The sequence below is a fragment of the Scardinius erythrophthalmus genome, assembly GCF_964197995.2.
Source record: "Scardinius erythrophthalmus genome assembly, contig: HAP1_SCAFFOLD_199, whole genome shotgun sequence".
Taxonomy (NCBI): domain Eukaryota; kingdom Metazoa; phylum Chordata; class Actinopteri; order Cypriniformes; family Leuciscidae; genus Scardinius; species Scardinius erythrophthalmus.
In genome coordinates, this window is record NW_028296412.1 from 1 (window position 1) to 102,982 (window position 102,982).

The following is a 102,982-nucleotide window of genomic DNA, read 5'->3' on the forward strand; positions in this document are numbered from 1 at the left end:
TAAATGGTGTAATATTTGTGAATTTGATGATGTAGCTACTTATCCATTTTCTTGCGAGTGCCGTCAAGATTACTTTCTAGTGCTGTGCACTTGCCGCGAGACTCCGCCCACACGCTGTTCTGATTGGCTGTAATTTTTGATTGACGTTGTGCCGTCTCACAGTGGTGTCACATCTAGTGTAGACAGACACACTGCCAGTCGCTGGAATCTTATCGCGTCACGTGTAGTTAGGAAACGGTGTTATGAAAAAAAAAAACATGCGAATATCACGGTTGCTACCCAGCAAACATTTGGACGTTTAATGACCGTTGAAAAGACGTCCGTCCGAGACGTCCCGTCATGGTTGAAAAATAGTTCCAAAATGGAAGTTGAACCGACGTCTTTTCTGGCCGTGAATTCCACGTCTTTTCTGGCCGTGAATTCCACGTCTTTTCTGGCCGTGAATTCCACGTCTTTTCTGGCCGTGAATTCCACGTCTTTTCTGGCCGTGAATTCCACCCCTGCTGAAAAAAACAATAGAAACCATTACAGAATTGCTAATGGTTTCCACTACAAAACCATTACAAACCATCAGCCGTTAACCATTAAAACCATTACCAAGTGGAGTCCATTACGTAGTGTGTTTTGGGCCATATTCCATTAGGATTTATTGGTTTTAAGGGTTTCCATTACAAATTTGTATTGGTCATGATTTGTATTTTAATGGTTTCCATTACAGTTTTTGTATTGGTTCTGATGGTTTCATTACAAATTTGTATTGGTCTTGAATTGCACATATTTAATGGTTTCCATTACAGTTTTTGTATTGGTTCTGATGGTTTCATTACAAATTTGTATTGGTCTTGAATTGCACATATTTAATGGTTTCCATTACAGTTTTTGTATTGGTTCTGATGGTTTCATTAAAAATTTGTATTGGTCTTGAATTGCACATATTTAATGGTTTCCATTACAGTTTTTGTATTGGTTCTGATGGTTTCATTACAAATTTGTATTGGTCTTGAATTGCACATATTTAATGGTTTCCATTACAGTTGTGTATTGGTTAAGATTTGTAGGTTTGATGCTTTTAGCTGTTAATAATTAGGACATTAACTATAGTTTTTAATAAATTAATTTGAATTATAACTACTATTATACACAATTGATATAAACTTCACACCAACTTTTCAATAGCTTACAGCTCAGGTTTTGTTTTGCAAAAAGAACATGCACCCGAAATACAAACTATATACAGTATTAAGACCTGCTTTTTTACTCAACCCAGCTGGAAATAAACATCTGACACAAAATATTAATATTACATTTTTATTACTTAATTCAGTTTTTTTACATTAACACATTGTGTGTCTTCACTTGGGCTGACTGAGACCTGCAACAAGAAGGAGAATTCATTAGGACAATGTACCTCTTAAACCACATTACCAGTACATAAGATTATTCATACATTATATATTTATATATATTCATCCAACATCTTTGGGCGTACTTTGAGCAGATTCAAGATCTTTGTAAACTTTACAGCATTACAGTCATCTTTTATTTAATCTTCTCCAGGTGTAGGTTTTAAATTATAAAACAGATAGTTCAACTAGGATGCACCGAAATCATTTAAGTGATAAATAAATAAATACATAGGTAAATTGGCTATTTGGCTAAACTGATTTACCAGTATTTTTTAAAAAGTCCTGTTCACACACGATCTCTTAACAGTAATTCACCAGTGAGGACTATGTGTGAAAGGGGCTAATGATGTAATGAGGTCCCAGGTGTTTGTTATGTTTTAGAGTTTTACAGTGGCTTATAAAGCAATTCAGCCAATCATGAGGACCGGAACCATCCATTTTACAACACTACTCGAGCACTCAAGAAGTGTAGGAACTGATGTGTCAAAGAAAGTGGTCAAGCTTTCAACAAAAAAAGCTGCTCAACAGTTACCCAATGAAATGATGAACATATAAATCTACAAAGATATTATTTCAACCCTTTATTCAAAAACAGAACTGACAGTGTTTTTTTTTTCAAAGATGTTATAATCTTTAACAAAATGTTTGACATTGTTTGACAAGCACATGCACACAAAAGTCTCGCGCAGTTGGATAATAGGTAATAATTGCAATACAACCCCTTCAGGCTGATTCAAGACGGGGTTGTATTTGCTATAACAATCGCCTCGCTATACATTATCCCTTACTTAAGAAATGGGTATTTAAATACTTACCAGTGATAGTTTTTGTCCTGTTTATATCACTGATCTTCTCAGCCAGGTATTTCCGTACACTTAGGAGGCGCTTATTTATTTCCTCTGAGGTGTGACCCCTTTCCTCCAGCCTCTGAGACAGACACTCTGTTTAGAACACACACACACACACACACACACACACACACACACAAATAAATAAATACATTTTTTACTTCAAGTACTGATCATGACTAATGATTTACCAAATAATTTGTAAATACAAAGTGTTTTGTGTACAATGTGATAATGGAATGACAATAATTCGAGGATGTACTGGAAAAAAAGTAGCACCAGGATGCTTTTCAGAGTAATTAAAACATTTTAAATCTGACCACACAGGAAATTAAGTAGAATATGATGCTTGACAACTGAAATCTGAAGTTATACAGTGACAATTTAAGGAGGTAGAGCACACAGAACCACAAAGCTCCAGGTGCTGGTTGCTCCAGCTGGACATACACCCGGTTGTGTTTTTTAATTCAAGTACTGATCATGACTAATGATTTACCGATTATTTTTTCAGGAGCAGCTTCTTAGCAAAACCAGCTATATACTGACCCTCGTTTATAAAGCAGTCTGGTGAGAAATGATTCGCGAAACATGAAAGCATTGACGTTGATCGTGGGGAATATTCCCTTTGAAAACAAAACTCTGCCACTGCGTCTTCAGCGGTTTGGATTTAGGAACATCAAAATGACTGCTGTGTTCCTTATTTAGTTTATTAGTTTATAATAACGTGGACAGTGTCTTTTGATAAAAGAGCAGCTTTAGCCTCTACGGCTAATTTCCAGCTGTAGTCCCCGGCCAGTTGTTAATAGGCATACATTTACATTTAGTCTTTTTTTAGCGTTCTGGGGTAGCGTTCTGAATCATCTGTAGTGGTTTAATTGCACATGATGGAAGTCCAGCCAGAAGAGCATTGCAGTAAGCCTAGATATGACCAGAGTCTGGACGAGAAGTTGTGTTGCATGCTCAGTTAGGTAAGGCCTGATCTTCCTGATGTTGTGCAGTGCAAACCGGCATGATCAAGCTGTCTTTAACTAAAAATCGACTAAAAATGACGTTAGAAAAATCAAGAGCCTACCAATTAATCGACTAGTCAACTGGGAGATTACAGCCCTAGTGTCTTGTGTTGAGATTTAATTATAGCTAAATTTGACAGTTTTACCTTTGATAGCGGAGATCTTTTCTGGACTCAGAGGTGGTTTTGCCTCAGCCTCAGGTTTTGCGTTACATTTCATCCCCGTAACACTCCTCTGTTTGAGGACTGTGGTACCCCATATGACTACAGCTAAGCTCTTGCAGAATTTTGAGTCCCCCTCTAATCTCCTCACGATGTCCCACTTTCCTGTGGGTATCAGGACTCCATGTCCTAGATCCTGAAAGAAAAAAAAAAAAAAAAAAAACATTAATATGCATAAGACCATTTTACCTCATTTAAAAGTAGAGGTCGACCATTATATTGGTTTTACTGATTACTTGGCACCAATAGGTAGCAGGTAACTAAGGGGGCCATGGCGATGCAGGTAGTTTGAGGAGTCATGTAGGACTGGCCTCCGTGGCTCTTGACTTGACTCTTGGCCACGATGGCTGGAGAAGTATGTACTTTTTTGCGTATTTTGTGGTTGGGTATTATTTAAATGAGGAACATTATGACTTCATGAGATCCAGAAAAATTGTATTATGAATTTATAATGCATGACTACCGTGCTGTTTCAGGGCTCGCAAAATTTCAAAATCGCTGGTAGCCCTTCGGGCAGGCTCTCTTCGTATTTTGGTAGCCCCGAAATGAATTTTACTAGCCCAGATAAAAAGACAATTTTTAATGTAGAAAATTTGTTAGGAGTCAAAACAATGAATCAAAAACCTTTTCAAAACACAAAATATCAACAAATATGCATCTGGTTCTAACTGAACTGAAATGTGTGTGACCAGTATGGAACATGAATCAGTGTGTCTGTGGCTCAGCCCCCAATGAGGGTATGAAAAAACAAACAAAAAAAACACGTAACACTTTAGTTTAGGGTCTAATGCTCACTATTAAGTTTCATTAACATGCAGATGGCAGGGTTTTATCATCACTGAGGTCCCGAATGTGAGGCAGGCTAGTCAGGGGGGTTCGGGGGCACCCCGAGAAAATGTTGATTTCTCTGATCTACATATGTGCATTTTAAGATGTTTTAAAGGCCAAAAAAATGGATAACAATAGCTTTAAAACCATGTAAGTGGGCAGCTGATTATTTTTCTCTCCTCATCAGCACACTCCTATTGATACTTTGCAGTCACGTGACTACCATGGATACCTGGCGGGCAACAAACGGGTATTTCCAACGTAGAGTCCTGTAGTTCCAGGTCTTTCTAGTAGCTATCAAGTCTGTTAGCGAGCTAGCTGCATATGGACTAGGATTAACTCCAAGATAATAACTCCTAAATTGTGTAAAGCAGACAAGTTTTTTAAAGATAATAGAGCAGTAATAATTCCTCCGTAAATAATCTAACGTTAGCTCTACTGTTGGGTCATCTCTGGTTCTCATTGAAAATCATAGATATCGCAAACCTCAAAACAACCTATCACACACTTCTGTTATTGTTAGCAAAAGACGACAGCTGTTACTGTACGTTCACACCGCCACCGGCGAGAGCGTCAAAGTGCCCGGAAATCATTCATTTTCAATGAATTTTGCTGCTCTCGCCAGCGGCGGTGTGAACATAACGTTACAGTTAGTCTAGCTTAGATTCATAACACAAACAGCTGACTCGCCGAACCAGCTGGTAAATATTGGTGGTGTTGATTGACAAAACTACAGTAACTTAAAGACACGATTAATTACATGATCATACACCCATTGTGTTCAAACAAATGTTGAAATTACCTTTGATGGTAATAGGCACAGACGTGTGTATACTGTGAAGGTTGCTTATCTCATCAACTATCTGGCATGTCGTTTACACCTCAAAACACCAACTTTTGTATAGTAAAACTGGCGACCCTTGATTAGTTTACTGGGTTTCGTTGCTGGAGAACGACGTTCTTGCCCGCCAGACAGTACTTGTGACGTCAAGTGCAAAGTATCAATTCTCTTTCTTTTTCTCTTGCTCTGTCTCTTCCCCTCCTAAAGCTGAGCTTTGACTGATATAGGCTTTTCATTTTTGTCTGTCAGTGAAGTAAACATAGGGTCAACTGATAGGTTGATTTATGAATCATTTTCTCAGACACATTCCTTTACTGAAAGCTACTAAAAAAGCTAGGTAGCCTAACTAAGTTTATTAAATTCATTCACAATATGTACACATTCATTATTGATCTTCTTCCTAATATAGGGCCGTAGACAGGGCTTTATAAATCAAAGAGGTCCTACATTTAAGGTTATTAGGGAGTTCAAATTTTTTATTTCTCTGATATGTCCATTTCAAGACGTTTGAAGGCCAAAAAAGGATAAGAAATAGCTTTAAAACAATGTCAGCGGGCAGTAGATTATGTGTCAATACTTGCTCTCACTTCTTATACATTACTCTTTCTTCTTCTCTCAGTCTCCTCATCTTGCCCTGTCTCTTCCCCTCCTAAAGCTGAACTTTTTTTAATTTACTGAAGGCTACAAATTGTATATTAATTCTCAATATGTACACATTCATTATTAATCTTGTGCCTAACATGAAAACGGATTTGTTAATGCTCTGTTAAATGTCCCCTCACAATGACAGTAAACTAATTATTAGTCACGTTACATAGGCCTATTTTCAGTTCAAAATGGCGAAATTCGACAAAAGTATATTCGTTTGTCTGATTATTTTTGTCATTCGTTTCACATTTATGACCTAAAAAAACTGTCAAATATGAAATGTTTAGTTTAGCTACTAACATCTTATCTCGCACTTGACCGTAAACTGAGTCGCTCTGCTCAAATTCGCTCTCAGCAGCTTCTGTGAATATAAACCCTGCCTACTTTGATTTGATTGGTCATCTCAAATATTCTGACATTGACAGACCAATGAGACTCAGGTGAACACACACACACACACACACACACACACACACACACACACACACACACACACACCCTGTTTCTGATATGTGCTCTGCTCTGCGCTGCTGCGGATTGAAGATGAAGACGCGTTGAATCTGATTATAACAAGACTGAAGCGAACACTATTTCAGATAGCCCGTCGGGCAGGCCGGTTATGCATTTTGGTAGCCCGACTTGAAAACACAATAGCCCCGGGACGTCGGGCAGCCGATTTTGCGAGCACTGTGTTTCATTGTGATTAATCGTGCAGCCCTAGTTTAAAATAAGAATACTAATACCACAGCTGAATAAAAAAATTTGTAAGGGTATACAGGGATAAACTAGATAACCTGGCTTCTCAAGACTCCCCTGCTTTGCATTAAAATGATAGGAATATGTAGAGTTTGTGTTTTACAGTCTACGAAATACCTTGTCATCCCTGTGTCTTATGCTCTGCTCCTCTGCTTCTGGACCTTGAACTGGCTGCTGTGGGAGTGGAGTCTGGCCTGCAGAAGAGGACTGTGGCTCCTTTTGTGTTACTGTAATATCAGAGTAAAGGCCCATTCACACCAAGAATGATAACTATATTCGTTTTTTTTATCAATCACTGCCTATAACTTACATTTGAATGTGTCCAATTCTTTCTAAGAACTTTAAAAACATGCATGTAAAATTAATAGTCAAACAGTTTGAAAATGCTCACGTTTGAGTATTATAGCCGTTTGCTCCTCTGCTGGTTCTTCTGGACCGTGAACTGGCTGCTGTGGGAGTGAAGTGTGGCCTGCAGAAGAGGTCTGTGGCTCCTTTTGTGTTACTGTAATATCAGATTAAGCAACACTTTTAATAGTTTTGTTGCAATAAAAAATAAAAAATCACAGGCTATAACTTACATTTGAATATGTCCAATTCTTTCTAAGAACTTTAAAAACATGCATGTAAAATGAATAGCCAACCAGTTTGAAAATGCTCACTTTTTTTGTTTTGGAAGAGCTCCTCTTGGAGATGAAGGTTTAACCGCCTTAGCTGCTGCAGTTCAGCTTTCGTGTCCCTATTCTCTTCTTTTAAACATTTAATTTTCTTCTCTTTTTCTTCATTACTCATTTCCTCCTCTCGCATCCTTTTTTTGATGTTGTAGTACTTGTCTTGCAGTTCCTTGTGCACATCCAAGGGGACATACTCATTGTGTGTTTCGTAACTGCTCTGGACAACTTTTTTCTTTTCTTTTAGGATTTCCATTAAAGTTTTCCGTTTCTGTATGCTTTGGACTGCTGGCTTTTTTTTTTTCTGGTCATTTGTCTTGTCACACTATAAAATAAACCAAAAATATTTTTTTAACAGCAGAATTTACAGACATATGTCATAGTGACCGACTGATAGGGAACTACATTTCCCATGATGCTATTTAGATAATTTCACTGAAATTACAGATTCAGAGAACTGAAACAAGCAAAATGCAAAGTGTGTAATGTTGTGATTAACCTCATAGCTTTGATTGGTTTGGTTCATGACTTACAACACTTTAATGGAGACTATTTTTTAAATCCCTATGGTATAAATTTATGAAAAAACTACCTCCAATGCTGAAAAATGTGCAGCAATAATGCACTCAATTGTATTACTTAAGAGATGCATTAGCCTACATAGCTTACAGATGGATTCTTGGAGCTTTTGGTAGATGACCAGTCTTCCTCATCACTGTTGAGTGGGGGTATTGAGATTCGCTCGCGCTTTAATTCCTCTTCAGATTCTGAAGAATAGAAGAAAAAATAACTACAGTTCTTTGTCACCACCAGTAAATATGTTAAGTGGTTGTTTGAGAATCTTTTGTAACAGTAACTGTAATACCCACATCTATGATTCCAGCAGTGCAACAAATAGTTTGACTGATATACTTATATATAGTGTAGCTTTAAATACCTACCAGCCAGTTTTAATATCTGTGCTTTGTAGTATTGCCCCTGGTCCTCTGGCGATTTCTTCCACAAAATGTTATATTTTTTCTTTGTTTCAAAATCTTTCACATCTTTTGGACAGAAGCCTTTTATGTGGTCCAAGGGCACTATCTGTCGGATGTTGTCGTCGATATAACGGACGTAGGCAAACATGCTAACATACAAGACAAACGACAGTTAATAAAAACACATTTTATATAAATTACTTTGTATTAGCAATACAAAATGTTTTATTTGTGAATAATTACCTTGCAGCCACTCTCTGTTGCAAGCCAACGTTAAGTTACTTGCTCTGTTTCACTAGAATGCAAATAACCAAATTACAAGAAACATGACATAAAGGTCAAATAAAACGAATGAAATGGCATGTTTATTAGGCTGCTGTCGACCTAAAGCACGAATAACGTAACATATCGGATTGTTTAACTGTTTACGTTCACTTAAGACATATTCTCAACCAACTGTATACTACTGGGCAAGACATTGACTGTGAAATTAATTCGGTAACGTTAGCTGCTTATTTGCTACTTGCACTCTGTCTGTGTCAGCCTTTAATTACTTTTTTTTATACTATCAACAGACTTAACCTTACGTGGCAACGTATGTTAATAAGCAGTCTTACTTACTGTAGCAATGTTGATTTTACATTTAAGTATAAATACATACACAGCCCGTTATCAGCTAACAATGGCTGGCGGTCCACCAGCATTGGGCGGCAAAAGTCAGCGGCTTGACACGGTCGGACAAAATATTATAATATAACAAAATATAACACCATCGGCAACACGACCAATCTGGACCAACAGTCTAAACCGTGGTATGCCAGAAAACACTTATTATGAACCAGCGGCTCGGTAGCGGACCGGGAAGGTGGTCCGCTGGAATAACGATGAGCAAAACGCCAGTGGGCCGCCAACTTTGCCACTGGTGGGCCGCCATCGGCCCGCTGGGCCTATGTTATAGTCTACCTCAATAGCGGACAGGGCAGAAAAGTAAATATTGCATCGAAAATAACAGGAATGAAAAGTATTAATGACACTTACCTGACAGAAAAAGTAAAAAAGGGTGGTTCGTGAACGAGCAGATCAGTTTAAATTATTATACCGTTATTTCAGTTGGAACTGTCACGCGCAAGCTAAGCTCCGCCCCCTTTTTGCGTGATCAACATCTCGTCTCAAGCACTTTTTTCATCATTATTTATTTTTCGGGACAAATATGCGTAGAAATAGGCAAAAATATAAGCTATACCTGGAACCTCAAAGTAAGACAAAGATACCTCGCCAGACAGTGTGTAGATATGACAGGCCAGGTGTTGATGTTGACGAGGAAGAGAGCCAAACAGCCAATGAAACAGGTACCGTAGACGTAGACTATCACGCTTATTATCCAGTAGGATTGTCCCGATTATTTGAATACATTTTATTGTTAAAAAATGTAAATAAAAACGTTAGTACATAGGACGGAGGTGATCCAGCAAAGTCTGACATACTTACTGAAGAATAACTTTTGATTTTTAATTGACAAATAAATAGGCTAAATAAAAACCCAGAGAAATATCCGATTCTCATCGGATATCAAAATAAAAGTCCTCACACATATACCTGTTAAATAAAAGTAACAGTGAAACAGAGATAATGGTCATAAGTTTCATACATCTTTGTCAATTACATTTTTTTGTAGAACCTATTTTTAAAAGGTTATTTAAATATTATAAAATACATTATTTGTGATATATTAACATGTTTTAATGTTTTAATTATTATTTATTTTTATTATTTTAATTTCTTCTATGTAAAGCACTTTGAATTGTCATTGTGTATGAAATGTGCTATATAAATAAACTTGCCTTGCCTTGCCTTTATATATATTTGTATGAGATTTCTTCAGCTTGTTTTTTTCTTGTTGCTTATGGTATTTTAATAGATATGCTCTCAGAGGCAGGGAGTAAGACAAACAGCATACAGAACAGAGAGAGTGAGAGAGACAGCATACAGAACAGTGAGACAGAGAGCATACAGAACAGCCATTCAATGTTGAGTACACCATTTGTGGTATGTGAAAGTTTTGTGAACTGTTTTCCTGATGTATTGAAAGCTATAAAAGACCATAACGTTACACATTCAAAAAATAAGCATGGAAACAGGCAGCTACAGAGTCAGATGAAGTACAATTATTCGCAGTTACTCTTGCTGTTAGTGCAATGTCATGATTGTAACATAACTGTAACATTATTATCAGAATGGTCCAGAAAGTGAAGCAGCCACGATAACAACACTCAACTCCATATGCAAATTATCTGAACTGATGACAGATGAGTACAGTAGTGAGGTAGACGTTGTACCAGGCTCAAGTAGATCTTCAGAAACACATGTGAGTACTAGTTTAGCTTGTTCTAATAAACATTTATCATGTACACTACTAGTCACAAGTTTTAAAACCAATTTGACTGAAATGTTTCTCTCGACATTAAAAACTTTTTGATCTAATTTGTTACAGTATTTATTAATCTTTGTTAACATAAGTTTATAAAAATACAACCGTTTCATGATTGTTACATAGATGTCATGATTGTAACAATTGTAACATAGATGTCATGACTGTTACATAGATGTCATGATTGTTACATAGATTTCATGATTGTAACACGGATGTCATGATTGTAACATAACTATAACATTATTGTCAGAATGGTCAATGGAAAACAGCTGAACTGATGACAGATGAGTACAGTAGTGAGGTAGACATTGCACCAGGCTCAAGTAGACCTTCAGAAACACATGTGAGTACTAGTTTAGCTTTTTCTGATAATTGTTTTTTCCTCTCTCTCAGGTACACATGTACTTCTTTAAGTTTTCAATTATAAATGTATAGTTTTGGAGGGTCTGTACGTTTAAAAAAATATAACTATGAACCTGCGTGAATATGTGTATGAGCAGACCTACACACAACAATACCTTTAACAAAGATGTTGCTTTTTTAAAGGCATGCAGTGGAACAGAGTCAGAGTCTGAGATAGACCATAGGACAGGCAGCACGAAGCAGAACACTGATCCCCTGTCAATGATTGACCTACAGCCTGACATGGACACTGCTTTGTCTGCCACAGGAACTACCACAAAAGCTGAGGCAATGCTCATGATTATGAGCCATGCAGCAAAGCATAAAATAACTGGTTGCCAGTTACATGATTTACTGCAGTTGATTAATAAATTGTTTGGGCAAGAAGTTGTACCTCGATCCAAGTATCTTTTTAACAGAGTGTTTAAAAACAGTTGTGAGGGAGTAGAATTTCAGTTCTACTGCGAAAAATGTTACTTCAACATAGGAACAGTCCAGGAGATCAGTGACAAACAAATTGATGAATGTGGATCATGTGGCAGCACTTTTGATTCTGGTTCTATGAATGGAGGTAACTTCTTTATCAATGTTCCTCTTGCCCCACAAATTCAGACTCTGCTTGAAAGCACAGAAGCGAGTGCCCATTTGAATTATAGGTTTGATAGGCAAAAGAGTCATAATGAGGTGTTGTCAGACATCTATGATGGGGAGAAGTACAGACATTTGTCTGGCCCAAATCAGATCCTCTCAGATTCTCACAACCTATCATACATATTCAACTCAGATGGAAGCCCTGTGTTTAATTCTTCAAAGTTCTCTATATGGCCCATCCACATAATGATCAATGAGCTTCCCCCTGAACTTAGGTTTAAGAATGTATTGCTTGCTGGCCTTTGGTTTGGGCCAAAAGAGCCTGTGATGGAAATCTTTCTCAAGTCATTTGTGGACCAGGCCAAGACCCTAGCTGACACTGGTGTCACATGGCATAAAGAAGGGTCTGTTATTAACAGCAAAATAGTTGGCCTCTGTTGTAGTGTCGATTCCAAAGCGAGACCGCTGATGCAAAACACTACCCAGTTTAATGGATATCATGGCTGCGGATTCTGTCTGCATCCTGGGAAGCTGGTTGATAGGGTAGTGAAGTATCCAGTTTCAGAAGAAGACTATTGTGACAGAACAAATGAGGAAATGGTTAGGGATATGGAGTTGGCTGTAGAAGGTGGGACAAATATTAGGGGCATAAAAGGTCCTTCTCCACTAATCAACTTGCCATTCTTTGATGTTGTCTGGGGGTTTGTCCCAGACTACATGCATGCAGTCTTACTGGGGGTTTCAAGACAGATTACTAGACTCCTGGTTGATACTTCTTCATCCACCCAGCCATATTATGTAGGCAGCCCTGCCACTTTGAGAGAGATCGATGCTAGAATTGTTGGTATCCAACCTCCACACCTGATTACTCGACTGCCTAGAGGGTTGTCAGATAGGGTGCACTGGAAAGCCTCTGAGTGGCGATCCTGGCTCCTGTTCTACAGCCTACCATGTCTTGAAGGACTTCTTCCCCAAAAGTACTTGCAACATCTTGGCCTACTTGTATCAGCCATTTATCTGTTACTGAAGGCTGAACTAAAACCTTGTGAAATCAACAGAGCTGAGATCTTGTTGCTTGACTTCATGTTCAGGTTTCAGATTTTATATGGTGAGTCACAGATGACATTTAACATTCACCTTCTCAGTCATCTTGCCAAGTCAGTCAAGTTGTGGGGCCCATTGTGGACACATTCTGCATTTCCTTTCGAGAACGCAAATGGCAAACTCCTGACTTTGGTAAAAGGAACAAAAGGAGTGGCTAGTCAGATAGTTACCAAGTTTCTTCTATTTAGATCAATTCCTTACTTCTCATCCAAGTACACGGTGAAAGAAGAGGTGTTACGGTTCTGTTCTGATTTGAACAAGTACCCAAGGGTCCAAAATACTGTCAAATGTGACAATACTACGCTACTTGACAATGGGAGCGTGCATGTTGTTACACAGGAAGAACGGGCTGCCTTCTGTGCCCCTCGCGTGTGCATACCTGATGAAGTTGTAGTGCATAAGCGCATGATCAAAGGTGGTCTGGTGTATACTAGCGGAGACTACACCCTATCTCAGAGACGAGATGAAAGCTATGTGAAACTAACAGATGGAACATGTGGGGTAATCAATAAAATTATTTCTTTCTCTGACACGGATGATCACATAGCATTATTATTAACAACATTTAAGGTAGCTCCAGTATTTCCACTACCACAACGTTGTGGTTTTGTTCCACACATTTCCATTGTGCAATGCTGGGAATCATCCAAGACAGAATTAGTTCCTGTTAGTTGCCTTCAGGGTAAATGCATGTGTATCAAAGTGGAAGACAAACTATACATTTGCAGTTTTCCAAACATTTTTGAGAGGGACTAGAACAAACCCTTGCCAGACACGCAAGTGTGAGTGTGTGTGTGTGTGTGTGTGTGTGTGTGTGTGTCTGTGTGTGTGTGTGGCTGATGTTAAGTCAAGTTATGTTATCTAAAGATGTTTTGTATGTACAAGTGCTTGTAAGTAAAATGCAGTATGTATGGCAACAAACATAAATGGCAGGTAAATGTTCTTGAGCCATTCTTTTTTTGTACTATTTGGCTTTCATAAAATATTATATTTGATTCACTCCTTTTTATCTTTATCTTTAAAGCAACCTGATGTAAGTGTTTTAAATAACTATAGTGGTATTATACCACGAAGCCTAAATAGGAATCTTAATAAAGTAATGTCCAAAGTAATATCATGCATTATGTGTATTATTTAAAAAACCTCCTTCTGTTTACCTGTCCGATTGCATTTTTTTTCTACAAGCCTGCTAAATTGAAGTTTGAACAGAGAGTTTCTCTATTAGTTTAAGTGTAACCGGTGGGCAAAGTCTGACCGATGTGCAGCCATGCAGAGATGTAGCTGGCCTCATAGGCGCCGATTTTCTTCCGTGGGTGCTCATGGGCGCACGCTCTTTAAAAAAAAAAGAAAAAAAAAAAAAAAGAAATCAAGTAGGCTAGTCAAAAAATGTTTGCATTTCAGAACCTTAGGAAATGGACAGCGGCCGACACGAACACACACACACACACACACACACACACACACACACACACACACACACATTTAGGCCTACTTGATAATAAAGCCGTAAAGTAGGCTATCTTTCAACTCAGGCCAGCGCCACTTCGCACAAATACAGACAGGATTGGAGATGAAAAGTTTAACTGACACGTAACCGAGATCAGCTTCGTGGGAAATTAAGAATCAATGTCACACAACAGAGTCCTGCACGGGTCCGATTTTGTAAAACCGCACCGCCCGTTCCCGCAGTGCTTAAAACCGCCCCCGACCCGTTTTCTAGACAGCAGCACTAATTTAAATCCGCACCGACCCGACCCGCTTGAAATAGAACCGACACCCGACCCGCAACCGTAATAAAATCAGTTTAGACTATAATAGACACACTTACAAAAAATGTTATTGTTTATTGCCAGATCATACAGAAGTTATCACACGACCATTAACACAAGGACAACTTCAGCCGAAGCTGTCAAAAGGCCGATACATGAAGAACATGGCTGTACGTTACCACAAAACTGAGTAGCCTTATAACATTTTACCAGTGGAACAGACGCGGCTACAACACTATATCTGCCACGCAATTTCGTCTAGCCTATCTGACAATTTTGGGTTCAAACACGCCCTGCACACCACACATAGCCTACTTAACATTTACATTTACATTTATTCATTTAGCACTTAACAGTGTTAAAAAATACTGTTCGATAGAACTGCTTGGTTTACCAGTTATCTGCGTGCTTCCTCGGCGATGAAGTTCCACATTTGCGGCTATCCAACACGAAAATGCATGCAGCAAAGCCTTTCACAACATTGTTTTCTTCAGTTTTGTTCGACAACTTTACCATCTCCACTAGCTATTCTTTTCATCAAGCATCCATCTCGACGAGTCCAAGCAGATCGCGCGCGCGGTAATGATGACTTTTTAAAAGTGAAAGTAGGCTACTGGGAGGGCGTGGGCACAAATAAACTGATGGATTTTAAATTATTGTATTAACTTGAAATACAGGCATATTTTTGCAGATGTGTTCCTAAAAATGTGCATATATTTTTACGTTTGCACGTGATTGTTTTAAACCCGTGTTTAGACCTTTCCCCCGTGTCCGATCCGACCCGCACCAGTTTGAGCAAAATTTGCGGGTCACCCGCGGGAACACGAACCCGTGCAGGACTCTGTCACACAAGTCCACACAGTAAAAATTAGATTTGTTGACTCACCATTGCGGTTAATTCTTCAGGAGGAACGTGTCTCTGCGTACAGAGCGGGTCAAATAGGCGTTTTCATCCGAGAAACGCTGTGGTGGATAGGATATGGAGCAGGCCACTGACAGCGACTCACAGTGTGACAGACGCTTCACATAGCACCAACTGCAATATTTAATTTTAAATGAATGTAGCCTACTGGCAGTCTGGCACACGTGGGTGCTCGGCATTTTCCGTGGGTGCGAGGCGCCTATGGCTGGCGACACCATCAGTTAGAAGACAATAACCTCTGCGTTAGGCATTTTGCAGTAACAATATGAAGCAAAAAAGAAAAACTTGTCAAAATGATGTACACTTTTGCTCAACTCGAAAGATCTTTCCAAATTCGATTCTATCCTTCTTAACTAAAGTTGGTTCTGAGAGCTCGAAAATTCAATCCGTTCACACCTCCATCTTGGTCGGCCCCCCATACTTTTACTCGTGTGTTGGTGCTCTATCGTTTCCGCATTAAGTCGTAACTAGAGTAAGTTATTCTTTTGACGGAAAAACAAACTTGCTGAACCGATTTCATTTAATAACGTTTAATATAGTTACAAACACTTATAGTTTGTACATTGTGTGAATGTGCTCCTTTACGTATATTGGCGGGCAATAGCCAAGTATTTTAGGCTATTTTATTTTTTTCATTCCAAAACATAAACAAAAATAATAATACAAAAGTCATTTTTAAATATATTTTTGTTGTAATAATTGCAAAAAAAAAAAAAAAAAATCTGCATTAGCATTAACTATGTGTATAGCCTACATTAAATCATTATCATCAAACCAAAGAAAACACTAAATTTATTGGAGTCTTAATGGTTCATACTGGTGTCCAGTAGAACATGTAACCTTGCCAAAGGTATTTTATTGGACCTTAATGGTATCCAATAGAAAAAAAAGCCACCAATAGAAGAAAGCAAATTACCAATAGAGACCTACTAGGACCATTACAGTTTCCATTAAAACCAATACAGACAAATAGACAAAACATGCCACCAATAGAAGAAAACAAATTACCAATAGAGACCCACTAGAACCATTACGGTTTCCATCAAACCCAATACAGTTTCCAATACAACCATTAAAACCATTAGCAATTCTGTAATGGTTTCTATTGTTTTTTTCAGCAGGGAACACCGATTTTTGTCATTATTCTCTGTACTGACAGCACTCCAAATTTACAAAAAAATGAGCTCAATGTTAAAATTGACCGGAGTTCTCCTTTAAGTGTGGCTTGGAAGTTCAAATAATTTTGGAGCCCCTGAATGTTGTCTGAATTGCATTGCTGTTAAGTCTGAGTTAGTGGGAAATTCATTCAGAAGTATTTATGCACCTGCTGCATTTCTCTACAATTTAAGGAAGAGGAAGACTGCCACCTACTGTTCAAATGACAATAACTGAAAAATATCCTGTACAAAAAAAAAAAAAAAAAAAACTTTTGTACGAGTCTGCAGCCATCCAGCCTGACATTAAAGACATGAATGATCAGTTATGCCTCATAACACGAAGGTCTTTCCCACTCCTACCGTGTGTCACTGATGACTGTTGGGAACGCAGTAGGACAGGGACTCTTTCATCCCCCCTGAGGGGCTGGTGGAGGATGCGATTAGCACCGATTATGTACAGATTTGTCATCGTCATAAATCCACAGCTGTCGGAGGCTTCACATTTTTACATGTCACTTCAAACGCATTCCTGTCTGTCTCCTCCTGCTTTACAGCTTCTGTCCAACTCTACTGACGGCAGCCGAAGAGGGTCACTCTTCTCCAGCACTTCTGCACCGAGATGTCACGTTTCACGTCATGCTGCCTGAATGCTTGTTAGGAGCAAATCGGAAGCCCAGTAGTCATCCGTACAAGGTGTTGTCTGACTCTGAACCCTGGATCATTTTTCATCCTGACTTTCCTTCCTCTGCTTAGTCTTCATATCCTTTCTTCTCCTCTCACCTCCTTTCTTCTATGTCAAGCATCTGGATGTGTGAGAGTGTTCATGTGTGTGTGTGTGTGTGTGTGTGTGTGTGTGTGTGTGTGTGAGAGAGAGAGAGAGAGAGAGAGAGAGAGAGAGAGAGAGAGAGAGAGAGAGAGAGAGAGAGAGAGAGAGAGAGAGAGAGAGAGAGAGAACCTACTTAACTATATTTTGGGGACAAATTTGTACCCAGAAGTGACCAAAATCTATAAAAAACTTTCTTTAGGGACGTCCTAATTTGTAAACTGTTATAAAAAAATACAGTAATTACAGTTTTTTGTTATTTAAAAATGCAGAAAGTTTTGTGTGATGGGTAGATTTAGAGGTATAGGGTTAGTGTAAGGAGATATACAGTTTGTACAGTATAAAAACCATTACGTCTATGGAATGTCCCCATTTAGATAGCTAAACGTGTGTGTGTGTGTGTGTGTGTGTGTGTGTGTGTGTGTGTGTGTGTGTGTGTGTGTGTGTGTGTGTGTGTGTGTGTGTGTGTGTGTGTGTGTGTGTGTTGCCAGCTGTTTGCTATTCCTCATGCTGACTGCCTGGGAGTCTCCCTTGACCCAATGTCCCCATCCTTTCACAGATCTGCCTTGAGCTGCACTGAGACCATATTAATTGCTTCACAGTAGATACATTTACAGGTGTTTTTATTGTGCATATATTGATTGTAAAAATGATTGTAATTTTACATTTAAAAGACTAAAAAATGCTTCAGTAAAAATCTTTAAATTGGTTAAGTTCCCTTAGCCTAAAGTAAAATATTGTTTAATAGTGAAGAAGTAAAAAACAAAACAAATCTACAATGTAAAAATGTAAACGGATATTCCCAGAATTCCCTGTGTGACACTTCACATTTGAAGGTTTTTCATGTTTCGTTATCGGGTACATTAGGGTTTTATGTTACAACCTGTAGTTAAATTAATGTTTATTGTGTTATTCTGTCATGTGCGTTATATTTTGTATGTGTGTGTTACAGGTTGTTCTGTAAATATGTTTACATTTGTTGTCACTGTATTGTTACAGTATTATTTTGGCAACCACAGCTACCAGGTTTTTTTTTTCTGTAAAAACAACAGGATTCTTTTTTTTCCACATTGCTCCATTCGGGCACACCTATTCATTATTTATTACTATTTTCCACATTTAAAGCGATAGTAAAGTTCTAAAATGAAAAAAATAAAAAAATAAAAATAACACAAGTATTAGAATTATGTACTGTATGCATGGGAATTATGTATTGGTCAATATTTTTTTTTTTTTTTTTTTTGAGCTTCTTCACCCTTTGACTATTGTCACAGCCATAAAAAAGTACATGATGCAAAATACCTGCCTGTTGTACATAGTCTAAGTGAGACCCTTTTGTTTTAGACAAAGAAATACGGTGATGATGATCACATATGTTCATTGCCACAATAAACCTCACGGGAAGTGTAAAGTTCAAAGGTCAGCAGGTCTCAGACAGGACTGGAATACAGTGGCAGAGTGGGCTTGACCTGCCCTGTGCACTCCCTTCACCCTCCCTTTGCTGACCGTCTACTAATTCAATTTGTGGGAACATTCAGCCATGGTGAAGGCAAATTCCTACTGGTGTTAGTGGGGTTTCATGGGGCTTATGGAGCCCAATCCGTTGGGATTATCCTGCTATGAGTGGGTTTGCCCCAAACGCTATGACACTATTAGCTGTAAAACTAAACATCACCCCATCTGACAAAATATATAGCCTACTCACCGGCCACTTTATTAGGTACACTTTGCTAGTACCGGGTTTGGACCCCCTTTTGCCTTAATTCTTTGTGCTGCAAACATTCCTCAGATATATAAGCATTTTATGTATAATAAGCATTTCTATGGAATATTCTGTCATATATACACACATTATATTATTACATGATATTAAACTTTATATTTACACTACAAATATACTTTAGATTTTCATTTAATATAAATATGTATCTAATGTAATACAGAAAGGCATTATAAGCATTATTATGTATAATAAGTATTTCTATGGAATATATATTCTATTATGTCAATATAAATATAATTGGTTTTAAAGGGGAAAAAAAGGTAAAACGTTTTTATTAGCATTTTAATTTTCATTAATCACCAACCAAATCACAAAGTTGCCAATACTGTTTCAAACAACAGAGGGCGGTATTACACAATTAAAGAAGAGAAAAACAACTGGAGAGGTACTCAAATACAGGAAATGTCTCAAACAGACCCAGTAATTAAATCTTAAAAATGATTAAATAATCATAATTCATGTATGGCAAAATCCCACCAGGATGCCATATTCATACTCATTCTAGTTGGTCAGATAAGCTGAAGTGATCCGATCAGCTACACACAAGCTTTGTAAAAGCTTTATTGAACTGTTCATTAGAGAAGGCCGATGAACTTTTAGTGTTCTTTCAGAACGTGTTACCCGTGTTGCTCTAAATGAGTTGAAGAAATCCATTCATTTACAAGTTCTGAGTTCAAGCTGTTATTTAATTTGATTTTGGTCCAGTGAAAAGTGGTGAGTATCTCCAGTAAATATATTTTTATATCCATTTACACTAATGAGCTAAAACATTGTGACCAGTCACAGGTAAAGGCAATATCACTGATCATCTCCTAACAAGGCCAGATATTAAGAGATGAGATGGTAAGCAAACAATCAGCTCTTGTAATTCTTGTAACGTGTTGGATGCAGGAAAAAAATGGGCAGGTATAAATATCTGAGTGACTTTAGACAAAGGCCAAATTGTAATTGCAAACAAACTGTCAGAGGATCTCTGCAACGGGTTACTCCCGGTCCATTCAGCAGTGGTGAGTATTTTATCAACAGCAGTCCGAGGAGGGACACACCACAAACTGGTGACTGCGTATGGGTCTGCATAGCCTCAGACCAATCAGAGTGCCTATGATGACCCCTGTCCACTGTCTAAAGCGGACCCTTTAATGGGCACGCGAGAGTCAGAACTGGACCTTAAAGCAGAGGAAGGATGCCTGGTCCGATGAGTCCCGTCTTCTTTTGCATCACGTGGACCGCCATGTGCATGTTGGCCATTTACCTGTGGAAGTAATGGCACCAGGATGCACTGTGGGACGATGACAAGCCATTGGAGGGAGTTTAATGCTATGGCCAATGTTCTGCTGGGTTACCCTGTGTCCAGCCGTTCATCTGGGCGTAAATTTGACACGTGTCACCCTACCTAAACATTACTGCAGACCAGGTACACCCCTTCATGACAATGATGATCCCATGGTGGAAGTGGCCTCTTTCAACAGGATAATGCACCCTGCCACACTGCACACATTGATCAGGAATGGTTTGAGGAACATGATGAAGAGCTCAAGGTGTTGCCCTGGCTTCCAAATTTCCCAGATCTCAATCCAGTTGAGCATCTGTGGGATATGCTGGACCAACAAATTCGATCAGTGTTGGTGCCAGATACCACAGGACACCTTCAGGGTCCTATAGAGTCCATGCCTCGGCGGGTCGGCGATGTTTTGGCAGCACACAGAGGACCAACAGCATTTTAGGCGGGTGGACATGTTTTGGCTCAACGGTATAGATGCAAGTTGAACAAACTTAAAGGATTGCAGGACTCAACAACTTGAAAAAACTCAAAAACAGATCCACAGATATCTAACTTTACCATCACAGGAATGTTACATTTTAAAATATATTGAAAAAACAAACAGCTCTTTTAATCAATTGTAATCATATTTTACAATACTACTGTTTTATTGTATTTTTTATCAAATAAATGCAGCCTTGGTGAGCACAAGAAATCCATCTCAACCCAATTTTTTCAGAAGCACTTTAATCTAAAGAGGAAACAAGTAGCGAGCATGTAAAGAACTACAAATTAGATAGATATGTTGTCCTACTTAATGAACGTTATTACATATTTGAAAAACCAAGGCTTGTTTGGTCCACACTGTATATATATATATTTCTTTAGGGTACATTTTTCACAGGCCAATAGATTTGCAACATCTCATGAGAGACATTTAAAGAGACATTTATCAAAGCACAGTGACAGCACTGTTCATTTAACAGGGAAGCCACAGATTCTTATATCTAGCTGATCCAAACGGGCTGGTTCTTCATTCATCTTAAACTTCATGTTGAGCCACAAGACAGTTGTGCCTTTCTTTGTCCATTTTCAGCCTTTCTTTCACCCCAATTTCTGCTTCGTTCTCCTCATCCTACATTCTACTGGTGATCTTTTCTGGCTCAGGCATTATGGGTTCGTATGACCACAGCTGCCATCTCTAGACAGCCAATGATCATCACAGCTCAGAGCATGGTGACTCAGGTAGTTTTTTTTTTTTTTTTCATGATTGTAAGCTGCAAGTATCCTCCAAAAGACAGGTTTGGACGTGGTCTGTTCTAGTTCTGCCGCTGGCCGAGATGTTGTGTGAGATGTGCCGTGTTACTATAGTTTGTGTGGCCTCCATTCTGAAACTGATTAGAGAGATGATTTTAGTATGATTAATTATCTAAATGTCAATTCTAAAATCCCAAAGTTAATCTTTTCCAGTACCGATTTTACAAGCCCACAGCAAAAGAATTTCCAGTTTGAATCGAATGGGCTGCAAACAATAACATACAGCATGACCAATGTAGTCTAATTTATGAACAAATGCCTATGTTCTTTTTTAGTGAATGATGATATATATATATATATATATATTTGAGCAAAATTATACTTTTGAGCCAGTCTTTAGGTCATCTGATGGAGTTTTTTGGTTCCTTGCCACTGTTGCCTTTGGCTTGCTCAGTTGGGGATATTTGGGGAGATTTAATTTAATTAATAAATCAACAATACTATTGATCAGCATTACCAAACGTGGACGTTTTCCACTAGAAACAAACATTGATGTATTATTTTAATTTAATACTGTGAAGCTGCTTTGATACAATCTGTATTGTGAAAAGCGCTATATAAATAAACTTGACTTGACTTGACTTTATAATGAACCATTCAAAAAGACTCACAATCAGTCTAATGAAACCCTCACTAAATCTGCCAGATTGGTGACTGAATCATCAGTTATCACTATTTACGGTGATGGAATATTTTACATTTACAGTAAAGTATAATTCAGTAAAGTACGGTACTATGAACTTCAGATATGGTAATGTCCGTTTTGTTTCTGAACACACATTGTGAGTGGTAGACCAATCACAACAGACTAGGCCATCTGACGCTCTCGGAAAGGAAGGGTTACAGAGACCAAATCCTTCATCAAACCGTTTCAGACATTGTGAGAAAAAAAGGTGATGCTGCAATGTACTATGCAAAAATTAAAGTCCATTATAAAGAACCTTTTGTGCAATTGAAAGGATCCATTGATGTAAAAGTTTCCTCATGGAACAATAGATGCCAATTAAGAACCATCATTTTTAAGAGTTAAGATAGGTAAACCACACATGAGTGGTTTGGTTCTAACCTGGCCTATGTAAGCTTGTTGATCCAGGCTTGGTCGGAAACCTACTTTTTCATCCTGTCCTGAGTACCTCTTCCTCTCCATATCACCATCCAGGCCATTGAGCAGCTCCTCGATGTCCTGAGCCGTGAACTCGCTCAAGCCTGCGTCACCAGCAGTGATATAAGGTGAAGAGAGCTGCTGGGAGTAGCTGATGGACACAGTGCTTAGATGGTTTCTGTAAGGGTGTTTCAGATCCACATGAGGTGTCTCCAGGTAAACGCATCCAGGCTGCTGGAGCTCTGGCTGGAGGAGGGGAGGAACCTGCTGTGTGTCACTGGCTAGAACTTCAGTGAGGTTCCCACAAACCTGAGCATTTTTGAGTGTTTTGCACACCTGCTGATCCAGAGGTGGAAGGTGTGAGCACTGTGACTGTTGGCTCGTCATCTGAACCTGGTGTTTTTGGATTGTAATGTGTGAAAGTTTGCATTGTGAGATTCCAGTCTCTTTGTATGGTTGATACATTGAGTGTTGATGTCCTTGAGGATTGTTTTGGAAATCTGCAGCAGCCGTGTGAGGTTGTATCCGTGTGAAGTGTTGTGTCTTTGGTTCAGGATGTGCTATAGTAAAAGTCATCTGTTGTTCCTGAGGTACTAATGTGAGAGGATCACATGAATCCTCTGGGATTAACACTGGAGCTTGCTGTGAAGGTGTGAAGGTCTGAGTAGGCTTCCCAACGAGACACTTCTCCTTCACATTGTCCTGGACATCACCTACACTGTCCGTCTTCGTCCCGAGAGACTGCTGCACATAAGACAAGATGCCATCTGTGAGGTCTGCCATGTCATTTCGACCATCAAGGTCAATCCTGAGGAACAGTTCGTCTTGTTGTAGGGACTTCAGATCTTCTGGGCTGATACCTAAACTCCGCATGAAGCTCAGTATCTCACAGTTGCCATCTCCTCCAGAGCCAATGACTGGTTCTTGTTTGAACACAGGGCTTTCAGAGAGTGACATAACACTTTCTTGGCAGTTACTGGAAAAGATCTCACCAAGATCCTCATTCGCTAATGCCTGTACTGACACTGAGCGCTTATCTGCAGAACACACATATATTGACTCGTCCTGCTTCAGCATGGAGCCCAGCAGGGAGTCAGGGTCTACAGTTCCAGTGGTTCTGAGTTGGTTATTGTTGTCTTGAGCAGTGGGATCAGAAGCTGTGGTGTTACCCAGAGATCTGGGCAGGTTCATGTCATAGAGTACAGCCTCTCCTGTAGTAAAGCTGAAGGGAAGCATCATAGCACGCTTTCTTAGGTTCTCCTCACCCTCCTCGTCCCTACAGAAGACAGAATGACTCATTCTCAAGCAAGACACCTACAGAAACAATATTAAATGCTATTACCAAATAACAATATTAATACTAGATCTGAAAGAAATAAAAGTGCTTGCAACACAGCAAAAGTAAGCATAGGGTTTAAGTTTCTGTTTTGCCACTTTGCTGACTATAGATACACATCCCCCAATACAAAAGAAAAGATCTGTTGCTACTTCCATTTCATCACGACTAAAAATTAAGGGTCAAAAAAATGCATGGATGAATCGTACATAATAAGATCAATAACTAAATAATAAATAGGGTGAATTTTAATTTCATGCTGACTTTAAAGTCCCCCTGTGGTGAAATGTTGTTTATATGTTTTATTGGTGTTTTTAATATGCTTTAAGACAAAACATGTGAAGAGTCATAAGTCAGCATAAAATGCCATTGCTGAGTATTTTCTCCTAAAACTGCAGTGAACCAAAGATCGCCAAAAATCGCTGGTGTTTCTGATGTCACAAACTAACTTGTAACCAATAATGTCAATGTGTGATCATCAACGAGTGGATCTCTGAGCTGGTGTGAGTGAGTGGAGGCAGGGATAATTTGCATATTCAAAGAACCTCGTATACTAAATGAAGCTCGGGTGTAGAGCTACATTCAAGCTATTTTAAGGCATGGAGATTTTTTTCTAGGGATACAATTATTGACTACAAGGGGACTTTAAGGTATACAGTTTAATCTATAATTATTGCAACTAAGATTAAATTATCTGCGGTTACCTTTTGCCATGAATACTGCTTCATAATAAAACAACATAGGAAAACATATACAAGATATTCAATATCAAAAAGATACAACTTCACAAAGACACAAATAAAGGCATACGTGATGACTCTCTGAGAGGCAATGATGTAATCTGGTTGCCCGTTTTTGTAGACAAGTCTAGCGTTGGACTGTACCCAAATCCAGAGGTTCTGTTTAGTCAGCAGTCTGAAAACAGTCAACCCGCTTTCACCAGTCCTTATCGCTGCAGGGGAGAGAAATGATTAAATTAATTTAAATAATCAGCAACTATGTTGCTACCATTAATAATAAAAAAAGTATATGCTTTTAGCAGTCCCCTTTTAAAAGATTAATTTCAGATTTATGTATATGGTATATATAGATTTGTCATTGGTTCTTGCACGTCAAACAAACACATTTGAGCTTCTGTTTGCAATATTTGCTGTGCTCTATCTACGTATGTGCACTGATCGATGCTTATATGTGAATAAAAGCCTAAATTAAATCTGTTCATCATATAAAGTGATCGTGTCTCTTCAGAAGACTTGGATTAAACTGCTCGATTCATGAGGATTATGATGTATTTTTGTACTTTTAGGAGCAATACAATTATTTCAACAACAGTTAAATCTCCACCCTCTGACACATCAATGTTGAAACCCAGCGTGAGTGAGGTGAGTGTGTTTTCTTTATCCATTTGTGATAAAAGAAGTCTTACCCCGCATGTGGTTCTCGGCGCAATACAGCATGTCTGCTGCATGGATGAACTGATAGCCTGAGCCGCGGTAAAACAGTTCTGCCTCTGTGTAGCCCAGAACAATCTTTCCTCTGTGGAGGAGGGAAAAAAAACATGCATGGCTTTGAGAGTGAGAGATAAGAGCACCAAATTATGGGCCAATTATTGTTTACAACAAAAATAAATATTTTTTTTTTAAGTGGCACTGTGTGTAATTTTTAAAACATTCACAAATCTAAGAAGATAAAGATGCCACTACAAGTCAAATGAAACAGATAACAAAACCACAAGCTTTTTCACACTTGATAGGAGCTAATTTGGGTCTTACTTTGGGTCACATGCGGTGGGCGTGAAATCCAGTTTATGCTTGGTTTCAAACATGAAGCTCTTGGTGTGGATCTCCAGTATGTAAGGTGGCTGCAGAGGGCTGACCAGGGCAAACAGGGCGAGCTGAGGAGGGGTGGGTTTGCCATCTGCTGTCCTCTCATTCTGCCCATGCAGGAACTTCAAACGCCCCTGAAAGTTCATGGCCTATAAAAGTACAAGCCATCTATTTAACACATTCGACCATATGTAAATACATTCCACAGCATTCAGCTAATTTTCCCCAACCTCTCTTTGAAACCAATATGAAGAGATGATGCATTTTTTGAATTGTCATTTGATGCAATGGAAATAGCGACAGATCTTTTCTTCCATATTGTGATGTACATCCGGATTATCACCTTGTGAGTCTTGAAGCTGACTTCTGCTAATGAAACTGCAAACTATCTTCAGTAAAACTTTTCTTTCATTTATTATAATTCTGACTCTTGTCTTAATGAATCATTTCTGGTTCTGGGTCTTTGACTGTAAATCCCCTTACAGTACAATATGGTCTTTAAGTGATTTTAACTGCTATGTACTCAAATTTTAATTAATCATTTGATAGAATGCACTTATTGTATACATGTTTTTACATGTGCATACATGACCCTTCCTTTACACCTCAAACCTACCCAAACTACTAAACCTTTCTCCAACCTTACTCGTATACCACCTCAATAGCAGCAAAAAATACAACATGAACACAATAAGTACATAGTACCTAACAATTATTTTTTTTTAATGTAAATGCATAGTAGTTAAAGACACCTAATATAAAGTGTGACCAAAAAGCTTTTTAGTTTTTCATTTATTATCATTTCAACTTACTAGAAAGCCAGATGACTTGTCCAAGAGACATCTTAGCCGGCAAACAAAACTTCGCTCCAGAAAGGTGGAGTTCTCTGGTGGTAACTGCTCTGGCCTGTAGTACGTCTGAGGCAGTGGTGAATCATGGGAAGCTTGACAAAAGCAAAGCAAGTGCATTTAAACTTGAATAATAGAGAAAAGCATAATTAAATACAAAACTCTCTAAGATTATATAACATAGAAAATGATAATAATGCATTGGTGGCAGTGTAAGTGTTTATATAACTCGTAGGTAGTGTCATTGCTGACAGCTGGATGTGCTGTGTGTGTGTGTGTGTGTGTGTGTGTGTGCGTGCGTGCGTGCGTGCGTGCGTGCGTGCGTGCGTGCGTGCGTGTGTGTGTGTGCTGTCTGACACAGCTGTCATGTGTAGAACAATGACAGGCCTTCCAAATTGCCAGCGTTAGATCTGATGAAAATCGATCCAGCTTGGCTGAGAATAAAAAGCCCAATTTGTATCCAGAGCAAACTGGCACAGCCTTTGAACACCAGCTATAAGAGGCGGTTACACATATGAACCTGAATCCTAAGAGCATATATAACAAAAAAAGCATCATGGGAAATATTCAGATTGTCTGAAATCAAGTAAGCTGTTGGTTAAAAACATGGTCCATTACAAACTTCTTTGTTATTCTAAGAAAAAACATTTGGATACCTTGACAAATTGTTAGCCATTAATGACAATGTTTCAGACCCATTGTGAAGAAGTTAATTGAAATGTATTGCTTTTGTTGTTTTAAAATCATGTTTATTTCATGAAGATTGTAAACTAGGATGTCTGTCACAATGGAACTTTGTCAAACTTTGCAGACAAATGCAATCCCATCTTCATTGACTCTTTGTGTTGATGGAATGGGGACAGAATGTTTCAGTTGTCCAGGCACAATGCTCAGGTCTGCTCATGGTCTGTTTGGAGAGATGTTTAGTTAACTTATTTTCTACCTTGCACTAGCTGTCCGGCATCTAAAGTGCAGCTGGGGTTGAGCGCCCAGTGGAGCTGCTTCTGAAACCTAACCCGGTCTTCAGTGTGAATGAGCTCGTACACACTCTGATGGATGAGATCCGACTGCAAACAAAACACATCGGTTTTACTGCAAGTAGTTTCACAGCTGCTCATTACAGCTGGTACCAAATTTATGAAGAAATCTGAATCTAAATGCTGAAGAAAAAAAACAAATGGTAAATGTCTAAGCAATCTCAACCTCTAATGAACCTGTTTTTATCTAAATTTGTTCACAGCCTGCTTTGTCTGGCAAAACAATTCAATTCAAGTTGGTATTTGTTTACAGGTTGATTTCTGATTGCGGTGAGGAAGTGCTTTTAGAATCACATTTGTGGGAAGAAGCTGGAATTTCACACACAAAAAAATTAGAAAGCTGCTATGAGAGATTTAAAAAGACTGGCCAATTAAGAAATCTTTCCAGTAACGTCACAACAACTGAATAACTGGCTTATTTGGATAATATCAGGTCCATAATGCTTAATGTAATGAACCTTGAAATGTTTTCGAGTGAGTAGATTCACTAAATTGATGAGGGATGTGTGCAGTGGATCAAACAAAAACTTGGGTAGGTGAAATTTGAACAAACTGGACTGACAAACAAATTGACAAAATTTTTGTTTGTTCTTTTTTAGGGATGGGCATTGACACAAATTTCAAAATTCGGTTCTATTTTGATTCACAATCTTGCGATTCGATTAAATGCAATTCAATGTTATTCAATTCGAACGTGTTCTTGTTTCCTAGTTCCTTAGTTATTGTAAAATATACGTAAAACTGCTGCATTTAGATCCTTTACTCATCTCTATTTTCAACCCAACTGTGACAGATACCGATTAATTTCAAGTACACTACATGTCAATTTATCTAAAGGAAAAAAATACACTTGTTAAAATCAACAACTGATTTGAATACAAATATGGCCGTTTTTATAACTCAGTTTTCTCCAGTTTCTACTCCAATTCGGGTTTTTTTTATATAAAAATTTAAATGGTGGCTTTCCTAAACTTGTTTTTATGCAAATGTATTCATACATTGAAGAACTACAAGTTAAGTAAAAAAAGAAATATATACTGTATATAGTGCATATACTTAGCAAAATGCTCAATGTTAATTTTTTCTACCTAACTATCAAGCAAATGTCATTGAATGGCTTTTCTGAGGTAAATATATTGTTACGTGACATTGATTGCAAGCTTTTATTGACGTCTATATTCATGTTTGTGTCATTTTGTGTTTATTTCATGTTTATGCTATAACTAGTATTAAAGAGGAAGAGATGATCGGTTCACATGCCGTTTGAACTGAGGCGGCTACAGCGACCTGTCACACCACATTAAAGACCATCAAAACGGTATTAATTGTTTGAACTTTATTATAACTGACAGAATTTCATGAAAGTCAGTTATATGAAAGAAATGTCATGCTTCAGAAAGTCTGATAACTGAAGACAGCATAGAATAAAAGAATGATTTCTGGGATTTAAGGATTAATATTGGTTGATCAAAATGAGAATTGATTAAAATCGAGAAACTGATATTTTTAACCCAGCCCAATTCTTTTTTAAAGAGAAGGTGCTATAATGTAAATCCAGATAATTTCGGTCCAATTTAGCCCCTACAAATAAACCCTTTAGGCTGCAGTTTCTTCTACCCCCACAATACATATGCAAACCAATACGAACCTGATGGAACCCCAAGTAGTCCTTAATGGTGGAGGAAGCATAGAAGATCGTGCCACTGGAGGTGACCACCAACACAAAGCCATTTATAAGCTGTAAAAAACGTAGGTAGATAAAGTTATGCTGCTAATAGAATTCTAAATCAATTTTATTGTGTTTTTGTCTAGATCTATGTGCTTGAATTAAAATACTAATGTTTCCCAGCAGTGAGTTCACCTGTAGTAAACATTCTCCCTCTGAAAGCTCCTGAATTTGTGGTTTAGTGTTATTTGCTAGTTGGCTGGAGTTCTTTGAGTTCAGGGTCACTACAACAGCAAACAAGCATTAAAGCAAGAAGTTCTGCACAATAGATAAAACAGATAATACCAATTCTTCAACAAAGACATGATGAGAAAATTATGAGTAACCTTTCACAATATTTAATGTCATGTGAGGGCACTTAATCAGGCATAATCAAACAACTTCCTGCATTAGAAAGCAGTAATAATGATAGTGAGAGAGAAACATGAATAAATGTATAACAATGGCAACTTATATCACAGTTGGCATCTGAACAACCAAAAAGTGAAAGCAAATCATAATGCCCAGTGGTTTAACAATACACAGTTATGGTTGAAAAATACTAATAGTCATGAAAGGTTTGCTCACAGAGTGGTTTATGACATGCAATGGCAATGAGAGGTATCTTAACAAACAGACATTGGGTCAATAACAAACAAGAGAGCCCATGTTAAAGAAAAGAAAAAATCTAGTTTAAAAAGCATGTGCCAAGTTCTAAATTGTTCTCTACTCGTATTGGTTTCATATGATTTTGAAAAACTTTTTCAAATAAATAATAACTTTTTTTAACTTATGTTATGTACAGTATACAATCTTGAAGAATTGATGTTCCCAACAGATACATTTTCACAACAATGAATTAGTTAATTACATGACTGGGTCAGTGACACAATGCATTTTTATTGATTTATTTTAATTTGTTCAAAAAATATATTTAAAATGCAATTTATTCATACAGTGGCTTCAATACAGCTATTCTAAGATGAGCATGGTTTCCATTTCAATTAATTTAGATATTATGTATGTATGTATATAATATATACATTTTAATTGAAATTGAAACCATGCTCATCATAGAATAGCTGTTTTGAAGCCACTGTAGGAATCAATTGCATTTTAAATATATTTTTGAACAAATTAAAATAAATCAATAAAAATGCGTTGTGTCACTGACCCAGTCATGTAATTAACTAATTCATTGTTTTAAAAATGTATCTGTGGGGAACATCAATTCTTCAAGATGTTATAATGTACATAACTCCACAATACCAAAACACTGGCAAGAAGACACAACAATGTACTCTTGACTCTGCCAGGCAAACTCTTTTCTATTGAGAACAATGATCTATCTACAGTCTTCACGTACTAGATGCCATTACTTAGTCACTGTGTCAACAAACCCCTGAATTTCGGAAGTGTGTGCCAGCACTCTTCTCATGCAATGTCTGACCCTAAAGATCCCCACACACTGGTTCAAATGATCAAAACTTGGCAGGGTCTTTGATGCTACACAGCAACTCCGGTCAAAGTTTGCTGCTAGAGCCAATGACTATCAAACATTTCGTAACTCTTTTCACCTAAGTCAAAATGTCAGAACGAGTCGATTTCAGTTACTCACGCAAACCCAGACCCTCCCCTGCAATGGCCTCCAGAAAGTCTGAGTAATTACATGCAACAATCAGTGCACCTGTTTAGCTTGTTTCTCATGGAATCCCTTCAATGCTGACCACCTGACCACGCCTCTGAACTGGTCAGGATAATTGGAAGAATATAAGCTGGGAACTGAAAAACGGTATTTTTTTACATGACAGGTTCTTGCTTAACAAAACTTGGACTGTTGTCTTTATAAATCTCAAAAAAGATGTCCAACTGCATCCTTGAGAGCATAATTGTGAAAGGCTCGTCTGAAACACATGTATACACTATATGAACTGTGATATTAAAGGGGCACTATGCAGTTTCGGTTTTTGTCAAACAGTGACCCCTAGAGTCGCTGTGGAGTACTTTAACGTTACTGTCGTAAATAGTTTCTCGTTTTCTTTTCCTTGACTCTTCCGACTGTGCTTTCTTCGTTTTCTTTGTCGACTCTGCCATGATTCACGTCTGAAATGCGTGCTAGTGTCTTCCATAGTGGCTGCTTCATATGTTGTTGATGTATGTGACGTTGTGCCGTAAAGCAAGTCGGGATTCTCTCGAGATTTGGCGGGGCGCCACCTCTCAAACCTGCATTGCTGGTTTTGTCAGGGGCGTACCTCCTCCTCCATCGAAATTACTTAGAAGCAGTTATATTAAGGTACAAATCTTGCATAGTGTGCCTTTAAACTCTCTAAAAGTCTATTCTCTAGGTCAGTGTTCTTCAACCCTGCTCCTGAAGGACCCCCAACACTGCACGTTTTGTTTGTCTCCCTAATCAAACACACCTGATTCAACTCATCAGCTCATTAACCCGTGTGATAATGAGCTGATGAATTGAATCAGGTGTGTTTGATTAGGGAGACAAAGAAAACGTGCAGTGTTGTTGGGGTCCTTCAAGAGCAGGGTTGAAGAACACTGACCTAGGTGACTTTAAACAGGCTAATTATTAACACTTGAAATATATGTTTGATCAGGGCAGTAGTTCAGATATGTGTACTTTCCCTGCCAACATTTTCAATGCTAAATGTTTTCTATTTGTCAAATAATATTTAAATGTATATACTTTAAAAGTTTGGGGTCGGTAAGCTTTTTATTATTATTATTGATGAAATTAATACTTTTTAGTCCAGTCATTTTATGAAAAAAGGTTGAACAAATTGCAACAGAAGCAAACTCAACTGATTTTGTATCCTCAATATGTCCTGAGTAAGGGAAAAAAAGTCCAGAAGAATGCCATTAGGGGAAAGTTTTGACAAAGACCCAAATCTAGCCTATTCATATACGCCTATTCATTCTTTTTCTTACTTGAATAGGGTACAAATTTTAACCTTTAGATATCACCATGAAAATTAGTGAGTTGATTACTTACATCAAGACAAACAAAAAATATATTATAAGTTTTTTTAAATTGTTTGTTAACATGGACAAAAGGTGCATAATCTAATTACGTATGTGCTTATTTGCATAAATACCACAACAGATCTAAACATTGGGTATAGCCAGGTGAAAATGTCTTGTTGAATCTTGTTGACACATAACAGTAAAATACTTAACGTTAAGGTCTGAATAGAACCCATTTAGGCTACCCATGAGCATTAATACATAGAGGCGGGAGGAAGTACTTTAGAAACCCCCCTTTATTATTTTTTAAGAGATGGGGTTTGGGGCTGGGTCCGTGGGACTGTTTCTAGGGGACGAGTCTGAGGAAAGAACAGGAGAAAATGGTAAGGAGAATGCAGAAGACAAAGGGTAGGCAAACTAAAAAGTGAATCCCCAGAAACAGTCCCACAGACCCAGCCCAAATCCCCATCTCTGCAATAATAATTAATAAAGGCTGGTTTCTAAAGTACTTCTTCCTGCCTCTATACATGTATTAATGCTCATGGGTAGCCGTAATGGGTTCCATTCAGACCTTAACATTAAGTATTTTACTGTTATGTGTCAACAAGATTCAACAAGACATTTTCACCTGGCTATACCCAATGTTTAGATCTGTTGTGGTATTTATGCAAATGAGCACATACGTAATTAGATTATGCACCGTTTGTCCATGTTAACAAACAATTTCAAAAAACTTGTAATACATTTTTTGTTTGTCTTGATGTAAGTGATCAACTCACTAATTTTCATGGTGATATCTAAAGGGTAAAATTTTTACCCTGTTCACGTAAGAAAAAGAATGACTAGGCGTATGAATAGGCTATTGATACTTTGCAGTCACGTGATATCTGGCGGGCAACAAAAGCGGTTAGTGCATCCAATCGCACAACAACTATCTTGAACAAATTGCAACTATCTTGAACAAACCTCAAAACACCAACTTTTGTATATTAAAACTGGCAACGTCCTGGCAAGATCCTTGATTAGTTTAATGCTTTTTGTTGCTAAAGAATGATGTTCTTGCCCGCCAGCCAGTACAACTGACGTCACGTGCAAAGTATCAATATTTGGGTCTTTTTCAAAACTTTCCCCTAATGGGATTCTTCAGGACTTTTTTTTTTCCTTACTCAGAACATACTGAGGATTCAAAATCAGTTGAGTTTGCTTCTGTTGCAATTTGTTCAAGGTTGACCCCTATTTTGGCTTAAAATGACTGGACTATTTATTGAGCAAGGGTGCTTTATTGAACAAAAGTGACAGTATATGATATGATACTATATATAATGCAATAATTATACTATATATTATTACTAAATATTTTTTATTTTAAATAAAAATATTTTTTACATTTCTATTAATCAAAGTATCATGAAAAATGTATCATGCATGGTTTTCAGAAATTAAATAGAAAATAAATTACATTAAATAGAAAATGTTTATTTTAAATTGGAACAATATTTTACAATATTACTATTTAATTTATCATATAAATGCTGTAAGCTATAAACATTTCTTTCAAATACATTAAAACATTATCTTAGCAAGCTCAAACTTTTGAAATTAATATATATATATTCATTTAACATTTACTTTGTAAAAACAAAGTATTGTTAATAATACTATATTTAGACTTTTTACTATATTAAGACTTTGATTTGCAGTGATAGCTGGAAATTTGACAAATATAATGTAACTAAAATCTATGAATTCATATACACACTTCATTCACACAATGGCATGATCTGTTTAAAGCTTTCAAACCCATCGCAAGCTATTTTTACAATTTCAACAAAATTTTCTTATCTATGTTAATTGGCTAGATTAAATCAACAGAATTCAACAGCAATGTTCAGGGCTGTTCCCGAGCCATTGGTTCATACTTACAGTTGAGCATGCATTACATACTGCAACTATATCGCGCAATATGATCTATTTTCAAGAGCCAACATGTCACAATCTGTGCCTTGAATTTTGTGAATTCATACACACGTAAAACTTTTGGACAGCGGCAAGAAAAAAGTATCTGTCCCAATAGAAGAAAGATCCTCCAGACATTATTATAATATTTTAAAGCATAGCCTATTTCTTTTGCATATTCCTTATGCTACCCAAATATGGGTCATCCTGAGATAAAACTGCTGAGAGACCGGGATGTCCTGTGATAAGCACTCAATCAATCTGTCACAAACAAAAGGAGGAACTCCATGCACTGCTCTGTCCAACTTCCAAATCTTAATGCTGAGGGAAAAAGCCTCTTGCGTTCATCTTGCGTTCATCTTACGTCATCACAAATGGGTACAGCACATGATAGAAAACAGAACGTGGGTGAATATATTGTGGTTTAAGGATTTTAATTAATATGGTGCTGTTATGCACAGAGCACCAAGTGAACAAAAGTGAACGACACTTGCGTTTACTGTATGTGCTTCGCATGAAGGCTTGCAAATGGACTCTTTTGAGGAGAAAGCTGATTGCCAGTCATTCATTTGCCACTCTGAGCAATTACACTACACACACCCTCGCTCGTATCCAGTGTGAATCATCAAATTGTCATCTCCTAAGTGTGTTTGGTTGATGACGTTGTTATCGGACAAAACACATGCGCAGGTTACTTTACTTCCTGAACAAGTGTGTCCGAGGCAGCATCCTAAACCGCATACTCTCTCGAGTAGGTACTTATTTTAAATAAGTAGCCTAATTACTTTACGACTGCTAAAAAAAGTACATTCTATAGTATGAGTGTGTGTGTAGTATGAATGAAAATCTGGATGTACTACATTCACTACATGTAGTCCTTATCATGTGATCCACCAGCGTCAGTTACGTCGCTTCACTGTCATTCATAAATCCTCTCCCGTGGCCTCATGGGATAGTAAAGTGTCTATCGTATACACACTTTAGAATCTCGCCGGAAGAAGTAGGTCATCCGGGTACTTTTTCGAACTAAACTGCCAGTGTAAAAACGTCCTTATGCATTTTAATCATTAAGGAAGAAAAAGTGTTGCCTTTGGATGCAGTCCACAAGATACTAAACTATGACAAAATTTTATAGAAAATACATCAAAATAATAAACAAATAATCTTTCAAATTTGCATAAACTGGATGGGACTATTGCAGGGGTGTCCAGTCCTTCTCCTGGAGAATTTGGCTCTAATCCCAATTAAACACACATGAAACAAGGTAATCAAGGTCTTCAAGATTACTTGAATCTTCCAGCCAGGCATGTATTTTTGGAGAATTTGGAGCTAAACTCTGCAGGACATTGGTCCTCTGGGATCAGGATTGGACCCCCTGGGACTATTGCATCCATAAATTTAAATACAGTCAGCAATTGTACAACTAGTATACACATGTTACAACTGCAGCTTCGGTTTACATGTATTACCATTGAAGTGACTTTTGGCCCGCAGGTAGCTCACACTTAGCCTCAGTATGGTGAGTTTGTCCATCTTGGATATGACCTCTTGTGGGAAGGGGAGCTGGCTGGCCAACCTGTCTAACTCTCCATTCAGCCGGTCCCGATGTCGTTTGGATGGATTCGATTTGACGCATTCAGGAGGAGACTGCTTTTCACTACAAAAAAGAGAAAACATTCGGCTTTACTGTAACTTTCAGATTAGTATGAGAGGATAGCCAGACAATCATAATTTCATATTTTGTAAAGTTTACTCTATTAGACATAATCAATCACAACATTTTAGAGTGTATTCAGACATGGCCCACATTTTGGTAAGAAAATAGAGAAACCTGGTGAAATATGAATAGAAAATTAAGTTAAACACCTCAATGGCCATTTGTTGAAAAGAATATTTGTCGTTAATGCTTAATTCCACAACCTGGAATAGTTTCAGTTGTTTATGGGCTTTATCCCATATTTAAACATTTCCCACATTTTAACAGAACTGAAGAAAAAAAATGTGTGTGTGTGTAAATATGTGCCCTTTTTTACTGACTTGAACTTTTGGTTCAGCACAATGAACAAATCTTTTTTTCTTTTTCTTTTTTCAATAGTCAAAATAACCGAACACGTTCATATGCGCAATGTTTTTGATAATTTCTTTTAATATTCCGATTTAGGAACTCATTATAACGCAGCCAAATATAAATTGTGGAAAGCACAAATTATCACCTGATCCTGGATCGCTTATTTGCCAGGTGACACGCAATGAACGAATCGTTCATGAAATCGCTCAAGCACAAAACACGGTCGAACGCATAGCCTAAACGACGTCCAAAGTTTCGCAAACAGTCTGGATAGATTTTGGACAGAGTGAATCGATAACATCACTCAAAGTTGAGTCAAATTGAATAAATATGCAGACACCTACATAAAGAAATAGCCTACTGTAACAAAAACTATACGTAACATGAACAACTATGCAACGATAGTAAGTGTCCGCTTTAGGTGCAGATATTAAACAGGCTGACCGTGCTGTAAGCTGAGTATAGGTATAACTAAGCAACCTTAGTAAAACAATGATTTATTACCTTTTCTGGGCAGGTTTCCTCCGTTTGCGACTTGCATAAACATTACAGGAGCTCATAATTCCCACAAAAACAGATTCGTGGTTAGTCGGGTGGTGCTAGCAGGCTAAACTTAATCTGCTGTTAGCTTTCTGCCAAAATAAACAAACCTTACAAACTAACAATTACCCGGTAGTGCTCTTTAAATCTGAAGCTTTCACCTGTGTTAGTAAACAGTTAAAGCCCATGGTTGACACGAGGGTAGAATAAACACATCCCTGTCATTGCTAAGCTAAAATGACAAGCTGTCTGTCAATCTAACTAACATTAGCTAAGTTTTGTCTAACTTTCTAAAACTCAACGACTCAAACGCACCTTTTGCTCTCCAAAAATGTTTATATTCAGCTATTATATACTAACTAACATAATAGTCCAGGGCTGGCTAACTTGTAGTTAGTTTGACAGTTCTGCTGCGACCAATATTTGGTTTTGACAGTCAGATCAGCAGGGCTTCTCCCTCACACTAACCACCTGCTAACCACTTCCTATTTCTTTTCAGTCATGGACTGAACCAGTACTTTGTCCAAGTACCCCAAACCCCACAAAACTGTAGGCAACAAAATATCAGTTATTGTTAATAAATGTAATACTGTGAACTGTAAAACCATAATCAATTGATATCTTTAAGCCATGTCAAAAGCTCAGAAGCATTCTGCTATTTATTTATGTTTAGTAGTGACTGATACTAAGTTACCACACAGTTTTAGCATGGTAACAAAAACCAAATGTTTAAGCAAAATTAAAGCTGTTCAACATAGCATGCAGCCATGAGTTAATTGCACTTTTTTGACCACTTTGAATTACTTTACTGGTGAAGAAAGTTGAGATGAAACTCTGAATACTAATAAAATTGACTAGAATATGATAGAAATTATGACTAATTACATGGATGTAACAAAGGTATAACAATGTGCCTTCTTAGCAGAATTTTATATTTAAAATAAATGTTTATAGACATCACATTTTGTCTGTATTATAATTGTTTTTGATTATTGTCATTGACTATTACAATTATATAATTTGCCAAAGTTCATCTGAGGATGTAGAAAATTAAATTGCTGGCCTACGCTGAGCCTTTAAGTAGTTAATGTTTTTATTATTTTTATTATTTCTTTGTAACAAGACACACTGACTGGAATGTTTATGTTTCATCTGATGACTTATATTTGTACAAATGGTCAAATGTCACTGCATCAAATATTTGCACATCCTTTCATGTTGCTTTAACAACAGTGACTTGTTCACTAAAATGCATTAATTAGGCCTGCAGCACAGCCATGTTTTTTTTTTTTTTTTTTTTTTTTTACATTCCTCACCATTTTAATTGTGAAGAAGACAGAGAATTCCAAAGAATTCCAAGATGCTTGGTTGTTATCTAAAGGTAGCCAATAGTTCACCCAAGAATGAAAATTCTGTCATTATTTACTCAAGTTGTTCCAAACCATGAATTTCTTTCTTCTGCTGAACACAAGAGAAGATATTTTGAAGAATGTCAGTAATCAAACAGTTGATGGACCCTATTGACTTCCATAGTATGTTTTTCCTCCATACGAATGCCCATATTCTTCAAAATATCTTTTTTTGTGTTCAGCAGCAGAAAGAAATTCATGTTTGAAACAACTTGAGGGTGAGTACATGATGACGGAATTGAATTTTTTGGGTGAATTATCCCTTTAAATTCAGTGAATCTTCAATGTGAATACTTACTAATGGAAGTATAAGGGCCTAATATTCTTTGCTATGATGTAAAAAGTGGTGAAAATGTTAATGTAATATGCAAGTTATTATTATATGACTTTTTTCTTCTTTTCTTTTTTTACATAGGCTATATATTCCAAATTATTTGCTGATGCCTCTATCTACCTGACAAATATCACTGTAATGTGCATTATATAAAATATATCTTCGAATAGGCTGACTTTAACTTCTGGGCTATGACACCAAATTAGCAAATGTATCACTTAATAACACATTGGCTGATGCATTATCATTTCATATGCTACACTTATATAAAATAACGTAAGTGGCCGAAGTAAATTATGCGCATGTTCGTGTGTGACATCTTCTCCCATTTTACCTATAGACGAAAGCTGGATTCAGCCTCTTTTATGCATAATAACCCGCAGATATGGCGATAATGATGAGCATATCCGATGACTGCTGTGGATTAGACTGCTATTTTACAGAGACTAAGCAGCGAATTTTTTAACCAAGATTTGTTTCAATTTATATTTAGTTAAATTGTTTTTTAACTTGTTTATATAGCATAAAATGGTAAATCGTGTCAGTTTCTGTGACTGGTTGCAGTGCGTTGCCACTGATAGGCCTATTTTGTAAAGTACGCTAAACACCATAGCGTCATCTGGTGCACAACATTATAATAGACTGTTTGTTCTGCGTTTATTTAACGCTCATTGTCTTAAAGCCTCGTTTAATCCAAATGAATGTTTTTATTCTCATAGTTTTATAGGCCTATTTTATCGAGACAAACTGTCAGTATGATTTATGTTATTCATTTATGTATTCATCTGTCTTTATATTTGTAATCTAGCACAACTTTAGCAACTATGGTCTGATGAGCTGCTCCTTTAAGGAACAATACAAGGAACTGGTTTCATTGTTTTCTGTATATGAAAACATGTATTTCCTCTAACACAAAGTGAAGACCCAGTGGAGAAGATGGGTAGGATTTTCCAAGTTTGCTGTAATTTTATCATTGATACATATTGCATTTCGTTACATATAATATAATAATATGTGTATCCCCCCCCCCCAACACACACTTGAGTAGCTACAATTTGACAGTTTTATATTGAAATGTAGGCTACCACTTTTAAACCTACAACAGGTCCGTCCCTATACTTAAATAGTGACATTTAGTTGATCATTGGGATGAATAATGTTAGACCGAGCCTATCCTTATTGATATTGGCATAATATTATTATAACACTAATAATGGTCCATAATGTTCATGGTCATTTGGTAACTTTAAGTATTCATTTATTTACTTAAATAACTTTTATATAAAAAAGTAACCGTTATAGCCTAGGCTATATGATATGTGCAATAGCCTTATCCACCTAATACAGTCCTAATCCACCTTCTTTGTTTCTATTCATTTTTGTTCAAACGTGAATTGGAAGTCACTTTGCGATGGAGAAACACGCACTTCTCCATACCCTTTACTTCTCTGAAATACACTGTAGCAGCACAGACACATACACACACACACACACACACACGCACGCACAAGCAGCTCCCCATCTTGCTTTTAACCAATCATTGTTCTTCTTACTCTCGCTCAAGCCACTGTCTAGCCAATCGCCGTCTTCGTTCTTTGTGAGGCAGCAGTGGCGGTAATGTTATGGAGTTTTCTTCCCTGCTCATCAGTGGCACATAGGAAACCCCAGGCCTACTGGAAGCGCTAAATTTACCGACAATAAAACATCAGCATTCAAGTGGTGGTGGTAACTAATATCCGTTTAGTCCTGCATGAGAGCCAAAGAGAGCATCGAAACATGGTGGTTCTCAAAATTAGAGACCAGGTGAGTGATGTGTGAAACAGCTAGCCGAGTTAGGCTAATAAGTGCTAACACGCTAGTGAACTACTCAGAAACCTTACAGACGATTAGACTGTACAAAGTCATTTAACTAAAACCGAGAATGGGAATGAAGACGTGATACACAGTGCTATAAGCGAATAAGCAGGAAACGTAGTATTTAGGTATTTGTCATCCCGTACAGTAGGAATGTGGCTAATAGTTGCTAAGCTAAATGTCCGCGAGCCACGATATTAGTGTATCGGATCATGACTGATGAAGTGTACACTTTGTGTCTTCAATAATCTACTAAATGTAATTCATAAATCGCTCTTCGGTTTAATAGTTATCTTAAGGCTCAGTCAACAGTTGGTCTCATGAGGGTAGAGGGTTGACATCTCGTTGTACTACTGCTGGCTATGAAAATGCACAGCTATCAGAGATTATATATTGGTTTGACTATGTAGCTTTATTTATAGGGTTGATAATAAATTGAAGGTAATTTAAAGATTGATAACTTTAACGTCATTCTGCGTTGGCTTACAACTTTACAGGGTGCACGACAGGTGTATGGTCCCCTATCAATGATGTACTAATCCAGTCATGCCAAAAATAATTCAAATGTGGGGATTTAGGTTTTGCAGTTGATGTTTTACACTTAATATGTTACGTGAACTTTATTGGCTTTTTAATATGAGAGGTGACTAGCATAAGCACATTCAAGATGTTGAATATTTTGGCCGTTTTGACCTTTGTACTGATGAGACTGCCAAAGAGGCTTTATTTAATTACTGACGTCATAGATTTCACCTGTCACATTACTTTGTCATGCAGGATATCTATCTATTTTTACATTATTACGTTACACTTTTGTTGTTTTGACCATTTAGTGATTTCACATTAATGTAATTCCTGGTTTTCTTTGGAATAGGCTAACGCAATCATTATGTACTCGATGGATGCTTAGCAGTGCTCGACATTAAAGATTTTTACTACCGGCCCAATGGTTTTGATTTTCAGTTGTCGTGTCACAAAAGATTGTTACAACACCAGCATGTTGATTCCAGGGAAATTTCACAATTTTGATACCACAGCAAAAACTACTAGCCTTACGTAATGTTATAAAGTTCAAACATTAGGTACAGCAGATTCGATTTCTTTCTCCACTGTTTATGTTCACTTATAACATAGCCAACTGTTTACAAAGATACTCGCCAAGACTTGCATTTTGAATATTTTATGTGTATTTGTCTGTTCAAGACACAAAAGAGAACCCATTTTGTGTACCAAATTGAGTTCTCCTTAGCACCTGAATGGATTGAAATCGATTGAACGTTTAAATTGGCGAGACCAATTTGCACATTAGGGCTGCAACAAACGATTATTTTGATAATCGATTAATCTAACGATTATTAGAACGATTAATCGACTAATCATCGATTATTTCACCGACTAATCAGTAAGTTTGGAACGATTATTCAGCCTTTTCAATTAGTTAAAACACTGAGTTATACATATTCTAACTATAATATAAAAAAAGAAAATCACTTCAGCTTTTGAAATGGTTGTTTTAATGAACTTTGAGCCAACTAAACAGGTCATTCTCTTTAAGTTTTCAGATTTCTGTCCAACTCAAATCACACACAAATGCAAAAAGCATTGGTTAAATATTCGGTTCTCTTTCAATAGAAAAAAATTAACAGCAGCATTACAGACAAACTTAAACTGCAAACAATTATTATAAGAACACAATTTAAAAAAAATTGACAGCTGAGCTGACAGAGACATTCTCATTCACCTTTTAATTTACAGTATAAAAAAAATAACTGACATGATATTCTTCATAACATCTCTTTTTGTAAGTCTTCATGAATATGGAACAAAATACAGGCAAGTGATAAGACTGTAATAACTAACTTAATAGTTACAATAACGTTAATAAAAACAGCCCTGACACCTAAGCTCGATCAAGCTTTATTCTATGCAAAAATAATCATCACATTACTGTAATTATATTATTATTATTGTTAATATTATTGCTATTATTAGTAGTATTGCATTCTCTAAAAAGAGATTTACTGCTAGTTATTTACGTCAGCTCCAGCTGGGGAACATTCACCTCTCGCCGGGTTTTTCCTCTTTAAGTGTTTTAACATGCATGTTGTGCTCCCGTGAAAAGCAAGTTTCGCCTTGCATGTATTGCACACGACAGCATTCTTGATTTGAAGTTTTGTGAAACTTTCACACACCTTGCTAGTTCGGATTCGTTTGCACTCCGTCATAACTCGCGCTGTTTTCTTCTACCGCAATAGCATTGTAACGGCTGCATTACACTCTAGCGCTACAGCACCGTAGCGGTCAAATCGCGATATTGCAGGCCCTTACATTAGGTCACGTGGGATCAAACGACTACTCGACAACAAAGATATTTGTCGACAATTTTTTATTGTCGACGTTGTCGACAATGTCGACTAATCGTTTCAACCCTATTGCACATGAATATAATAAACTTCCAATTCCCTCGGCTGGCCATCAGACGTTTCTTATTGTTGAGCCCTGCTTCTGCACTTACAGTGTATTCCAGGTGTTCTCTGGGAGTCGAACCAATGACCTCGGCATTACTAGTTCCATGTTCTCCCTGTCGAGCTCCAGGAACAGGAGATTTCAGTATTGGGTTGTTAGTGTTTGTACATGTGCATATGTGTTTCTCTGGTTAGAGAGAGGATGTGGAGATAGCGAAGAGCTCATCTCCATGGTGATGGCATTAACTAGAGGAGCTTGTTAAAGGAGACAGAACACGATCGCAGTGCTTGAATAGAAGTTTAAAACCCTGTATGCATCCAGTAGAGCACAGGCCACATGTGACAAATAGAGCCTTGTCTCAGCTTAGAGCCACTAAAGGAGGCTTTTCAAACGAAGCTTTCTTCAAGCACAAGTGCTTTCTTGTTATGTTCTCACGACTCTCAGTGTGAGCCTGTCCTTCCACTGACAACCTGAACTGAGACTGACTAGATGAGCCAGTGAAGATCTGGGTGAACTCTACATATTGTGTTGATTTTTGTGCTACATATTGTCTTGATTGAGACGTAAATGTGTCAAACAAAGAGATCTTTCGTATATTATCTAATATGACCTCAGATTTACGAAACTTCTCAACCTGTATGTTGCTCATAAAAAGAACATGTTAATGTTCATTTAAATGCTTTTGCTGATGTTGTTATCCTCAAAAGTAGTGCATGATGTGAAACCTGATGCAAATTAACACTGATTTTTCTGCGTCTCATTTCACAACTCTCAAGAATGTGTGACTGAACACTTCCTGTAACTCTGGCATAGTGCACATACTTCCCATGAGTCACACTGCGTGCTCTGCAGGAGATGCGGAAGACACGTGCATTGTTCTAAACCCCTCTTTTTCTTTTTTTTTTGAAAGTGATGATAGAGATAAAGTATGGAATACTTATGGCCACGTACACACTGCAGCTAAATTCAGTGCTGCGGTGGGCAAGTAATGTAATCAGTTTGCGGCTTAACACCGGTAACACAGTATCGCAGGAAGCCTAATGTGCATCAGAGATGTTTCTCTCTTAATGTGCTGTGAAAGTGGTGTCTCATTCGTGTTGCCAGATCTTACTTAGAAAACAGAGAACAAGAAGAAGCCCATAAAAAAACGAAATAAACCGAAATGCTTTATGCTGAAAATAATACCAAATTAAAGCTGCAAGCAGCATTTATCAGGGTTCAAGCAGTTAAGGCATTTAAGGCCCTAAAGCACAAAAGCATCGAAAGTTATTAAGTTTTATTTAGCAAGCATGTAACCACTGACATAATAGATGGAAAAGACCATTTACAGCCAATACAGGCAATGTACCATAGGAAATACATGGTTTTAAAGCTGTTTAACATTTATAGCGCCACCTATGGTCCGATCTCCATAAAATTTTGCATGCTTGTTAATGATGTTATGTTACATATGCTCACCAATTTTTGTGAAGTTCTAAGTTTTCATTTAGGATTTATAGGCTTTTTAGTGTATTTTGTCACGCCCCTTTTCTAAATGACCCTGTTACAGCCACCCAAATGCCAAAGTTCAACTTTTTTTGATAATTATTGATCTAGAGAGTCCAGAGAATTGTCCTAGACTGGTTTGGTTCCGATCGGGCGAAAAACCAGGGACTAGTTTGCAAAAGTAGGTTTTGGACAAAATTCGACATAGCAGAAAATTTTCCCTGACTACATCCAAATCGGAGATAGCCATTTTGTCCGGCTTGAGCCACGGATTCAACGATATAAGACACTTGATCCTGGAACAAACGGTCTAAGAGTTATGAGCAATTTTGAACTTTTGGTTGCTGTAGCGCCACCTATGGGCCATTCGGGGTCATACTCTGATAGGTTGTCCCCAAATTGAGGCCTACCATCTGGCCAGGTTTCAAGTTTCTAGGCCTTACGGTTTGGCCTGCACGATCAGGGTTCTAAATTAACTTTTTTGATCACCAGACAATGTGGCTGGTAACTTTCTAAAGTTACCAGCCAATCAGAATATCCACTAGCCAAATTTTTTTTTCGGTGAAAATAAGAGAAATTATGAGTATATAATGCCACTGAATGCATTTGATTATTTTATTAGAATTGCTGGCATAAAAAACACAAAGTACAATACAACAAAAAATATACACAGAAAGTGCAAACATTTAATTTCAAGTTTGGGATCTATCTATTTATCATTTGAATCGCATGTCTTCAGAGCTCTTCTTCTTCAATACGACCTGTCTTGGCAGTTTTAATCCTTAGGCTCCCCTGATGACTTCGGGAACTCTCATGGTCCTTTACTGCCTCTACTTTAAAATTATTAGATCCTACTACGAAATTGTTTTTTTTTTTTTTTTTTTTTTTTTGCGTACATGCGGCAATTCTGACAATACATGACAACATTATTGTGATCAAACACTAGCCATTCACGACCCGTCAGCCATTTGGCATTAAATTTTCTTTTCTTAGAAAATTTCTTTTCTTTTCTTTGGCATTAAATTTTCTTTTCTCTGTCGATACCCTCCTCATCCCCTGCCTCGTTCCTCTTCTCGCCCCCAGAAGTCTGTCCCAACCACCGCCGCATTTCGTTTAATATTAACCTACTTTACTAGCCAACTCCGTTCGTCTTATTTCTTGTGTTTTCTGTGTCCGTTCGTTTCCATGGTTTCTCGCGCTGGATTCACTGCAAACTGCGCGTAGCCAATGGGCGTATGAAACTTCATCACGTAGGGCACAGTGTTCATGGGAAATGTAGGAAGTACTGCCAGGGGGATAAATGACCGAGAACAGAGCGGAACAGAGCCTTATGTATCATGCATGTAATGCCTCATGCATCACCGGCCAAACTGGCTAGTAAGTTTTTATTAACACCCGCCAAAATGAATTTTAACCTGCATTTGGCGGGTTGGCGGGTGTTAATTTAGAACCCTGTGCACGATGCGTTTTACAAATCCTTACAATTACAATAGGGTTTCAGCATTTCATGCTTGAACCCCTAAATATCATGACACACACCTGCTCACTTTAAGAACTCCATAAACTTGATCGCTCTATGAGCCAAGCATAAACAACAAGCCCAAAAACGCGTATAGCCTAATAAGTGGACATGGCTAAGTCAACGCTGCGAGAGCGTTCTCTGTGAAGCAGCCTTCACAAACACTACGCCTCCATCGACTGTGCTAGTGTGCTTTAGTGAAAATTGTTAAACGTACGTTTTTTGTCACTGTAATATTACTTTGGTCAGAATAGCAGATGCTAAACAGGTGAGGCGCTAAATACGGTGTCAATCATCGCAGTTTCATGAGCGAGTCGCGTTCCATACGTACTCAGAACGATAATTTAGGGGTCTCACTCCCGCAGTTAACGGTCCCGAAACTTTATGTTGCATATGTGGCAAAGCTGGAGCTGGAGATGGAAATGAGTCTCTGCAGAGGAGAACTGGTGTCAGCACTCAAGTTTCACTGTGTATTTTGCTCCTCCTATCACTGCCAATTTTTGGGGATTTGTTTGTTTGTTAAAGCTGGCTAAATATTTATTGATAAACACAAAATTAGCCATCGTTGTGCTTGATAAACCAGTAGCACAAGCTTCGCTGCTGGGAGGAACAGTGGTGTCCAACATCAACAGTCATGCTGATTTGGAGCAGATTTGCCTTGTCTGCACCATCTGCTCTCTCCAGTCTAGTGGAGAACCATCATATTTTGCATCCATCTTTCAATTAATGAACATTTTTGAATTATCATTTTGAGGTTTCTCGCTGGTTGGGATTCACTGCCGGTGTTTAATCCCATTTAACTAATATTATAGTCGTCCGCCACTTCCACCCAATAGGTGGATGTTTGACTGCTTAATCTTGAAAAATTAAAAATTAAGATTCTTCAAACTGTTTCATCCTTGTTAAAATGTACCACATTTCTTGGAATAAGGATCTGATCGTGGTTTTGATTAACCTTCAAGTTGATTTTGGTTCAGTTTGTGGAGGTGTGGATTTTAAATATTGTATGTGTGATGGCAGTTTTTGAAGTTATTAATGTAATTATAATTTTTAGATGCTGACTGTTTGTTATTGACACCTAATACAGCAGAGCTACTCTCAAGTCATGATTAAAAAGTAGTACAATTAATTACATTTCTTGTTTTCAATGTGTCGCTCTGGTGGTTCTGGCAGAGATGTGTCGCTGATTTTTGTCAACCAAATTTACATTTATTATTAGAGATGCAGCGATATGAAAGTTTTGCCCGATACCAATAGTTCTGTATATTTGAAAGCTGATGACTGATAAATTGGCCGATAAATCTAAATCCAAATCCAAATTTTTATATAATTTTGAGATCCTGATTACAAAAACAAAAGCGACTCATAAAATAACAACACTAATCGTAATATACAATGCCAGGTTTATTAGGCAACGAGATTAGGAGGGATTGAGGCAAGCTAGAGAAGAGGAGAAATGCAGAGGTAACGACAACATTGTTGGGTACTGCAATTCTTTGTTATAATGAAATTACAAAGTATCTACAAATTCTTCTTTCCAAACTACTTAAAATCATATTCAATCAAATAGTATACAATTTAAAAATATATATTTTAGATATTTATTATAGTGGCATAGTTAAGTCTGCATGGGGACAAGCTCCAAATTGTGAAATTCTATGAGGAAATATTAATTAGAGACAACGTTTAACGCTATTATAATCTATCCTTTAAAGCTTGAATGTTTGTCAACTAGAATGAAAGCATGTTTTCTTTAAAATCATTGTAAGGGAAAGAAAATTGACTGATTGAAGAATCAACCATTAGTGTCAATTTGCACTGCAGCTCAAAAAGACGAGGCGAGGAGGCAGAGGCTGGTTTTATTTAGAATCATTCTGGCCCTTGAGGATGCACTTACATAAGCAATACACATGCAGTCTCATGACAACATTGCTTTCGGAAGTCTTTGGGGGAGAGATGCAACCATGTTTATTCAGTTTTTGCAAACACAAACCCAGACTCTGCATTTAAGTTCACCCCTCAGGACATAAGCAAAATGTCACGATTCAGACTTGGCCATGTTTCTCACTGTCAGTTGTCTAACTTGATGCTTCTCTGTCTGTCTTTCAGCCTGCCCTGCTAAAAGCTATTTTCAATGTTGATCCAGATGAAGTACGCTCTCTCATTTTCAAAAAAGAGGATGTGAATGTACAAGTAAGATTTTAACCTGTTAAAAAATAAAAATGCATGACCAGATCAGCCCGATCTCATCCCAAGGCGTCATATACTGCCGCTCTTGACATTTCGTCTACATCGAACGCACATGGCACCCTTTAGCGTCAATATGAGACGCAGATAGATATGGGCCAGAAGGTCTAACCCTAACCTTACCCCAGACCTAAACCTACCCACAACCGAACAAAGCTCTGTGCGTGTCATATTGACGCTAAAGGGTGCCATGTGCGTTCGATGTAGACGAAATGTCAAAAGCGTCAGTATATGACGCCCTAGGATGAGAATGCGTTTACCAGATTGCTTAATTGAACCACCACGTTTTTTGAATTGACTCAACTGTGATTAAGAACTCTCTTTATTTCTTTCAGGACAATGAGAAAAGGACACCACTGCACGCAGCTGCTTACCTAGGAGATGCTGAAATTATAGAGCTCTTAATTTTATCAGGTAAATGCACCTGAAATATTCATCATGATGAAATACATTTCCTGAAGCTTCTAGTATCTTCTCCCTTTGATTCCAGGCGTCTTCAGATCAGATGTGGCTTTGATGTATTGTTATACTGTTATTCATGAATCTCTTGATGTTTCAATGTTTTTTGTGATGTAGGGGCGAGGGTGAATGCCAAAGACAACAAATGGCTGACTCCTCTTCACCGCGCAGTGGCATCCTGCAGTGAGGTACTGCAAGCACAGAGCCGTTCGACAACCTACACATGTAGACTCGTGCTTGGAGCCTGTAGAATTTGCCTAAACTCTACTTCCTGAAGAGTAGGATTGTCACAATACCAAAATATCAGTAGTGCATACCAGGGTTATTATAGTTAACTGAAACTAAAACTGTATTGAAAAACATTTTTGTTGTTTAAATAAAATAAACGCTAAGAGAAATGAAAATATTACAAAACTTATGTTATTTCAGCTTTTTTCATTTTGTTTAACTTGATGTACTGAAATAATTAAAGGTGAAGTTGAAAAAAGAAAATTATAGACATAAAAAAAAAAACGCAACAAAATTACTAAACCTTTAAAATTAAAACAGAAAATAAATATAAAAAATTTCAAAATATTAATAAAAACTATAATGGTATACTAAAATAACACTGGTTAATACCAAAATTCTGATATAAATTTTGGCATCACAGCAAAAACTGATTTTGAAACTATTCTAAACTATTTTGAAACTAACAAAAAAAAAAGTTAAATTAAAAACAATAAAAAATAGACTACATTTGATTAATTAAATAATTGAATCTAGTAATTATCAAAGTAAATGGTTATAAAATGAGAGAAATTACAATTATAAATAAATAAATAAAAACAATAGAACAAAGATATGTCCTAAACACTGCTGTAAGATATCTGAAACTACAAGCACTAAATTTTGAAGAATATACAAAACAATTAATTTTGACACACGTCCAGTCTTCGTTTTTTGCCTATAAAGCCCATTCTTTATTTTTGCTCTCGACATTTTGCAGTACAAAAATACCAGTATTTTTGACTTGAGCTCATGCGAGTAAATTGACTAATTGTTACTTGACAAAATAAGGCAAAAACAAAAAGAAAAGTAATGTTTCAGATTATTGATCTTCCTCTTCATGTAACCTTGCAGGAGGCAGTGCAGGTTTTGTTGAAGCACTCTGCTGATGTAAACGCTCGAGATAAGAACTGGCAGACCCCTCTACATGTGGCCGCTGCTAACAAAGCGGTTCGCTGCGCTGAGGCGTTGGTGCCGCTGCTTAGCAATGTTAATGTATCCGATCGGGCTGGACGAACCGCTCTGCACCACGCTGCCTTCAGTGGCCACCTGGAGGTCAGTGAAGAAGCATTTATATATGTGTGGGTTTGCTGAAATTATGGTTCAGAATTCATTAAGAGCTTGAGGTACAATTGAGAAATGAATATTTTAACAGTATATAAATTGAGGGTTTTTTTTGCACTGCAGATGTATTGTTTAATTAATGTCCTCCCTGTGTAAAGTATGCATGTTTTTCTTTTTTCAGATGGTGCGGTTACTGCTATCCAGGGGAGCTAATATAAATGCGTTTGATAAGAAGGACAGAAGGGCGATCCACTGGGCAGCATACATGGGTGAGACAGAGCTATGTTTGTTTTCCAGTCCTTTTCACAACCATATCTATAAATTCAAAACCCATTCAAATCCTCAACTATTCATTTTTTCTGTATCTCAGGTCACATGGAGGTGGTGAAACTGCTGGTGTCGCACGGCGCTGAGGTGACGTGTAAGGATAAGAAAGCTTACACACCCCTTCACGCTGCGGCGTCCAGCGGGATGATCAGTGTAGTGAAATATCTGCTGGATTTGGGAGTGGATGTGAGTGCTAACCTTTCACAAAAATCATATTGTCTTAAAATAAATGTTTACTATGGATAATATTGAATATACAGAAAATTTCAACTATTTAGTTTAATTATAGAAAAATTAAACATGCTGCAATTAAATGTAATATTTTAAAATGTATAATTTTACATATTCACTTAATTTAAATAAATATAAATAAAAAATAAACTATAAAGAATAAATCTGTCAAATAAAAGTATTTATACTTTAAATATCAGCTTTTTGATTCTGTGATCCTAGTATTTTTCACAAATAAAGAAATTATAAAAAAAAGGAAGTAAAAGGTAGTAAATACTAGAGATGTACCAATTGCAATTTTCTTCAATTTTTCTTTTGCTGATTGCAATTTTTCATTGACAGTATATGCAAACAAAAATCTACGTTTCTTCAATGCAAAATGTAATTTTTTTAAATAAAGTAAAATAAAAACAATAAGAACAAATAAACAAATTCCATATGTAAAATACATTTGCATATTCCTGCCTCCAGAGCAAGATATCAAAGAATACATCATCACACTACTGCCATTCAGTCAGTGACTTAAATTAATTTCTGCAAATCAGTTCTTTTTCAGTGTCTTTTTTTTATTATTTTGAAAGTGCGCAATTTTATTTTACATTGGTCCAGTCAAAAGTGGCAGGTAGTTTGATTGACAAGAACATAATAAAATGCACAATGGGATTTGCCAAAATGCATGAAAATGCACAGGCATTTGTAGTCTTGGGACAGGGTGATTTGGTCCAAGTATGTTTCAGGGGGCATTATGCAAATGTTTTCATGCAGAGACCCACTTTAAAAGAAAGTAGCCTACTGTGCATTTGAAAAAAAGCATGTATAGCTAATTGGGTTACACCACAATGCTTAAATTGGTTGCACACCTGTGTTCAGGTTCATTCAGTAGCACATTCTATTAGACACGTTTGTAATTAAATTCTTCTGAAAGCCTGCGCAATTTCAAGTAGGGCTGTTAAGAGGCATCTGCGTAATCGTTGCAATGATTTGTCAATGCGTCTCACTTTGTTAAAAACAAGACTCCTTTACTCACAGAGACAGAGAAATGATTTGCACCCACGGCAGCTTCAGTGGATCTTCAGATGCAGCTCAAGCATACTCTACACTTGGTTACGAAACATTTCGAATATATAGTCATTTCAAAATAGCTGATAGATGAACTCATGCCTTGATTGGTGTTATGGACTTGGGCATCTTTAGTTAGGATACAGTTTTGACTTCATCTATTCATTCATACAGATACGTATTCAAGAAGCTACTTTAATCTGCTGAATGAACAAAATATTTCAAGTATTACAAACAGTGACTGAATGCAGCCATCATAGACAGTCATCGTCATTTGTATTACTGATAGATGTCTTCATTCTTGGCACTTTCTTATGAGAATTTTTGAATAAAACATTGAAAATTGAATGTCAGTTTACAAGTTACGGTTATTATTTTAATCGATTAATCAGAATTTTTTTTATGTATTTATTAACAGTAAAAATAATCGACAGATCACAGCCCTAGTGTGAATGTTGTGTACCTGATCATTTAAACTGTGGACATGCTTGCAGATGAATGAGCCAAACGCATATGGGAACACTCCGCTGCATGTGGCATGCTACAACGGTCAGGATGTGGTGGTGAACGAGCTGATCGAGTGTGGCGCGAATGTGAACCAGGTTAATGAGAAGGGCTTCGCACCACTGCACTTCACCGCAGCCTCGCGGCACGGAGCGCTCTGCCTTGAGCTGCTTGTTGGCAATGGAGCCGATGTCAATATCAAGGTAGAGCCTCTATTAGGGCTTCACATGTATGACAAAAAATTGATTAGATTAATAGAGCTGCAGAAAAAGCAGGTTTGACTGGTTATTTATCATTGTTTTCTCTTTGTATAGAGTAAGGACGGTAAGACCCCTCTACATATGACCGCAATCCACGGGAGGTTCTCAAGATCTCAGGCGATTATTCAGAATGGTGAGTCTTCATTTTTCTGTTTTCCATTATTGAAACCTGCAGTATCTGACTGCGTCCAATTTGTCTGTTTCGTTTATGTGTAGGTGCTGAGATAGACTGTGAAGATAAGAACGGGAACACTCCTCTGCACATCGCAGCTCGATACGGACACGAGCTTCTCATCAACACACTGATCACTAATGGAGCTGATACAGCCAAGTATGAATTCCCCATGCACTTGTTAATTACTGAACATAACAGCTTTGTTACATTTGTGCACTAACTGTTGACATAGATGTAGGCAGAAATTCATTATATCTTCTTTGGAAATCCCAAGAATGTTGTAATTGATCCCACATGCATACACAGTGAGATGCTCCTGGCTTTCTGATTGTAACATTGGCTCTTTTTGGTTTAGGAGGGGAGTTCATGGCATGTTTCCACTGCATTTGGCTGCTCTCAGCGGCTTCTCTGACTGCTGCCGTAAGCTGCTGTCATCTGGTAAGACGCTTTCTGTGCATGGATTACAATATTTGTTGTTTTTTAATAGTCTGCTCTTTTCAATATAAAGATGAACTGAATGGGTCTCTGTCTTCCAGGCTTTGATATAGACACCCCCGATGACTTTGGAAGGACCTGTTTACATGCTGCTGCTGCTGGCGGGTGAGTTTCTTTTTGATTTTATGGCCAACTACATTATGCAGTGTTTTTCTTGGTCCAAATCTTTTTATTTAGAATTTATTCAGAAAAAGTAAAAAATGTATATATATTTATTGATTTCTGAATTAAATGTAGTAATTTTTTTAAGGTAAGGGTGATCCGATCAGGGGTTTTGGGGCCGATTACCAAAATAAATAATACTACATGATAAATAAAATGCTTCAAATAAACCCACTGGTGTAGTTAGCTATTGTTAACAAGAATGTATTTCAGTATATAAAAAAATTATGACATGAGAAAGTATCATTAATTGAACCCTAACCCACCGATCAAATTATATAAAGCTTTTATCGGCCGATAACGATCTGCCCGATCAACCCAAGCATCCTTATTTTCTTAAGGCGTAAATATCAGGGGTATACAAATATCCTGATATCATAAGTAAAATAAACTAAAACACTTTAAAAGAATTCAAATTTTGAAAAGAAACTTAGTTTGGCATAATTTTTTTTATTAGTTACTTAGAAAAAAATATTTATAATACAAAGTAAGTTTAACAAAATTGCTTCGTAGTTTATTAATATTTTAAAAACTTTGTCATGTGGTGCAACCAACATGGAGAAAAACTTAAATCATAAAATTATATCATAAAGAGACTGTGTGCCAAGGTCAATAAGTTTCCTAAAATACCAGATAATTCGACCTTTTTATGGTAAAGCAAGGTTAGTTCAGGTTGTAAAATGCCATGTGGTGTGACTACCCCAAAAAAGTAATGGTATTTATAAAGTATATTAATAAATAAAACATTTTAAAAATATAAATAAAATACATGAATGATGGCTACACCACACATCATTACATTTAAAGTCATTAAATTGAAACTTTCTTGACATTTTAAACTGGACTAAATATTTCTTATTGTGATCACTTTTTGTTGTTGTGATTTAACCAACCTAGTGTAACCCATTTAATGTTTCATTCACGCAGTTTGAGCATGTATTACAGTATTTAATGAAACATGTTTTCCACTGCAGGAACCTTGAGTGTCTGAATCTTCTCCTCAACACGGGGGCAGATTTCAATAGGAAGGACAGTTTTGGAAGGTGTGTTTGCCTGTACACTACCAGTGTCATCCATTATGCTAATGGGTTTTTTTTTATATATATATATATATATATTTTTTGATTATGGGGCTTGAGAAAATATTCTCTTCTTTAGGACACCTTTGCACTACGCAGCTGCAAACTGCAACTACCAGTGCCTGTTTGCTTTGGTGGGTTCAGGAGCCAATGTCAATGAGCTGGACAAGAGGGGCTGCACCCCCCTCCACTACGCCGCTGCTTCTGATGCAGATGGAAAGTGAGTTACCATATGCACTGTGGTTGAGTTGGATGGGTAATTTCAAAGCTAATGAATTTACCAGTGCCTCTCATTCAATAGAATTGATCTCTCATTCACCTCTCATTCTAGGTGCCTGGAATATTTGCTGAGGAATGATGCTAACCCAGGGATCCGAGACAATCAGGGCTACAATGCAGTGCATTACGCCTCTGCTTATGGACACCGCCTGTGTCTGGAGCTGGTGAGACGACTTAAAATCACATGATAGGTCTATGCTTTTAATATTTTCAGCTTACTGTATTTCTGTCCTCTTTATTAGATTGCTAGTGAAACTCCTTTGGATGTGGTAAGTACTATGACACTCAACATTTAAGATCAACACCTTTAAGATCATCACTGCTCTTGAGTGATCAGACCTAATTAAATCTGTTGTCTTGTCTTGAAGTTAATGGAAACCTCAGGGACAGACATCCTAAATGACTCTGATGTACGTGCTCCTGTGAGCCCACTCCACCTGGCTGTGAGTACAACCTCCATCTGTTTGTTCAACAAATGTTGGGAAACATTTAAATTTTCTTGCCTCCTTGGCTGGGGTTCGTCTCAGATTATATGTAATGGTTGTCCTCAGGCATATCATGGACATCACCAGGCTCTTGAGGTATTGGTTCAGTCTCTGCTGGACCTGGATGTGAGAACAGCACAAGGGCACACGCCGCTGGACCTGGCTGCCTTCAAAGGCCATGTTGAATGTGTGGATGTGCTCATCAACCAGGGGGCTTCCATCCTGGTGAAAGACTACACGCTCAAACGCACCCCCATCCACGCCGCTGGTATGTTGTACAAAGACTAATTAGCATGATGTTCATTTATCCCCATAATTTGTGACTGTTTCAGAGTCCTGCACGGGTTCGGGTACCCGACAGGTGACGCAAATTTTGCTGAAACGGGTGAAAAATATTCAACTGTGTCGGATACGGGTGCGGGTCGGACAAGGGGGAAACACGGGTCTAAACACGGGTTTAAAACAGTCACGTGCAAACATAAAAATAAATGCATATGTTTAGGAACACATCTACAAAAAAATGCCTGTATTTCAAGTTGATAAAATAATTTAAAATCCATATCAGTTTATTTGTGCTTGTGCCCTCCCAGGAGTCTCTAGGCCTACTTTCACTTTTTTTTTTTTTTAAATCACAACCGCGCGTGCGATCTGCCTGCAGTTTTCGAGATGGATCCTGAGGAGTTGAAGAAAAGAATAGCTAGTGGTGTTTAAGTTGTTGACAATGCATCATCAAAAATCAAGTCCAGTGTGTGGGAGAAATTTGGAGTTATCTCAGATGAAAACAATATTGTGAAAGGCTTTGCTGCATGCAAAACCTGCCTTAAAGTTTTTGTGTTGGATAGCCGCAAATGTGGAACTTCATTGCTGAGGAAGCACGCAGATAACTGTGGTAACAAGCCAAGCAGTTCTATCGAACAGGATTTTTCAAAGGGGACAGAACTGAAGGTGCCTTGTAGAGAAGGAAACTATAACCAGGCTGTCTGTGAACTTTGTATGCAATGATATTAGACCCTTTGAGGCAGTACACAGTGAGGGATTTTTTGCATTAGCACAAGGGTTGATAGATGTTGGTGCTCGGGCTGGTCGTGTGGATGCTAAACAACTACTGCCTGACCCTACGATGGTTTCTCGTGGAGTTAACAAATATGCAGAGGAGATTTGCCAAAAACTAATCCCAGAACTTAAAATGATTACATATATGCTGAAATAATTTCAATTGTATTTTATTGCTTTTATATATTTTTTTACTATAAAATTACATTTACTCAATCACTAAAAATATTTGGAAAAAGAAAATGTTCAAATCCATTGACAAAGCTGTTTATAGATTCTTGACACAAGGCAGAGCTAACACTTGTTGTTAATCAGACACAAGGTCGATGTTGTCTGCAGATTTATCGATCTATCACTAACCTCAGAGGGATTTAAACTGTTGCTGTATATGTATGGACATAAACACTCATGACACGTGTATTTGTGCCTATTCTCTTGCCTTGCAGCCACAAATGGTCACTCTGAATGTCTCCGTTTGCTCATCGGAAATGCCGACCTGCAGAGTGCAGTGGACATCCAGGATGGGATTGGCCAGTAAGTACATGACACAAAAAACACTAATTTTCATGTTCTTCTTGTAGAAGTCAATGGAAATGACAGATATATTCATATACGTGATTCTCAGGACTCCTCTGATGCTGTCAGTTCTGGGCGGACACACAGACTGTGTTTACTCCCTTATTAATAAAGGAGCCAATGTTGATGCCAAAGACAAGTGGGGCCGCACTGCTCTGCACAGAGGGGTAAATCGCAACTCATTGCACTAGAAGTATTTCTACTGGCACTGGCTCTCACCTCTGCTAGTGCTTCCTGTCGTGGCTCATGGATGTGTGTGTTGTTCCAACCAGGCGGTGACGGGCCATGAGGAGTGTGTGGAGGCTCTGCTGCAGCACAGTGCCAGTTTCATGGTACGGGACTGTAGGGGGCGCTCTCCAGTGCACCTTGCGGCCGCCTGTGGCCATGTTGGGGTTCTGGGGGGCCTTCTGCATGCTGCCCAGTCAGTAGAGACCATTCCTGTCATCACTGACCACCAGGGCTACACGCCCCTTCACTGGGCCTGTTACAACGGTGAATAAACGCACTTGCCAGTCACAGATGGATACACCATACCTGTCTAAAGGCCTGCTCACACCAAGTCTGATGAAACTTAATGCAGGGTTCCCACAGTCAAGGAAATATCAGGGAATTTAAAAATGGGAATTTCCATCTGTTTGGAGGCTCAGGAAGCTGAATCCTCTTTTGAGCTACATTCAGATTTCAGGTTGTTAGCTATTTTTAGAGACTTTCATACATGGATAAGCATAATTATTGAAATCTCATTTTAAGGAAAACAACCTGGCATACAAAGGAAATCCTCTTTAGCAATCTCTATATATAATAATAATAATAATAAGTTCTAAAATATTATGTAGTAATCATAATCTTATAGGACAGGTCATGGAAAACCATTGGTCTAAATGTGTGGGAACCCTGTAAATGGCACTATGGCATCTATTTCTGTTTCTTTTTCTGCAAAATGTTTAAATCTGAATGAAAGCATGAAATGGTCTGAAACATACAGATTTCACTTGCATTAATCTGAAACAACCCATATTTTATATAGGGGAGTGAAGACAAATCTCAATAGTCTGATTTGTTGTGACTAGACCCCTAAAAGTTCTGTCTGTCATTATTCCTATTTGGACGGGACTAGATTTCTAAATGACATTTGAGTTACAATTCTTATCCCTCGACGCTTGTGATTTCCTTTACCGATTCGGACGGGACTGACATCTCCATGTTTATTACAGCGGTGGGAGTGTGTGTTTTCTAGATGGGGGTGTTACAGAAGGTCATGTGATGTGCGTGCATCACGTATGACACGTCTTTTAATTTATTATTTGTTCATATAATTTTAATTTATTATAAAAACCCTATTTAAGTCAACTTCGAGTTTTTAGCAGCGGCTGTTTATAACAAACTTGCTTAAGTGAGCAGAGAAATCTAGACAAGTATCTTACTCTTACCTGACACTGATATTAAAATGGGCAGTCTTCGCAGTTTCCACGATTTGGCTCTATTTATTGATAGTATGTGTTATTTTTTTCCTTCTGATACCATCCATATTTGAAATAAAAGCATGCCAAAGATTGGTGCAGAAATGGTAGCTCAGCAATCACAGACATTCACATTCCGACAGGATTAGATTTCTCAGAGGACCGTTGAGTTTGAGTAGGTAATTTTCCCTGGAATTGTGTGAGGAAAAACAATGACTTGGCAGATTGGGACGGGATTAAAATCACAAAGTACGTCTGTGAAACATGAATTTTTCTAACGTCCTCCTGGAAAACTTGTCCTGTCCAAATAGGGCTATTGAGGGATTTTTTTGATCAGGAGTCAGGAAGCTTGTTAGATAAACTGTTGTTACATCAGATTCTCTCTCTGCAGGTCATGACACTTGTGTTGAAGTGTTGCTGGAGCAGGAGTTATTTCATAAGACTGAAGGGAACACTTTTAGCCCCCTTCACTGCGCTGTGTAAGTGGATTTGGGTTGGTTTGGTGTGTGTGTGTAAGAAGGGCAAGAGTATTGAAGCTCTTTTTTTTATGACCTTCAGTATAAATGACAATGAAGGAGCAGCTGAGATGTTGATAGACACACTTAGTCCTGCCATCGTCAATTCAACTGATTCCAAAAACAGGTACCACTCATACTTCTCTTTATTCATTCTTAAATCAGATAAATATGGCCTATGCCATATAATTTTGTTAATTTGAATGAAGCTGAAATAAAATGGAAATATTAGATTACAATTTTTTTTATGGTAAATGATGATAAATAATGTAAATTTCTCATTATTTACCATCTTTTGTTGTGGTTGAGGTCCGGGCTGTAATTGTTGTTGTCTCTGTAACAGGACTCCTCTTCACGCTGCAGCATTCACAGATCACGTGGAGTGTCTGCAGCTCCTGCTGGGCCATAACGCACAGGTGAACTGTGTGGATGCTGGAGGCAAAACCCCACTCATGATGGCTGCTGAGAACGGCCAGACCAATGCAGTCGGTAGGAGTTTGACACTCGAATCTCATGTTTTTTTGTTTACAGTTAACTGAGTTTGTGTTTGGTTTTGATGTCTGTCTGTGTTTGGCAGAGGTGTTAGTGAGCAGTGCAAAAGCAGATCTCACGCTACAGGATGCCAACAAAAACACTGCTCTCCATCTGGCCTGCAGTAAGGTAAGAAACTCTCTGTTCTGTTATGTCTTCATTTCTGTAGGAGTTGTTTTTTGCATTCTGCATTGAGCTCAAGCAATGGGACATTGCATCTAGTATAGATTTGGTGATTCTCTCCTATCTGTTACTCACTATTGATTTTCATTTGCTCTCTATAGGGTCATGAAACCAGTGCCTTGTTGATCTTGGAGAAGATCACTGACAGAAACCTCATCAACTCCACCAACGCAGCTTTACAAACGTATGGTTAACACGTAGAAATGATGCACCGATGCACCGAAATATATTAACAGGGGATGGGTTTTTTCCGTATTTATAAATACCTTAAAAGTATGACCCACGTGAATTGCTTAAATCCAAGAAAAAGTTGTTGGTGTAGGAGGGGGTGGGGAGGTGGCTGGTTACTGTATGATGCCTGAAATCGCGAAATGGCCTTAAACGATTACTAAAACTGCTAAATGTTACTTTTTCTAATAATTTTATTTCATGCATGGATTTCTTCTCACAGCGCTGCACGAGCTTGTGGCGCCATCTGTGGGACACTATTAGCATGTTAAGCCAGGGTTCAAACTGCCAAATGCGAGTAAAAATTGCGTTAAAGTTGAAAAATTGATGCATCTCTTGATGTGCATACATTTTTGGTTCAAGATCTTGAATAGCCTTTATGCCAAGCTGCACTACTTCCTGAACTTCAGCCAGCTCATTTGTTTCCTGTCTGCCATTATTGGACAAACTGATTAATCCAGGTGTGCCTGACCTCAGTAACAATAATCAGACACACCTGGATTAATCAGTTTGTCCAATAATGGCAGACAGGAAACAAAGGAGCTGGCTGAAGTTCAGGAAGTAGTGCAGCTGGGCATAAGGCCTATTGACAATGCAAGAGTCCAGCACTCTGTAAAGTCTCCTCCAGCACATCCCAAAGACTCTCAGTGAATTAGAGGTCTGGACTGCCTATTCATGTGTGAAAAGGTTTCTTCATGCTCCCGCCCAATCATTCTTTCACAATTTGAGACATTGTCATTCTGGAATATGGCCATGATGTGTCTTCCTATATGGTTGTTTAAGAAATGAAAAGCTACACACTCCATCAATTAGGGTTAGAGGAATCATATATGCCAAACATATAACATGCTAGAAACATGATAATCACACCAATAATGATTAAGTATTTGCCTATTTAAATCCATTATTATTAATTATTATTATTATTATTATTTTTTCTTTTTTGGCTGGGGATTGTATATTGTATTATAATGTAATTTATTATTATTATGATTATCATAAATACTGAATTTGTTTTATTCAGTACAATACAGTACAATTGTATGTATTATTGCGATACTAAGATGATTCTTTAATAATTAAAAAAAATTCAGAATAGTAATTGCCGTTAGCTGATCACATGCCTGATTAAAGAATAAGCCTAATATTAAGTTCTCATTTTCCAGGCCCCTGCATGTTGCTGCCAGGAATGGCTTGACTGTGGTTGTCCAAGAACTACTAGCTAAGGGTGCTAGTGTGCTAGCTGTGGATGAAAATGGTAATTTATAACCTTATCCTAATCATGACTAGAGTTGTTAATGTGTGTTTAAAATAAATATTATGTTTAGAGTGCAAATGTTGGTGATCCTTTTACGTATATACATTGGAATCAGTACGTTTTTATTTATTTTAATACTTTTATTCAGAAAGGATGCATTAAATTGATCAGAAGTGACAAATATTTTGCATCAGATCAGCATATTAGAATGAGTTGTGAATATCATGTGACGCTGAAGACTGAAGTAATGATGCTGAAAATTCATGTGCTTTGCCATCACAGGAATAAATTATATTTTAAAACATTAAAACGTTTATTGTAAATTGTAATATTTGGCAGTATTACTGTTTTTATAGCATTTTTGTAAAAGCAGCCTTGTTGATCATAAGAAAATTTTCAAAAACATAAAATAATCTTACTGACCCTAAACGCGGTACTGTGTGTATATGTTTTTATATATTTCTTTGTATATGTACATTTCATAACCTTTTTTCCCCCCTTTTGTTAGTAAACAATAGAATTTTGGAAATCATGGAAATTAAAAAATCAAGAAATTATGGAATTTTGGTTGCAGGGTTTACAGATAAATAAAAAACATTGATCTCCTAATATTATTTTTATAATATAATATTTTTAGCATTTCATTCTTTATCTGTATGTTATATTGGAAAATAATTGTTTTATCATTAGTATCAGTCCAAATTTCTCCATTTTCGCATCCCTAATTTTCACATGGCAGTTTTGTTTACCATAATAGCATAATACCATTCTGAAGGCTCTTCTCTCATTTCTCTGAAAGGTTACACTCCCGCCCTGGCTTGTGCTCCTAACAAAGACGTGGCAGATTGCCTGGCGCTAATCCTGGCCACCATGATGCCAGTGTCTCCCGGCGGAGGTGCGGTGCCCAGCCTCACGTTCAGTGCCATCAATCACTACACCAGCCCCACTAAAAGCGTCACGTTCGACAGTCTGCCCATGCTCCGCTCCGAACACAGCTCCTATTGCAGTTTCAACAGCATCGGCCGCCACGACGGCTTCTACAAGGACGACGAGCTAAACGACTCTGACTCAGAGACTTACTGAGGTTGAGGAAAGGAGAGGCTCACATCTTGTCTTAATTTACCCAGCGGCCGGCCACTCCGCAGAGCCTTAACTCTCTACACACACACACACACACACACACACACACACACACACACACACACACACACAAGTACACGTGTATATGAGGCGCAGCAGGCTGGCGCTCCCAGCCCCTTTATCCATCAGCTCAACCTCTGCCAGCACATCTTGCCCTACACAAAAGTAATGGATAAGTGGGCGGACCTCCCGACATGGCAATAACGAGACAAGAATCAGCGGCCTGGGACCAATATTTGCACGGGCAGTTTGACACTGTCATAGTGCATCTGGGATTCGAGATTCGGCTCTTTTCAGATCGTGAGGGAAGATTTGAATCAATCCCTTACAAAAGACTGGAATATTTGTGATGCTTTCAACAGTTTCAAGTCAGTGTGCACTTCTGAATCGATCATTTACAACTTGGGTAAAGAAATGATTTATTTTTTAAAATACGATTTTAATACGTGTCAATTTCTCTGTCCCTCTGAGGGGAAAAAAATAATAATCGCAGAGTTTCAATAGTTTCAAAACCGCAAGGGCAAAATCAAGGACATCGACAGCATTGTAATGCTTCTGGCCACAAGCATGAGTGATGTTAAAAAGCTAGCTGTCTCCATCTTCAGTTTTAGGATAAATTATTCTTTTTATCTATGGTATTTATTTTTACTTTCCATATTTCATCATCATTTTGTGCCTTCATAAATTACTGTATGGAGGGAAGGGGCAGCTTGTGAGAACAAATCTACGATGCACAAGAAGTTCAACACTACGTCTGTGAAAAGCACTGAAAATGAAGAGGCAAACGGCTCCCAGCATGCTTTGCTCCAGGATGAGGAACACTGTGTAAACCAATGGTAGAACAGCATTTGATCTCTTTGTATGTTGATATATGAATATAAATATATATATTATATTTTTTCTGGCTCTTATTAACATGATGTTTTGGGCATGTATGCTCGCTTTGATTTAGCAAATGAAACCACTCGATCCTTCTTTGATGGCCTGTCAGAAAACCTGTGTTTGTCTCTTTTCAAGCTTTGATTTTGGAATGATTGAAACTGGAAATCTGTTTAAAACAGCTTCCCGGCTGAGAGGGGGCCAGCAGGTATCTGTTAGCTTTCCTGTCCTTTTTTTTTGTGGAAAAAGGAGAGTGATTGGTGCAGTCGATGGCCACCGCTGTCCCTCTACTCAGAACAAGAGATTCCTGTATATTTTATGGTTGTTTAAATAAATAAATGAGTTCAGTAATTTGAATATTTTTTCTTGTCAAACATTTAAAGAGGACCTATTATGTTTTTTTTACGTTATCAGTTATTGTGTAATGTTGTGTGACCATGAAAAAGGACTGCAAAGTTAGATGTCCACTCCAAAGTGTTATTCTTTGTTGTTCTCTATTACCCCTTTTCCACCAAGGCAGTGCTGGTGCTGGTTCGGAGCCGGTGCCTACCCGCGAACCAGTTCTTTGTGTTTCGACAGCCAAAGAACCGGTTCTCGGCCAGGAAAATTGTTTCCAAAGCGGCACCAACTCTTTGCTGGACTAGAACCGTTTTTTTACCACATCATGCTTACGTCGGGGGCTGGGAGCGGGGATATTGTCGAACTTCTTCTCGAACGTAACCTCCGTCTATAGTAAACCAGACGAGCAGCACAAATGTGTCCTAAACGTCGTCTTCTGACCCCAATATAGGATCGCAAAGCCAGGAGAAACATTTGCAGAAAGACGATGTAATTGTTATGCTTGAAGTTGGTGCAAGCGTTTCTGGGAAAGCTAAGACGTATGGCAACGTACACAGTGACGTAATGACATCGTTTGCTGGGCTCTCTAGTCAGTGGAAAAACAAACAAGTTCGCAAGTTGAACCAACTTTGAACCAGCACCAGTTCCGAACCAGTTCTTTTTTGGTGGAAAAGGGGTATATATCAGTCCGGCTCAGCACTGTTTCTCATCTCCCTGAAACGCCTCAATTGTAGTCTTGAGTTTCCTTCTGGGAATATTCGCATCACAATATTTCTTGTTTAAGCAAAAAAGGGGTGGAGGCCTGGTTAAAACTTGCATTAATAGTGTGTTGTTGTAGCCATGTGAAACTCACGGTTATGGTAAGGATGTGACATTTCCGAAACGCGCTCAAAGAGGCTGACCAATCGGATTACATTGCGCTTTTCATGAGGGACTTCATAGAGACAGGATCGAAAAATGGTTACAGACTGGTAGAAGTTGATAAAATAATGTATTTTTTGAACATTCATGCATGAAAACCTATTCTAGTAGACCCCAAAAACAAAACTGTAAAAGGACATAATATGGCCTCTAAGAAAACCATGTACAGGTCATAGAGAATTATTTGAATTAGAGGGAATTGTTTGAATTATGACAATTTTTTTACAAAATTACCTTTCAATGTGTTATTCAATTATCTGTCATTTCAAAGGGTTCATGAAGGGTCAACACGTGCTGCTTTTGACTTTCCTGTCTGGACAAGGTGCAGTAGAGTTCAGACAGTTTATCTCAATCAATCAGCCACAAGTTCCCACAACATTATAACCACTGACAAGTGAAGCAAATAATATTGATTCTATCGTTACAAAGGCACCTGTCAAGGGGTGGGATATTTTAGGCTCCCTGAAGAGAAGCAGCTTGGAGGCTTCTGCTGCAGCAGCACCCGTCTCAGAGGCTATGGGGTCTTTAGCTTTTGCCTCTTAAGCCGGGGACAAACTTAACGACTGTACATGCCCAATCGCGCCGAATCGTGCATTCTGTCTGTGTTCTTTAGATCATCGTTCATCATAAATTCCAAAATCAATATGCGTATGTCAACCATGCCCACCAGTTTTCCTGAGAATGGAGGGGAGTCCTTATCTCCTGAACTCTCAGATGACCTCACCGTCGCCCTCGCTGCAGGGCGGTGGTGGGCAGTAATGGAGGTTTCACGCCCCATCTCTTAAGGAGCCTGAGTATGGGGACCTCACCTCAGGGTTGTGGTGGGAAACAGTGGAGGCAGAGGAACTTCATGCCTGACATCCCTGGTCTTCAGTGATGCATCTGAGAAGGCTCAGTCCCTGCACTCAGGCTTCTCAGATGCAACACTGAAGACCACAAAGCAGTGGAGGCAGAAGAAGAAACAGGGAGCACCCATGTCTTCTGGGTCTACACAGGGAGCACCTTTGCATACCAGTTCTAAGAAGGGGAACCTCACCTCATCCTTCATCTTGAGTGATGCATCTTAGAAGGCCCTGTATTCAGACGCAACACTGAAGACTATGGAGCAGTGGAGGCAGAAAAAAGGTCACCACAGGGAGCATCTGTGCCCAAGTTTCTACAGAGAGCACCTATGTTTTCTAGGTCCTTTGAAATCCTTTTATACTGTATTTCAAAACGACAGAAAGACATGTCTTTTGATTTAGTCTAAGAAGCACTTAGACCAACATGATTATGTTTGTTTCTTCAACAGGTCAATGTAGGTGCCACATGTATGTTCTGTTTTAATTTGGTTTTCATTGTGTTTTGTTTCTAGTTAGCTTTACAGTTTGTTCTATTAGTTCAGCCACCATAGCCACTGATTAGGTTCCTCAGTTCAGGTGTGCCTTGTTAGTTAGCTCCTTAGTTTGTGTATGGAAGAAGCAGTCGAACAACAGGAGAGAACATCAGTCTGTGAGTGTTTACCTTTCCCAGTAGATTTTAGCGCGGTTCTTTGTTGCTAGGAAACTTTGTTTTATTTACTGTGTTTTACTCTGGTAAAACGCGTTCCCGCGTGGCATTTGTTTGTGTGTCGTGACTTTTGAGTTTCGCTTGGCTAAACAGTAGGGCGTGGCCAAAGCCAGTTAAAGTATTTATTCTACCCATCTGCTAGTACTTGTTAGAAGAAGCAGTCGAACAACAGGAGAGAACATCAGTCTGTGAGTGTTTACGTTACTTTTTCCCAGTAGATTTTCGCGCGGTTCTTTGTTGCTAGGAAACTGTTTGATTTACTGTGTTTTACTCTGGTAAAAAATGGTTACTCTGGACTCACATTGCACATCTGCGCACGCATGTAGGCTACTTTCTTTCTCGCGCGTGCCGGTCACCACAACACAGAAAGCAGGCAAAGCACACGGCGGCACGCAAACTATATATAGCCTATTTATTTTTTCTTACAAACCCGAACCCGACCCGAACCCGAGGCTGTTCATAAAACATTAACCCGAACCCGACCCGAAACCCGCACATTTTTCGGGACCCGTCGGGCTCGGGTCGGGTAGCAGACCTCTAAATTATTACTAACATACGTAAATCAAATATCACACGTCGGAGGCAGTTCAATCTGTAGAACAGTGAAAGCAACGCAACCCACTCATCACTAACAGTCCGTCATCATATGTCATTACAATGTGTGCAGCTGAATAACTAGCTGCTGTTGTCACTGACAACTTCAACACCTCGCTGCCCCAGTCTGCTGTTTCCAGGAAAGATAAAAGCTCCATTGCTTAGGGAGAATGAGGACACTGACAACATCAACCACAGCTGCTGCTATAATTTGGACAGTGCCATCATTCAAGACACCAATTATTACCTAGACTACAATCTGTTCTCACCTCTATGGTCTACATAGCCCAAAGCTCCAAAGCCCGTTCACACCAAGAACGATAACTCTAAGGATAACTATATTAGTGTCCACACCAAATTGTTCTGTAAGTGATTCCAGTGATATCGTTTCTCTGTGTTGTTATCGTTATAGATTCAGGTTGTAGCTAGGGGCTGGTTGTGGACACCATTGACCTAAGCTTGGCCACCCCGCTCACAATCGCTGTTTCTATTTTTTTCTTGACAAGAATTGAGTTTATTTAAACATAGAACCGTCTGTTTATGAGTACAACAAATGAGAGACTTTTTAGACACACACTCTAACTTCGCCTCAGTGCCAGGCGCGAGTCAAACGACCGCGGAAATGGTTCAGGTGCCGAGGGAGCTTGAGTAGATCAACAGTGAACGGCGAAAAGTAGATATACAAGATTGTGAAAGAGTTATTACAACATGATTAAATAAGTTAAACATTAAATTTTTTAGTTGCAAGTTTTTGAAACAGACCTGAAAGTCTAACTCAATGAAGAGTTTATTGATTATATAAAATTAAATGAAGGTTGACTAATGAAGGTTGATGGCTTTTTATATTTTTCTAAAAACAGTTTACTCAAGTGCCTTGAATTGTTGACTAATCTTTGAACTATGTAGTCATCTGGATGTCTCATCCATGAGGATGCAATAATGGAGAGCAAGCTATTGGGAGTTTTGAGAACCAGAACCATCTGGCTGAGCAAGTTGAACTTTAGCTATAGTGTAAACTTCTTTTCTAATAATATGCCTGGAGATGAGGAATAACACAAAAACTGTCTCAATTACAATTAGGTTGTAGGCACTAAAACATTCAGTTCTTTATAGTCAAACTCATTTTGATATAGAAATAATGAAGTTCTTTAAAGTCAAACTCATTTTGATATAGAAATAATGAGGTTTCTGTGCCACCCAAGACTGATTGTATATTTTTAGAACTATCTTTATTGTTATAGTTATCGTTCTATTGTGCTATCGTTCTTGGTGTAATTATCTGGTGTAATAATATGCCTGTAGATGAGGAATAACACAAAAACTGTCTCAATTACAATTAAGTTGTAGGCACTAAAACATTCAGTTCTTTAAAGTCAAACTCATTTTGATATAGAAATAATGAAGATTTCTGTGCCACCCAAGACTGATTGTATATTTTTAGAACTATCTTTATTGTTATAGTTATCGTTCTTGGTGTAATTATCTGGTGTTATCTGTCCTGTAACATGTATTTGGAACTGTCAATCTGATAATAACATATATTTATTCTGCTAATTACATTTACAATCAACACTTGTTTTATTGCATCATCATGTAAGTACAGTATGATCATCATGTATGAGAGAACATCAGTCTGTGAGTGTTTACTTTTCCCAGTAGATTTTAGCGCGGTTCTTTGTTGCTAGGAAACTTTTTTTTCTTTACTGTGTTTTACTCTGGTAAAATGCGCGCCCACGTGGCATTTGTTTGTGTCCGCTTGGCTAAATAGTAGGGCGTGGCTAAAGCCAGTTAAAGTATTTATTCTACCCATCTGCTAGTAATTGTTAGAAGAAGCAGTCGAACAACAGGAGAGAACATCAGTCTGCGAATGTCTTTACTGTGTTTTACTCTGGTAAAACACGTGCCCACGTGGCATTTGTTTGTGTGTTGTGACTTTTGAGTTTCCCATGGCTAAATAGTAGGGCGTGGCCTGCTGTATTCAATAACGAGGTATTAGGCGCGTATAAAATAGGTTAGTGCACCGCAGCAGCCCTTGTGTGAAGACCAAAGAGTGTAAAGACCAATGACTCTACCTGTGTGACTCCACCGAGCAAGGACACTGACAAAGCACTTGAGTATCAATTTCTTGTTGTTTATTTAAGGGTGTACTCACACTAGCCAGTTTGAACCGTGCCCGAGTGCGTTTGACCACCAAAGCGCGGTTCGTTTGACTAGTGTGAGTGCTCCGAACCGTGCCCGGGCGCGGCTCGATTAGCCGGCCCTGGCCCGCTTGGAAGAGGTGGGCCAGAGCACGGTTCAGTTGGACTCGGGCACGGTTCGCATGCAGTGTGAGCGCTAACCGTGCTGGAGCACGGAACAGGACGCGTGACGTCGGGAACTGTAGTCCGTAATCAAAGCTGCAAAGTCCTTGCTGCACTTCAGCTGGTACCTTGCAAACCTCCTCATACGAGCAGCACGATTACGTGAAAATTTTCGTGCCACAAAGGCGATAGATCTGTTTAACAACAGGCTGTGAGAGGGCTGTGGACCAAACGACTCAAAATTATCCACAAAATAAACAGAGCAATGGACTCCATTGTGTTCAGTGAGAGCGCCGCTCTTCCTGTTAATCCTAAAACCGTTGCACCATAATGACGTAAGCGTGCTCCGGCACGAATGCTGAAACCCCTATGTGAGTGCAGGCCAGAGGGGGAGTGGGGAGGGGGGACAATCGTACTCGGGCCCGGTTCATGGCAACCGTGCCTAGTGTGAGTACACCCTAATTCTCTTGTTGTTTCCTTTCTCTTCTACACAACTTTTCATATGATCTTTCTGTTTGAGAGCTCTCTTACACTGTGTTTTCAAATCCCTATTATTACTAACATAAGTAAATCAAATATCACACGTCGGAGGCAGTACAATCCTAACAACCTGCGTACCTTTCCGGTGTCTTATAGTACTATAGTCTCTTTTCCTATTGGTCTCTGGAATTGCCAGTCCCCTGTAAACAAAGCTGATTTCATTACATCTATTTCTAGTCATTCGGGTCTCAGCCTACTGGCCCTGACTGTGACCTGGATCAGACCAGAGGACACTGCCACACCGGCTGCCCTCTCCACTAGCTTCACTTTCTCACCCCCCCCCCCCCCCCCCCCCCGCCCGACTGAGGTGGAGGTACTGGTCTGCTCATCTCAAACGATTGGAAATTTGATCATTTACCACCTCTGTGTGACAACAGCTCATTTGAATCACATTCAATTACCATCACTAGCCCTATTAAAATCCATTTTGTAGTTGTATATCATCCCCCAGGTAAGCTTGGCAGCTTCTTGGAGGAGCTTGATGTGCTACTCTCATCCTTCCCTGAGGATGGTACTCCTCTTATAGTTCTTAGAGACTTCAACAACCACCTAGAAAAACCTCAGGCTGCTGATTTCCACACTCTGCTTGCCTCATTCGACCTCAAACGAGTATCTACGGCTACTCACAAATCAGGTAACAAATTGGATCTTATTTACACGCGCTACTGCTCCACTGACCATACACTGGTCACTCCACTGCACACCTGAGATCACTTCCTCCTCACTCTCAACCTCAACCTGCCCCAGAACACAACACGCACTCCTCCACAAGTCACCTTTTGGTGAAACCTCTGCCCCCGGTTATCTGATGCTCTCCGTGAACATCGTTCTAAACTCAGGGGTGCAGAGAGGAAGTGGCGCAAATCGAAAGATCCTACTGACCTTGGTCTTTATCAATCCCTCCTCTCTTCCTTCTCTGCTAATATCTCTACTGCTAAAATGACTTACTATCACAACAAAATTAACAATTCCTCTGACTCTTGCATGCTTTTCAAAACCTTCTCCTCTTCTCAACCTTCCTCCTCCTTCATCAACCCTCCTCCTCCTTCATCAACCCTAACAGCTGACGATTTTGCCACATTCTTCATAAATAAAACAACCATCAGCGGACAATTTACCAATCCACAAACTGACACACACATTTTACCAGCTAACACACACATTCTACCCTCCTTCTCTCTACTTTCAGAGGCAGAAGTCTCCAAACTCCTCCTTTCCAATCGCCCTACCACCTGTCTGCTTGATCCTATTCCCACTAACCTACTTCAAGCCATTTCATCCTCAGTTGTACCCACTCGCACATCATAAACACCTCTCTTCACACTGGTACCTTTCCCACAGCATTTAAGCAGGCTCAGGTAACCCCACTGCTTAAGAAACCCACTCTAAATCCAGCACATATGGAAAATTACAGACCGATATCTCTTCCATTCGTCGTGAAAACACTTGAACAAGTTGTTTTCAACCAGATCTCTTCCTTCCTTACACAGAACAACCTCTTGGAAAACAATCAGTCTGGTTTCAAAAGCGGACACTCAACTGAGACTGCCCTGCTCTCAGTAATTGAAGCTCTGAGACTGGCAAGAGCAGCTTCCAAATCCTCAGTTCTCATCCTGCTGGATCTGTCGGCTGCCTTTGACACAGTTAACCACCAGATCCTCCTGTCAATCCTAAAGATGAAGGGCATCTCGGGAACAGCACTCCAATGGTTCAAGTCTTATCTCTCAGGTAGGTCCTATAGGGTGTCGTGAAGGGGTTTGGTGTCTAAGACCCAATATCTAGCTACTGGAATGCCTCAGAGCTCAATGCTTGGACTACTTCTCTTCTCCATCTACATGACATCACTAGGATCTGTGATTCAGAAACATGTTTTTTTCCTATCACTGCTACACTGATGACACACCACTCTACCTCTCATTCCAGCCTGACGATCCGACAGTATCTGATCGTATCTCAGCCTGCCTGACAGACATTTCTGGCTGAAGGACCACCACCTTCAACCTTATGAAGACAGAGCTACTTGTGGTCCCGTCCAACCCAACACTTCATCACAACTTCACCATTCAGCTAGGCTCGTCATCCATAACTCCATCAAGGTCAGCCAGGAACCTTGGAGTTGTAATTGATGATCAATTGAACTTCAGAGACCACATTGCTAGAACTGCCCAGTCATGTAGATTTGCCTTGTACAACATTAGGAGGATCAGGCCCTTCCTATCAGAGCATGCTACACAACTCCTTGTCCAAGCGCTCGTTCTATCCAGACTGGACTATTGTAATGCTCTCCTGGCTGGTCTTCCAGCTTGCACTGTCAAATCTCTGCAACTGATCCAGAATGCTGCAGCCAGAGTGGTCTTTAACGAGCCGAAGAGAGCACATGTCACTCCTCTCCTCACAAAATTGCACTGGTTGCCAGTTGCCGCTCACATCAAATTCAAGTCACTGACGTTTGCCTACAGAACAACCACTGGCTCTGCTCCCTTTTACTTATTAAGTGAAGTAAACTCATTACTTCAGAATTGTGTACCATCCAGAAACTTGCGCTCTGCAAGCGAACAACATCTTGTGGTCCCATCTCAAAGAGGCACAAAATGTCTTTCTCGGACCTTTACCATGACTGTTCCCTGCTGGTGGAATGATCTGCCTAACTCAACCAGAGCTGCTGAGTCCGTAGCCACTTTCATGAAACGGCTGAAGACGCATCTTTTTCGACAGCACTTGATCCAGTTATGCTAACACTTTCTCTTCTCTTCTATTCTATTTTTTTAAAATGTAAAAAATTAACATGTACTGCATTAGATTAAACTGAGAAGGGTCATAGCACTTCCATTTTGTTGTCCTACGGTTAGTTTAACTGCTTCTATTGTTTTCATTTGTAAGTCGCTTTGGATAAAAGCGTCTGCTAAATGAATAAATGTGAATGTAAATGTGTATAAGCCCTCAGTTTGAGTTAGTCAGTTTGAGTTTTTGTCCTGTATTGTCTTTATTTAGTAGAGTGTGTTTTAATTCTTCTGTTATCTCCTGCAATTTGATTAAAGCCTTTGTATCAGCACTTCCTTGTGTGTAGTGTGACTAGAACACACCACAACTTAAGTTTCAGCAAAGTGATTGAATTGGACATTTTACAACTATTTTACATGGATTCTTCCTCAGTAAATTCTGTTGTCACAAAACAAGGATTTTTTTTAATCTTTTTTTTTTATTTGAAATAAACCTTTAATGTTAATAAAAACTAAGTTGGTTGTGTGGCACTTATGAACACTTTAGTGTAATAACAGTAATATCAGAGTTATTACATGGTCTGGACTGAAATGACAAGGTACTGGGGCCGCTTGCACCACCTGTGCGTATGTTACAACTTATAGTTCTGATGTAAATGGAAAGTTACAACTTACACACTATATACTAAATATTTTTGCATTCGACAATTAAACTTATATGAAACATTACTTTACGTAAACTAAATATTTACAGAAGCCTCCGATCAGGAGTAACAGTTGGAATAAAATAGTAGACTGAATGAACTGTATCAATAATTTACCTGACAGACCCTTCACTAAGCCACGCCCGAAAACCGCCAAAGGGCAAATCGTGGCTTAGCAACCGTAACTAGGTGCGTGAGGTCTGCCAAGCTTCGAGCGAGGGAAACATGCCGAAGCGTTGTGCAATACCCGGTATCCTAAAAGTTTGGACGGGTGGGTGGAATTTTTTCCCTTCCCGAAACCTAAAACCCAAGGGGAGAAATGCAGGGCGTGGATCTAGCAGCGTGGGAGACCCCATTCACAACTAAATGTCGACAGGATTAACAAAAACACCTACGTTTGCTCCACGACGTGTGAGCAGTGGCCTGGCGCGCTAAAAATATAAGCGGACATATTATGGACATCTAAACATATTATGCAACTATGCATTACTTTACGGAGAGCTTATGACCTACTAGCTACGTTCTGCCTTAAACAGACAGTATGGGATTTTTCGCCACTAGGGGTCGCTAACCTATTTACAATAACAAAGGCGTAGATTGATGACGCAACATTTGCTAAGAATTATGGATCTTGTCGTCAACGTCAAGCCGACCGATCTAATAATGTTTATGGATGACAGAATACATTGATGCTTTTATCATGACTGATATGAAGCAGTTCGGGATTGCTAAGAGACAGCTATCAGCTCCACACGCGACGCGAGTCCCGCGGATATAAAAGGAATATGCACATTTCATTCCTAACTAGCCTACACGCAGAATTACTACTCACAGGTCAGTTTATTAGACAAATTAAACTTGTGAGGTAACGCAGCGCTGTTTCACTTGGTCTAACATTACACTAGCACACTAAACTGCATTTGAGTGTGTTGAAATGTATGTGTTAGTTTGTCTGTATGAGACTAGCAATAAGCTAGATCAACATTAGAATAACATACAGATCATATTCTGACATTTTATCATTGTTGAACTATAAAACATTGATTAGTTTTATGTAAATGTGCTCACCTGTTTAATAAAGTACATGTAGAGCGGTCGAAGTCTCGGACGTGGAGCTCTCGTTTATATACTGTCTATGGGAGCTCTTGGCATCTCAAAAACACCGCGCTGATATTGATTCTCCTTTTTTATCCAAAGTCTGCTTGCCATGGTCCATAATGTTTGAACGAAACAACAACAACAGCGTGCAAATAGACATTGCGAACTACACATTTGTCCACGTCTGTCGCTTTGGTTACTATCAGACTGCTCTGGTTGCTATGGCAGCACGAGGAAACCAGGGACAACGCGGATATGACGCCATTGACGGCGACAAAACGGAATTAAAGAAACGGGACGTGTCTTCGAATTAATGTTGGAAACAGTCGGGATAATGTAAGTACTCAACTAAAAAAAATATATAATATAGATATAGTGATTTTTGCTATTTTTAAAGCAAAAAAGTTACATATTGTGCCTTTAAGAACAAATGGTAGCGTTACAGTCGAATAGTTTGTTACAAACTAGCGAATAGTTAGTTTTTATTTGCAATGCTGTTGTGGGCGCCACTATATATGATTAATTACAAAACGGATAGTTCCAGTCTTTGATTCTGATTGGTTGAGCCGCGTTCTCAACAAACATACACCGTGACTGACCGCATTACATTAGTATTACTGCGCAACTGCCGTTTGTGATTCTTTGTTGCTGCATGTGTTGCTTAGTAACCTCTTTGGAACTACATTGCTTGGCGGAGGAACAAATGTGTTATTACGTTATATTTTTTGTTGCTGGTGTTAATTTTATTAATAAAATAAATATTAAAATGAATATTTTTATGGAGTAACTGTTTTATAAAAGCAAAAAAAAAAAAAAGCCCTTGAAGCCGTTGTTTTACAGTGGATTTAGAACAGCTAAGGGGTTTTTAGCAACGCCCCTAACAACGCCCCTTAGCTGTTCTAAATCCACTGTAAAACAACGGCTTTGCAGGGCTTATTGCTGAATTTTACTATAGAATATTTTATAATATATTATATGAGAAAACATTTTAATGAAACAACCCAACACCACAAGTGACCAAGTGTCCTTTGAGTTAATGCTCCTACTGCTTCAAAGGGTTCTTGAAAGGTCAATACAATCACTAACATGTCAGCTAACTCTAATTAGAGTATTAGCAGACTGTAGACTGTCAGGTTCGGGTTCGGGTTAGTAGAATAAATTGACATGTAGTTGCAAAGGTACTTATAGTAAGTAGAATGTCTAAAGTGGACCACTGAAATAAAGTGTTACCAAAGGTCTTTTGTACAGACCTTGACCAAGATTGAAACTCCCCCAACAATAATGAAAAAAAAAATGAGCTCTAGAAATATTTGGACAAAACTTACACCACTACAAGTGACAATCTTGTGTAATTTTAATATCAGAAAAAGTGATAAATATTGTCCAGGAAAGATAAAGACCCATAGAGAAGCAGAATAGCACATATCGTTTATCCAGGAAACAGCAGCAGAATTTTAGTTTTATTTTTTGTAAAAGAACTAGACGTTACTCAGGCGCTGTTTTATAATCATTCTCAGTGGAATATAAAACTCAAAAATTGCTTCCAGAAGTGAAGTCTTCCTTTGAGCCTTCACACTACTGGTTGTTAGCGTAAAATAATAATTGGTTGTCAACATTCGTCCTCAACCATATTCATTAAAATATTTCCCATTCGATTTCATTCATATGTCCGGTAGTCTTTTACATTCGTCATGCCCCTTTAAAGGTTAAACCCATAAATACCATAATTATAAGAGGCTATTCTGAGTTGTATGTCTCTAAGGGAGCCATGATGACGCTATAAGGTAAGTTAATTATATCAATTATGGCACTCAAGGTCCATCCAGATATTCTTTGAGTAAAAAAGAAATGCCAATTTGCCAGAAGGTGCGAATTGTTCATGTATGGCTGTGTATAAAAGCAAGGTCAGTGCGCTTTTGAGCAACAGAGGCAAGCTAACAGCAAACTGCATTCACGGGCACTGCAAACATGTGAGTCCTTTTGGTTAGATGTTGAAGATGTGGTTTCATGCTGGGATTGAATGTCTCTGTCTGTTGTGTTTTGCGTCTAGGTTGAAAGTGTTGGCTCTGATGACACTGCTGATGATCTCTGTGGAGTCGGACCTCTCACATGAAGAGTGGAAGTCTCTGAGCAACCCACAGACCAGGACCCTGGTGAGTCAAACTGCTCTGTTCTTCACTCAAAGACTCTTGCTGCAAATGTGGGAGTTATATGTGAATTTTTTATATAGGAATATTTTTCATGTGCTTAAAAGGTGGTTGAAGTCTTAGAAACGTTTTGTGATAAAAATTCAAACTTGGCACAAAAGTTAAAAATGACGTTTTTCAACCAGAATTCATGCTACACTCCGGTTGCGTTTACTCAAAACAATTTTGATTTTATTTGTATTTTTATTGCAAAGGGATACAGTGCTATGCATAAGTTTAGACACCCATACTAAAGTTGACTAAAAAGAGGGGAAAAAAAAATCATCTTTTGGAAACTGAACTCAATGCCTTAATTTAATTTTCAACCTTTAAGGACAACAATTTTCTTTGTGAATGAATAATGTATCGTAAATAAATAAATGTTCTTCCTTAAAATACAGGGTGCATAAGTTTGGACACCCCTATGTTAAATTCCCATAGAGGCAGGCAGAATTTTTTTTTAGGATACTATGCATCCTGATAAAGTTCCCTTGGCCTTTGGAATTAAAATAGCACCACATCATCACATAGCCTTCACCATACCTAGAGATTGGCATGAGGTACTTTCCATAAGATCATCTCTCAATGCAAATCAAACTAGCTATTAGGCTAACTGAAATAAAACCATGCCAATCTCTAGGTATGGTGAAGGCTATGTGATGATGTGGGGCTATTTTAATTCCAAAGGCCAAGGGAACTTTATCAGGATGCATAGTATCCTTAAAAAAAAAAAAAAAAAATCTGCCTGTCTCTATGGGAATTTAACACAGGGGTGTCCAAACTTATGCACCCTGTATTTTAAAGAAGGACATTTATTTATTTACGATACATTATTCATTCACAAAGAAAATTGTTGTCCTTAAAGGTTGGATTTTTTCCTAATTTTTTAATTAAGGCATTAAGTTCAGTTTCCAAAAGATGATTTTTTATTCCTCTTTTTAGTCAACTTTAGTATGGGTGTCTAAACTTATGCATAGCACTGTACAATTCACATCTGTTCACATTTGTCACTTTTACAGCTTTACCGGTTTACAAAAATTGACTAAATTTTAAAGAACCCTTTATGCCATAGGAGAAATGTCTTAAATTATTAAATAATACTTTCATGTTTAAACGGATATAACTCTTTAAGGTTATATACATACAACCTTTTTTCTAAGAGTGTCCTTATGGACATATCTGTATAATATGTGTAGGCCTATTATTATTTATTTGTATTATTATTACAGTCAGACCTCTCTTTTTTTAGCTTAATTTATTCTTGTAAAAATATTTAAATGACATTTACTGCATTTTAAATTCATGTTCTCGTAATATGTTGTCAGTTTTTCCGGATCCTGCAGTCGTATCTTGAAGGCAGAGAGAGCGAAGCTCAAGCGATGGGCAGGAAAACGGATGTGAAGGTCAACAAAAACAGCAATACGGAAAAAACTGGTTACGACAAGTACAGCCTCTTTCTTCACAATGACATTTATGATGTTTAGCCTGAAGATTTCATTTTTAGTTTCTCAATGTCTATCATGCAAATCATTTGGTCTAATAGTTAGAGAATTGTTCAAGTCATGATGTTTTGTACAGTAAAATTTGAACTCTTGCTTAACCAATCTTCGCTACGTTTCATTTCTCATACATAAATGATCAATTAAATATTTTTCATGTTATAAATGTTTTAAAAAGTTACAAACTAGTTGATAAAAGCAAAGCATGTCATATATTGTGTTTATAATAAAGACTTCATGATCATTCCTCTGTAAGTTTAAATCGTCCTGGTTTATTTTATTTGGTTACAAAATTAGTATGAGAATGGAAACAGTGGAATGAAAATAGCAACTGTGGAATATGAGATTTTCAACATAATTATATCATTTTATAAATTAATTTGAATAAATATTGAGGATTACTGTGAATATTGAAAGATGTGAGTTTTAATTACATGTAATGAACACAATCTAGAAGGTTTCTAATACTCTCAGGAATGATTTTCAGTTGAAATTTCATATTGATGTGTAAAATTTGAAAGAAGGCTAAATGAGTTACCATTTAACCAAATTTAACTATGTTGTTGCTTCTTAAAACACACACACACACACACACACACACACACACACACACACACAAGGAGACCAGCCTTTGTCACAAATGTGAGAGTGACACGTCCGGGTTATCCAGTAGGTGGAGACATGCACTTTCATTTTATTGCAACTACACAGCACAAACCACAGAAGAAGAGCAGCAGGACAGAAGAGCAGTTTGATATCTGTAACGTTATATGAGTGAAATGAGTCTGTTGTGAAGTTGATTATGGATGAAGTTACTGGAGCTCAGCTGATCGCTGAGGCGCTCAAATCTCAGGTCTGTGTTGTGTTGCCGGGTGTGTTTTCTCTAAGTTTCTCCTGTATATTTAAATGAAATAATCTAAGTAGGCTATCTAATCAAAACCTTTGTCAAAACCTAGTCATTAACGTGTATTTTACTTGCAGAGTTGTTGTTTTTCCATTGCAACATTCGTGCAAAGAATCGCCTGCTGTACTATTGAACTTGGACAGTGTGTCAAAGGTTCCGCGCATGCGCAATAGAGCTGTCAATAAACGTGTGATCAAAACACTAAATAGGGCATGGAGATGAAATTGTGTGTATTTCACATTATGGTCAAAAAAATTATTAGATAAAAAAAGAAAGAAAGAACAATAAAGAAATCTCTAACAACTTGACTAAATATGTCGCCTGAATCAGGGGCTTCAAACTTTTAGATGTCACAGACCCAAAATAAGATTATCTAAAAAAATAAAAGGCAGATATATATTTTCATGTATAGAACGCCCCATTAATACTGTGAAAAATTAATTAAATATTAAAACAATTGAATAAAAAAATATAATGAGATGTGTTAGATGTATCATTTATTCTTTTAAATCCGTTTTATTTATTTACTTATTTAGTTAAATAATTTCATTTTAATCAGATTTATTACTATTTTTTCTTTAATTTTAATCAATTACTTTTGTTAATTATTTTTATTAATTATTTCTATATATATTAATCAAATGTATATGCTTATTATGTATTTATTTAAATCAAATTTTATTTATTTTAATATTTGATATTTTAATCAAGGTAGGTTAGTTAGTTGTTTGTTTGTTCATAATATTTTAATCAAGGTAGGTTAGTTAGTTGTTTGTTTGTTCATAATATTTTAATCAAGGTAGGTTAGTTGTTTGTTTGTTCATATAATCTTATTTTTATTATTTATTTTTTATTTTATTTTAAAATGTACACTGTTGTTCTCTAAACTTTTCCACAGTGAAAACCTCTGGCCTAAATGTACTGCTTCTTTTATTGTGGCTTGGATTACTAGAAATACTTTTAATATTACAACGAGTATTTAACATATTAGTATGTCTATTAGGTATGTCTTTTCTTATATTTAACTCCATCTGCAGAATGTGGAGTACATGTTTGGCATCGTTGGCGTGCCCATCATCGAGGTGGCCATGGCCGCCCAAACAGCGGGCATCAAGTACGTGGGCATGCGCAATGAACAAGCAGTAAGACAGTCTCTCTTTCCACTGTCATTTCAAATGTGTCCTGCTTTCATTACAATGAAGACCATCTGGGTGTGTGTTTCCATGTATCTTCTCTCACCTAACAGGCCTGCTATGCTGCGTCTGCTATCGGGTATTTGACAGGATGGTATGAATATGTCAGGTCTTTTTTTTTTTTTTACTTGTTTTTTCTCATGCTGTTTTGCTGAAATATCATTTCCTTTCCTTAGGCCAGCTGTGTGCCTGGTGGTGTCTGGACCTGGGCTGATTCATGCTCTCGGAGGAATGGCCAATGCTAACACGAACTGCTGGTAGCGAACTCCCACACTGCTGAATTCACTTAAAATGAAAGGGAATTGACCTCAAATGGGCCATTTTTTTACTTTTCTTCTCTTGTTTGAAATCACAGGCCTGTCATTGTCATCGGCGGCTCATCTGATAGGAACCAAGAAACCACAGGAGCATTTCAGGAGTTCCCTCAAGTAGGGTCGATAGGAAATGTTTGGCTTTAGTACAAAATAGCCTCTGTATCTCTGGTATCAGTTTTACTGATTTGATACATTAAGCAACAAATAAACAGCATTTGGTGACTGATAAATGAAACGTTCAATCAGTAGATTCAAATATTTAGTGATTCATCTCATATATATATATATATGAAGAGTTCAGATGCAAAAGCCTCTAAGTGCCATCTGAAATTTTCTTCTAGAATGATCATTTTTATCAAGCTCATATATTTAAGTTCAGTAATTTCACTTAAATGACAATTAATAGGTCATTTTCATTGCCATTTAAGTGAAATTACTGAACTTAAATATACAAGCTTGATAAAAATGATCATTCTAGAAGAAAATTTCAGATGGCACTTAGAGGCTTTTGCATCTGAACTCTTCATGTGCTTAACATATCATTTGTATTTATTTTCTTGTGTCTCTTTAACCTGTGATATTCTTTTTCTTGTTTCTCATCAGGTTGAAGCTTGTCGTCTGTATAGCAAGTTTTCTGCTCGACCAAGCAGCCTTGAGATGATACCAGCTGTAGTTGAAAAAGTAAATTGTGTTTTAAGACCCCATGAAATCAAAAATTCAAGTTTTGTTGCTTGTTGTCCATGCCTGTCAGCTTTGAGGCCATCTATATGATATAACAAAAAAGTTTATATACATTTTAGCAGATATACATTTTTGAAATTTGCGTTTTTAGCACTGCCCTATGTTTGTCAAACATTTAATTGGTTCCTGAAATTAAATGCTCCTAATGTAGGCGAAATATACAATTTACAATGTTCTGTTTGTGTTGTTTAGGCTGTAAGGAGCAGCATTTATGGCCGCCCAGGAGCTTGTTACATAGACATAGCTGGAGACATGGTGAACGCCAAAATAGACCGGACCAGTGTCAGGTGAGCTTTATGCAGACTTGAAGATTAATCATAGCAATGGGGACTAACTAGTTTATGATGTGATGATCACTTATTGATGTTTTTTCTTTTGCATCTTGAAATATGCACAATTGCATTGCTTGTATGCACGTTCTTCATTTTTCCTTAGGTTTGTTTCCTGTTGTCCTGCTCCTCCTGTGAGTCAGGCTGACAGCAGGGAGATCACACAGGCTGTCAGGCTCCTCAAAGCGGCTCAGAGGCCTCTGATCATCGTGGGCAAAGGTGAACAGAATAGAACTGAATGACCCAGGTGTTTGAGCATCTTCAAGGCATGCAGTGTTGAGCTGTGATCTGGCGCAGGTGCGGCGTATGCCAGGGCGGAGAAGGAGATCAGGGAGCTGGTGGAGGTCACTGGAATCCCCTTCCTTCCCACACCTATGGGGAAAGGAGTACTGCCGGATGACCACTCCAACTGTGTTGCTGCAGCCAGATCCAGGTATGTGTGTGAATGATCTTTACAAAATCTCTTTTTAATGGAACCGACTGATGTGATGCCCATCTCTCTCTGTTCTAGAGCTCTATTGCAGGCTGATGTTGTAGTGTTGCTGGGTGCCAGACTCAACTGGATCCTGCACTTTGGTTTTCCACCAAGATTCAGTCCTCATGTGAAGATCATTCAGGTTAGTTGCAGCCTGGAGACTCAGTAAGTTGCTGCAACATCGGCGTAAAGACTTTAAAGTCCACCTGCAGTGCAGTCAATAATTGTATCCCTTAAAACTTGCCTTTGATAATCAAAATGACATATTTAAATGTTTTTTTTTTCCTGTGAAAATAATTTTGTCATGCCTTAAAGGGTTAGTTCACCCAAAAATGAAAATTATGTCATTAATCACTCACCCTCATGTCGTTCTAAACCCGTAAGACATTCGTTTATCTTGACAATCTACGTAACTACCACTTTCAAGCCCTCAGAAAGGTGGTAAAGACATTATTAAATTAATCCATGTGACTCCAGTGGTTTAACCTCAGTTTTATGAAGCGATGCGAGTACTGTTTACTAAAAAAATACATAATTTACCACTTTTATTAATACCACCAATATTAATCTAAAACAACATGCATACGTTGTGGTGCTCTCGTTTGTTGGAGATTCATATTTTGTGAATAAAGTGGTAAATTATGGGTTTTTTTTAGCAAACAGTACTCGCATCGCTTCATGAAATTGAGCCTAAACCACTGGAGTCACATGGATTACTTTAATGATGTCTTTACTACCTTTCTGGGGCTTGGAAGTGGTAGTTGTGTAGGCTGTCAATGGAGGGACAGAAAGCTGTCAGATTTTATTAAAAAGATCTTAATATGTGTTCCGAAGATGAACGAATGTCTCACAGGTTTGGAACGACTTGATGGTGAGTAATTAATGACAGAATTTAAATTTTTGGCTGAACAATCCCTTTAAAATAGCTTGAATGTAACTCTACAGCCTTGCTTCATTGTATATAAGCGGAACTCCCTGATCCATTCTGCCAACTGTAGTAAACGCTACACAATAGCAAGTGGAAATATTGGTTTAATTCAGCCATGTTTGAACCAGAAACTGATTCATGAGAACAAATTATACAGGGTCGTCTACAAGGCGATGTATCAGAATGGTAATGAATTTTATGTACCGCTCTCTACAACGTCGGACACATAACGGTAATTTATATGATTAGCCTTTGGCTTGACTACATTATAAAACAGCTAATAATGTGTTGCTAATGTTACACAAACCACGTTCCCGTTCGCTATTTAGAGTCAGGCAGTTGCCATCTGCATTTTTAGAAACCAGCATCTTTAGAAACGCTTCGAACATCTTAAAGCATATTAAAAACACCACATATAAATATATAAACAACATTAAAAACTTAATTTGCACAACAGGGAGTCTTTAAAATGACTAAATGATCTTCAGTTTATTGTGAATTTGTTTAGGTGGATCTATGTGCGGAGGAGTTGAGTAATAATGTGAGAGCTGCATCTGCTCTGCTTGGAGACATACGGGCTGTGGTCAGCCAGGTAAACCACAGTATCACCTGAGTTATCTTACATAAATGCAATGCTTTTTGGTTTTGCACCCTTATCTGCATCATGACAATCTACACTCTCAGAAAAAAAGGTACAAAAGCTGTCACTGAGGTGGTACCCTTTCAAAAGGTACTCCTTTGTACCATATTAGTATCTCAAAGATATATATTAGAACCTTTTTTAAATGGCTATTTTTTTTCTAAAAGTATATGTTCTATAGATTCCCAATATCCCTATGAAATACAGTATGTTTTGTAGCATTTATTTCCTTTTAGTTCGACTTATAATGTTACACAAATGTTTTTAGCAAAAATGCATCATTTAATTTATTTTCTCAATTAAAATGGCAGTTTTTCTATACCTGTTTTTATTGGCTTACGTCTTTGCCTGTGAAATGAGGAATCAGAATTTGGAATCAGTGTTGATAGGTATAAATGGATGGCTACATGTTAATTTGCTCATTTTGCAGTTTAATAGGGTGGAAAACTTATGGAAAATCATGTTAACCATGAAATGGCCCCTTAAATCTTGTTTTCTACTTGGTTTAAAGCTGTTGGAGACTGTAAGGTCAGAGTCCTGGAGATTTCCTTCTGATTCACAATGGTGGGCAACACTGAGGGACAAAATGACTGCCAATGCTCAGATATCAAAGGTGAGCTTGTGTGAGCTTGCTTTCTGTAAACATGTCAACTGTGAATTTAGCATTTTTAGAATTAGATGAACCATTGTTGTGTCCCACAGACCCTTGCTCTCCAGTCCACTCTGCCCATGAACTACTACACAGCGTTCCACCACATTTCTGAGCTCCTGCCCAAAGACTGCATCATAGTGAGCGAGGGAGCGAACACGATGGACATCGGCCGTACCATGCTGCTCAATTACCTCCCGCGACACAGGTGACAAAAGATCATATTCTCCCTTTTTTATCCCTAGATCAGTATTCACTGTTTAGCTGTCCAGATCCAGACCTGGAATTGGTTCAGCTTGAACCGTGAATCATTCTTTATGAATTAAAATGTCAACATTCTTAAACAGGGGACAGAAAAAATGATGTGCTCTGATTGTCATGACCATGGCAAATTTTAAGCTAGCTCTGATGTGACATTTCAAATAGGAAATGGTTTGTGTGTGATGAGAGAAATAGAGGACGACATTCAGATTTTTTTCTGCTGTGAGAAAGTTGAGATCACAAGAAAGCTACCTTTTATGTTGAGGTTAAAAGAAAACCACTTTTGTTATTTTTTTAGATTACTTATTACGTGAAAACTTGTGTTATGTGTACATCATGAGAAAATAACTTTTGTTATGTTTAGATCACAAAAAAACAACATTTGTTATGTTTACGTTAAGACATTTTTTTTTTTAGATAATGAGAACATTTGTTGATTAGATCACAAAAACAACTAAAGTTTAGATAACTAACATAAGAAAACAACTTTTGTTATTTTAGATCACAAAAACAGAATTTGTTATGTTTAGATCATGAGAACCGGATTTGTTTGCATCATAACAAACAACTTTTGTTGTTTAAATCATGAGAAAAACACTGCTTTGATCCCACACACACATAAAACGTTTGCTATATTTAGATAATGAGAAAATTTGTTGTTTATATAAAAAAAGATATATTTTGATCGTAAAAAACATCTTTTATTATGTTTTGATCATGAGACAACAACTTTTGTGATGTTTAGATCACAGGAATAACAAAATTTTCATTTCAGCTGTATGACATATTGACTCCTATAAGTTAGGCTTATTTGCTTTGGCCTTTTACTGGGAAGGAAATTTAAAGAATGTACCGTAGTGTTGGTAGCTCTATTAAATGTTGAGTTCTACTGTAATGTTGTCCAGAGCAGTAATCTAAATGTCTTGTACAGGTTAGATGCAGGCACGTTTGGCACTATGGGGGTGGGTCCAGGCTTTGCCATTGCCGCAGCAGTTTTGGAGCAGACGCAGAAGAGCGCTCAGAGAGTGGTGTGTGTAGAGGGAGACAGCGCTTTCGGTTTCTCTGGCATGGAGGTGGAGACCATGTGCAGGTGAATTACACATCATGATGCATCAGTCTAATCATTATTTATCTTAGACATAGAGCTCCACCTTCAGGACGTTTGTGCGGTGTGCATACTTTTTATAATGGTTCTATTTGCTCTGCCTCATTATAACTACTTTTAATTCTGAATAGGTATAAGCTACCCATCATCATCATAGTAATAAACAACAATGGCATCTACAGTGGAGTGGATCCAGAAACATGGAAAGAGATGGAAAAGATGGGAGACATGACCACCATGTGAGTATTGAGCCTAAGGGAAGTTCTGGGTTCTAAAGCAGAGGTGCCTGAAACTGAAATCCATGGACCGAAAGTAAATATTTTATTATATCATATAAATTTACAGTATCTACACTTTAGCGCAGTGCAAAAGAAAAAAATTGTTAAAACAAACTACAAATTAGAAATGAAGATAATGCTTCAATGGCTTGTTTTGTTTCTCATTTTTGACAATAGACGGTAATGTAAGTTTTGCGACTTTACTGTATATCTTGCCAATTCAGACTTTATGACTCTATATTTGACAATTCTGAGAAAAAAGGCAGAACTGTGAGATATAAACTCACAATTGCTAGAAAAAAAGTCTGAATTGTAAGATGCCTGTAAATTGTACAAATAAATATAGTCAATAAGTTAATTGTTAAAAAGGAATTTAATTTAGTGTAACAGATAGGCGTCAGTAGGCTTAATTTCTATTGAAGTCAGCTGGTATCAAACGCTGACTATAATACTGACCTGTGTGTGTCTTAGTGCTCCTCCAGTGACCCTGCTACCAGAGGCACGGTACGAGCAGGTGATGACTGCGTTTAGGGGTCGGGGGTATCTGGTTCGAACGGTGGAAGAACTCCGCAGTGCACTACAGGAGAGTCTGAAAAACACAGAGATGCCCAGCCTCATCAACGTACTTATAGACCCGGCCTCAGACCGCAAACAACAGGTACTGCACACACACACACACACACACACACACACACACACACACACACACACACACACACACACACGCAGTCTTACATTTTAGTTAAATCAGTTGGAATATCATTAAGAAAAGAGGAACCTCTGCTGCAACCTGTATTAATGGCTGTGCCCATAGTACGGGATTGTTGTGATTTGTGTCAAATTCAGAACAGATACTTCTAAAGACACCCTCCTCAGTTTACAATCATTAATTGAGTATTGTGAAACAAATAAAAAAGGAGTCAAATATTTCCTGATTGAAAGGGGAGCGTGCAAGCCGCACTGAATGTGAATGTGCAATTCTTCAGAGTCTGATCACCTTATTTTATTACAGAACTGCAAGAATACAATACAAACATGTCACATTACAGAGCATTAGAATTAGACAAAGCTTCAAATATTAATTACGACTAAAGTCTATTTTGGGAGGATTGAAGGTTTGGGGAAAATTTGTATTAAACGATATACAAGGCAATTATCAATAATTAGATCAATTTGATGTTGTTTAAGAGAGAGCGAGATTAAGCATAAATTACCCGAGTCTGTGCGTGTCTCAACAGTGTTCGGCAGTAGCATCTCTACTATTAGAGAAACTAAGTTTATCTGCTTCAAAAACAGCGCCGTTATTACCTTGCTACTGAGAAATGTCATGTAGCTTTTAAGTTGCTATCTACTTTAGCCGTGCGTTTCCCTGAAAATAATTGCACAGCTTAGAACATTTGTCAACCAATCAGTTTCAAGCATTTAACAGCCCCATAGTATAACAATAAAACACAACTCAGTTGTATATTCTTACACAGGAAAAACACAGAATCTTAGTTATTGGCAATTGAGTAGCGTGGTGTTGTTGGACCTTTGAAGTACAGCATGCCAGTTAAGCATGCCATGACAAGGCCTGTGTAACCTTAAATTTCAACACTAAGGCCCCGATCACACCTAACGTTACGCGTTTTTTGCAGTGAGAGGCGCTTTTTTTCAATTGTTTTCCTATGGCAGGGAGTGTTCTGTGCGCTGTATGCGCCCCAGGCGCCTCGCAATTTACGCATAGACAGTATAAGAAATGGACACAGAGACCCCATTGGATTCAACGGGGAAAAGTGAAGTCAATTAGAAGCACTCACTTCCTGATGGCTGAGCGTACTCCGCAGACTCAAACTGAGCTTGACGACGTAGATGTAACGTGAGCAACCCGTCTGTCTTCTAGTAGCTGTGCCAAGAGAAATCTGAATCATTCCCTTCCGAAACTTGCAGAGACGGAGAGCGTGAGTATGAGCTGTCCATGAGCTAGGAAGTATTCTGATTAATTACTTTGTCATTTTGCCTCCACGTCCCCCCGATTGCCCGCGAGCTTCTCCTCCTGTCTATACGGTAATTTCTCTACTGTGCGACAGAGAGTCGCGTAGTTATGACGCAATCGTTTGCCTAGTTTTACAAAAACTGCTTCTACGGGGCCATAACGTAAGATACAAGGTAATGGAGCCTTTTATACATTTTCGTGTTTCTTTAGAAATAAATAATGGACAAATGGCGTCTTTAAACGCCTCAGACGTGAAGTTATTCGCCGTCAAAGTGACGCCAAAATGAATGGGAGTCAATGGATTGCTAACAGCAGGTGATGGTCTGCTAATCAATGGCGGCCACCAGGGAAGCTTTAGTTTTTTCTGAAAGATTACCCCCTTGCATTTACCGCCTGCTGCGCCTCGCGTGCGTTTTTGCAGTTGAAAAAAAAAGCAACTCCGAGCGGAAAAAGCGCCCAATGTCATCGCGTTTTTTTTCCACTGTCCAATCGAATGAATGGAGAGGCGGGCCTTCCCCGCTGTAAAGCTACAGTAGCTTTGAACGTCCGGAGAGAGTGCGAAGGTGGAGGGTAAACTTGTGGTACTCTCGCGGGTTACCAGGACCTTAACGACTTCACGAACCAACTACCACAATGTTAACGGAAAGTAAATAAAGTTAGTAAAAGCCTGCTTTGACATTTACATGACTGACAGGACAGCTGTTTCGGTGGTTGCCTCATAAAAAACGCAGCGCACTGCTCTTGCTGTGTGATCGGGGAAGTGCTGTGTGCCTCGCGTTTTCAAACCTGAAGGTGTGATCGGGGCCTTACACACTCCATATATATATATATATATATATATATATATATATATATACATATATATATATATATATATATATATATATATATATATATATATATATATATACCTCTCCCTCTCTCATATACACACACCGTAAACATATCTGACCTTGAAAGTTATGAGGCCCCATTATTGAAAGTTGTGACCCTCTTTGTTGTGCTGGTTGTATCCTGGCAACCACACGCAGACGTATTGAAGGATTGAGTGTCATAGCGAGCTGGAACACTGAAACTCTTTCACACCAACACTCAAAAGGGCTTCCCCAACGATGAATGGAAACTTTCTAGTGTTACAGAAGCATTTAGAAGTAAACAGGGTCGACTTCAATGGAGTTTATTCATGTGTAAACCTTTGTTGTCTTTAATGTTTATATCATAATGAGACTGTGTTTACCTCCTAGGAGTTTCCCTGGCTGACACGGTCAAATCTTTAAAAGCTGACAGAGGTATCGGATGTCGGATCACACTGCATCTTACACTACATTTTGGTCAATTTATTGATTTACTGTAGGTGGCACCGTTTCCTATAAAAAGAAGCAAATGTATAATTTTAAATAATCTTAGTCTCTTCTGACTGAAATGAATTTCCATAGAATCCAGTGCTTTCTTTAAATACTTAAAAGACATAGTTCACACAAAAATGAAAAATTCTGTAATAATTTACCTCATGTCGTTCCAAATCTGATTGATTTTATGTTTCTTGTAGAACCCTAAATTAGATTTTTGAAGATTTTCCAGCAGCTCTTTCTATACAACCCAAGAAATGAGTTCCATCGTTCTGAAGTAGTTTTTAAATGTCTGAAATAAGGTCTGTGGTTAAAACAAGCTCAAGATATTTTCACATTATATTCTACAACATATACCTCACTCGTGCTCTCACTCTATACTCATGCTCTTGTAAACTATATTTTAACTCTACAACTTTCCACCTTGTAGATTTTAAATAGCTTTGTGTTTGGTGATGGTGAAGTTGAAGTCATGTGGCTGTGGTGTAGTCCATTTAAAACCTAAATTTAGCTTTTTATTGCTGCTGATTGTATTTAGTCTTCAAAATGTTGATGTGCGAAACGTAAGAATCATAAACTTTTGTTGTTCACAAAGCATATTGTCTGCAATAATCCAAAAGCCAATGAAAAAATCCTATTGACTTATTGTTGAGGGATGCTACATTCCAGGTTGGCATACAAAAAATACGTCATCCCTTCAGCACTTTATAGTGACCGTGTCTGTGAAACTCGTATGTGATTCATATGATTTGTGTAAGTCTTCTAAAGTTATTCTACAGCTTTATGTGAGGAATAAGCTGACTTTTAAGTCATTATTCACATATAATATTCATGTCTTGCATCTAGCCCGCATTGTTTTATTCCTTTTCATAGCTATAAAAGAGCAGTGGGAAGATTCTTCAAAATATATATATTTTTTGTTCCACAGAGGAAAGAAAGTCTTACAAATTTGCAATGACATGAGGGTGAGTAAATGATGACAGAATTTTTAGGTGAACTTTTAATTTTGAAGAAAAAAGGCTAAATAACAATGTCAAAGAACAAATTAAGGGACATTTTGCTAGTTAATACTATCTGTTTGATAATGTTATTTGACTTTTTCAGTTAATTATTTTAATTCCCACTGTATATTTTGAGTATTTTAACCTCTGATCTCAGGTCAGTGTTGTGTGCACTGCTCCTGAGGGCTTCCGTTCAAGCTCATCTCAGTATCTGTGTAATTGAGGTCTTCCTGTCCTCGTCTTGTGCTCTTTCATAAGGTATCATTAATGTGGTGCTTTATCACAGAGTGAGAGAGCTTCTCTTCCTTGGCCTTGGCAGATCACGCCATTTTCACAATTCCACATTGTGGAAATGTTCCCAACAGTTTTACAGCAACAATTTTCACAGCCAAATGTGTAAAGGTGAGAATGCTCACATTATAAAAGCCTTATAATTGTGTTAATTATTGTGCATTAACAAAAATGGCCTTATGTACATTGTTATTGTATAAAAAATATAGTGATTTAAAAATATTTTTCTAATAAGAAACAGTGAATGTACTGTAATTTGATGTTCTTTGAAAGATTTTGTTGTAAAATTAAAATGCGATTCATAAGAAGCCATCTCTGCCTGTCTTTCTCTCCATCTCCCTGCCTGTCTGTCTCCTTGGTTCTGCACTTTGTCTGATTGCAGGCGTTTACAGACTGCATGTCCCATCAGGCTTTTAAACGGCCCTCTTCATAATTGCTCTGTCATTAATTCTGAGGGAAAGTAAAGGCGCCAATAAATTGTGAGCAGTGGTGGTCGATAAGTCCTGAAGAGAGAGAGAAAAAAAAAAAAAAGGACACCGAGAGGGAGGGCGAGGTAAACGAGGGGGTCTGGAAAACATCTGTGATATTCCACTACAGAGCATGCAGGCTAATTCTGTCATTTTATGCATGTGTGTGTATCACATGCCAGTGGCAGCCCGTCTCAGATTTAAGTTCTCATTTCGAACATTATAGATGCTCAAGCCTCAAACCAAACCCAGCAGGTTTGACTTTCTATCGTTCTATAAAAACTGAGATCATCTATAAATGAATGCCGGTAGTTAAACTTTACCACTTGCATGACACCTTGTCACTTCAATGTCATTTCTATCCATACTGTTTTGTTTTCTCTGTCCATTTGAGGCAGGGGAAACAAAGGCAGTGCTGGCAGTAGTAACAGGCTAATATTGGCTACAGAGGGCAGCTGACCGGCTGCCTCCTGTATATTTAGCTCAGGGCCAATACATGGGAGAGGTGTAACAGACATTGGCTGGCATTCACTTCTCCTAAAGGCGTGGATCTAGAGTGTGTGAGAGAGAGAGTGGCAGGGAGAGAGAGGAGTAGTGCGGGACTGCCTCAGATCACTCCTCGGTGCTATTGGAGGTAGACGGCAGCCGACAGCATGATTCTGCTCTCGCTTGGACTATATTTTCAACTCTTCTGCTATGTGTCGTCATTCTCTTACGTGGAGAACATATTCCCTCTCCCTACAGGTAAGACATCACTCTCTTTTGCACATGTTTGGTAGGTGCTGATATTAGGGGTTTTCTCTTACAGAGGGAAGTTTGTTTGCACAATATGCAGCATAAGCTTGTTTGACTAACTTGGTATTTTCATGAATCATGCAAATTGAATAAATGCATTTGCAGAATATTCATAACTTGACTTGGGTTGCACTGCAAGTTATGAGATGTTGCCCTGATTTTGCAATCAATTTCCCCACAGGCATCAATGAATTATCTCTGGTTATTATCTCTAATGGCAAAATGGCAGTGTTTCAGTTTTGTCGGCCAATACTGCAGTGAAAAGTTTAATTAGGCAAGTGCTTGTTTTTTTTTGCAAAGTTAACAGATTTTTTTGTACTTTATATTTTAATGTACTGTGATACATGTATATATGGTCACTTTTTTTTGTCCTGCACAACAATAACATATATATAAATATTAATATTTATATATATATATATATATATATATATATATATATATATATATATATATATATATATATATAAAGTATTTCGACACTAAAGTCACACTTAATGTATGAATATCATTGCATTTTATACAACATATCAAAGCAAGTACCATTTATTTTAAATAAAGACAGATTATACATAACCCCAAATATTCAAAACACAAATTAGGTTGATAAAACAATACATATACTGTTCAATATGACAAGAAAAAGTAATTTTCAGATGTAAGTAGATTCTAGTAAATGCAGTGAACTGCATTTATTTAGTACACATCTTTTTCGTCAGCACCTGACCAATTAATACTAGCACTTACCTTTTCTATTCTATACTATTATATTTGTTTTGTTTAAAAAAATAATAATAATTATAATAACCTTGCTATGTGTACTGTGCTAGACTAACTGAGATTTGTTACAGCACTTGTATACTGTTTCCCTCTTGTTGGTCTGATTGCTTCTATTGTTCTCCTCATTTGTAAGTTGCTTTGGATAAAATTGTCTGCTAATTGATTAAATGTAACTGTGTGAACTTGAGGTGAACTGACTTTGTCAAATCACCTTGACGCCAGTTGAAGAAGTCATCATAAATGCCTTATTTCTTAGAAAATCTCTAGCGTCATGTGTTTGCAGATAAATCTTTAAATATCCAGTAGTTTCAGGAATGAATGGCCTTTCGTTACTCTCTTATCCACATGATAACTATCATAGCTGTCACGTGTGTCAGTCTCTTTTTTCCAAAACAGTGGTGTGAAACACTGTTCCCCTGGCCCACGTGTCTGTTGACATGTTCCTCATGAACCTCATTTCCCCGCATCTAGATCTCCAGTTGCTGGAAACCAGAAAGAAATTCAACCCCTGCTGTTTACTGAGTCCACCTCCGCCCCCTCTCTTCCCTCCACCCCCTTCACTGTGGCGGCCGGGGTCTCTGGTGAGTCCTGACACATGACTGCTGATCCAGCACCTGAATTTGATGTAGGTTCCCAGTCAAGGGTTACATCAAGGGTTCAGAGTGTGAATAAATACATTAAGTTTGTCCCCATGACAACAACAGCTGTGTCTACATCACTTTGATAAATAAATGCAAATAAAAGTCAAAAGAGGTTTGTGATTACCACTGAGGCTGCAAAGAGTGTAACTATTTTTTTTAACATTTTCTCATTTCCATCATATTTCTCAGATGTTATTTTACGTGACTTGTCTTATAGACGGAGACTGGTGTTACACCAAAAAAGGGGAACTCAGAAGAGAAGCACAGTCCCACAACCCACACATGTTCCCCAGGGCCTCCAGGACCTCCAGGACCAGCAGGATCTCCTGGCCCTCAGGTATGTGCTTCAAATGTGATATAATGTTGAGGACGAAACCATAGGCCTAAACTACACAGATAACTATGAAATAAGCCATTTTAAGACACATTCAAATACAGTACATTTTCTGTCACAAAAACTGGCAAGTTTTTAAAATAAAACGTGACTGTAATCAACTCAAATCAGCAAAAATCTGTTGTTGTTTGAAGGCTAGTTTGATTTTTACACTGTTTGAATGGCAAACACTGTGTACAAGAGCTAGAGGGTATATGAGGGTATACAAAAGGAAAAATCTTGTTTAGATTCCTAAAATGCTCTTTGTTTTGGTTCTCTTTATTCTCTTTTATCAATCAGTAACCATGACAACAAATATTGAATGAGAACTTCAAACTTACTGTGCGTTCACACCGGACGCGAATAGCGTGTCAAATTCGCGCATGCCGCGTCTAGTTATACGCTTGACCACTTTGTGTTAATTCGTAAATGGTAAAAACAAAAGTTTGAAGCGAATTATTTACACACTGTTTTTAACTAAAAATGAAAAAAGTTTATGCATTTTGGCTGTTCATTTACACGTCAATGTCAGACTTTTGAAAAGGGGTTTCAAAACGATACCGTTATCATCTCTGTGTAAAGTACAAAAAAAAAAATGTCTAAAGCACATGTGTATTACGTGTTCAGTCTATGCATGCGCATTTGGTGCGAGTGTCCTGTAAAAGAATGTATATGTGCGCAGGCGCGTAGTCTAGGCTTTGTCTTTTTAAATAGGCATAGTCTATTTAAAAAGTGACAAAGTGACATTGCCAACTACTGGCCTGGCAGCATAATACAGCGTTTTGAGTCGTTTTTACGGACCCGTTTGAACGGGAATTGTTGTAACAATGTCGTCATTTGTACCAAAAAAAAAACTTTCCGTTTTTAGTACATTGTTGTCGTGTAAACATACCCTAAAACACACTGAAACTAAATAAAACCCTTACAGATACTCAGGACAGTTGTATCAGCGTGACATTTGTTTCTTTATGAATTTTTATTCAAAAATGTAAAACTTGCTCATCATAGAAAAATTGTATTCGAGTCAATGTATTTTTTATGTATTTCTGAATAAATTAATAGATCTGAATAAAACAAGTAATAAAAACTCAGTGAGTGTTTTAGCGCAATTTTCTGACGTCATGGGATCACAACACTAAGAGATAGTAAATCTTTTTTTTTTTTTGTGCGTTCCCGAGATTAGACCTTCCTTAACATAATGCCGAAAACCCGAAGTCTCTAGGTGGTCTGGTTGAGGAGGAGATAGAAGTGCAAGATTGGTGCGCACAGACAGAACAGAAATCATGAGTTAACAATCGCAATTTTGTCCGTTGGAAAATTGCGCTAAAAATTAGCATCATGTCATTGACACATACGCTATGTTTACCAGTACAGACTCTGTCAAACTCAAATGTTAAGTATTTATTCATAAGTAATAACAGCAGTCACAGGCAAGTTTGTTGAGGGTTGCGTAGTTGGTGTAGGTGCTTCAAGGAAGCTGAGTATTGGGTTGTCACAATGGTCAGTTCCAGCTCTGTAATTAGCCTTCATAACCCTCTCAGCAAGTGAGACCCGTGTGAGTTCCCCAGACGTCTTTCTGTAGTGACACGGATGTGACCAGTTTGGCCCCCCACGACACAGCAGGCCATTAACGCTCCACATTTAGAGCAGATGGAAATAGACCTTTTTCCATTGCCAGTCTCTGCTCCATCGTGCCATTCTTAGAAACAACCCCAAGAGAGACACACAGACACTCGAAGCCCCAAGAGAGAGTTCACCCCTTCCCTGCAAGTTCACTCTGAAAACAGTTTGATCCCTGTCATAGGTTTTCAATTATGTGGTTAATATTATTGTGATTGTCAGCCAGGAAGACTTGGTCAAAATAACTGTTATAGATACTTTGGCTTTAGACTATGATATTACCTGAAATTGCACAAGGTTTTCTATAAGGTTTTGCAATGTCTTTGTTATGATCAGGGTCCTGCTGGACTGCCAGGACCAAAGGGACCAAAGGGAGATAAGGTACGCCTCATACTTATGCAAATATACATACCTAAGTGATCCAGTGATCAGCATATGCATATTATGAATTTATTATAGTAATTATAATAACTGGCCAATAACTAGGTACTGACCCTGAACCTACCCCAAAACCTAACCTATATTACTTATATTACCTGATGTTACTTATATTACACATACTGTAATTTCTTCTTTTTCTTTTTCTTTTTTTTCTTCTTCTTCCACTTTAAAAAATATGTTCTGGGTTCTAACAAAGTCCTTTTAGGCAAGTCGTGCCACTCGGCCGCCATCTTGGCAACGCCTCCGGGCAGCTATTTCGGACTAACAAGACCAGGCTCCTATCTAAATGAATGGGCAGAGAGTCAGAACTGCACTTTCACTGGTCACCGGGACATAAAAACTGCATGTATAGAAACAGCAGTAAAATATGATAAAAATCGCTGAAAAAGTTTAATGACTTTGCCCCAAAATAAGGTTTAAAACGCCTTTTCCCCCACAGGTTATACTTTTACTACGCATGCGCAAGGATTCACGTTCACGACACCAACTTCATTCACGTCTCCAACTTCATTCACGTCTCTATCCAGAATGCCGGTGTTGTGCCAAGCAATTAAACAATTATATGTATTTAAATGTCTGAAACCTAAAATAAACATTATGTGGTTAAACACACTGAACAGTTGTGATATAGCCTATGACAAGCGCTGAGCGCGTCCGTCTTTGGCTCAGCGCCAGCCACAGCGCGAAAGCACAGGTTGAATATGGCAGTTATGTCACGTCACTGTACATTCGCTCCTTAGTGGTCAGCTGCTGACTGTTAAAAGCAGATGATTGGCTTTCCAGCGGGAGGGGCGGGACATGTGCATACAACCGCCATCTTTGCCGTTACGGGTTTTCCTTATATATTTGTATTGAGGATTGAGGAAGTGGCATGTCTCATATAAATTGTCTCTGGTTCTAATCACAGCATCTGTGACATTCTGTTAATTACTATGAACAATAATTTATCTTAGTTTCTAAAAACTAACAAAAATCACACATATAGGATTAGATGCATGACTAGAGTTTAAAAACTGGATAACTTTGCACAGACAATGTTTGTAAGCAAATTCTCTCACAGTATTTGTATGTGTCTTTTATACCATTAACATTATGCCTTGCCCCATAGACTTCTATTGTAAGTACATTACTATGAACACAATTTTTGCTTGTTTTTCAAACTGAGGGATGGGTTAGAATAATTGGTAACAATTTATTTTACAATGTCCTTGTTACACATGTTACATGTAGTTCTTATAGTAATTAATATAAATTGTGAATAACATGCAACCAATCAAAACCACATCCTAATTCTAACCCTAAAGTAAGTACATGTAGCTAATTATTATTACTCAATACTTAAATGTATAATTAAACTGTAACACAGACATCTTAAAATAAAGTGTAACTGAATAATTTTCTGTGGTAATTATCATCATGCCAAAGATGCTGTAAATGGCAACCTTGTGGATTCCTTTAATTCACATGGCAATCCCTGCCATGTGTTTAAAAGGATAGTTAATTCTTATGTAACTCATTCTCATGTTACTCCAAACCTTAAACCAAACCTATTACCTTCTTCTGTGGAACACTTTAGAAGATATTTTGAAAAATGTCTCAGTGTTTTCTGTACATGAATGTTAATGTAGTCCAGTGTTGTTTTGGACCCCAATGACTTGCATTGTATGGGCAAAAACAGATTCTTTACCCTAATAATTCACCCAAAAATAAAAATTCTGTCATTAATTACTCACTCTCATGTCATTCCAAACATTACGAAACCTCGTTCATCTTCAGAACACAAATGAAGATCTTTTTAATGAAATCTGAGAGCTTTCTGTCCCTCCATTGACAGCTACGCAACTACCACTTTGACACTTCAAAAAGTTCATAAAGAGATCGTAAAACTAATCCATGTGAATCGAGCTTTATATGATGAACAGATTGAATTTAGGCTTTTATTCACATTTAAACATTCATCAACCCGCACATCAGTTATGGTAAATGGAAGCTTGAGCATGTTCGCTTGTAGCGAGAGAACCAATGAGGTTCATTCTCGTGTTACGCAGCGCGTTTGAGCTTCCTCACGAACCAATGAGGTTCATTCTTTTGTTACGCAGCACGTTTGAGATTCCTCACGAACCAATGAGGTTCATTCTTTTGTTACGCAGCACGTTTGAGATTCCTCACGAACCAATGAGGTTCGTTCTCGTGTTACGCAGCACATTTGAGCTTCCTCACGAACCAATGAGGTTCATTCTCGAGTTATGCAGCACGTTTGAGATTCCTCACGAACCAATGAGGTTAATTCGCGTGTTACGCAGCACGTTTGAGCTTCCTCACGAACCAATGAGGTTCATTCTCGTGTTATGCAGCACATTTGAACTTCTGCGGGAACCAATGAGGTTCATTCACGTGTTATGCAGCACATTTGAGCTTCTGCGGGAACCAATGAGGTTCATTTGCTTGTTACGCAGCTTATTTAAGCTTTTGTAAGAGGTTTGTTCTTGCTCTGTCAACGGAGGGACAGAAAGTTCTCAGATTTCAAAAATATCTTTATTTGTTAAACGAAGATGAATGAAAGTGAACCATCCCTTTTAAATATCTACTTTTGTGTTCCACAGAAGATATATAGGTTTACAGTTGCTGAATAAATGATGACAAATTTTCATTTTTGGATGAACTATTCCTTTAAGTCAATGACACTATCAGGACAAGACTGTATATATTGTGCAAAACACTGATGGACTGACTCTGTTCTTATTTCCTCCTCCCTTCCTCTGTGTTGCCAGGGTGAAATTGGAAGACCTGGACAAAAGGTGAGACTTAATGTCCTCTACTTTCCAATAAGTGGATTTGCCAAAAGAACAATGAATGAGAGATGCACACACATACACTTTCACAACTGCAGCTGGGTGGAATTCAAAGCAAGCGCAACCTTGACACAGATACGCAGGTCACATGTTTCCACATGATCTTCTGTATGTATAAGCAGCGGAGTGCTTAAAACATCAGGGGACGCTTATGGTCACCCTCATTAGGTTCAATCCACAATGGAACATCCCCATGGCTCCTATCCCACAATGTGATTTGTGGCTTGTGTGGTTTCCTGGAAGGCATTTGGGACCAGAGTCAGTAATACCTACTGCGGTTAAACCGAGAAGCCACTAAACCACTGCGCAGGGATCTGGGTGTGCTGGTGCATTGTTTTACTCCAGGCAGGCACTGAGAGTAGAGTGCTACTGCTGTAGGAAGCTTTGCAGCATTGCATAGTAATTTCGCTTAGTGCTGGGGCAGCCCAATAAATCATTCGCTCTCCCACAATCCCAGGCTCCTGCCCTTAGCACATAATTTAATTAAAGCCAGGAGACTGATGGGGATTGGTTTAGTTTGCTCTCTCTCTCTCTCTCTCTCTCTCTCTCTCTCTCTCTCTCTCTCTCTCTCTCTCTCTCTCTCTCTCTCTCTCTCTCTCTCTCTCTCTCTCTCTCTCTCTCTCTCTCTCTCTCTCTCTCTCTCTCTCTCTCTCTCTCTCTCTCTCTCTCTCTCTCTCTCTCTCTCTCTCTCTCTCTCTCTCTCTCTCTCTCTCTCTCTCCTGATGGCTGTTTTGTCCCTCAGAGCACACTCAGAACACACGTTGTCCTCACCTTGTCCTTATTGCTCTGTGTTTGAGGAGACAATCATCTTTAGGTGTTAAAAGGAACATAAGTCATAACACCTAGATAATACTCAATAGAATCGTAAATATTCCACTACATTTGTGTTCTTTGCATTTGGACATATGCCTGCCTCAATTACATTTCTGATTTACTGTATCAGTGCTGTTATCGTTAACGACTGTTTTTGTCGAAGACCAGCTGTTACATCCAGATCGGATTCAGAATGGTGATCAAAACATAGATGGAGTAGATCGAGTCCATCAACTCTCCTAATGCTTTGCACAGTCCTATAGCTCGTTCTGGTTTCGACATTTCATTCAGTAACATTTATCAGTTTTGATTTATATGCTGTTTATTATTGATGATCGCGTTATTTTACGTATGCATCTGCTTACATATGATATCGCTTGTTTCTGCTTCCTCTTCACATGTCTTTTGATCAGAAGATGTGTAATAGCGCCCCCTACCGTATAACAGTGAAAATACGTGAAGATGTTGGGGAAAGAGTTAATAAAGTCTATTTAAACTCAAATTTGTATACCTTACACATGGCATGAAATGGAATTTGTGCTAGTCTTTTCTTCCCTATTGGAATGTATATCCGAGTGAAACAGTTTCATAAACAAGAAATGTAGGGCGGGACTTGATTTTGTCCATCAGGAATTGATTGGATGGTTGTGGTTTGCTGTTACTGTGATGTCATGTGAGTGACAGCTTGTCCCACCCTCGTGCTGAGAGAAACAAGAAAGAGGGAGGGGAGGTTACTTTGATTAAAGTTTACAAGGGCACAGGGCACATAAAATAATGATGGGCACGGATAAATCATTTATAATAAATACTGCAATGTTCCATATAAAAACAAGAACTGTCAGTTTTGACATCATGTTGCTTTACAAAACAAAAAGCTCTCATCCTGCTTTCTGATTGGTCAATACAGCATTTCATCAGTGCTAAAATCCACAATATAAGTTCTGTTGTATCAGGACCATGTTATCAAGCAGAAAGATGCTACTTAATGAATTTACTTAATAAAATTAAGTTTTAATGAAAATCTGTCCTAATCAATTTTGTTATGCGGTAACTGTGCCGAGGCACTGAATTAGATGGCCTCCCATCCAAAACCTGTGAACTAAAGATATGTCAGCCAAAACAATGTCAGCAAACCTGATCATGCAAAATTATTGAAGTAGGGAGAGCGTTTTTTAAGCCAAGACAACTTTCCCAGGACATCCATTTCAGTGAAATCTGAATGTCGCTGAAGTTAAATGTTTAACTTTGTGTGCTAGATTCATAGCTTGTATGTGTTACAGGGGCGCACTGGCCCTCCTGGTCTCCCAGGGCGACAGGGACCAAGCGGATGGCAAGGACCAACTGGGCCTAAAGTGAGTAATTCATTCCATCCTCATGTGAACACGATTCCTGATGATTCTCTTTACAGAAGGCAGGAACTAACTTGAAGTAGATACACATTTGTCAGGATGAAAAAGCAAATATTCTGTATCTCAAAATATTGTAGAATCTAAAACATGTATATTTACCTACATACTGTAAATCTGCAATATTTTTTTTTTTCATAAAACTGTTTTATGTTTAACATAGCCTACTGTAAATTAACATTCAAAGATTTGGGGTCAGTAACATTCTTTTATGTAAAAAAAAAAAAAAAAAGTATCTTATGCTCACCAAGGCTGCATTTATTTGATCATAAATACAGTTAAAAACAGTAATATTGTGAAATATTATTACAATTTAAAATAACAAATTTTTTAAATATATTTTAAAATGTAATTTTAAATTGTAATAATATTTCACAATATTACTGTTTTTAACTTTATTTATGATCAAATAAATGCAGCCTTGGTGAGCATAAGATACTTTTTTTAAAAACATAAAAGAATGTTACTGAACTCAAATCTTTGAATGTTAATTTACAGAAGGCTTCCTGTTTCCTGTTTCTAGCTTTGTAGTTCTTTTGGTTCCCCTTGTTTCTCTATCATAATTTGCACCTGTGTCTTGTTATATAGTTCGCCTGTCTGTGTTTTTAAACCCCAGTGTTTCTTGTATTGTATTTGTCGATGATGTCCTCAGTTCTACTCCTGTGATTCCTGGTTTCTGCTCCTTGTGCTTGGATTATTGTTTAACTAAATGTGTTTAGAATCCTACTGTTCGAGTTTTGCCAGTGTGACCGAACGCTTGAGGCACATTTGCAGTGAATGCTACAGTGACTCCTATGTGTTTTAACAGGGGGAGAAAGGTGACCCTGGGCTGATGGGCATGCCAGGGGCAAAAGGACCAATTGGACCCAAGGTCTGGACACAACGTCCCGAATTATTATTGCTATAGTCATAATGCCTTGTCATATGGACACAGAATAATGTGCTCTGTGTGTTAATGTTAATTTCTTTCATGCAGGGCTTCCCTGGACATAAGGGAGAAAAAGTGAGTTACGTCTCTGAACCCACTATAATTCATCATTCAATTAATTCTTTAACTTTTTTCCCTGTTGTTCATCAAATGGCCCTTTTTATCTTGTGAATGATTTAATGTCACTGGGGTTTTGATGTTGTCCTGCTAGGGTTCACATGGTTTCAGAGGTGAAATTGGCTTAAAGGGTGACAAGGTAAGTTACCAGAGATACAAGTTTGAATCAGTCTAAACCATAATTCATTTTTGTACAAAGACTGCATCTTTCTCTGTTTCAGGGATCAATTGGTCTTCCTGGAATGCTTGGGCAAAAGGTGCTGAAAATATTACTACATTTTTAGCCTTTCATAATATTACAGGATTATGCTAGATGAGGTTATACTGGTTAACTGTATATGCTGTATTATATAATATATTTTATAAGTTATGGTACAGTTAGTACTATTTATAATAATGCAGTGGTCTATTTTTATTGGTAACAATAGGTTCCATTAGTTAACATTAGTTAATGCATTAACTAACATTAACAACAACGAGCAATTCAGTTGTTACAGTATTTATTTATCTTTGTTAACGTTAATTAATAAAAATACAATTTATTACTTTTAATAAGTATCATTACTTTAGTAAATGTTGAAATTAAGATTAACTAAAATTATTTCATGCAAAAAGTACTTTTCATTGTTAGTTCATGTTAATTAATGTAGTTAAATAAAGTTAACAAATGGAACCTTATTGTAAAGTGGTTTTTTTGGGTGAACTAACCCTTTAATATAGTATTTTATATAATTTAAAAATTCTTTCTCAGGGTGAAATGGGCCCAAAAGGAGAACCTGGAAGCTCAGGGAACAGGGGACCCACCGGCCGCCCAGGAAAAAGGGGAAAGCAGGTGATCCATCCTTAAACACATAATAGCAACATGATAACAAAGCTTAAGCATTGGAAATAACTGGCCATTATCATGGATTTCTGATGCAGGGCTCAAAAGGTGACAGGGGTGCAATTGGACCCATGGGACCTGCAGGCCCTCAGGGGGTCTCTGGTCACCCTGGCCCTCCTGGTTTGCCCGCCTCAGGTATTATATTTACATTCAAGTATCAGATCTCAAATCTCTTTTGGTCTCTGAGGAAGGAAACTTTCCTTGGGAAATTACATGGGAATTTTAGAACAAAAGTTTTTTTTACATTATCGTTCAAAAATGTTGGTATTTTTTGTAATGGTGCAATGTTTTTGAAGGGTGCATTTTATTTGATCAAAAACATATATAAATGTAATTTGTTCCTATGATGGCAAAGCTGCATTTTGAAAATAGTTCTGTTTAATGTTGTGGAAACCGTGATAGTTTTTTTTTTTTTTCAGTATTCTTTGATGAATAGAAAGTTCAGAACCACAGCATTTATTTTATATATTTTTACTTAAAGTCTTTACTGTCACTTTTGATCAATTAAATATTAGTTGTTAGTTTGGGGGTTTCACATGGTGATATTGCAGCGTTAGCTATTGCCATGTGCAGATGGTGAAGCACATGATCTTAAATCACCTCAGGAAATCCCACCACTGGTCTATTTAGCTTCAGAAGCAACCTGATCTCCGGCTGAAACAGAAGCCCCAAAGGTGACTGAAGCCATGACATCATGTCCTCAACTGATGGCCGGAGCGGCCAAGCTTTGCGCAGAATCACAAACATTATGTCATCACTTTATTCACAGCACAGCTGCTGTCTTGTTTTGGTTTCTGTGCTTATTAACTCAATTGCTTACTCTTCGTGATAGATGAGGGCCAG

The 102,982-nt window shown here is 38.1% G+C and overlaps 5 protein-coding genes across 8 annotated transcripts; 3 read left to right on the top strand and 2 right to left on the bottom strand.

The window, feature by feature from the left end:
* Window positions 1-1,296: 1,296 nt before the first annotated feature.
* On the bottom strand, window positions 1,297-9,357 carry LOC308686352 (uncharacterized protein). Of its 2 annotated transcripts, none has more exons than XM_081394756.1 (10): window positions 9,242-9,357; window positions 8,447-8,498; window positions 8,168-8,352; window positions 7,896-7,993; window positions 7,218-7,551; window positions 6,950-7,060; window positions 6,676-6,785; window positions 3,411-3,621; window positions 2,222-2,347; window positions 1,297-1,372 (listed from the first exon to the last, which is right to left on the bottom strand). In XM_081394756.1, exons 3-10 carry the CDS (start codon window positions 8,349-8,351, stop codon window positions 1,353-1,355), a joined length of 1,194 nt encoding a protein of 397 aa, XP_081250882.1. In that variant the 5' UTR covers window position 8,352; window positions 8,447-8,498; window positions 9,242-9,357; the 3' UTR covers window positions 1,297-1,352. The 2 variants fall into 2 exon arrangements, with proteins under 2 accessions (XP_081250882.1, XP_081250883.1); XM_081394757.1 differs by lacking the exon at window positions 9,242-9,357 and adding an exon at window positions 8,825-9,152.
* Window positions 9,358-19,467: 10,110 nt separating this feature from the next.
* On the bottom strand, window positions 19,468-37,626 carry LOC308686353 (aryl hydrocarbon receptor-like). 2 transcript variants are annotated; one of them, XM_081394759.1, is made up of 11 exons: window positions 37,122-37,626; window positions 36,019-36,206; window positions 29,774-29,862; window positions 29,561-29,650; window positions 27,819-27,942; window positions 26,840-26,970; window positions 25,974-26,176; window positions 25,628-25,737; window positions 25,012-25,153; window positions 22,875-24,141; window positions 19,468-21,840 (listed from the first exon to the last, which is right to left on the bottom strand). In XM_081394759.1, exons 1-11 carry the CDS (start codon window positions 37,175-37,177, stop codon window positions 21,766-21,768), a joined length of 2,475 nt encoding a protein of 824 aa, XP_081250885.1. In that variant the 5' UTR covers window positions 37,178-37,626; the 3' UTR covers window positions 19,468-21,765. The 2 variants fall into 2 exon arrangements, with proteins under 2 accessions (XP_081250885.1, XP_081250884.1); XM_081394758.1 differs by having other exon boundaries at window positions 22,830-24,141.
* Window positions 37,627-40,457: 2,831 nt separating this feature from the next.
* Window positions 40,458-63,496, top strand: LOC308686356 (serine/threonine-protein phosphatase 6 regulatory ankyrin repeat subunit A-like). The gene is made up of 28 exons (XM_081394763.1): window positions 40,458-40,703; window positions 48,334-48,417; window positions 48,807-48,885; window positions 49,048-49,118; window positions 50,053-50,253; window positions 50,444-50,531; window positions 50,633-50,775; window positions 52,374-52,586; window positions 52,698-52,776; window positions 52,860-52,974; window positions 53,174-53,256; window positions 53,355-53,418; window positions 54,450-54,518; window positions 54,634-54,774; window positions 54,886-54,997; window positions 55,076-55,102; window positions 55,202-55,276; window positions 55,385-55,586; window positions 56,818-56,905; window positions 56,997-57,114; window positions 57,220-57,439; window positions 58,799-58,886; window positions 58,966-59,049; window positions 59,266-59,411; window positions 59,500-59,582; window positions 59,738-59,820; window positions 61,031-61,122; window positions 61,922-63,496. Exons 1-28 carry the CDS (start codon window positions 40,677-40,679, stop codon window positions 62,203-62,205), a joined length of 3,159 nt encoding a protein of 1,052 aa, XP_081250889.1. The 5' UTR covers window positions 40,458-40,676; the 3' UTR covers window positions 62,206-63,496.
* A 14,813-nt stretch (window positions 63,497-78,309) lies between these two features.
* Window positions 78,310-90,334, top strand: LOC308686355 (2-hydroxyacyl-CoA lyase 1-like). Of its 2 annotated transcripts, none has more exons than XM_081394761.1 (17): window positions 78,310-78,443; window positions 79,532-79,636; window positions 79,741-79,781; window positions 79,864-79,944; window positions 80,043-80,115; window positions 80,605-80,682; window positions 80,935-81,029; window positions 81,178-81,290; window positions 81,369-81,504; window positions 81,583-81,688; window positions 82,983-83,066; window positions 83,626-83,727; window positions 83,817-83,971; window positions 84,956-85,114; window positions 85,261-85,368; window positions 85,879-86,065; window positions 88,627-90,334. In XM_081394761.1, the coding sequence occupies exons 1-17, from the start codon at window positions 78,393-78,395 to the stop codon at window positions 88,657-88,659; spliced, it is 1,707 nt and encodes a 568-aa protein (XP_081250887.1). In that variant the 5' UTR covers window positions 78,310-78,392; the 3' UTR covers window positions 88,660-90,334. The 2 variants fall into 2 exon arrangements, with proteins under 2 accessions (XP_081250887.1, XP_081250888.1); XM_081394762.1 differs by having other exon boundaries at window positions 79,532-79,608; window positions 88,627-90,326.
* A 754-nt stretch (window positions 90,335-91,088) lies between these two features.
* On the top strand, window positions 91,089-102,274 carry LOC308686354 (uncharacterized protein; the record flags this gene model as incomplete). The annotated part of the gene is made up of 12 exons (XM_081394760.1): window positions 91,089-91,234; window positions 92,537-92,646; window positions 92,924-93,043; window positions 95,036-95,080; window positions 97,912-97,938; window positions 100,086-100,157; window positions 101,020-101,082; window positions 101,188-101,214; window positions 101,351-101,395; window positions 101,478-101,513; window positions 102,008-102,088; window positions 102,178-102,274. Coding segments are annotated over exons 1-12 (814 nt in total), but the record flags the coding sequence as incomplete, so codon positions are not given.
* Window positions 102,275-102,982: the final 708 nt, after the last annotated feature.

Bases quoted from the DNA above. Each gene is read 5' to 3' on its own strand.
- LOC308686353 (XM_081394758.1), bottom strand. From the start codon at position 37,177: ATGAGCTCCTGTAATGTTTATGCAAGTCGCAAACGGAGGAAACCTGCC. The intron at 36,207-37,121 runs GTAATAAATCAT...TCTTTTTTGTAG, and splicing joins AGGAAACCTGCCCAGAAAAG to TGAAAAGCAGTCTCCTCCTG. The intron at 25,738-25,973 runs GTAAGACCCAAA...CCTCCTCCACAG, and splicing joins CCCACCGCATGTGACCCAAA to AGGAAAGATTGTTCTGGGCT.
- LOC308686356 (XM_081394763.1), top strand. From the start codon at position 40,677: ATGGTGGTTCTCAAAATTAGAGACCAG. The intron at 48,886-49,047 runs GTAAATGCACCT...TTTGTGATGTAG, and splicing joins AGAGCTCTTAATTTTATCAG to GGGCGAGGGTGAATGCCAAA. The intron at 49,119-50,052 runs GTACTGCAAGCA...GTAACCTTGCAG, and splicing joins CAGTGGCATCCTGCAGTGAG to GAGGCAGTGCAGGTTTTGTT.
- LOC308686355 (XM_081394761.1), top strand. From the start codon at position 78,393: ATGGATGAAGTTACTGGAGCTCAGCTGATCGCTGAGGCGCTCAAATCT. The intron at 79,637-79,740 runs GTAAGACAGTCT...CTCACCTAACAG, and splicing joins GCATGCGCAATGAACAAGCA to GCCTGCTATGCTGCGTCTGC. The intron at 86,066-88,626 runs GTACTGCACACA...TTTACCTCCTAG, and splicing joins CCTCAGACCGCAAACAACAG to GAGTTTCCCTGGCTGACACG.
- LOC308686352 (XM_081394756.1), bottom strand. From the start codon at position 8,351: ATGTTTGCCTACGTCCGTTATATCGACGACAACATCCGACAGATAGTG. The intron at 7,994-8,167 runs GTAGGTATTTAA...TCTATTCTTCAG, and splicing joins ACAGATATTAAAACTGGCTG to AATCTGAAGAGGAATTAAAG. The intron at 1,373-2,221 runs GTAAGTATTTAA...TTCTTGTTGCAG, and splicing joins CAGGACAAAAACTATCACTG to GTCTCAGTCAGCCCAAGTGA.